Raw genomic sequence first — 144,179 nt, forward strand, 5'->3', positions numbered from 1 at the left:
CCTTTTAAGGCGTAATGTAGGTAATTTTCCTATTTTTTATTTTTTCTGGACTTTTATCAGAAAAAGTTGAAAAGGTCTGTTGTTAATATTTTTCGACAAGTTTAATTGTTTTTTTTATCAAAAATCTTGATAATGACCCAAGATACAAAAAATATAATTAAAGAATTCACTAAAATTATATTTAATACTTTTGTTAAAAAGATAATAATTTATAAGCTTACGCTTACGATAGGAAATAGAGTCGAGAAATTAGGACGAGGTTATAAACATGTATGATATTGTCGTTAGAATATAATAATAAATATATTTTTTGGTCGATATGTTTAATTGCAATAAGTAAAGGGAAAACCACAAAGTAATATCGTTAAATTGCAAGTTACATTTCGTTTTTATTTACAGTTTCATACAATTATGTTAATGCATAATTAACTAAATACATAAGTAATATTTTATAACAGTAAAATTATTGAGATTTACTCTTTCTGGCAATGGTAGCAGGCACAAGTAACAGCCGACTTAAAAATTAAATTTCTTTCTCCATCTAAGCACAATACTTTTACTGGAATCTGAAACATATAAAAAAAAACATTAAGTAATTCATGATACTTGTTAAAAAATACTATAATTAAATTATACCTAGCTATAATATTCTATTAAAGACTTCGTATTCTAGTAAAGGGAAGCATCTACTTTTGGATCCGTTAGATTTACACAATATTCGGTACTTTTAAAGGGTTTGATTTTGAACGTAGGTACATATGATGTATGGTATCGAACTTACGTCCTCAGATTCCATAATGTTACAACATTGCCCTAAAGAAGTAACCGGATGTCGTTTGAAACCAAACATAATACTGGGTAGGGACCATGACTCGCAGTATCCTCGGCAGGCATTTGTCGTTATCTCGAACTTGACACAGTCCGGAATAGTTATATTTTTTTTGTGACCTGTCAATTAATAACAAGTTACTTGTAAGTTGCTCAGTGCACTTATTTTCAATTTTGATTGAATATTTATATATAGATAAATAAACCCAAAGGCTATTTTCACTGAATACGAAATGATGTATAATACGAGTAGGCTTTACAAACCCCTAATATGGCAACCAGGTTTTTTCCATGATTCTGACGCTAATAAATGACTGATAGATAACAGAAATATTAAGCCTCTAAGAAACATATTTTTATTTTTCTTCTATTTCTCTCGAAGGAATGATAGTATTTCAAAATGTTTCCCTTTTTATTCCGTTTTTTGAATGTTATTACAGTGGTTGTTAAACTTTGGTATGTTTAAAGTATGGTAGTCATTTTTATAGTTCTACAACTAACTATAACTAAATAGGCTATGCTTATTAAGTGCTAACTTAAAAAGCATTATAATTAAATATAATGATGTCTTTTTAGTTTTACTGCTCGTTGTTACTTATTTCTAGTTTTTATGTTTTAGTATATGGACAGAGCTTTCACCTTTTTTCGCTTAACGATCATTAAATCGTATCTTAAATCAGAATGATATATTCTGGTTTAAGATAGAGATACATTTAGCTGCGATCAACCCGAGTTGAAAGTTTTTTAACATTCATTTTAATTACAATTTGTGCTGAAGGAAGAGAATGTAAAAATGTTTACAACCGCTGACAGATTTTTGTAACAGAATCTATGTAAATGCATCTAAGAATGGTCCATTAAGAACGATTCATTAAGTTAAATGGTTAAGTTTTATGAGATGGATGTTAATGTGCAACGGTCCGAAATAATTCGACTGAATGAAAACCTTCAACGTAAATAGAAAAAAGGTTAGGTTAATGTTCGTATTTATTGAACATGAAAATATTTTATTTTCATGTTCGAGAAATACTTTTAATATATTTTGCTTATGTGATCAATAGTTTCTTTCTGAAGTTTTACGTCACAGCGGAAACAAAGAAAAAATAGATTTTATTAGGTGAATAAACCAAATTTAGTGATAAAAGTAGCAATTCGTTATGGAATCATCTATATAAGGTACGTATTTTTTTATTCTCTTTTTTAAAGATTCTACCGAGGGCACCTTGTTAATATTACTACTACCCAGAATTAAAATTATAACAGCAATTTGTTTTCATTGATTTTATTACTTCTTTTTTCCATACTTTAATAACAATAATTTTAATTTATAAAATTTTACTAAATAGTATAATATTGTATGTATTTTAAACATGATTCATAAAAAACTATATTTTCATGTGATAGTATTTCGTGCTCGCAAGTCTAAAGCTCGAAGAGCTCGTCGCGCGGGGCCGTGCTCGGAGATCGCGACGCTTGCAAGGAGACAGCGCCGAGCTAGAGTCATATCTCCGGTCGACTGTGGAGCATTCATCAGTCAAAATTAAGTAAATTTATAATTCGTTCATATTAGTAATATTTCGATTTAATAGCGATGTCATAAAAGCATTGTAAAATGTCAAAATTCATTTTGAAAAATGTTTATGCATATAAACAGAATAGTATGGTTCTAAACTTATGTAGGTTTTAAAAAAAATGAAAACAAAAAACATACCAATGCTACGTGTGCTAAATTAAACCAGATATTAGAACATGTTTCTGGATTCGTAGCGAAATAAAGCGCCTGCCTGAAGCAGGGAAGCGTTAGATCCCATTGATTACAGTAGAGACAGCAGAGACCGAGATTATTATAAATCTCAGGGCCTGGAGGATTTGTTGCTAACAATCTCCTGGAAAAAATATTTTAACTTAAATACTCAAAGCTGTTAAACATAATGTTTGCCTATATCCCCGGTATACTTGAAACTTTAAAATGTGTATCCATTTAATGGCACTTGATAGAGATTTGTGCAAGCCCTCTAGGTAGGTACCACCTCATCACATAATCTACCGCCAAACAACAATATGGCACATGGCACATGGTTCTATGTGCCTGTAATCAATATAATAGCTAATATTGGCGACCTAAAGATAGTTGATAATGTAACAGTTAATGCGCCGATGTTTATGGGTAATGGTGACCACTTATCATCAGCTAGTCCATTTAGCTCTACGGGCTCAAATACGTTTATTGTTTGTTGTAATTGTAAATATATTAAAATTAATTTACCTGTAATATCTTAATGCTATTTCTGGTTGATCATTGTAAAAATTATACATAGCAATATTTGCGATCGCTTCGATGTTAGAAGGATCTTCAGTTGCTACAATACGATAATGTTTTACAGCTACAGAAAGGTTGCCCATATGTTCGTGAATACGGGCTTGTTCCAATAATAATGACGTATTCACGTGAAATACTAAGAGACCTTGTTTACAAACTTCCAGGGCTGAAAGAGGCTGATTAAGACTGACATACATTGCCATCAACCGTAAATATATAGTTACATGTTTGTTCTGTTTGAGTGCTTGTCGTAAGCATTCCTCCACATTTCTAAACATTCCGAGGGATTCGTAACATCGAGCAAGAGAAAAGTTCCACCACCAGTCGGTTGTATCATCTACTTTTACTGCTTGAAACGCCACATCCATGGCCTGAAAATAAAAAGTTAGTAATCTTTATTTAACAAGAAATACATTTATTCATAAGAAAAACTGCAATATACCTTGCGAACGTTGCTCTCACAATAATATATGTATTCAAAAAGAGTTTTCGAGGCCGGCATGAATAGTTTGTCATTTCTGTCTAATAACCTTAATGTAACGGGCGCGTCTACATCAAATGAAGTACCACCGGCAAGGGCAGTGGCAGCTCGGGATGCTCGCGATGCAGTTTGGAGTGCGGTGCGAGCGGTGCGATTGCGTGCGGTACCGGCCCGAGGTATCAATGTAGCTGTTGAGGGAGGTCCTTCCTATAACGATTGTCAAACAAATGTCAGCTGTCGAGGGTATGCTAATATTAATATATTTATAGTTACGCAGTACGTTGATACGTTTTACCCGTGTAATACTTCATAATATGGTTTGACTTACTGTATGTATATTCTGTGTTGTTTTGACCACTCTTTGAAATGTTGTTCCAGGTCGTGGTGTTTTTGCCACTGACGTTGTTGCCCAATCATCTAACTGTGGAAAATAGTTAACTTCTTCGTATCCATTACCTGCTATTTTTGCTAGAATAGTCATAGCACGCATCCGGATGAACTCTATCATACGATTACTTTCGTTTTTTAATGCCGTATTGCATAATATGAGGCATTCATTGTACTGTCTTGTTACGTACAAATTCAATATTTTATAATCCACATCTATATCCATTTTTGGAGTTAGAATGAGCTTTTGAGCTTAAAACACTTGCACTTTGCTTGTGATTCTATTGGCTGTTTGCATTCATCGGTTGCTATGCGACATAACGTTATATAGGATTATGCCAATATATCTAAACGAAACTCAAATACATACTTATTTCACATCAGATTCAGGATAATTATGATGCTTAATAAACATCTGGATAATTGAATTAAAACATTGAGTATAACGTCAAACAAAATTTTAGTTTTTATAATTTCAAGTTAATGTTTCTAGATTTGCTAACGAATAAAAGATAAATAATACTATTAAGATGAGTGCAGTTATGAACCATACATAGTTATAACTTATAATATTATTAATTTATAAAAGAAAAGGCAGGACGATAATTTAAATATTAAATAATGTGTTGTCTATTAATACCTATGTATACATTTACATAGTTATGAATAGTAAAGAGTATAAAATTGTGCTCTTAATTTAATGGTACTGTAATTAAATATCGTACAAGAAAAAAAAAATTAAACTTAAAAGTTAATTTAATATTTTATTTAAATATTTTAAAAGTATGTTATCGTAATAAAATTAAGTAATCATCGATGGAAGGGTCATATGATTCCATGTTTCTTAATTCTTCGTATTTAAGGGCTGCTAAGGAGTCCAATATAGGTTCTGGGTGGCTACGTTGAATGGTTTTTACTTCTAGTTTTATTTCTGTTTCTGAACTAATACGAGATAAATGGCGTGCTTTTATCTGAAAGTAAAGTAATGGGATAATTGGATAAATGGAAAAATACGCGCATTTCGTTAAAAAAAATTACACATTATTCCTGTACTGAGCTTAGTTTCTGATTTTATTACAATTCTATAAAATTATTTATTTAATTGTTTTATTAAAATGTAAATATACTTAATAGTAGTTAAAATATAGTGTTACAATTCTTAGCGATCTGAGCTTTCTATAACAAATATATACTGGGAAATAAACAACCAGCAAAAATAACACAAAATGTAAAGAGTCATTAATAAGAAAATTAGTTTTTCATTAGAGGGTTTCATAGAATATGTCAGTTAAAACCATCTGAAGTCATTGTCGAGCCATTTGATTTCTTTGGCTTCCTAATCTGACATGTAAACGTGAAAAATATATATCTACAGGGATTTTGGTTGCATTGCGATGAGTCCAAAAAATAAGGGCGTCGTTTTTTGTTGCTGTACAATAGACAGATACATTAATAGACTGCGTTAAGTTTCTTACATGTTCCAGGGTAGACTCTGAAACACCGATACTCTCCCATGAATCTGACCCCTTAGGTATTACTAAAGGCTTCATATAATTTGTATTCTTATCTTTGAGAGGTACATTATTACCAAATCCAATGGTATACAACATTTCCTTGGCTTTTCTGAGCAAGTTAGATTCTTTTAAAGAATAAAATAATAAGTTAGCATTGTAAACCAAAGAAACACTCCTCATGGTTGTACATATTATTTTTTTGATTTCACTATCTGAAAACGATAAAAATTTGTTGGTATTTATAAAAAAAATGATATTATAATATATATAATAATTTAAAATAATCTGATCACGTAATAAGTGTATAGGTACCATAATTTTTAAAAATGTCGTATTTCCCTCCAATAATTATCAACTCGAGATCATCCGACGGTTCATTATATTTCTCTTTGATGGCTTTAATGCATGTTTCCAACGTATTCCATATTGCTTTAATTTTGCTTAAATCTACCATAACGCAGTAGAATAATTTTCCATCTATTGGGATAGACATTAAAACATCTTTTAACATTTTCAATTTGCCGCCATATTCCCATACGTGGCAAATAATTTTGTCAATACTTTGCTTCTGAGAAGATTTTCTACCAAACGAATACTCTAGTACTAATGTTTCTCTTGTTGTTTCAGTTTTGTCAAGAAAGCTGTGCAACACATTAGATTTTCCCTAAAAATGTTTTAATTTATTTTAGAGATAATAGCATTATTAAGTTACTTTATATAATATGCAAACTATGTAAGTGTCACGTAAAGCGACTTCATTCATAATAATCATAACTGCTAGACTAGAATCTACGAGCCTTTAGAAACTTATCACCGGTGTGTTAATTATGGCAACGATATACATTTTTACTTGTTTTCAGCATTTGTGACAAGGTCTTTACATGTATTATTTACGCCATTTTTCTACTGTTATTGGAGCTATGCTGTTTAGTACTTAACAATTTAATTCAAGCCGAAGTCAGGATCGAATCACTTATAGTTTATGACACACGCACAATAATTTCTAATCGAAATGTGTAACGTTTATTTACCACTGATTTACTCCCGACCAAAATAATAGTACGCGCATTATCTTCACTTGATTTAGAAGAATCATTTTTCACCATTTGTGCGGCTATATTTGGTATTGACATTTTAAAATATGTATAATATCAAACTTATCGAGTAAGGTTTACGGTAACAAGTCGGTTTCAATTGCTTTGTTATTGTTTTGGTAGCTAGGCAACAATGTGGGTATCATTTTAGGAGGTTGACAGTTAAACCTATGCTTTTTTACGGTATTTACTTATAACAGATTCATATAACTGCTAAATAAGTAAACAGTTTATTTTTTTGTTAAACACTACAACTAAGGCGTACGTTAATTAATAGAAGTAGTAATTGCCTTTAGGAATATTGTTATATCTATTATAAGATACGGATGCTCTTATAATGTTAAATACATTGCATAATCTTAGATGTTACGTTCTTTTTTAGTATACAAATAATATTAATATTAGCATATATACAAAATAAAACATCATCACTCATATCATAGAAATAATAATAAAGAGCCCTTCCTCTGTGTCATGTGAATACCACCGTGCGAGATGCTAAATCTGTCACGTATTTTCACTCCCCAAATTTTTGGCTTTTTCCGTCGATATATAAATAACGATGAACGATACGTGGAAAATGCAAACAACCATAATTCTAGATCGTAAAAAAAGCAACAACAAAAGTATTCCACAAAAATTTACGTATCTCAACGGTGAACCGAGTTATTATTAAAAATCTGAATTTAACCCTTTTTCAAGATGGCGGAAAATGCACAAGGCTTTTTTGGTCGACAATTTGAAGTTATGCTTTTCTAGACACCACACAATATCCAAAATTGGGCTTTCTCGGTTCATTAGCATTTCTCATCCGTTTTTCCCGACGTAATGAAGGGACTATAAAACTAAAACGCAGAATAAATGGATATTTTTTTGGACATACTATACTTAAAAAGGATTATTTTGAAGATTACAAGTTCAATATTGTTATCACATTAGTTATAGTATGATATGAAACTTTTAACTAATAATATACGATGGTTATTATGAAATACTGCAGACAAAATAAATACATTATCTCATTACATTGTCTCGTCTCAACAACGCCGCACCAAATGATTTAACAAAAAGAAACAAATATACGTTTGAAGTATGCGAGAAATGCGAGTTATGGTTAGATATGGTTTTTCGCGAAAAGATAATTTTATGTTTTTGACCAAACCTAACGTAGTTGTACAATATTTTATTTTTAACTTTGAATTGGAGTAATCTCTGAAAAATCAGATAAGTAATTTTGCTTTCTACCCCATCTTAATCCTATTTCCAATGTGTTCGAAATACGATTTTCTAAAATGACATATTAAAAATCTTAAGACTTCCCGTTACTCGAGTTATCTTCAATTAAGTATTTTTTTATGATTAGCACAATGAAACATCCACTCGCATCTCTTTCACTCTTATCTCTGGTCAAACGTTGATTAAAGTAAAACAGGGTTGTTATGCTATTCTATTATACAGTGATCGTGCTTGGACTTTGCGATTACGCGTGGTTGTTGTTAGTGCTGGGTCATTCCTGATTTTACGTAAAACGAAACGAACCGGTTTTTTACATTTTCAAAACAGTTCTTTGAAACGGTTATAAAAAAAACCGATTTGTTTTCTTAGGTTCGAGAACTTACTATATTTACGATAAATTACTGAAATAATGTATATTCAACACTGGAGTCATATTATATAATTTTGAAAATAGTCGACCCTATTATTTTTTTTGGATTAATTCTCCGTCACGCTCCGTGCTTATTTGAATGTAAAAAAAAAAGTTAAGAAATATTTTTAAATTATTTGTAATTGCAACTATTACGGCTAAGGATTACCCGATTAATAATATTATTAAACAGTTAATACTAAATCTGTAATAAAAAAAAAATAAGCGTATAAGGAGCTCACGAAAACTTTTTTTTTTGTTTCCTAATTTTTATTGATTCTTCTACAACCAAATTTGTATTGTATTTCTTTAGAAATAAGATTTATTGTAGCATATTCGTTACTTCAAATCCAAAGTAGTTCCTTAGAACTGGTTTAATATTCATACAATAATAGTCCTTACGGCTATCAAAATAAAGTGTTTAGTCAGTTACACGTGATAAGAACCGGTTCGCGCAGCAGTACCAACAAAATGGTTTTTCGATTAAGTTCATTCTTCTACAACCAAATTTGTATTGTATTTCTTTAGAAATAAGATTCATTATAGCATATTCGATACGTCAAATCCAAAGTAGTTCCTTATAACTGGTTTAATATACATACAATAATAGCCCTTACGGCCATCAAAATAAAGTGTTTAGTCAGTTACACGTGATAAGAACCGGTTCGCGCAGCAGTACCAACAAAATGGTTTTTCGATTAAGTTCATTCTTCTACAACCAAATTTGTATTGTATTTCTTTAGAAATAAGATTCATTATAGCATATTCGATACTTCAAATCCAAAGTAGTTCCTTATAACTGGTTTAATATTCATACAATAATAGTCCTTACGGCCATCAAAATAAAGTGTTTAGTCAGTTACACGTGATAAGAACCGGTTCGCGCAGCAGTACCAACAAAATGGTTTTTCGATTAAGTTCATTCTTCTACAGCCAAATTTGTATTGTATTTCTTTAGGAATAAGATTCATTGTAGCATATTCGTTACTTCAAATCCAAAGTAGTTCCTTAGAACTGGTTTAATATTCATACAATAATAGTCCTTACGGCGATTAAAATAGAGTGTTTAGTTAGTTTCACGTGATCGAAAACGTTTTGCGAAGCAGTACCAAAACGACGGCCGGTGCCGAGTGTCGTCTCGTTCGTTTTAAAGCTATATGTTCTGCGATCAAGAAACAGTTCGTTCGTTCTTTATAAAAGAACTAGTTCTTAAAACCGTTTCTGAAAAAAACTCCCAGCACTAGTTGTTGTCATTTCGCAGATACACGCTGCTAGGCGGACGTATATCGCTTTGATCCAGCTAAAAAATAGTTTTATTAGACTAAATTTTGAAATCAAGTTTAGTTTATAACTTTAAAGGTATAGTACTATTTATTGGACAAATAAAAAAAAACGAATGTAGTTAATCTTTTTATTTCTAACTGTATTTTATTTTAGATATTAACATAGTGCGCTAATAAAAAATAGAAGTAGCGTCAACATCCTACTTAAACTTTCAAAGCTTATCATCATTATTCAAAGAGTTTTTATGGGATAAGTTTGTTAAGTATAAGTCTCTTTCTTAGTATGCTACTTGCCTGCTAAGAAAGAGCCGAAACAAACTGTCTCGGTCCCGGTCTGGGTAACTCGACATGCACCTTTAATAATTTTGTCAAACCATCTTTAACGGGGCGCCGATACTCCGGTGCCCCTGGCCAGTAATATTAATGACTGCAAACAAAGTTTTCGGTATGTTGGAAAACTGATTTGTAGTCAGATTTTAGGGTTACGAGCTTGGTTTCTTTCCACCTATCGTCGATTCGTCTATCCACATGTCCTGTAAATTCCTCTTAATATTAATTATTGGAAAATAATGCATCAAAAACAGATTTGTCCTTAAATTACAGGGTAACGAGCATGAAGGTTGTGGTTGATGGATATGTCCATTGCAAATGGAGAATGTATTGTATTAGTTAATCACAATATTATTTATTAATTTATTAACTTTATTTTGAATTACCATATCAGTAACATTATACATAACATTCCATGGAATGGTAATTTATAATTTGGCCATGATTACCAAGGTTTATACAGGTTTAAAAGATGTAAGGTGCAGTTGCTAAAGTTTAAATATGTACATTCTACTTAACATATAGCATAGTAACTTATATTTATAATATAATATAATATAAATATAAGTTACTATAATATTTATAATACACTATATAATTTAATACTGACCTTTAAATAGTATATTTTAAGCAAAGTAACTAATATCAAGATAACTAGGAATAATTGAGATTATATAAATGATATTATTTAACTGGTAATAAGAGTATTGTTTATTTAGAACTAGACTTTAACTTATGATACTCCATCTCTTTCATAACTATTTCCTTATTTAATGTTTTTAATATGTCCTGAAATCTTTGTCTTAATGTCATATTTTCCATCCTCGATATTTCAAGTTGAGTTCTTTGTCTCCTTTGCTTTAATTCTTCTAGTTCTGTTACAAGTTCTTGCAATTGTGTACTTGAGCTGTTGTAACTAGTTGATTGTTGCTGAATATTATCTAGTTCATAACAAACAGTAGATTCATTAATCATAGAAGTACTACTTTTGTGTGGATTGAACTTTTTCTTTTTAGTTTCAATTAAATCTGGCTTGGTCTCTGGAGTTATATGACAATTTCTCATTGCTTGCAATCCAAGGACAGAATTTACATCAGATAATGAGTCATCATATGCAGATGTTCTACTGTCTTCTAAATCAACATTTACATTTTCATCATCTGCATCGCTGTCACTTAAAGCTCCTCCAAATATGTCTTCCACTTTTGAAGGTTGATTTGTAACAACAGTTGCATTTTTATGAGACTCTTTCTTTACTTTTGCTTTCTGAGAATTTGCAGATGATTCTTTTTTAGGAACATGCTCATCTTCCTCCTTAACTACTTCCCATGTAAAACTGACAGCCTCATTGTCTGCTCTTAATAGCCTCTTTACTTCTTTCTCTATTTCAGGTGACTCGGCACACTTTTTTCTTAAAGTTTTTCTGAAACGTCGTCTTCTTACATTCTTGGTAGGTGGAGTGATTCCATGTGGCCACAGATATTTTTTATCAACTTTTAATGGATCCTTTTTTTTATTTTTGGTAGGTGCCTCATCTTCTGTTGTGTCATCTAATTCTTCCTTACATATCATCATCTGACAAATATCAGCTGTTTTATATAGACTTTTTCTGTCTATTGTTTTCCATGACTCTACAATGGTTGGTAAATCTACAATTTTAGTATGTAACAACCAATGATCAACTCTAAGTTCACCGTGTCGCAAATCATCATGTATTTGTATTTTTACTCTATTTTTGAAATTTTCGCCAGACGTTATTAATTCTCTTAACACTTTTGCAGGTTCTTCAGGCAACCTAATTATAAATTGAGTTTCTAATTGTACTGGGTATTCAGTTTCTCGTTTATCCCGACTCATTTTAAGAAAACGAAGTGGAAATCGATAAATTTAAATTCTTCCAGTATATTGAAATTTATAAGTCATAAATAATCGAAAATAAATAAAGTAATTCACATTCACAATCGAATTAAAAAAAGTGTAATTTTCTTTCAGATAAATCATGAAACACAATTCTCTATCCTCGCTATCAATTTAAATTTTTGAAAGAAATTGTCATTTGGCATTTGCAATTCTCATTTGACAATTAACAATAGACACTAGATTATTCTAGAAGAAGACATTGGATATTAATAGAAAATACCTAAGAATAATTATACAGATTTTATGATATTAAATTTCTACAAATATCATAATTAAAGAATGACCAATTATATCAGTCATTATTACGCACAATAGCTAATAAGTATTAAATAAGATTAAAATCATAATTATTAAACAGCAGACAAACAGCCAAATATTTTTGTACAAAAACATCTAATCTAAGAAATATGTAAATTAATTTATTTTATAAATAATTTTTTTATGAGTTATTCCAATTAATTTTACATATAATTTATACCTTCAAAATGTAATTGAAGTCAAGTTAAATGTTTATTTCATGATGTCTCATTATTTTATGTCAGTGTGTCTACGGCGAAATAAGTTCTAGGAGTTGGCAGCCTTGTTACAATTTCTGTTCATTTTCTGTGGATTGGTTTTGTGAAATAAAAATATGTGAAAATTGAAATTAGGCACTACAAGAAGTAAAAATTGATTTACGTGTAAATGAATTGCGTTAAAACAATTATAAAGGAATATTTGAAAGTATTAAAGAAGTGATTAATATATGTTTAATTGAATATAAAAATAACAATTTAGCGTCATGGCTCATTGAGTGTAAGTGGGAGACATTGTTAAGCTCATTAATTTGTTTTAACTATTATTTTGTAGTTATTTTGCAATGGTAGTTAAAATATGTCTCAACTGTGATTTGCATGTGGTATACTATTTTTAAACAAATTAGGTTCGTTTTTTTAAATAGGTACTATAAAAGAGAAAGGCATCATTCTTCATAATATATATGGGAGCAGTAACCTACATAACAGTTGTGATTGTTTTCACTTATATGTATTTTTATCCTTAAATTCTAATATTTTGTTTCTCAAGACGATGTATTTAATTTTTAAAGAGTCTATTATTATTGTAAGATGTCATTAATGATTCATTAATTACTTGATTAAAAGTGAAATATAATAATGCGTAAATATTTTTATAAGGTATTTAGAAATAATGTATGTGACTATTCATTATCATATGTAATTGTTTTCAGATAAAGTAATAATCACTAAGGCCTAAAGGTATCGTAAATATGTCAATTATTATTTTGTTATTATTATATTCCATGAATTGAAACAAATTTTGTAAATTATTTTAGATGGCTGAAGTGGACCCTGAAACACTACTGGAGTGGCTGCTCACTGGGCAAGGAGATGAGCGGGATATGCAGCTTATTGCTCTTGAGCAACTATGTATGCTGTTGCTCATGTCTGATAATGTAGATAGATGCTTTGAAAGGTGAATGTAACCAAAAAAAGTATAAACAGAGAAAAGCATTTAAAAAAAAGAATTAATCATCTATGTTATCTCTCTTGTCTGAAATGTATATTATTTGTTTCAGTTGTCCACCAAGAACATTTTTGCCTGCATTGTGTAAAATATTTCTCGATGAGTGTGCTCCAGATAATGTGTTGGAAGTAACGGCGAGAGCGATTACATACTATCTGGATGTTTCAGGTTACCACTTATATTTAAATTTCTTATGACCTTATGACCTTTATTTTAAGGTAATCTTTTTTTAAAACATTTATGTTGTTTGTTTTCAGCTGAATGTACAAGAAGAATAGTGGCAATTGAGGGTGCAGTTAAAGCTATATGTAGTAGATTACTCACAGTTGACCCAAATAATAGAACTAGCAAAGATTTAGCTGAACAATGTATTAAAGTGAGTGATATTGTATTAACAATTTATTGTATAGTTTGTTATAATTAGTAAATTCATAAATCATTACAACTAGGGTTGCCAGGCGTTTGGACATAATTAGGCTTTTTGATTGTGTGTCCGGCCAAAATAAATGGTGTCTGGCTTGTATTAGGCTTTTTAGACTTTATTTATTTATTTTTCAAATGAGATACATTCAATTTCATTTATATATCATTAGAAATTAACCAGATTCATGGTAATAATCAGAAAAACTTGATTTTACATACCTTTTTTTTTACTGTATCATTTAATACTAGGACACAAAATCTTTAATAATGTACCCTACATTATCCAGCCTTTTTACCCAAACGTCCGGCCAAACTATCCGGCTATTAGGTTTGGCAACCTGGCAACCTTAATTACAACTATATTAGATATTTTTTTTACTTTTTAAGTATATTTTTATATTAAATTTTATTCTTGATAATATTTTTAATCAATTCCTCATAATATCAAAATATATGCAATCATTGGTATCTTGTTATATTATATTTTATATCAAAGTCTCTATCTATCTAGGTCAAAATTAGTTTTTTTTGTATATTAACTATTGACCTACTTTAACAATGCTATGTATGTGTTAGATTTTAATATTTTATATATAAACTAACCTAACAATCGAATATTTATTACCCAAAGATTTTACTGAATGAAGATGGTATAGATTTACTATTGAATGTTATACACAAATTTTTGAAAGAGAAAAATTGACTAGATTTATTAAAATCTAATAATTATTACAATTTTATGTGTGTACATATACATAGTATTTGTTTATTTTTGCTAATATTTGCCATGAAATCATCTACCTTTTTCATGGATCTATAATAAATACCATAGATTGTTCAAGAAGGTGTCCAATGATATAGCTTCAATTCGACATTATATACAACTTCACATAGGCTACAGTATTTATGATAATATTTATAAAATATTATGATGAAGCTTTGAATTTGAATCAATTGTATTATTACTCCTCCAGGTATTAGAGTTAGTATGTACTCGCGAAGCTGGAGCCGTCTGGGAGGGAGGTGGATTGCCATCTGTATTACACTTCATAACACACCATGGAACATCTGTACATAAGGACACTCTTCATTCTGCTATGGCAGTTGTGTCCAGGTAAATTCTTTCTTTTCAAGTCTTTAAATTAAAAAAGTAAAAGTTCAGTAATAGTTGTCAAATCAAGAAAATTATACCTTTCAACCGTGATGGCCCAGTAGTTAGAACGCGTGCATCTTAACTGAAGATTTCGGGTTCAAACCCAGGCAAGCACCACTGAATTTTCATGTGCTTAATTTGTATTTATAATTCATCTGCATGTGTCTAATTTCAACAAAATTCTGCCACATGTGTATTCCACCAAACCGCATTGGAGCAGCATGGTGGAATATGCTCCAAGACCTTCTCCTCAAAGGGAGAGGAGGCCTTAGCCCAGCAGTGGGATATTTACAGGCTGCTAATAATGCCTTTCAATATGTTTGAATAAGTCAAATATGACAAACAACTATTTCAATATTGACTCTTAAACGAAAATAATATTACTGTTATTCAGGTATTTCTGATTAGCCTAAAAGTTGACTGGTAGAGAATGCAATCTGACATTAAGTCTGCCTTTTGTACCAACTACTATAATATAATTTATTCAATAAAGATTTTTTAAATAAATAAAAAAATACCTTGATTTATCTTATACTAAATATTACATCAATAGACACAGTCTTTCACAATTGCATATATTATTGAATAATTTATACAAGTATGAAACATATGAAATCTTCTTTCTTAGTATGTAAATAAACGTTATACATACATTGTTATGTATTTTAATTATATTGAAATTCTAGAGTATGTGGTAAAATGGAGCCAGGCGATGCTCGGGTGGGGGATGCGGTATCGTCACTGTCGACTCTGTTGCGACACAACGACGCGCGTGTAGCAGACGCTGCGCTGCGCTGCTTCGCTTCTCTCGCTGACCGCTTCGCGCGCGCACACGCCGACCCCGCGCCACTAGCTGAACATGGTTTGTATCCTATAAATAGTAGTATTCATGTTTAGCGATTGTTGGATTACACGAATAAATAAATAGTTTTGTTTTATCAAATTTTTAATTTTATTTTATTCGGTAATTCGAATCGATCAGACAGCTTCCTAGTTTACGCCCGCGACTTCACCTCCATGTTAGAGTCGGAGGTTATTGTTCAATCTTGATTCACACCAAATTTCATCAAATTCGGTTCTGTGGTTTAACCATGAAAGCATAACAGGATGAGTTACTTACGCATTTTGCAATATTGTTTCAACATTGATTTATTTAACATAAAATCTAAATCCACAAGAGACAGGCTTGTTTAAAAATTTTTATACATTTTTGTTTTTGGTTTTTAAGAACTCACCTAAGAGTTTTTATTCCAGGACTTATTGAAGAGCTAGTACGTAGATTAGGGTCCACGGAAAGTTCTGATGAGAAGTGCCTAATGCCTTCGGTGTCTACCACCGTCAGCTTATTGTCAACTCTCTGCAGAGGCTCAGCACAGATCACACACGTAAGTTTTCAATATAATTTCGTCTCATTCCAATAGTGAACGAATTGTGTTATATCTTATTTTATTGATATATTTGCTAGTTAATTGATTTATGTGTTATACACATTATATATTAAAAATTTATTATATAATGTAAATTTAATATTATGATCATTCATTTAGGACCTAGTCCGTCTGGACTTATGTTCGGCTATCGAAGCTGCTGTGCAAGCGGATGAACGTTGGTGCCTGGAGTGCATGCGACTTGTAGACTTGCTGCTCGTCCTACTGTGTGAAGGTCGACATGCCATACAGATGTAAGAAAAAAATGTAGTATATACATATATATTGAAAATAAGTTTATTGAGTTGTAACGCTTTTTGAAACTAAATTGGTATTTATTTATAAAAATATAAAATACCGACAAACGTGTTGATATATAAATAGTGTTAAATTTACTATTATTCATAATAATTAGCGCAATAATATACGTTTATTGTTCTGTAGTGGTACGAGTCGTAACGGAGCGGCGTCCAGCTCGAGCGGAGAAGGCTCGAGCGGCTCGTCGTCCACGCCACCGGCGGGCAGTCGGGACAAGTCGCACCGGCAGCTCATCGACTGCATACGGGGCAAGGACACGGACGCGCTCATATCGGCCGTCACCAGCGGCGCCGTGGACGTCAACTTTACCGACGACGTCGGCCAGACGCTCCTCAACTGGGCCGCCGCCTTCGGTACCCGGGAGATGGTCGAGTTCCTATGCGAAAAGGGTAAGGTTGTTATTCTATCATCTATACTCTGTGATGTGTTCCGATTAGAAGGATGACTGAACCAGGCTATTTACGGGCACAAGGGACATAATTTCTGAATTCCCAAAGTTATAGCAGGTGATGCATCGGTGAAAAAAAACATCGTGTTTATGTTGCTTAAAAAACTCAATAAAACATTCCTTAGTTAAAAAAAATTAGCATGCAATTTTTATCAAATATAATACGGACAATAAAATTGTTTACTTAGGCGCCGATGTAAATCGTGGTCAACGCAGTTCGTCACTGCATTATGCAGCTTGTTTTGGGAGACCCGCTATTGCAAAAGTGCTGCTTCGTTACGGAGCCAATGCCGACCTCCGCGATGAGGATGGCAAGACACCATTGGATAAAGCTAGAGAGAGACACGATCAAGGTATAATAGAATGATGCATATTAACCTCGTTTCTTTATTGAAGTTTGTGTTATGATACCGTAAATATTTTGTTCGAATACTAAATTATCGTTCACAGGTCACAGGGAAGTGGCTGCAATATTACAATGTCCAGGCGAGTGGTTAGTCGTCAGCAATCAAGACTCACCAGTATCGAGCAACGACGAAGATTTTCCAGACACCGGCGACAAGGAGATGGCGGCTATCTACTTAGAGTGAGTTCACACTAGATGGCACGGTCGTGCGTTTCCGTGGAGCGGTCGAGTAACGCGTCTTCCCCCGCAGACGTCTGGTGCCGGTGTTCTGCGCGCGATACATCGGCGCGGGCGGCGCGGGCGTGCGGCGCGCGTGCCTGTCGCTGGTGCGCAAGATGGTGCACTACGCGCCCGCCTCGCGCCTGCGCGCGCTGTCCGCGCCGCGCGCCGCCGCGCTGCTCACGCGCCTCGTGGCGCAAGTGCTCGACACGCAGGTGGGCCCTTCTCTCGCTCTATTCTACGACCAGTCCTCCGTACAGCCAAACCGAATATTCGACGACATGTGGAGTACTTTCGTCGTAACGATTTTCTAGTCGCTCGCGCTATGATATCGCTGTATGCGCGTTTTGCGTCGTCGAATCTTCGCTTCGGTTGGACGGTGTCGCTCGTTGCTCACGTTGAAATTGAAGCAGTGGGTGTGCGCTCAGGGCACGGACGAGGGCGCTCCGCGGCGTCCGGCGGCGCGCGTGCTGCGCAGCCGCTATATACGTCCACCCGCGGTAATGTTCCGATGGTGTGATCGTTGATACTTCGTCCCGCATCCCAAGCGACGGCATCTAAATCGCTGGACGCACCTATTTCGATTGTATTCGTTATTCCGGGTGTGGCTCGCCGCATGTTACCGGAATCGGAGCAGTCTAAACGGAAATATGCTGTCCACGCTTTAGAGCCGTTTCATTTTTTAAATAACGAAGTTGTGTACTCGAGTATACTGTGTCTAATCACTGATAGAACTCGCGATTCATCCTACCGTGACATGACGATGCGTACCCAAGAGTTTTGCATTGTTGTAAATAATAATTACAGTATAGTTTGTTCGTGCGAGTTGGTATCTCACGAATACAACAATTTGCGGAGTAATCATGTTAGTTCATAACTTCATAAATAAAGTTTCTAAAATAAATAATCTGGCGCAATTCAAGTTTGTAATATTTTTTTTATTGTACAATACTCTTTCGAACAAACTATTTTCAAAGGTACACTTTTATTACTAATACAAGTGAGTTTGTTGTATTCCCTCTGAGACTACTAATAAACACTAGTAGTTTAGAAATAATTGATATTGATAAAGTAATTTAACTTTTATTTAACATCATATTAAATTGTAAAGCATAAAATTAATCTTGTAAAAAGTCACACCATCGAAATATACCTGCATTAAACTGCCCTGTCCATTGTTCCTTCGTTTTGTTGTGCAGTGCTTATTTTTCAGGAATAAAAATTTTAATAAAAAAGTAAAAAGGATTTTGTGTTCTCTTATAAAAAAATAAAAGGAAGTCAACGTCGTCATGAAATAAATTAACATGGATGTATTTTTATGTATCATAATATTACAGAAAATACCATTCCAGAATGTACTTTATAAATTACAAGTAAAATACATACAAAGTTACCCCATAAAGCTTAAATTTCCAAAAATCGTTTGAAGTTAATCGGACCTATAATTTCTGAGAAGGAGAGTCTGTCGTATTTCGTTACGTACTGTAAATTTTAATATAATTATTTAATGTATATTTTAGTGAATTAACACTAATCACCACTCCAAAGCACCATTGCATTAATTTAATTTCTGTGATTTGGAACACAAAGTTCTTTTACTTAAAATTAACTTTTAATATGGGGTGTTTTAATGATTTTGTTGCCATATATGAAAAAGCATTTGTATCCCTTTTTTAATAAAATTATTTATTGTTTCATGATTATTGAAAAATAAATTAAACATACCAATTTATTTGTAATACGTGAGTATATAAAATTGTGAGATTGATAATTTTTCATTGAAATACCCAATTATTGATATGTGAATAATATTTTGATTGTTGTATAGTAATATTATGTATAATGTTGATAGATAAAATGGCGAGTCGTAATTTTTGTAGATCTCAAAATAAATGATTAACAATTTTAAAATATTTTATGCAATATACAATTTTTGCAATCAATTTCTAACAATGGCTGTTTGTATTGAGATTTATGAAAATAATTCGAAGAATATGAATTTTTAAGTCAGAAGCTAACCATTTATAAATCATGCGACAGGACGATGACGATGGACACTTGACAGTGCTGGGAATCGCAGAGGAGCTGATGGTGAAAGCGGCAGATATTTATTTGGAGCAATTCGCGCGGCTCGGCGTGTTTAGTAAAGTGGAAGCCTTAGCGGTCTCGCCGAACGAGCAACTCTCGGCAGATGGGGAGACTGTCATTACCACAGGTTTTAATTTCTAAGTCAATAACAATCAAGTAACCCATTTCAATTTAATCGATGCAGTCAATTCGCCCCGGAAATTAACAATAAGGAAGATGCGTTAGTATAAGAACCAAACTCTAAGGTCCCGGCGAGGATGCCACGAGCCTGTGCTCCGGCTGCGCGTACTGGTGGGGCGACTGGTCGCTGTGCCGCGGCCGAGACGCGCTCTACGTGTGGAGCGACGCCGCCGCGCTCGAGCTCAGCACCGGCTCCAACGGCTGGTTCCGCTTCCTGCTCGACGGGAAGCTCGCCACCATGTACTCCAGCGGTAGTCCCGAGCACCAGACGGATAACACGGGTACGGTCATTTCGGCGGAAAATATTTTTGTGCACTTGCAATCGATGTAATAATCTTTGTCTTTTAATCTAGGTAAACGTAGTAATTTCGAAATTATTTGCAGAAAATCGTGGCGAATTTATCGATAAACTCCAAAGAGCGAGAGCGTCAGTTAAGAATTGTGTGCCTCAAAGTATTCTTTCAAAACCGGGCCCGCACAAACTGATCCTTGGAAACTGGGTAATCTTGTGTAAAAAGTAAGTATACCGGACGTAAAAGTTGTGTGTTATTTTTTATTTAAATGTGTATTATTCAAAAAATATTCTCTTCTCAGGGAAAAAGAGCTTCACATACACAACACTGATGGACAACAACAGACTACGATATTGCGAGAAGATTTGCCAGGATTCATCTTCGAATCCAACAGAGGCACGAAGCACTCATTCACTGCCGAAACATTTTTAGGTGACAAAAGAAAACAATATGTCATAATTGTAACATACTTCTTCTATCTATCCGGGGATATATTCTAATAAAATCTCGACTCGACACGCAGGACCGGAGCTGGCTAGCGGGTGGGCAGACCGCAGGCAGGCGGCGCCGAGCAACGGCAACGCCACCCAGAGCCGCAGCCGCCTGTCCGCGAAGACCGAGGCGCAGAAGGCGCAGGTGGGCGAGCGCGCGCGGGCGCTGTACTCGCGCCACCTGGCCAGCGCGGCCGGCCGCCAGCCGCGGGCGCCCGTCGCGCGCCTGCGGGCGCTCCTCGCGCGTCTGCAGCGCCTCGCCATACAGCCCGCGGGTAAGTGTGGCCTGTTCTAATATTAGTGCCGTCTCTCCTACACTCGCCGACGATTGACTTGTGCGCTATAATATCCTTTTTTTGTTACTATCTTGTGAAGATTTCATGGTAATCAGATAATAGTATTGTGAACCCCAAACCAATTCTAATCTGTGTAATGTATTAAATATGGTCGAGATTGGATAAGCGTACACAACACCTCTTTTCTTATTTTGTTGGTTTGGAACCTTTTTGTTAATTCATTAGGCGAATGGCACGGAGAGCTCAGAGAATCGCTAGATCAATTGACGGAGTTACTATGCCGCGAAGAATTACTATCAGCTTACGAGCTACAGTCGTCCGGCCTCGCCCCAGCTTTACTTCATGTTTTATCGCCTCAGCCGAACGGTGAGTTCATAATTTAATCTTTTTTACTATGTGCAGAAAGAGTATTATCGTTTTACTTATAAAGAAAATAACTCGGAAAAAAACATCGCTTAAATGTTATAAAATGTCAGTGCTGTAGTCAATCAACTTTCTTAAAATATATCAGACAAACCGGGCCAACTGTCGGAGCGGGAGCGGATCGTGCGGTCGTGGGTGTGGTCGGGCGTGGACGGCGAGGGCGAGGGGGCGGAGGGCGAGGCCGAGGGCGAGGCGGGCGGCGCAGTAGGCGCGGCGCTGGTGGCGCGGCTGGTGTCGGTGCTGGAGAGCGTGGAGCGGCTGCCCGTGCTCACGCCCGCATCCGACGCGCCGCCGCACCAGCCCGCCGCGCTGCACCACCTCACCAAGCGGATTCGGTCAGTTGCAAAAACATTAACCATTACATATGTACTTTCATTGCTAAATCATAAATTAATCGATTGGAGGTATTTGAATAAGCATGGTGTCTCTGTTACTTAGGCTTCGAGTTGAACGCGCCAGCGATGAAACTTCAGAGGAATCCGTGATAAACAATAACGCCGGACGAAATCTGAAGGTTGAGGCTCTAACGACGGTGCGACAACTCGAGAAGTTCCTCGCTAAATCTGTCGCTCGGCAGTGGTACGATATGGAGCGGTCGACGTTTCATTTCGTTCAGAAGATTAAGTCGGAAGCTCCCATTAACTTTACATATGATGTAAGTTATTTGATATAAATTTTAATATATCATATATATATATTGAAATATATGTTCTACTGTGTATAAAAAATCTTAATATGTTTATTTTTTTTAGCATGATTTTGATGAAAATGGCGTCCTATACTTCATCGGTAGTAACGGCGGTACATGCGAATGGGTTAATCCAGGTGCGCATGGGCTTGTAAGTGTGTGGTCATCGGATGGTCGTCAATTACCATACGGCCGCGCTGAAGACGCTCTGTCTCGATCTCCGGAACCTTTAAATGTTCATACTAATGATGATAGACGGGCTTTCATAGCAGTCGATCTTGGACTTCATATTGTTCCATCTGCGTATACGCTTCGACATTCTCGTGGATATGGTCGCTCCGCTCTGAGAAATTGGTTATTTCAAGTGAGTAAAATTGTAATATTTATGCATGTGTATGTATTATGTGATTATTTTTTATTAAATTAAAAAAACATATATATTACAAAATATGTGAGACTTAAACGTCTATATATCTAAAATAACGACTTACCGATGAACTAGATAACATGAAGATAACAATATTCACATTCAATTTATTTCATCATGTAATAGTATCGCTTTTATGGATAAAATTTTCGTAAACTAAATTCTATTTTTAAATTCACTTGCTTTGACACACGTCACATGCTTAGAGTAGGAATATACTACTCGTACCTCAAATACTATCCCAATAATGTACGTTCAATTGGTAGTTTTTCTTTTTGACCTCCCTCTGTTCTAAAGTTACTTTTTTATAAAATTTCCCTGTGTGTATATTATAATTTTTTATTATGACTCGTTTGCAGATGTCGATGGACGGGGTGAGTTGGAGTACGCTGGTGGCGCACAGCGATGAGCAGGCGCTGCAGGAGCCCGGCAGCACTGCCACGTGGCGCGTGCGAGCCGACGCGCCCTATCGCTACCTGCGGGTGCAGCAGAACGGAAAGAACGCTAGCGGGCAGAGCCACTACCTTTCGCTCTCGGGCCTCGAGATATACGGAAAGGTGCGTCCGAGTCCCGATCCCAACGAGTTCTATTATTAGATTAATTAACATTTAAACTAATTATCGAAATTTTATACAGATTTTATAAAATGTTTTAAATCTCATAATGTGCGTATGAGTATTTATTATAATGGATCGACAACAATAGGTGGTGAGCGTGGTGGAATCTTCCCCTCGGCAAATGGGCGGCACGGGCGCCACGGCCAGTGCGGGCTCCGGCTGCGGGGCACGGGCGCGGCGCTGGTCGCGCGGGGCGCGGGGCCTGTGCGCCGGCGCGCGCGTCATGCGCGGGCCCGACTGGAAGTGGCGCGACCAGGACGGCTCGCATCCCGCCATGGGAACTGTCACGTCGGATCTGCACAATGGATGGGTGGATGTGAGGTACGGGGGCTAGATGTAGGACGATTACAGTGATACGCAAAGTAGAATGTTGGGGGTACATACAAGTAGCTCATATTTTAGGTGGGACCATGGCGGGCGAAATTCCTACCGCATGGGTGCCGAGGGCAAGTTCGACTTGAAGGTGGTGAGCGGTGGGTCGAGTGCGGGCGGCGCGGGCGAGGGCGCGCGCAGCTCGCGCAAGAGTCACTCCACGCCGAGTCTGCCCGACGCCACTGCAACGGATCAACAGGTGTTTGCACGTTTGCTTTTGTATCAAGTAAATTGCATGCAAGTCCGACTTTAATTTGGAGATAAATTATTTCATTGGCTAAATAATTTCAGTGCAATATTAAATAAAACTTACTAAACCTATTAAATGAATGTTTGTAATATTCTGTATTCTCGCCGAACAGGTGTCGGTGGCGTCAACTGAGCAGGCATCGTCAGCGGATAACATATCGGAGGAGGTTGGCGGCAACATGGCGCGGCCGCGCACGCACGCCACAGACCTGTCCGCTATCAACACGTCCACGCACCACATTAACACCGGTATTGCTTTGTTCAACTGTACATAATGGATATAATATATATCAATGAATTTAAATATAATATTAAATTTGATAAATAGTAAATAAATTGAAAATATATATAATAATAAGTTGAATGATATAATAAATATTTTGTATTAAATATATGTTTCAGATTTAGCGACGATCGTAGAATCGCTGACATTGGGAGCAGAGGGTAACAACTGCATGGCAGATTTAGGAAATACATCATTTACAAACATGGAAATGGGACCTACGAGTATTACGGACATTACCAAACCTTATCCAGCCAAAGAACCGCTACAAGATTCTGCTCCTCAAGAGGTATATTTAAATATTTCCCTTTTTTTTTGTATTGCATCTCTTTTTAAATGGGTTCTTTCTTAAAAATCGAAAAAACTCAATTTTACTATTTTGTAAAAGTATGTCTTGTAAATAATTTACAATGTAAATAATTTTAGTATTGACACTTAACTAATCTCTCACTCGTTTTTTCTACATTATTTGATGTCCTCTTTCATTTTAACATTTCATCACTGGCTGTTAAAGTTTTCGTTTTAAACCCTTTATCCTTCGAGTACGTCCGATTCAATTCTAAAAGTATTCGGCATCACGGATAACGATGTGCCAAAACAAGTCCGGGTCGCAAAATCGCTCGGACGGGGTCAGTAAAGTGGGACGTGTCGTGTGCAAGGAGAGCGAGGCGCGCTGCTGCGACGGCGACGCGATGCGCAACAGCGCCAACGCGCTACTGTCCAGCGAGCTGCTGGCGCTGCCCGCCCTGCCGCCCGGCCTGCTGCACACGCTGCGCAACAACGCCAACCGGCTGCACATACAGGTAGTACACACACATATCCCCTTCCTCTGTAAATATTCGTCTCGGTCAGGACGCGCATGTGTACTCTCTTCCATTATAACATTTGTAGGGATTAATTGTAGTTCTGGAAAAGACAGGTCTCTTGATGCACTGTCGACCAAATAATTGCACGACAGTAGCATATGCTCCACTCCAATGGCGGGGAGAATAAAGATAACAAAATGTTAGTTAAGATGTTCAACGCAATTTGATATATTATACACTACAAAAATTAGTAGTCAGAAAGCATTTCTACAGGAGATATATTAAATTGATAGTACTAAGTGATTACTGAACCCAGAAAGAGTAAAGTAGCAATATTAATAAACTCGACTATATATTGCATTTAACAAGGTCTGACCTTTATAAAATTATCTGTAGAAATGAAGATGTGTTTTATTTAAGCTATCATTCGTTACTTATCTTTTATTAATCGAACCACTATCGACTTGAAAAATCATGTCAATGTAATGAGTTATTTTTTTTCTCCGCCAATGGAATGGACCATACATGGAATTGTATAAATCTGTATGTGACTCATGAATGAAACGAAAATAAATTTACAAACCCGTAATCTTTTTCATCAGTGTGAAGAGAACGAGAGCAGTGAGGGTCAGTTTGTCGAGCACAAGAAAGACGCCCAGGCTTCCGGCGCCATGAGTGCAAGCGAACCCGATCTAACGCAACAGGTGAGTATCTAATGGTCAGGATAAGCCCTACGTCGTCATTAGTCATTGGCCTGTGCACGTGTGCGCTATGTGCAGGGCGCGGTGCGGCTGCTGGAGTCGCTGGGCGTGGGGCGGGGCGCGGGCGCGGGGCGCGGGGCGGCGCAGCGCGTGGCGCGCTCCAACCACTCCGCCGGACTCTTCCCGAGGTCAGTCCTGGACTCATACGATCGTCGGCTCTTTGCTTTGGCGTAAGTCATCTGATTGATCTATTGTTTTCAGTTTGGTGCGACTCGCGCTATCCAGTAATTTCCCGGGTGGGCTTTTATCGGCGGCGCAGAGCTATCCGTCTTTAGCTCCGAATGCCCAAAACGCATTGACTTTGTCCCTCACTTCTACGTCGAGTGAGAGTGAACAGGTATACAATATATATTATGAGACTAACTGTTCGTTAAAAATTATCTACTATAAAATATTGTTAGAAGGTTAGAATTTCATGAATGGTTAAACTATATTTGGATCTTTATTGATTATTATCTAATAAGATACATTATTAACTTTTAAAAAATTGTATTAAAGTATCGGCCCGAAAGAGACTTTTATGGGCATTGCTGTGCAAAGGGCTCTCGGCAGAAGATTTGCACCTTATTTAATAATATATTTACAGGTTTTATAATGATATTTTTTTCTTTTGACACTCAAATCGTAATCATGATTCAGTCGTGTTATTAACATATATCATTTTAATTCAATTTTTATTTACAAATAAAAAATCAATTATAGGTATCATTAGAAGATTTCTTAGAATCGTGTAGAGCACCCGCATTACTCACGGAGCTAGAGGATGACGACGAGGGTGACGACCCACTCGACAGTGATAAAGAAAACGAGCCAACTTACCAGGAAGTAGTGAGTAGCAGTTAATACAAAATTATTTTTACTCTTGTAATAATATAATAGTACTCTTTGAACTGACCACTCGTCGCTCCCCTCGTCAGGTGTCTCGCAACCTGCTGTCGCTGATGGAGGAGGAGGCGCTGGAGGCGGTGCGGGGCGCGGGCGGCGCGGTGGCGTGCGCGTCGCGCTCGCGCAAGCCCTGGGAGGACGACTTCGTGCTCAAGCGGCAGTTCTCCGCGCTCATCCCCGCCTTTGACCCGCGCCCGGGCCGCGCCAACCTCAACCAGACCGTCGGTGAGGCGTCGTCACCTTTTTTATTTTTCATGCACAAGTAATCAAATCGGGTCTAAAACTCCCGCTATGATCGACGTGAGACTGATCCTGGCACGGTCCTCGTAGGAACTGTCTGTAACACGACGAACAGAAACAATTATTTATACATTTTTTAATTGGTATCAATATATCCTGTTCTGCGTAGCAATGCACTGCCAGTTAGGGAAAAAGATTTAGTATATCGTTACGCCAGTGCTCAAGCCCGCGAAGGACGTGATGATATGGTGTCAGGCTAATTAGAATTGTCAACTGCGTTCATTTGCACTTTATGACGTTTTGTTACTATTAATAAGGGAATAATGATAAAATTGTACTTTTTAGCATACTGATATTATAAATGCGAAAGTTACTCTGTGTGTTACCTCTTCACGGTTAAGCCACTGAACCGATTTAGATGAAATTTCATGAAGAATCAATATTTTTTTAAGTAAGCAATAATGTTTGTACATTTTTTACCAACAGGGTAATGAATAAATAAATAGTATAATTTGGTGCTAGATGATCTAGCGAGTCGAAAAAATTGTACCCAATAACGGCTAAGTACTGAAAAATTGAACGATGTGCTCGCGTCGCAGATCTCAACATATCGCTGACCGACGAGGCCGAGGGCGAGGGCGCGGCGGCCACGACGAGCGGCGCGGCCGAGCGCGGCAGCCTCACGCCGCCGCCCGCCAGCAAGCTGCCCGCGCTGCGCCTCGTGCTGAGCGCGGCCGGCGTGTCGCTCCCTCTCGAGCGCCCGTCCTGGACCGTCTACCGGGCCGTGCTGGCGCTCAACTCCCGACTGCCGCATGATGTCCACAGAGATACCACCTACACGTGAGATGATTCTTGCCTTTCGACTTACATTATGAGATAGTTACAGTAATGTAAGTAATGTCAATTCTTTCGACTTTCAAATTATCTTTCACACAGGCTAATATCCAGATTTTCGTGACAGAAAGTCTTAAAAACTTATTACCGGTCTGACTCGGGGTTAGGATTTCGATGTCTGCAGCTTTATAAGCTAAGCGATATACCAACTAGAGATAGTCTAAAAACTAGTGAAATACAAATAAAAAAAATGTTTCAGGCTGTCATATAAAGAAGTCGACGGTAATGAAACGTTCGCGTGTTCGAGTGATAGTGAAGACGATGAACCAGGGGATCCAGGTATGTGATTATATTTTAAAACTCTAACACAGTGGTTACTTTTTTATTAGCATAATGGTACATTAAATTAAATATATATAACCTCTATGGAAATATTATACTTAGGACCTTTTTATAAAATGCACATTTCTTGGTTTTATCTGGTATTATTACAACATTTTTATCCTCTAAAACTAGTTTGAATTCAGTCTTTAGGTCACAGAACAGAACAGAACTGTTATGAAACTATTTCAGAAATTAGTGATTACATCAACACATCAATACATCAGTGTGTTACATCAACTATTTACAGCAGTATGCGTTGTATGAAGGCTACACTACTAACATTTGTTCCCTCAGAGCGCGGCGTGGCGGGCGCGTCCGGCGCGGAGGGCGCCATGCTGTCATGCTGCGTGCGCACGCTGCGGCGCCTGCGAGCGGCAGCTCCCGGCCTGCCCGCGCACGCCTTCCTGTCCACCAAGCTCACCAATAAGCTGCACCACCAGCTGCAAGACCCGCTCTCGCTGGCAGCCGCCGCTACTCCTCGTTGGTAACGTACCGTTTACGCTTACTCATATGATAATATATTATATGACACATAAGCTGTTACGTCAAAATAAACATTTAATATTTTTTAACATAGGTGCCAGCAGTTGATAGATTGGTGCCCGTTCCTGTTCCCGCTCGAGACGAGGCAAATGTTCTTTGCGTGCACGGCATTCGGCACCTCACGAACTATCGTGTGGTTACAAGCACAGCGGGATCGTGCGTTAGATAGACAGAGGTTATTAAAAATATTTTTAATAATAAAATATTAAAATATAGTGTGCAGTAGATCACTGATATTAATATTATGTCTTTATTACAGAACGGGCAACACAGTGTCACCGAGGCGTGCCGATTTGGAGGCGACCGAATTTCGCATGGGGCGTCTAAGGCACGAGCGCGTGCGAATACCGAGACATCCCAATTTGTTGCGCTCAGCCATGCAGGTCACTACAGATTAAATTCAACTAAACCATGGAACCAGTGCTATAAAACATGTATTTTGTTGTTTGTATATGTATTCATCGTAAGTGAGCTAGTGGTGTTCGCTCGCAGGTGATGCGCGTGCACGCGGGACGCAAGTCCGTGCTGGAGGTAGAGTTCGCGGACGAGGAGGGCACCGGGCTGGGCCCCACGCTGGAGTTCTACGCGCTGGTGGCGGCCGAGCTGCAGCGCGCCGACCTGCACATGTGGCTGTGCGACGCGCCCGCACACCATGACGACTTCAGCCCGCTGCCGCTCACGCTGCCCGACGGTAGCCGTCCCTTCCAAAGGTCCCTTCGTGTGACATCGACGTGTGAACGAGATTATAATATATTATCTGTATGTTTCAGAAAAACCCGCGGGCTACTATGTAATGCGGGCGAGTGGCTTGTTCCCCGCGCCACTCCCGCAAGAGTCTTCTATCTGTGATAAAGTTTGCAAATATTTCTGGTTCCTAGGGGTATTTTTAGCTAAGGTAAATTATACTATAAGATACTAATATTGTAAAATAAGAATAGAGTTCAAACTTATTTTATGTCTTCTCTACAGGTTTTACAAGATGGGCGATTAGTTGATCTTCCTCTATCTGAGCCTTTCCTACGTATAATGTGTGGGGAGGAGTTGACGTATGACGACTTAAAGGAAATCGATCCTATAAGACACAAGTAAGTTGTTATATTTTTAATGTAGATAAAAATTCTCACTGAACGCATTTTTTAGCCAATGAATATATTCCAAATGTTCCCGATTTGATGTTTTAGATTTATCTTAAAAAGTCTACTTCAAATCAAATCAAATCAAAAATCTTTATTCAATATAGAAGTGTTTACACTTGCTTATTGATTGTCAAAAATCTACCACCGGTTCGGAATTTAGCACCTCGGACCTGAGAAGAACCGGCGAAAGAAACTCAGCGGGATATATATATATATATATATTTTTAACCATTATTATTTACAATGATAATTATATTTTAGTTATTTGAAGCAGCCTGGAGTCGATCATTTCATTCCCAAGGTGTGCAGTCAACTAAAAAGTCATTAGTGTTGTAATATCCTTTTCAATGTTCTATAAAGTCACAAATTATTATAATTTGTAAATTATATAGCTTTATATATTTTTTTTATATATAAATTATATATATTTTTTTCTAGCGTAGTCTTAACCAGTGGCAGTGGCAGTGGCATTTAAGCCCCAAAAATATTTTGAAGTCTTACAGTGCTCCCAATGCTTAGGGTCTGCATTTTCAATTAAAACCAATGAGTGATGGGCAATCTTTATGTATACATACATTCGATACCCGACCATTATTTTTATCATAAAAATAAAATGATTATTGGATTTGAGAGTCGAACAACAATGTTTGGGTTTAGTCGAATTAAAACAAGCAGATCTTCGAACAATATAAATTATTCTTTCGTATTCGGTATCGTAAATGCATACAATATCGATGAAAGAAGGCGTTTTTTGTTGTTCATAATTTACTTAAAGGTATCTTACCTTTTTAAGGTTCCTCGAGAGCGTATTGGAGGCGGCAAACCAGTATGACTCAATACTACGCGATACCATGCTTTCGGAGACGGAACGGGAGAGTCGCGTAGCGGCATTGACGGTGGACGGTGCAACATTCGATGAGCTAGCGCTCACTATGACGCACGTCGGCTCTAGTACGGCACCAGAACTCGCCGTGCATCCTTTATGTGATGGCGGGGAGCATATTGAGGTAAGTCAACTAACACATTAAAAACAATAATATAAACTATGAAGCTTCCATTACATGATCTTTCATACAAAAAGAAGATCGTTTGCGCATATAATTCTATGAATAGAGATATTGTATTAATAGGTATGGTTGCGATCCGAGTATAGTTCGTTTCAATCCATTTAGATATTCCTGTTATATTGTTAACTTTCGACCAGCAATATACGCTGGTGCCCTTGCGTGCACCGACTACGTTCCATACTCGCTACACACAAATTGACCGTAGAGTAAAGCACGCGGTGTAGCAATAGTGCGTCATGCGAGTGCCGGCCCCGCAGGTGGGCGCGGCGACGGCGCGCTCGTACGCGGAGGCGAGCGCGCGCTGGATGGTGTCGGCGGGCGTGTCGCGCCAGACGGCCGCGTTCCGGCGCGGCTTCGCGGCCGTGTTCCCGCCGCGCCGCCTGCGCGCCTTCTCGTCCGCCGAGCTGCGCCTGCTGCTGTGCGGCGAGCGCGGGCCCGCCTGGACGCGCGAGCACCTGCTGCAGTACACCGAGCCCAAGCTCGGCTACACGCGCGATAGGTATGTACAGCTGCTGTCTCAGGTGTTGCTCTATATGCGTATTTTTACTACTTTAACTGAATGATTCACTTGATTTTCTTTTGCGAGCAGCCCCGGTTTTCTGAGGCTGGTGGACGTGCTGGTGGAGATGTCGTGGCGCGAGCGCAAGGCGTTCCTGCAGTTCGCGACAGGCTGTAGTAGCCTTCCTCCCGGCGGACTCGCCAATCTACACCCGCGACTCACTGTCGTGAGAAAGGCATGTCTTTTTCGCCATTGTTATTCCTTTCTGTATAATTTAGTGGCTTTGACATTAATGCATAAAATGGTCCTCTCGATTTAAAGTTCAATGAATCAGAATTAATACGATAGTAATAGAAAAATAAACTTTTGTTTGTTGAATCGCACCATTTAATTATTTACCAATTAATTATGAATTCTGTTTTGTAGGTCGATGCCGGTGACGGCTCTTATCCATCAGTGAACACGTGCGTACATTACTTGAAGCTGCCAGAATACTCATGTAAAGAAGTACTACGCGAGAGGCTGCTTGCTGCCACAAATGAGCGAGGTTTTCATCTCAATTAGATCCGGTTACGATTTTACTGTTTTCATAAATTAATAAATATATAACACGATATGCCGCTTTCGTAACTGTAGTTCGGCACTACTTTAATATTAATTGATATTGTGCACGTTGTAATGCTTATTTCATACACAGTAGGTGATTATAACTGTTGAGAATTTGTATATGATTATTGATGATTTGTTGTTTCTGATTATTCATTAAATAATATGTTATATGTAGCTACTATCTCATTTATATATAAGAAGTATACGCAATACTTTCACAGGAATCGGTTTTATTGAACAATATTCAAATGTAAACTTGTAGGAACATGAAAGAGGCTTCCCTATTCAAGCAACTCCGTGTGATCTCGTCATTATTTAAATGAAACAATATACTGACTAAACAAATTTTTTTGAAGGATTTTATACAGAAAAAAAAAATCAAATATAAAAATATCTTTATAGTTTATAAGTTTAAATAATTCTTGATTTCAGCTATTATGAAATTTAACTTTAAATAATAAAGACAGCGAAAAATGTTATCGAGATGTCAAAAAGTTTATTTATATTTTGAATTTTATGAAATAGGTCAGGCGAAGTTCGTATGATTATGTAAATGGTTGGCTTATCGATCAGGAACTAGGCTCCGTTTAGTTATAACAATAACTATTAGTCCATTTTTCTAAACATAGTTTGTTTATTGTACGGTCCTATGTTTTTTTTTCATTTATTTATAGAAAAAAAACTTTCCAATACCAACAAGATTAAATACTAAATATATTATTATTATGCAAAGAGAACTATCTATATTATGTTGCAACTTTTGGACTGAAATATTAATTGGTGAATATTATTTTTATAGTGTGTAACACTTGTTTATTGTGTGAAATGATTAGTTGTATGTGTACCTTTAATTAAACATTTTTTGTCAACTTAAAGTTGGTATTGTGATTTATGAAATAAAATATGTGAATAAAAATATATTTAATTTGAATTTAATAGGGTTTAGAATAATTAACAAATATTGTAATATGTAATCCATTATTTTGTTGAAAATTGATTGAATAAAGTAAGGGAAATATGAAAAGAGTTTTTATTTCCCAATCCACTATTGTTTTGTTTATGTAACTCAATTTTAATTCAAATAAAATTTCAATATTCGTCGGCGCTATTTGAATCTTAGTGCCCGTCAACTTGAGCTTCGTTACAGTATTATGAAGTTATTATAATTTATTCGTAAACGATATATTACATTCTATAAGTTTATTTTATTTAAATGATTACATGTGGTTTTCTTAGACTATTTCATGTTATATAGAAAAAAAAGTTGATTTGTTTTTGATTATAGACACTCAAAAATTTTAAGACGATTTTCTCATTTCGTTCTTTCTATATATGGAGACGATTCAACAGTTGGACGTTATGCTAAGTGTAATTACACTAAATTGCGTTCACGAGCCACAAAATTACCTAAGTTAAAATACAGATAACTGTCTCGTAAGATTTCTAGTATGCAAATACATACAATTTTATTAAAGTTCAAAGAACAGTGAAACAGTGAAGATAAGAAAACAAAAATAAGTTTATTTTTGTTTTGATGACGTCCGTGGTTCAGTAGTGTGTACACCGGTTTTCATGGGTACGCCACTTCGAGGTCCCGGGTTCGATTCCCGGCCGAGTCGTCGTAGAAAAAGTTCATTAGTTTTCTATGTTGGCTTGGGTCGGGGTCTTTGTGGTACCGTTGTTACTTCTGATTTTCCATAACACAAGTGCTTTAGCTACTTACATTGGGATCAGAGTAATGTATGTAATGTCCAATATTTATTTATTATTATTTATTTATTTGTATAACTAAATGAAATCATTCTTGAAATTATACTTCTTGTGGCAGGTTATGACAGAATGATGGCAGAGATTTTTTGTTATACACACGCACACATGAAAACTAAATGATGAAGTTGCTCGTGGAACTTCCAGCTAAGTGTCGAGTCGCCAAAAATAAAGAATTTCATACCTTATCTTAATTTACAATTTTGATTTTATTACAAATCTAAATTGTCAATGTTTAAATTTCTGAGTTAGTCAGAAATAAAATTCGTATTTTTCATTTATAACATAATTCTTCTAATAAATATATAATCGACATAAACTAAATACCAATTTTTTAAGCTACATCAAACTAGAAACTATTGAGCACTAATTTAATATTTTTATAATAATTATTTTCAAAAAACTACGTATAGTATAATAATCGTATAAACATCGTTTGTTTGATTACAAACAAACGATGTTTATACGATTATTATCGGTAGTATGTATTAACATACTACCGACTTTGTGTTAGAGTATTAGGCATTTACAGATAATATTTCTAAAACTATAATAAACGCGAAGAATCATTTCCATCTCTTATATTCATGCCAGGGTTTTTCTAATCTTTAGAAAAAATATGCCACCCGTGAATGTACTATATGCTCGGCAACGCCTCTCAAAGTTTTTTGCAAACAATTATCCGATACGACTCGACCATCGTATCAATTGTAAGTTGATATTGTTGTTAATACTATGCCAGAAATCTTTAGGAAACTAACTGTCAACAACGGTACAAAGTTTCGTTCATCCGCAAACGCATAGAATGCGAATAAAACTAGCATTTTTTTTTACAAAAGATATCAATAATATATTATTATGATAAATGTCCAATAAAAAGTTTAGCGATAGGTATTTAGTGACGTACTTTCAACGACAATACGCCACAAGAGCGCTCGTAACAGCTATTTCTTTTGATTACACTGACGTCTTAATTGGATACGGTCGACGTTTGTATGTACATACGTAGGTATTCAATTAAGAGGGTACACCCAAAGAGTATTCATATATTAACTTACGGAAGGGTAAGCCATTGCTTGTGATGTTTTGAAATGTGCTTTATATGTTCCCTGAAAAAATTGTAATTGAAATTTTGTATTGGCGTTTATTTTATTCTGTATAACGTTAACGGTTAACTAACTTATTTTTTTAATTATTTGATATCGTTATTTATTTCCTCTTTGCATTGATATAGAGGATGTTATCATAGTATAAGTCTCTTACGATAAGTATATTACGAGGCGTTACAGATTAAAGGGCTTTTAATGTAAGTAGTTTAAGTTTTAAAGAGCATTTCAGCCCAAGAAGATGTTTTATATCCTCAAAGCGGGACAAAATCTGAACGTTTGACAAAATTGGAGTTGGTTTGTCTTTACCAACACCGTTCATCACTTCGCGTTGCATATTGGCTGCGATTCGAAATTTCCATATAATCTTTGATTAAATCGTTGCCGTCTAAGATAACCCATAGTTCATGGTTAATCCTGTTGGTGGCAGAATAAGGGAAAACTATAGATATTAAGCTCGAAAAAATGTATTTACGAGAACATCCCTCAAGTCGTAGGCACCGACGTATAAAGATGTATGGTCCTGTTATTCCGGAAATATTTTTAAATGTGAAGCGTGTTTAATACAAAGCGGGATGTTGTTCTAAGGTACACATTATTGTGTAGTAGTCACGACTTATATCGTCGTCTGTTTTTAATATCTTTTATAGATACTTATTAGTTGTGATTTGTGCACTATTAACAATTCTTGATATATCTTTATTTATAATGCAACACTATACCAGTTTAATACTTTAATTTACTACTAAGTTCCGATAATAGTTTCGTCGACGTACAAAACGTCATTTCTTTGCAAAGCCATTAAACTAAGAATTGAATTGAATGAATATCATGGATAATTCAAGCTATCGACTAACGAAATCGCGTCAATTAAATGCCAAATATTGTTTATTTGGCTTTTATCCTCTTGTGGCTGGAATGAACTATTGATCTATTTACTTACAAATGCGCGCCCCTCCACTTTAAATTATCGGCGTGTGAGTGTTGGTTATGCTCGTGTTTACAAAATGTTTTAGTGTGTGTGAGACGACTTGGAGAAAAGCTGCTAAAAATGCAAATTAGTCCAAATTGTTGTCAAATTATTTTATTAAAAAATCCGATATGTCATGTATTTGCTTACGTTCTGTGGGCAGTGGTATTTATACGCTCTTTTTTAAAATTTCATTTAATATTGTTTAATGAGTATTCCATATATTAATTGATTTGATTATAACAATGCGAGGTGTTTGTTTGGATGTTGTAAAGAACTGATCGGCCCCAAATGTTTACAATATAATTTATGATAGCGAAACACAATGTAAAATATTTATTTATTTTAAATAAAATAAATATTATGTTGTTATTTATGGTTAACGACGACATATAACGGGCGGGTACAGCTAGTATTTGAATAAACGCATAAAAAGAGAATTATTGCTTGCGGTACCATGTATGCCCAAGCTATAAGGGTGCGGGCGGATATTGATTGTATAAGGATATATAACATACATATATATATATAGCTATATATTTATACTTATAAAATAACATGTCCGTCAGTCAGACTGATTCCTCATCGCATCGATTTAGCATCATCGAGCGTAAACTATTAAAGCTAGGGCCATGAAATTTAGTGAGTAGGATCGTTTTAGGTTGGTGGCGGTTGGTTGATTAATATTATTAATGCGCCATTGTCTATGGTCGGTGGTGACGACTTACCAATAGATGGCCCATATACTCGTCCGCCAAACTGCCATAAAAAAAACTTTACTAGTATATGTTTATAAATCACATTATTTCATTGAAAGGATATACTTACTATAATGGACATAATAATTGAAATAAGTGTTAGTTTAGTATATGTTAGGTTTAATATGTGTAAACTTAAAACGAAGCCGTGTCTGTTAATGAATTGTCATTATAAAGATAATAATTAAAGTACTAATCATCTGTACACAATATATATCAAAGTCGCTTCTCGCCGTCTGTACGCTTAGATCTTTTAAACTACGCAACAGATTTGCATGCGGTTTTCATCAATAAACAGAGTGATTTAAGATGAATTATTTATGATGATGATGATGATGTAGACATGACATTCGACCGGAAAGATTTCAAGCGCAGGACCAACGATTTTACGTGTTTTCAGTGGCACGGGAATTTACACAATTCCTAATTCCAGACTCCGAGCTGTCACTGAGAAACTTTTGACAGAAAAACCTAACTCAATATCGGCCCGATCTCAGGCTTGAATCCAAAATCTCGGGTTCTGTGGGCTTATATCTAGACACTAAACCAATTAAGCAGTATATTAAAGTTGAGAAAAGCCAAGAATTGCAACTTTACTAACCGGAAAAACAGTATAATTAATTTTTATGTTTGTTCTTCGATCTAAACTTTTATATAGACCTTTATTGTACCTGTGTGGAGCCGGAACTAATGGCTAGTGAGAAGTGGTCAATATCATAAAAATAATATATATGTAGGATCTTTGTCACGCAGTATTTATTTTATCATCAAGTTTTGTATCAATAGTCACATTAAAGTTATAAATACTTTTTTTTTGTTGGAGAAGTAATTTTATATTACTGGGTTCACTGGCAGAGTAGTTGCTAGGAGCAATATCAAACGTAATGTTTGTATGTATATAAGTAAAAAAAAAAAAAACTTTATGCACCTTGTTAAGTTAGATTAAGTAACGATTAAAAAAATTAAGCCATATCATTGCCTGACGTAGTGTATTTAATTTATGCAAATATTTGCATGAGCAATACTGTTGTATTAAAATGTAAACAATATTATAATTAAGATCAGTGTAATGTCCATTCGATTCAGAATAGTAGTTTTTACCAATACTTGGTAATCAGGAGAGAGCGGCACCGGCGACGCAACCACCGGCTCAGTGATAAAGCTGAGGCCTTGGAACTTCTCATTACACAAGTTTAAACTAAAGCAGTTATTTAGTATAAAATGTTAACTGCTATCGGTCAAATTATCAGTCACTTGTTTCCATTCTAGCGATACAGTGGAAACATGAGAAGTTTAATTTTATGTGGTGTCGTATTAGCGGCGCTGACTTATGTCAGCTGCCGTGAAGTGTCACGAGAAAAGCGCGACACTGACTTAGAAGAAGCCGCCAGCCATCATGGTGGAAAATGGGACAAAGGTGGAGGCCATGAGCATCATGAGCATCACCATCATGATCACGGTGATAAGGGGCACAAAGGTTACAAGGGTCATCATCATCATGAACACGGCAAAAAGGGCCATCACCACCACGAAGGACACAAAGGTCATCACGATGAGCACGGTGGACACAAGAAGCACCATCATCATGATGACGGTCATCATCATGAGCACCATCATGGTGAAAAGGGACACAAGGGTCACGGTCACCACGAAGAAGGACATTATCATAAGGGACATTCAACTAAGGGTCATCATGGTGTACACAAGCATGATGAATTCAAAAAGGAAAAACACTTCCACGATCACCATCACGACGGCGGACACCACGAGCACCATGGCGGACATCACGAAGAACATGGACACAAGAAGGGCGGCGGTTTCCACAAAGGACATAAGCACGGTGGACACCATCATCACGAGCACGGCAAGAAAGGTCACCATGAGAAGGGAGGACACCATCACGATCACAAGGGTCATCACGGTGAAGATGGTCATCATGAGCATCATCATCATCATCATGACCATGGAAAGAAGGGCGGTCATGAGGACCACAAGCACTGGGGTTACAAGAAGGGACACAAATAAGAAACTTTACATGCAAATTACTGATTTTTGTAAAAAAAAACCAGTAAAGCCATTAACTAGGTTTGTTTAGTTAAGCTTACCTTTTGTTAAGTTTTATTGCAATTTATTTTGTTGACTGTGATGTTTTGTTGTTAATAAATTTTTATATTATACTTTATATTTCGTTTAAATTAAAACCTCATATTAAATTGGTCTTAACACTGTAAAAGAACTGAATAGTTTTTGCAATACGAAGTGTAAACAAAACAATTTCAATTCTCGTTCCGTTTCAACATAAAGTTACATAAAACTATTGACCGCGGTTCACTTGCAGCATTTTCCGACGGAGATCTGTAAACCAAAATATTGAGAAAGTAGACCAGTGCCCGAGATCGGCCTACTTATCAGCCTTGGCAAGAGTTCGCGATCGACCGTTTCCTATAGAAAACACTTGCATTCAATCTGAAATTAATAACATTTCTCAATAGATCTACGTTCAATAAGCTACTTTCATTGTACTCGAAGTCGGTACAAATAATAATTTCCGATCCTTACTTACGGTTAAGAATATCCAGTTAGTATTGGAATACAATAACGCAATGACAAATGCAATTATTTAAAAAAAAATAGGAATACATTCAGAGACGAATTTAGAGGTCGGAAGCCTCTGGGACAACAAAGGAGTGGAGGCCCATTATTTTTTTTCAAATAATATGCATTTTTCTTTCCGTTGATTTCTTTAGTTAAATATATTAAACGTAGATTAATAATAGTATTTACGATATTTATATACAATTAGATGAAATTCGCTTATTCGTCGAATTAGATTTGTTTTAATATTAATTGTTGTGTCCACTTTAGTTGAGGCTCGGTGGGTGTACCTTTTTCCATTTTTGTTGAGGCATCTCCTAAATCCGCCCCAGAATATACTTGGTAATATGAAGAAAATCTACATCTATAAAACCGACTGCTAATAAAACAGAAAAGAAGCAACAAGTTTCTTGATTGAGAAATGTTAGTAGTAGTCGGAGGCACATACATTTCTTCTTCGTCAGAATTAAGTAGAAACTGAATAGCAAAACTCATACTTCGAACCTCCTTAACGTGATATTTTCTAGTTTTTCAAAATAAAAAACGTAAATTTTAGACTATTCGCAAGCCAAATTTCATATCGTAGTTCGTACATTTACAAGATTGTTAGTCTATAGCTTAAAAACTTTAATACGTACTCTTTTATTATTCCAATTAGAAATGGTGAATTTTGCTACAATAATCCGAATAAAAAGGGACAACTGAGTTTCTCGCCTGTTCTTCTCGGTGAAATTGAAAATTCTGAACCAATGGTAACTTTACAAATTTTCAGCATTAGATTTATTTGATCTTGTAAGTTTACGAGGCAAGATGCACGTTTCAATTTTTATTTCACTAAAAGTGCATACCTAAATTTTCGATCTAATTAAATAAATTTAATTTAATTACGATAAATAATATATTTGGTAGAATTGGTTAGTGATTTAAGTTTTTTTGTTATTTAATTTAAAATTAGTATAACAATGCAAGAATACCCAAGGAACAATTTTTTTTCGCTATATCACTATTGGTATTGCCCAGATGAAAAAATATGAATTATATTATTGACATTACATATTTCAGTAAAATAAAATGTTATAATTATTGTATTATAAAACGAAAACATAATTACTAGCTTACTTTTTATTAAACCGGCTATTGTGTGTCCTGTTGTGTTATGTTAGATTGGTTTTTAATTTTTTTATACATGTAGGTATAAGTTACAAAGGAGTTATATTATGTTACACAGTGCGTTTAAGTCCGTCCCACATATACACTAGCTAAGCTAAGTTAATTTAAGCTAAGTTTAAGCCCGTCTTGGTTGGTACCATTCACTCATCATATATTCTACCATCAAGCTGCAATACTTAATATTGTTGTGTTCCGGTAAGAAGTTTGAGTGAGTCTAACAAAGTCTGAGTGTAACTTCAGGCACAAGGGACATTACATCTTAGTTCCCAAGATTGGTGGTATATTGGCGACATAAGGAATGGCTAAAATCTCTCATGGTGACAATGTATATGCACAGTGGTAACCACTTATCATCAGGTGACCCATTTACTAATTCGTCAATCCATTTTATAAAAAAAATTACAATACTGCAATTAAAAAATAATTGAATATTTTTGACAGACTACGAAACCTCATAAGAGCCGAGATGGCCAAGTGGTTAAAACGCGTGCATCTTAACCGATGAGTTCGGGTTCAAACTAAGGCTGGCATTACTGAATTTTCATGTGCTTAATTTGTGTTTATAATTCATCTCGTGCTCGGCGGTGAAGGAAAACATCGTAAGGAAATCTGCATGTGTCTAATTTTAACGAAATTCTGCCACATGTGTATTTCACTAACTCGCATTGGAGCAGCGTGGTGGAATATGCTCCAAACCTTCTCCTCAAAGGGAGAAGCTGGGCCTTAGCCCAGCAGTGGGAAATTTACAGGATGCTAATGTAATGTAAAAGAAACCTCATAAGCTCAGTTACAGGCCTATAACAATGTAAAAGTCACACGTTCGATCCTGACACAGATACCACTGACAATGAATTAAAAAAAAAAAACTGCAGACTTTCTAAATATTGTGGTATGTATTTACTTTAAAATTATATACTATAACATATTATAAATAATATATTAAGTTACGTTACACTTAATCATTTTTTTAATTTTGTCATATTGGAAACATATATAAAAAAATAGTTTAATATATTCAATAATATATAAATGCAATACAAGCATATTGAAAAACTAAAGCAAAACTTTCTTAAGTAATGAGGAGTTGACAGTCTTTGTAAAATTGTGTATAATGTAACATTCATGTATTTTATAATATTGTCTAACAATAAGTTACAACATTATGTTTTTTTTTTATTTATAAATAACGAAATTTACCTAACTATAAGTTATTTTTTTGTTAAATTTCATGATTTCCTTGTTTTTTAGTATTTAAAAAAAAATATTGGGAATATTGAAAATGTTATCACTTAATAAACTTATAATGATAGCGGTCTCATAAATTAATATTAGTATATTATAAATATATATTTGTCGTATACAAGCTTCTCACAAGGAATCGGTTAGTATTCTTGCAACAAAACCATTGAGATTGTCTCGCGACGCGTCATTTGACAAGGGTTACACAATTCCTTATATAAAACTGCTGCGCTATCAATAATATCGCCAATTTTAAATAATAAGTGAACAGCACGAGGCCCTCTCAATAAAATCTCAGCATGAGGTTAGTATTTTTGTTAGGTTTAATTGTGATAGTTGTCGTGGCAGAAGCGCGTCGAATTCCTTCGAAAAAAAATGAACAACTTCAGGAGAAAGAAGAATTAGCTGATCAAGCAGATGCGGCGACGGAACATAAAAAGGAAGAAAGCAAAAATCATGAATTTAAAAAGGGCGGCGGAAAAAGCCATAATGCACATCACCATGATGAACATGGAGAAAAAGGTCATAAAGGTTATAAAGGTCATCATCATCACGAAGAAGGAAAAAAAGGTCACCATGATAAGGAACACCACAAAGGTGAGTACGATGATCATGGTGCTCATAAAAAAGAACATCATCACGAGGATGGTCATTATGACGAGCATCATAAAGGGGCTAAAGGAGAAAAAGGGCATAAATACGAGGAAAAAGGACATTATAATAAAGGACATTCGACAAAGGGACACCACGAAATACACAAACTTGATGAGTTTAAGAAAGATAAACACTTCTTTGATGAGGACGGTGATTCTGGCCACGAGGAGAAACATGGAGGTTATCACGAAGAACATGGTCATAAAAAAGGCGGGCATTTCAAGAAAGGTCACCATCACGGCGGGCATCATGAACATGAACACGGCGAAAAGGGTCATCATGAGAAGGGTGGACATCATCATGAGCACAAAGGACACAAGACTTCCGATGGTCACGATGAACACCATCATCATCATCACGACCATGCCAAGAAAGGTGGACATGAACATCACAAGAAACATGGTTATAAAAAAGGTCATTAAATATAATGAGGTTTTCAGAAAGTTACACTTAAATCAGCTTCAATTGACTTGGATAATGATCTTACTTGCCCATTGTCTGGCTAGCTATTTATTTATTATTAATAGTAAGTTTATTAAAAAAATGGAATCATATCAAAAGTTCATGTTTTTGTACCTTTGTTAGGAATAAATGTTACATTAATATTAAGTATTTAAAAATAAATATATAAAAATGTATTTAAATAACCACTTGTGATATTATTTTATTGTTATTTTTTATGTATTTAAAATGATAGAAGAGTTCGTTAAACAATAATTTAATAATTCTTTACCTTGCATTGACATAAAAAAAAACATTGCGCAAATCTAATTAAAACTATGAAGAATAATTTAAAATTTACTCCGACCCAAACTAAATTCAATTCAACGGCTAATTGTTTTATTTTCTAGTATAATATCCTAGTTTATTGCAATAAATAAGTTCTTGTATTGTTAAGATAAGGTTGAGCAAAAATTAATTACATCAAGCAATCGCTGAAAGCAGTTGGTATAAAATACTTTTCCTAGTAATTTAAAAATATTTCGATACCAGATAAATAGTTCTCTCGCAGATCATTAATTTAAAATTATGTCACAATAAAATCATTTAAATTAATACAATTATTAATTTATATTGATTGACTCATTGATAATACTGACGACAGAACAAAACTTATTTGTTGTAACACTTCAATAACAATCTGTCATAATAAGTATATAAATGAAATAGTTGTTACCGATATTTAAATAAATTAATCATATATTGTTAGATATGATAGTTAACGTACTTATTATACGTACACCGTATTTCCCGTAGAATGTAATAGAGACTCAACCTGGGTTGTCGAAGAGTCGTATGACTGAAGTTCTTGTCGTAAGCGCATCGGCATCAGAGAAAGGCAACACTTCGCCGATCCCAAATAAATGGGATAACGAACTCATATAATATTACAAATATTAACCTATTATTAACAGAGCTTTTTTGCATTACAAATACTATGTTTGTTTTTTTAAGACACTAGGTCAAGGTCTGTAATTTAATTTGTTCTGAAAGTGGTTAAATTTTGAGTGGGTCGAAAGAGGCCACAAATAAGGGTCAAGAAAACGCAGAAGTTTCTAAATGGGCGTTAAATTAGTGTTAATCGTTAAACATTTGGTTTTATCTTCAATGTACTGGGATCCAAGAAACTTATTCATGGATCTGTAAAGGTAACTAAAACAAACTGTAAAATATTTAAAATACCAAATATGCATAAATGCCAATACTTGAAGGATGACCATTAGAACTATATGAATTTCTTTTTTTTCCTGCTGGTCTAATCTTTTGTTTTTAATTCACTTTTGACCTTTCTTTTACCCCTTCCTTTATCACTTGTCTTAGGAGTGGGGACGACAATAGTCCAAGGGGTCAGTATCGGTCCTGCGACTTTTTACATCGCTAGGCAGCCCATAAACCATTGCATTATTGACGCTTGAATGATTGAACCACAGTCCATTAATATTAAAACTGTAAGAAATATTTACCATCGCTTCCATCGTTAGGCCGCCACCATCACTGGCTTACTGACCTTTCAAACCGGATCAATACTCAGTATCACTATTTGGCGGTGATACGAAGACGACAACGTTTTTACGTTTAGTTCAAAAAAGACGAAAACGAGCAGACGGAGACGAGGTTAATTATTCAAATACATTTTTTTTATGAAAATTGTACTAAATGTGTGATTTACTTTAAAAAACAGTCAATTAATCGTCCTTGGTCGGTGAAAGGTTTTTTATCACGTTCAAATATTGGTAAGATCCGTTCTGTTGATAAAGCTTTGGACTAATTAATGAGCGAGTATGAGGCTTAGCAATGTCACATACCTCGCACTAGATTTATGGCTTCATCTAGTGTCACGTTAAATCCTTCGTCTTTTGAAGCTAATGTGATTTAAAGCCATGGGACATGTATTTGCTAATTGCATAATCGCTTAGTATGTTCCAGTTATGTTTTATTTTGTAAAATAAAATAAAAAAAAACTCTGGACCTTTATTAAATAATTTTATGATAATTGCATGTTTACTGATGCTGAACAATTTTGTTTAACTTATTTATTTGTATTTAAACATTATTTTATTGAAATAAATAAAATATATAAATGCGTTATGGCTCTATACATCATACCCAAGCAACGGGTTCAAATCCGGACTAGAAATACTTTTTTCATGTGCTTGTTTAATCAATCTCAATTTCAGCGAAAGGAAACCAGTATTCGGATGTTATCGTGTATCGCTTTGGAGCAGCGTGAAATATGAAAGAGTTGATACATTCCCATTATATATAGAATGTTACCCGGATGTTATTTTTGGAATATGGTAGCTGCTGGAATTTACCTTTCATCATAATGAGTTTTTTAGTTTGGCGATTTTTCTTATAATTATTTGGATTGTATTTCATTTTAATATTTAATAAATGTAATTTCCTGAATATTCGAGAACAATGTTCATCGTGAAACAGTTATTGCACAATTTTTTACGACACTTGTGAGATACATATTTTGTTATTAGAGTTACAAACAGACATTTTGCGATAGTGAGATTACAATGACTGGTACATTCAGGAATCAATAGACCATTAAGATACCTACATAAGTAAACAAAAATTGAGCCAGAACTCTTAACGACTTCAAAGTTTGTACAAAACTTTTACACAGATTCGATGTTGTGAACGAAAATCTGAAGGAGAGACTGGATTTAAAAACGAAGTGTTAGATGTTATTAGCTTACGAAATTATTTTGGAAAATATTATCGGAAGGTAGTAATTATATTTTGAATGTTGACAGAAATATTTTTACAGAACCGTATTTGTATTTTTGGGTGACATAGCTTTACACCAGCTGGTGATAGGATTCAGCTTTATAAACAGAAATATTTAATGGATACACCATGATGGACTGAAATGGCCCAGTGGTTAGAACGTATGCATCTTAACCGATGATTGTGGTTTAAATTCAGGTTAGCTCCACTGGAATTTTTATGTGCTTGCAAAATTGGAGCAGCGTGGTGTTAAATCTTTTCCCCAAAGGAAGAGGACATTTACAGGATCGACCGACCTCGACAGTAATAAAGTTAATAATTTATTTTTACGATAAACCAAACGCACTTTTAATAAAATTTCCTAATTTATTTTTAACGGTTACCAAAAAAAAGCTTCATTTAGTTATTAGAATCTTAAAAACTTTTGTAAGTAACATTAAATGTAAATTAAATCTTATAAGTAAAGCCTAAGTACTAAATAATACCATGAATATATACGAGTACATTTATATCATGTAAAAAATATCTAGTTGTATTTAATGTACACAAATAAGAACCTTTTTAAAAAAAGAAGAATAATTTATTGTCTTTGCTCCTCATAAGAATTAACATTTAGAATCTGTGGTAACAACGATTAGTAGTTACGCGTAATAGTTTATTTAATTTGACAATGTTACGTTTAAAACAATAGATTAACTTATTGATAGATTACATCGCTGAATATCCCAAAGGCTAACTAACTTTCCGATGTATCTCGTGTAACTAGTCCAATTATCGAAACTTTGTGATGATTTAATTGTTTGGTAATTAGTTATCCACCCGGCATATCTTTACTCGGAATATTACCAATTTGAACCAAATATCATTTAGTCAATGACTCGAATAATAGTTAGCGTAATTATTTAACATATCATATTTTGAACAATTATATTTAAATTAAATTTAACTAACTCCTTGGTGATATTAAATAAATATACGAAAACCAATCATTTAAAAAAAATATGTAAATTCTTGATTCTAACATTCTAGAAGTAATGTGTGTCGAGCTCTATAGTATAGCTTATATCATAAATCATTTGATCCCTTTACTAGCTGCCCGTCCGACTTCGTCCTGGTAAAATAAAGATATTTTATAGTAGATAACAGAGATCAAAATAAATATTTTGGTAGAAACTGTTAACTATTTTAACTCTTTTGAATTTGGTCCCATGTAATATTCTAAATAATTCACAATAATGTTTATAATAAAGAGAAGTCAGGTTAATAAAAGGTATCAGGTAGATAATCGTTTAAGAGCTGCTTAGTTATCTGTTTATATAATTAAGTAGTTAGGCGCTCATTCTATGTTTTTCCTTATTTATTTGTAGATACCAAAAATTACACAGTTGATACTGCGGTTTTCGTGGTCGAATGTTCTAAATGTCAACTCCAACCACAGAGTAGTTGTCATTTTAAATGTGTTATATGTGCTCATTAAAAAAACTTTACTGCAGTATTAAATATTAAGACATAAACTAAACCTTATGAAAAACGTATTGCTAATTATTTAACAAACAACAATATAATACCTCATAAATATTTACTCGAGGAAACAGTATAACTCATCGAAACTTCAAATCAAACATAACATGTTGTAATTGAGGCGGATATGCCAAAGCCATTTGCATTGCCATTCTTAATTTTTGATTAAAATCAATTATTCAACGCTTGGATATTGGATGGTAATATTTGACTATCATGGTCATCTAAAACCAGTGAAATATTGTTGAATTTTTGCGACTCTAAAATACAGAAATAAATACATTTTTAATCTATAAGCACTCCAATGATATGTTCCAATGTTATCTCTCTGACTCCGTTATTAGTACTGCATCATTTTATATTTATTTATTATTAATACCACTTTGGTTGATCAAACAAATAAAGTACTTAATGTATATAAATAACTAATCCAGTTTCTTACATTTTATTCTTATCGTAACTCACATTTGTGATATATTTGAATTTAGTTCAGCATTTTTATTAGATCAATATATAAGTTATTTTTATTTGAGAAGCAATCCCCGGTTCAAAACACATTATCTGATAGCTAAGTTTGAAGAATATTAGAGAAAATAATGATGACATAAAAAAATCTGTACCAAAAATATATAATGACGTCGACACCCTCCGCTCCGTTAACTGAGTCTGCGGCGTTGGCTGGCCCTTACAGCGCATCGCTGACCACCGCGATAATTATTTTTGTCGAGAGTTTTTATTTTACAGCAACTCCTAAGATATTGAGATAAATTATTATTATTATATATTGCGACAAATATGTTCTCTATTAAAGATAATAAACATACATATGGGTATTAAAAACCTTCGCTAATAATTCGTTGTTTTTGAAGATTTAAAAGATAAATATGTGCACTGTGACTTATTCTTAGAAACTTGATATTATATGTTAAAGAGGACTTGAGACGTGAGTTCAGCTATATAATATATTATTTTCGTGTAACTTTTATTATTTCCGCAGCGTACGCGATTGAAGATTTTAAGATATTTTCATTAATATACTTATCAGTACATTTTCCGAAGTCTATGTTTTTATTGTATTATATGTATATTGTAAATGGTCCATTTAAAATAAATAAAGATGCACGAATTAATGGACGAATATCAGCATGGATTTTCTATACGTTGGTATGTTCACAATTTATGCCTATGACCATCTAGAATTATGTACCTTTCAAATATATATATATATATATTATGGCATTGCTTGCCGGACGAGCATATGGGCCACCTGATAGTAAGTGGTCACCACGGCCCATAGACAAAGGCGCTGTAAGAAATATTAACCATTCCTTACATCACCTATGCGCCACCAACCTCGGGAACTAAGATGTTATGTCCCTTGTGCCTGTGATTACACTGGCTCACCCACCCTTCTAACCGGAACACAACAATTCAGAGTACTGTTATTTGGCGTTCGAATATATGATAAGTGGGTGGTACCTACCCAGACGGGCTTGCACAAAGCCCTACCACCAAGTGAAATAGTTTTTCAAATAGGTGCTGTGGAGTTTACTTTCCAGAACGTAAACAACATAAATTTCGCGCTCTCTCTTTATAAAATTGGTATAGATATAGATTTATACGAACTTGTTCCTAGTCCTTAAATTTATAATATCTTTTTTATGGTATAGGTAGGCAGACGAGCAAACGGGCCAATTGATGGTAAGTGGTGACCATAGACAATGGCGTTGTAAGAGATATTAACCTTTCCTTAATTTGCCAATGCGCCACCAACGTTTGGTTCTAAGATGTTATGCCCCTCGTGTCTATAGTTACACTGCTCGCTCCTTTCGTAATTCCTTTCATTCATTTCTACGCAACGGAACGGAACTGCTGTTTGGCGGTAGAAAATCTGATAAGTTGCAATAAAAAGTGTATTCATGTGTTCATAATAAAAAAAAATATTTAGTCAACTTTGGATTTATTTATTTAGTTACTAAAAGTCAATCAAAAACACAATAAAACTAGCTACAACGCTAAAAGCTATTAAACAACAATATACGAGTAATAATTATATGCTTTTTAAACGCTAAACATAAAATATTTAATTATTCTACTTTCATACTATTGTAGGAAGGAAATTTATGTAGATATATTTAAATTACAAATAACCTTAACCTTTATTTTTTGGAACGAAGGTCCTTGTCGCACGAGTCGACGGTACATTCCAGAGACTTGGCCTAATTGAAAGCTACGCTGAAATAGGTATAAGATTTCCACTGTTACCGCACTTTTGCTATAGCGTGCATATTCCACCTTGTTGCTCCAATGCGGGTTGGTGGATACACATGTGGCGGAATTACGTTGAAATTAGACACATGCATGTTTCCTCACGATGTTTTCCTTCACCGCAGAGTACGAGATGAATTATAAACACAAATTGAGCACATGAAAAGTCAGTGGCGCTTGCCTGGGTTTGAACCGGCAATCATCGGTTAAGATGTACGTTTAAACCACTGGGCTATCTCGGCTCTTAAATATAATAATTAATAGTAAAACATAACTTAACTATAACTTAGCTTAAAACATAACTCTTAAAATATGTTTATAATGAATTACAATGTTATTATTATTTCTTAATTATTATTATTATCAATTTATTAAATGAATATATATAGAGGAAGAAACTTCATCCTGACCAGGTATCCGATACCTAATATTTCTATTATTTAGAAATAAATAACAGAAAGGCCCGAGTGGAATGGACGGAGCGATGCGAATAAGTTTTCAAGCTGTGAAATTGGAACTAACAGTTCCTGAAATAACTCACACGGCAAAGCGGATTTAAGAACAAATATTAAACGACTTAGAAGGCGTAAGCTAGAATGTATGATTGTTAATATTTTATAGGAAATTAGCTGGTGGAGTGGAATTAAAACAAATTAAAAATATTAGTTAAACTATCATCTATTTCGTATTACTATATTAACCGTTGAAACGGAAACAAATTATGTTTGTTTTTAAATAAAGTTTTATACATTTTGATTTATATGTGTTAATATTATACTTTATTATTATACGGTGAAATAAATATTTAATAGTGAAGAATCGATAGTACAAAAGATGTTTAAATGGTACTTTTTTAATTGTGCCTCTTTGTCTTTAATACTCAGTTACTTGTATATGTTATATTATGAGTGCTCGATGTTTTGTTGGTATAGCGGCTAGCTTATTACTGCCTAGATTTAGTCCGTCATAATGGCGGAGCGGAAAAGGACCAATTCCGCTCGGTTAAGATGATGAGGCGAGGCCTCTCACAGCCCGAGGCGCGGAGGCATAAAAGGTCCACTTGGTGGTTAAAAAAGTGGAGCTAAACGCATGAGTGATCACTGATTTTAAGTGGTTTACAAATTAAATATCTAAAAATTCATAATATTAAACTAACTATTGCTAAGAATTATATTTACAAAGTAATTATAACAAAAGGCTAATTTCGCACAACTAAATGCGATTAACTGAAGAATAGAATTAAATTTAGATTTAACAATGCTTATTGTGAATTTCAAAATTTAAATATTGGGTGGTGTAAAAGTGAACGTTGTATTTCGTATGATAGACGAAATCATTTAACCATATTGTTACTAACGTAACTAGATTATATTGCTTCCAACACACAATGACGTGGCCTCGTGGTTAAAACACGTAAATCGGGACAGATGATTACAGGTACAAACCCTGGCCTGTTTGTCATTAATTTCGGAAGTGAAATTCAACTACATTGAAGCAGCGAGGTGGAATAAGCTTTTAAACTTCTCAAAAAACGAAACGCTCACATTTGTCGGGCTCGGACTGATTAGATTTTTTGATCGGTCTTTCTCCTTCTTGTTTTTTTTTTTAATTTTCTGTAATGTCTTGACATTACGACCCGAATGAGACTTAATTTACAACATCATATTTTTTTGGGAATTATTAATTTAATATCTGTCTTTGCTTATATTTAGAAATATATTTTTGGATTCTAGTAGCGCTGTTGCAAGCTCTACACAAACTTATATATTAATAGCGTAAGCCGATTTTTGTCCCAGTGATTATAGGACGATAGCTGCACATAAAAAATCGGTTATGGTCTCATCTTGAAAAGCTCCAGCCGTAGATGTGCGGAAAAATAAAGATAATTCTTGATTGCAATTTACTAAACTGTTACAATTTAACAAAGAATAAAGCGGTAAAAAGTTACTGGCCGGTTAGAGAGCGATGCTACAGCTGTATAAGAAAAAAATGAAAAACGTAAACAAAATTAAAGTAAATTGATATCGACAAATTTCAATTCTAACTGAACTAATGTATACAAATTAACATTATAAATTTCATTTAAATATGGTTTCATCATTTTGGCGACAAATGGGGATGAGTGACTTGCAGTTTACAATGAAATAAAAAAATAACTTTCACAGGTTTCGATGTTTCGCGGGTGAATCACTAGAACCAGTATAGGTTATACTAATATATAACTTTTGAAGCAATCGTTCACATCTACTTATAGATCAATTCACTCATGAAGGCATCACGTTCCACGGTAAATTACACTCTACTCTTATTTTAATCATCTCACACACACTAAGATACGTCACTTAATACTAATGAACGCCGATAATTTAAGATGGAAAGGCGCGCCTTCGCCAGTGAACAGAACTATAGCCTTAGGTAGATTTAATCACAGGCAAAACAAACGCTACAGACTGCTCTACCTCTAGTGGATTCAACCTTTGTGAAGGCTTCATTAGACTTGTTATTAGCGATTTAAAACTGACAATATTTTGTTACACAAGAAAGTTCGACCAACTGTCACCGAGCGAAAATATGTTTTCATTTTTAAATACAATAAGTACTATTATTTGAATTAGATATTAAGTTATACAATAAAACTTTAAGTTGCTCTATGAAACATTTACTAAGTAGTATAACTTTGCCTTTAGAATATATTTTTAGTTAAAGTGTAATTGTAACGGTACAATGTACCGACGGTACAATGTACGTTGAACGGTAGTGTAGTTTTTTAATTCTTAGAATTTTCATATTGATAAAAAAACCCACAGAAAAATAGAAGAGGTAAACTAATCCAACCAGTAATTATAAAGTGTGATGAAAAAAACTTATTTTTAAATTTAAATTAATATTAAAAATGGGATAAAAATACGTAATAGTATGATTAAGACCTGAAAATTAAAGTTAAAAATAAACCATTTTAGGAAAAATTGAGTGTTCTATTTACAAGTGCTTTCTTAGAAATGTAGACAATTTTTAACAATGTATAAAAAATATCTTTAACAAATACTGTCACAGCTCAAAGGTCAAGTTTAATGGCCCTTCTTGAAACCCCAGTGCTTATGATCATCGTGACCTTCTTTCTTGCCGAATCCACTGTGGTGGTGGTGGTGTTCGTGGTGGCCACCTTCATCGTGGTGGCCCTTATGGTCGTGATGGTGGCCGCCCTTTTCATGATGTCCCTTTTTGCCATGGTGGTGCTCGTGATGACCATGGTGCTCGTGTCCCTTGTGGAAGTGACCACCTTTCTTGTGACCGTGTTCATGATGGTGGCCACCGTGACCTTCTTCGAAACCTGATTCTCCATGTTTGTGATGGAAGTGCTTATCCTTCTTAAACTCATCTAATTTATGAACACCGTGGTGTCCTTTGGTAGAGTGCCCTTTATGGTAATGTCCCTTTTCTTCAAATCCGTGTCCCTTTTCACCTTTTTCGCCGTGGTGGTGTTTGTGGTGGTGACCGTCCTCGTGGTGATGGTGTTTCTTATGGCCTCCGTGACCTTCATGATGTTCTTTGTGGCCGCCATGGTCATGGTGTCCCTTTTTGCCATGTTCATGATGGTGGTGCCCTTTGTAGCCTTTATGGCCCTTTTCACCATGCTCATGATGATGATGGCCATGATGTTCCTTGCCACCACCTTTTTCGTGATGATGGGTCGCTGCTGATTCAAGATCAGCTTTATCGTTTTCCTCAAGGGTTCGTGCACTTGTAATAAGAACAAGCGCTGCAAAACAGCCCAGTAAGAGAACCCCCTTCATTGTTATTGTTTCCTTTGCTGCCGCCTGTGTGTCTATGGAATATTATCGACAACAACCATTTATAAATGCTGGCAATCAATTTTCTCAGTACCTGCGTTGGGCAATGATTGCAATGGACGGCAAGAGTTTGCATCTATCGTACTGTCAAGGTCAGATATTTAATTGGCATTACTGTTATGTTTAATAAATATATTTTATTATATCTACATTAGTATTTGTTATTTAGAATATTTCGAAACTTCGGCGTTTCGTCGTTCGAAATTTATTTACTTTATTTTTTTCATTTCGAGCTAATAGAAAATAATTCCCAGTCAAAATCTGCCAAATTCTCCTTACATACAGCGCTGACTTCAAATAAATGGAATAACAACAGCAAGCAGTGGCATTAGATAGCAATATATATTGTGTGTATATATTGTAATTCTAATGACAAACGGTTTACTATTTTTGCGTAGGCGTTTTAAATAAAACTCAAAAAATGTATAATTTTAATATCTTAAGAAAATTCGATATTTACAAAGTAGGTATATCGATTGATAGTATTGTCATGATGCGATTTCTATTCTCTAGAATAATAAACTCAACGAGAATATTTACAGATAAAATGTATACAAATTTTAATATAACTGCATTGGATGTAATTAATTCGTAGTAATTATTTTATGTATTGAATTCGATTCTATTGATTAGAAGTACGTGGAAATGTTCAAAAGCGCTCTTATGAAATAGATCTTTGACAAACGTGTAGTTGTTTTGGTATTATCTATGTTTTCCATTGGTCCATTTCTAATTTAAAATTCTTTTAAAGGGTACTGCAACTCACAAATAAATAAATTCTTGTAGTTTATTTTAAACAGTGTAAAAGATTTTAACATATGATAATAACAGCAGAAGCGTGGAGAGATATCTTATGGTTCGTGAAGTTGGTGTATCTCCACAGGCCCTCCAAACCGTTATTCTGTAAAGGTCTTGCTTTCATGAGCCACAAAGAGACGGTGGACTGGGACGAGGAAAGGCCAATCCCGTTTAGCGGAGAATACGTAGGCGTCGTCCTAGCCCTAATAACAGAGAAACAAACTAGGTTATAACAAAATTTTTTACTTAATATTCACATTATTTTTATTTTAATATTGCAATTATTTAATAATGTGTTGAGAGGAGTAAACAGTAAACATATTTAGGTAACCATTACCCATCGCCCATTCAGATGTATGTGATACGGCTTTGGACTTATGCAGTTGCTATTTCGCAGAGGGGGTCCAATCAATGGGTAGTCGGCTCGTCTAATACAAACACTGTTTGCACTTTCGGTAAAACCACAAGTAAAGTAAATAACGTTTATCTGTCAAATTGTATCTTCGTTGACAAAGAAGACATGTTTCAATATGACGTATAATGAAGAAATTAATTGATATTATGAGCTATATAGCTGTTACCTGCCCGCTAGGCATTATATCAATAGGAAAGAATAACGAAAGAATCAATGGAATTAAAAAGAAACAAACTAGCCTTTAACCATCTACGGGCGATTAGCGTCAACGATTCGTATCAATACGTTCAGTAGTTGTTATGTGATTTTTGGAATTTTGAATTTATTTTTTAGTATATATTAGCTTTTTTTTGTTAATAATAGTATTAATTATTATGAATTCTGTAAGGTTTCGGCTCGAGCAGCAACCTAGATACTAATATTTAATTTATTTTCGCTATTTACAATTACATATTATTATTATTTTATATTATTCATTAAGCTGAATATAAATATAATATAATATAATATATTCGCTCACATAATAGTATGTGAATCAGAATTCAAAAATAAAAGTAATCTTTGCAACGGTTCATCAATTTATTTATTAAAGAATTAAATAAATATAAATTATTAATATTATTTTCCATAAAACAGATAGAGAGATCTTATGAAGATTAATATCTTAATTGATGCATGTCCGCAGCGTTTGCTGTTAAAATGTTTGATGGTTGTGTTTGATATAGTACTACGTACTCGTATAACTACGTCAGTTATATTTAGGATCATGCACGTTGTTTGTATGGACTGTGATTACGAACACTACGGTCTACGGCGAATATGATATTTGATACGCCTATGAATATAATAACGTATTGTACTAGTTCGTCCAAGTTCTCTACGAACAACCATATTGAGCAACAAAAACAAACTATACAACACAGCTGGTGACGCGTGTTATTTTTAGTTGGAAAATGTGTTGATTTCGTTGGGCATTTAGATTAAATAAGACATAACATTTGTAAGGCTTAGCGAAATATAGCGAAAGCGATCTCTTATCAATTACGGGACATTTTAAGACATTCCGTGTCTAGGATTATGTGCTCTCAAAATCATTACAACAAAAATACGCTGGCAACCCTTTTTCCGTTTTGTGTGTGTGCAGTCGTAATCAATAAATTCTCCCCGTGCTAAACGAAATATTTATACTGATTTGTCGCACGACTAATCGCACGCCTCATGACTTTTTCATGCTTTCTCGCAAACATATAATAATGCATCAAAGTTTATTAGTTCTAAAATTAAAGAGAAAATCGCCTAATTGACTTGTAATAATTGCAAGTAATCAATATTTATTCAAAATATAAAAAAAATAACTGTTGTAGTTTAGGCGAGCAACAACCAACGTTGTTTAGACAGATTACGCGACTATTATTGATTGATACGCTGCTACAATTATTTTTTTGAAATAAAATAAATATACGGCACATTTTTCCGACCGTATGATCGTGAAAATTACCACATAATGGGAAGTTGTACGATGCCTTCGCTTAAATCTAAATGTTGAAATGGTGTGCCCTTTCTGCCTGTAGTAAGTATATAAATAATAACTATATATATATATATATATAAATAAATAATGGGTGTTACTCTCTCTACGTAAGTATTTCCATTTTTCCAACAAAACTGCTTAAAATTAATAAGAAAACACTCCAAGGTACTTTTAAAAATGATTGATTAATCTCATCTCAATAAAAAAAAAAAATTACTAACTATAGAATATAAAACTGTTTTTTCCTCTAGCTTCGATTTTAGATAGTTAGCCTTAGATAATATTTCCCTGTTTTGCACAAATTCAAAACGCTTCGATGAGAGATGTTATTTTATAAATAAAATTTTATTAATAAAAAAATTCCGTCTTAGCAATTATATGATTGAATTGACGTGAATTTAAACTTGTAGTTATATTTTCTTTTATAAATATATTCTAAACACGAAGCTCTATTGAGCGGTTTCCGATTAGAGGCTTAGAATGTTGAAATACATTTGATTTTCATGAAAATAAAGATTAATTTAAGAATTTAGTAAATAAGTTTATATTAGGTACAAAACAATTTTATTTTACGTAGTAAAAACATAACAAAAAATATATATGTAATAAGTCAACAATTAACAATTTGTTTGGTAATTTGTACATGTCAGTGACCAGACTTGTGTCCCCAGTGCTTATGGTCCTCGTGGCCTCCTTTCTTGCCGTGATCGTGGTGGTGATCCCAGTGCTCATGGTGACCACCTTCGCCGTGGTGTCCCTTATGGTGGTGGTGGTGTCCTCCCTTTTCATGATGACCTTTCTTGCCGTGTTCGTGCTCGTGGTGGCCACCGTGTTTATGTCCTTTGTGGAAATGACCTCCCTTTTTGTATCCTCCCTCATGATGGTGACCACCGTGGTGGGAATGGTGACCCTTTTCCCCGTGATGGTCATGGAAGTGCTTATCCTTTTTGAATTCATCGTGTTTTTCAATACCATGGTGACCCTTAGTGTCGTGGCCTTTGTGGAAGTGACCGTGCTCCTCGTGGCCATGTCCATGTTCTCCTTTTTCTCCATGCCCGTGGTGATGATGGTAGCCTTCATCGTGGTGGTGGTGCTTCTTGTGGCCACCGTGCTCGCCATGGTGTCCCTTATGCCCTTTATGATGATGGTGGCCATGCTTACCGTGGTGGTGTTCATGATGTCCCTTATGTCCTTTGTGGTCGTGATCACCATGTTCATGATGATGATGTCCATGATGTTCATGGCCACCACCCTTGTCCCAGTGATGACCCGAAGCAGCAACTTCGAGATCGGCTTCTCTCTTTTCCCGGATCTCCCGAGCGGAGATCGCGGCTACAAGAGCCACTAGCCCACACAACACCAGAAGGCTTCTCATGGTTGGTTAGACAAATTGCAGTTGTTGAATGATAGCTGCTTCAGTAACACTGATATTTTATACTAGTTAACAAGCACGGTTAAGAAATTTATCGTTTTCTTTAGTGTCAAGGTTGCAAATATAATGAACAGTAACTTAAGATTTCTAGTTCCAGGTTACTCAGCTATTCACTTGTCAATATTGTTATGTTTTTATTCATAAAATCGGTAATCAAGTATCCTATAGTAAATACTGTTAATTGGCATTTGTAACGGGATCATATTTCCACACGTTTTCTTTGTAATTTTGGTGCGAATATGACTTTATATGTATTTTTATGTCAGATATCCATTTCAATATAAAGATAGATTTTATTGTTACTATTTATCTTTTAAGTGTGTAAACCGGTCAGTTTTTTTTGTATTGCTATTGTTGTATTAAACGTGTTTTGAGGCTTCCGGCAGAGTAAAAAAGAGTCACTATATCTGAAAATGTGGTTGTTGTTACCGCCTAATGAACAGAAAAGTCAGTCGTGGCTCACGATTATAAGCGTGTTAACGCTCACGAGAATCGCACGTACGGCAAAAGGCTCGGACCCACATGCGCTTCCAGAAACGATCTCGTACGCGAGCATAAAGCGCTAGTTATAGCACTAGCTGATGATTAGACAACGACGGTAATATACTACGGGAGACAGGGTTAAAAATAGCAAGCCCTCGATTTTCGGCGAACATGAAAAATGATGCCTAGGTACCTCAATTAAATAATTAGTGTTTCTATGATTTATTTATTTTCTTAAATTTATAAAAAGTTGTCAGTAAATTAATAAAGCAATTTTTATTTACCCATTATTTTAACATTACTTGTGTGTAACTAACAAAGTTCTTATGTAAATAAATATAGGAAGTTGCCGACTTCCAATTGCCGCATAAATTAATAATTTTGGCAACTATAATAATTTTAATTCAGATGACTATACAATCGTTTAGGTATATAACTGATCTGACGGTAGCAAAAGCAGCGATGGGTAGACGGGTAGTGGAACTATTTAATGACTATTAGAAATGCCTTCGACTTTGAGCTCATGTAGTTTATCAAACTTCCGTGGTCTGGTTTTAAATTTTATTTAATCTAAAATTTATTGATTACAATATATTTTTCTATGAAATATCAATATACCTCTATCCTATGATTTTAAATGATGACGTAATAGTTGATAGAAAATTACATATAATTAAACAAGTATTATTATACATAAATATTATTATACATATGAACAAAATATTTAATAATATTAACTGTCCCTGCGTAAGTTTCGTTTTATTTAGCTGTTACTAGGCAGAAGGTGAACTTATTCAATAGGCTTATTATTTTTTTTGCTTATTTTTTAGGTCAAATGAAGGATAGAAATAATATTATCAGAATTTAGTAAAACAGCCGCTGAGTGGCTTTTATGAGTATGCCCGAATTTTTTTTGTACTCGTCAAACTAAAACCTGAATATGATATGGTCTTAATCACTTTTATAGTTATTTCTGGTTTACTTACTTTTTTTACTTGTTTTACTTTTACTTACTTAAGTTTACTTGTTTTCTATTATTGTTAATAGTGTATGTATAAATAAAGGCTTATTACGTTAAAATTGTTATTTTGCTCTTCATTGCCTGAACCAAGTACCGTAGCTAGACAAGTTATGTTAATATTTTCTGACTCTTTTGTTAAGTGTGTTGTCGTATTTTAAGATGTTCAGATTTTCTAAACTGAGCTGTGTATCGAGTAAGCGCGATAAGAATTATTATTAAATACTCAACAGTACCTCTACTTTATAGAATTAATAGCAAATAATTCAGTGATATCTTTATAAGTAAACATTTGTTTGTATATATTACATTAAAATACAAATTATGAGGGTGTTTCTGATAGATATCGATCGTAAAAATTAAAAAGTTAGACTCGTTGCCATGGAGCTCGATATTCTTATACAATACTTATTACTTTTTATATCAAATGTCTTAATGTGAGTACCTATTTTAAGGTATCGAAGTCCTCAATAGTAATACTGGTATTTATAACATAAAATTAACGATCTGACATATGGTTATAGTTCTGTATTTTTTTTCATGGTGTTTGTAAATAAATATATTTTTCGCTAATTGGACGATGAGAATATGCAAATTTTAATTTCAATAACTCCTTCCAAGCTCATCCCTTATCACTGGTCCGTTCTATTTCACATATATTGATTTAATTGTATAATTCTAAAATAAATATTGTCAAATTAAAATTTGCATGAATAATTTTTAATTTTTTAATTCTGCAAAATGCTTAAAAAATAGCGTTGATTTTTAGCGTTATTTGCTTATTCTATTTCAGAGTGACATAAATAATCAATTAATTCAACTGAAGGATGAGTACATTAATCAAATTTTAGGCTTTTTTGCATAGTAGTAATGATATTAACAACAGCCTATGAGATAGAAATGTGCAAAGGACATAGTACATTTTCATTTTACGTAGTTTACTGAACAAAATCGAGTTAAATTTCTCTGAATTCTCGCTATTAATAAAACATGTTAATCACACGAGAAGTTATATCATTCTCTACGTTAGATAAACCTATGTATCTTTACAAGCTGTGCCTCCATTAAAGTTATTATTTGAAAATCATATTGTAATGTCTTCCGTTTATTTTCTTCTAATAAAACGGACTTTAATGATAAAAGCATTGCCCTGATATTAGGTGTGAAAAAAAACAATTTTATAATATTAATAAATTAGCAAAATAATTATTTATTTACATATCACAAAATATTCAACAATAACAAAAGCTTTTTTTTATTCGTTTCGTTTCACGTAATGTCTATTAATAAAAAACATTAATGTCCCTTCCAGCCCCAACCTTTGTGGTCCTCATGAGATCCTTTGCTGCCGTGTTCTGCTTGCTGACCCCAGTATTCGTCGTTGCCACCTTCATCTTTAAGACCTTTTTCTTCGTGGTGATGACCTCCTTTTTCGTGATGACCTTTCTCTCCAAATCCTTTTTCATAGAAATCACCTACACTGTGTCCTTTATGGAAATCGCCTCCCTTCTTGTAGCCACCTTCCTCGTCATAGCCACCGTAGCCTTCATCAAAACCTGATTCACCATGTTTATCATGGAAGTGTTTGTCTTTCTTGAACTCGTCTAATTTATGGATTCCATGGTGACCCTTAGTGGAGTGTCCTTTATGAAAATGTCCCTTTTCTTCAAAGCTGTGACCTTTTTCGCCCTTTTCACCACTATGATGTTCATCAAAGTATCCATCGTCGTGGTGGTGGTTTTTTTTATGACCTCCACTTTCTCCGAAATACCCTTTGTTTCCCTTATGAAGGGTGTGTCCTTTTTTACCGGAATCTTGGGCGTGATAGCCCTTATAGCCTTTTTCGTCAGATCCACCTATTTCGGTATGATGATCACCATGGTGCTCACCGCCAGATCCTTTTTCCCAAAGATGTGATGCCGCTTCTTCAAGATCAGCTTCCCGTCTGTGTCGAACATTTTTAGCGTGCACTGTCGCTGCCACCACCAATAAACCAAATAAAGCAATTGCTCTCATGTTCCTGTTCTCCTGGGTGCTGTAGGCTTGTTGCCAAATGATGCGTGTTGCTTATTTCTTGCAGTTTATATAGTATTGCCAATACCACACTGCGTTGTCTTTAATGTCAGGGTAACTTGAAAATGACGGTCACGACGGAGCGAGTGACCCAAATCATTGATAAATCACTCTTTATTATTATGTATTTTAATATCTATCTCATTTCCATTGTTATATACGTTCTTAATTGAAATAGGTATTTCTTTTATAAGAATTAATTAGAAATATAAAGCGAATGCCGGTATAAGTTCAACGTTGCTTAATGTAAACATATTTTATTTGCTTATGTTTAAATGATTGGATATCTCATATCGTAAGGCAGATTTTAATTCTAACATTAATATTTATTTTAATTAACAAGTTGATCTAAATAATTAGAAATTGCAGGTTAACTTACCCCACGGGATATATATTTCATTGTAATAAATTATGTTTAAGCTTAGGCAATGAATTGATATAATATGAAATTAATATAAACATCGTGTTTTCCATGTGACTTAGAGGATATTACATTTTCATATAAAAATATCCCACGTTTGATATAGTTTTTATTAACTTTAATATTTCCTGCAACAACAACAAAAATATCCAATATAAGTCGAGAATTTCAAGTTTTAATTTGATTTACTGAAGGCTTTTTTTTTAAATTTAGTCATCATAATTTCTTGATTGTATTTCATGAAATAATATTCATATTTGCTATTGGTGAACATTGCGACTTAAGGTACAAAGAAAAAAAAGTAAACACAATACCAACGTTTATCGTTAAATGTTAAAAATGTTTAAAAACACTAATTGTGCAATTTAATGTTACCTATGTTAAAAAAAGTAAATTATTTTGGCAATCTGTATCAATGATTCTGTCAGCCAATGCTTTTTGTGTTATCAGTTGAACATTGTCTTCTAATTACCATTGTTTTTTATTATTATTAAATCAGAAGAAGAAAGCTTTATTAAGGAAACTTGCAACTCAATAATCGTTTCAACGACTTTTAATAAGTAATCATTAATTCTCATCGTCTCTTTTTATTATATAGGCCTTGTCGGTTATATCGTATTCACATATACATAGTTCAGTATCCATAAACAAACGGTATTTTTATTTTATCATTTAATTGGCAGAGTAATTCTCAGTACTAACAATAAATATTAATTTACAATACACTGCATTAATTATGAGAAATTTTCCCTTTGACATTATTCGATTTGATTCAAAATCAAAATAAACTTTATTAAGTACCTTTTAATTGAAGAATTGTATTAAACGTAAATCTATTAATATAGCGAAACGAGAAGTTGTTGATAAGGGTTTGCATTGGTTTGTATACTAAAACTAAGTCTTAGGTAATGTCGGCAATTCAATGAATACATATTAATAGTGATATAATATACGCAGCGAAATTATGTCACCTATCTCGTCATCGTCTTCATTAAACTCCGTTCATTTGAAATGTCCTTTTGAAAAATATGTTGTTCGAAGGTATCGTGTTTTTGTTTTTTTTAAGTTGTCTGTTTATTAATAAGGTAATCCATTGGACTATCTAAGAGTTACCTTGAAAGGAATTTTGTTTTTTTTTACGTCAAATTTTGAAAGTCATTTCCTCGCATGGCCTTTATATGGTATCGTTTCTGAATTTTATGTATATTTGATAACTACAAAAAAATATGTATTTTTTACAAAAACTGCGGTGGCTTTAAATTTCAGAATTACTAGATGTTAGATATAGAATTTTCAGCGACAATCGCGATTTAGCGCGCTCCTAAAAATAACGGAGGATGTATTCTAGTAAGTGTTCACAAAAAGCGATAATCATGGAAACATAATCTCTATTATTGGGGATTATTACCATTCCTATGTAGTTTGGAACCCATGTGGTCAATTAAACATCACCAATATATATAATTCTTCTCTTGGAACTAAATAACAGAACACTATTTAAAATTTTAAAATAAAGCGCATTAAGATATAATACTAATAGAATATTGCAGCTAATCTCTTTAAACAACGAATGTTCCACTTGCTTCCGGTCCTTTTACTAAATCAAATTTTCATCATCCTCAGCTAGAAATATTGGTGGCTGTTTGCCTTCAGCAAATCTAGTTAATTATAATAATTATAAAGTCGACTACGATGATATATGTGATATTAAAAAAGGTAACCGAGTTTATGTACTACGTTAAAGCACTAGCTTTAAGTACTATCAGATTGTATTGATATCTGATAGTTCAGAGGTTTAATGATATCACTGAGAGTCATGTTTTCTTCTATTTTCTGAATGCATGAAGCTAATCGTAAAATTCTTTTGTGTCAATCTTCATAACATTGAACATTTAAAAAAAAAAAATTCTAAGTGCTTTTGGCAGTATCTACTTTAAATTCAAAAGCAATGGTTCCGGTTTTCTTAATATTATGAGTTTTGGAGTTATGGTTTAAATAAATAACAAACATAATAATAAAATGCGAAATTTATTTTCGTCTTATTTTGGCTCTGTTTTTAAACCTGCAACAGATTACCCTAAGTGACATGCATAAATTTTACCGTTAGATGATTTTTTGCTTATTAGTATTATTTATACCTTTAAGTGATCGTCCATTACTAAGTGATTTTAAAACATGTCATATTGTACGCAATTATCTAGAGCTCGTTGAACAAATTAAATTAGGAGCTCATTAGCATTTCAGGTCTTCTTTTATTATTCCGTGAGCTGCGGCCGTCGTTCGTTCACGAATGCAAGATCTCGCACTCCTTTACGAAAGACGTATCATTTTCACCACAAAAAAAAGCATCATTCTTTTAGTGTAAATTCTGAAATATCTTGTTCAAAAAAAGTCCATGTAGCAGTTCCCACTAAATACATACTTTTGTATGCTACGTAATAAATCCTTTTGTTTATTTTCTGTACCTCTTGTGTTCTTATATTTTTATTACTTTAATGATACTTTATTAGTGTGAAATGTCTCAGGTTTTACTTACTGTTCAAACAGCTGCATTTTTTAATTATATACTCCGGGTGTCTATTTTTTCTCCAATAAAGTAATCACTATGTTAATATGGGTAACAGATACTATCGTAAATTTTTAAAATAAAAACAAATACCTATAAAAAATTATTACTTCCGATGATGTCCAAAAATAACATAAAATTTATTGAATGATTGATCTTGTTTTTCTTGTTATACGTTTAAAAATAACATACAATAAACTAACAGTGTGAATTTTAAGTAACGTAAACTCGAATATATAAAAAACTAACGTACACAGGAAAGGTTTTTAAAATTCAATAGTTTCAATAGTGTTGGTTTCTGCAGTTGTCTGAATTTGCAAAGGACTACAATAAAGTTTCTAAAATATGAAAGATACTTTTTCGTTTTAATAAAAATAAAATAATTTTCAATTGCGACGGAAATAAAGAACAATGGAAATTAATTTAATAACATTCAAACATATATAAATTTAAAACATAGTAATGTGTTAGTAACAATTAGAGGGATCTCATTATCATTTGTAGTATTCCTTTTTTATATTAATTAATTTAACTTAGCTTATACTTACTGAAATTTGAATGCAAAGTGTTCTTTCCAATATTTGATATATATCATATTCGCAATGTTACAGGAATTAGTAGTATGTAGTGTTAAAGGTCATCGAACTATGTTATTCTAGTGACGTCAATGAGAAGTGGGCAGGGCTCTCTAGGTAAAAAGCATATAAAATTATAAGTATATAAAGCAATTGCACATTTTTCAACATACTTTATAAAAAATCACATTGTTGATTACTTGATTAATTTAAGTTAATAACCCTGTCAATGTGTACTAGTTACATACGGTATGACAAATAACGAATTTCCTCATTAAAACTTTACGCACTATTGTATATGTAGCCATTATCTCATTCTGTATGTTTCTGGATATAAGATCATGTAATTGGAGATATGTTATTAGACATAATTCAAAGATTATATTGTCGTTATCGTGTTCCTTTAGGGAACATAAAATATAATTTGGTAACATTATAATGGGCTAAGATCCGATGTGTATGGATTTTAACAACACAATATTAAATTTTAAGCTTAAAGGGATGAGACTAAGCGTTTTCTCCCAAGTCAAGGCCGTGGCGTGTCAAGGTGAGGTTGTGAAAGTCGTCGCCCTCGTCGTTTTCTATGTTTTATTTAAGTAAAATTCTTTTGATAGATTTCTTGCGCCACTGTTTCCGCTAGAGCGCACACGCTGTCCTAAGTAAGTTGGACACTGAGACACGCTGTTAGCATGGATACAATTGGTTGTTATTTTTTGTTTTTAATTTAATATAATTGACTATTTAGTTTGTAAGATATAATTCGACTTATTTTTATTTTAGCTTGTAACATTAGTAATAATTTAATTTAGATGATGAAATTAATAGGTGCATTGAGGTTTGAGTATTTGCAAGCTTTTCATCCTCAATTACTCCTTTATCTCCTGCATAAGAAGACGTTCCTTGAAACATATCACAATAGGTGACATATTGCGAGTAAAAATGCACACAAATCTTCTATTAGACCTAGGATTTAAAGTATACTTTCTACTATACAGTTGAAACGTACGTTACGTAACGAAATATAATCTATACTAATATTATATTAATGCCAAAGTCACTTTGTCTATCTATATGTTTCTCTTTCTATTACGCTTTCACGGGCAACCATTGAACTGAATTTGATGAAATTTGGCATAAAGTACTCGTATGCTTGAACCTCAAGGAAGGACGGAGTCTTTACTTTTATACCTAACATCTAACGATCAAACTCTAAGCCGCAGGTGTCATGAAGTTATTAATGTATACTTTTTTGAAATAACAAAACATAATAATGAATTAGTTTATTTTGTCATGACGGATAATAAATCAAAGACTGTAATAACAGACTTTTAACAACGATCATGAGATGTTTGAAAGTGGATTATTTTTTTATTAAAAATAGGAAGCTAGCAGATATTCCAAAGGTCTTAACTAAAACTATATATAGTCGTATTTTATTAATTATAATACTAATTACATGAACTATAATACTAATTACACCATTTAAAGAAGACGCGGATGAAAATAGCATACTCGGTTTTTAGCATTTTACGAATAATATAAAATATCAGATATTTATTAAGACGACAATGTTTCTCGCATGGAAAATTTTACGAAGTCTTCTCCAGGGCGAGTTGTCCGACAAATTATGCAATTGCTTTCTACGATGGATTGCCAATATTGTATACAAAAAAGTTTGCACTTAATTGTACTTAAGTCCATTGATTGAGGAAGGAGTATATTGGTTACAAAATAATATGAAATATTATTTAAATTAATTATAATAAAAGCGTGATGGTTAAAAATACAAATAAATATTTAACCAAATTAATGAATAGGTAAAAATGCTAAGGATTCGTAGTGTTATCTACTCGTGGTATTAAAGATTTATGAAATGTTTATAATTTATGACTTATGAAAATTTAATCCATATTAAATTTTCTGTAAACTTATTACGACAACGGTTTTTAAAACTTTATTTAGCGGGTGTTTAGTTGTTTTATCTTTTTTAGTCATAATTGAATTGACATTTGAAAGAAGTAAACAGCCTTGTTTAACTAAACAATATTTATATTGTACTTGATGGTAAGTCTTTGTGCAAGCAGTGTGCCACAGTGAGCCAATGAAGCTAGAACAAGGGACATAACATCTTAGCTCCCAAAGTTGGCGGCACATTGGTAATGTAAGGAATGTTTATTATTTCTTTCAGAGCTACTGTCTCTGGGCGGTGGTGACTAATTACCATCAGATCACCACCATATCATGGACCACTCCATTTGACCGCCCGCCTACATAAAAAACAATTGTAGATAAAGTGATACGTATAGAACTTGACCCGATACTATTAATTGTGTTAAATTACAGATTACCTTGTAAGAAGAACATTTCGACCTCGAGGCAATAATACGAGAGATATACTTGATCGTTTTTTCGGAAGTTGATGTGTTTATTTATTCCTTACTGAGAAAAAAATAATGTAATGGTTTAATGTGGTCAACATTCGTTGTGTCTTAATTCGTGATGATTTTAGATTTACCACATCGTTTTAGTCAACGGTCAACGCTCTTATAAGGTACCAGAACTTGTCAAGGCCTGGGTTCAATTTGAGGGTTGGGTTTGTGAATTCAGTCAAAAAAATTCCGGTAGCAATTCGAAGTAATATACTAATATCTCGTGAACCTCGGAAAACCCTTTGGAAGACGGACACGTTGGAAGTTGTATTAAAATGACGCCCTATTGGATGATCAGTGTGATAGTATGATGGAAACGTGTAAAAATGGCTATTTCAAGTGGATATAACTAGTTTAGTTCTTTCTTACTTAACGGTTCTTAGTACTCACTCTATGCATCACTTAGAATATATAAATCTAAGACTCGTTTATCTCCGAGTTATCGATTGGAATAAGCTATAGGTATATTTATTAAGAGCTTTTGTATTTGTTAGAATTTGAAATATATTATTTCTTTGATTATAATATTATATAAGTACTCTATTTTATTTTTAGAATTAGATGATGTTAAAAGTTTATTAAGCATTTCTTCATTTTAGGTGAACCTTGCGTGGGTAAAGCCTCTCGCAGAATACTTATGTTTATGTAATAAAGAAGAAATTATCATCTAAATTAACACTTTAATAAAGTTAACTTGTGATAATTTTCGTTCAGTTATTTATTCTTTGCTCGAGTGTTTTAAGTGCCCTAGAAGATATCTATGTCGAGGTGAATTAAATTAATTATATTTGCATTGATAAAATAATTAATTAATGAAAATTTTCGTAAATTACTTTTGAAATACAAAATGTATATCCATATGTATCATTAAGGTCATCTAAAAATATTATAAGAAACATAAATAATTTTTGATTTTGACTTAATGTGTCGGTAGAAAATACATAATATGGTACAAAATATGTCCCATTTTAATTATTGTATATTTTTAATTAAATACATATAATAGATTAATAAAAATATGATTATATATAAGGAATTAAAACGAAGAATATCTATAAACATTCTACGGAAGAAGTGAATCGGTGCATATATGTATAATGGAATTAGTTTTCTCCACTAAGAACAGATGGCGCTACTATAAAGGTATAAACGAATAATTTTTTCCTATTATAGAATTATAACTTCTGAGGCATTTTTTCATTTTTATGGAGATTACTGGTGGACTTATATCTAAATTTTCAGTCCATAATAAAAAAAAATTTAAATCAAAACTTTACGAGTAAACATAAAATAACTCAAATCGCGGTCACTATTGAAAATAACTGTAAAATAAACTATCATCTAAAATTTATAGAATATTATTTAATTTTTAAGTCAAATTATTGGAAATAACGACTTTGCTCATCTTTTCAGAAGTTACCGTTAAGATAATTTTGTCTCAATTCCTCTCACGGCGAATTATAAACCGCCTTGAAAATGAAGACCACAAGTTAAATTTACCTATTATAATCTCTCAACTAAATTAAATTGTGGCTTGCTTTGTTTTATCTAGAGAGTATTATCATACTGACATTATAAACGGAGTCTCGCTCATACTTATACAGTAGTTTATATATCTAATTTCAGGACGTATCTGGACTATTTACGCCTTTTTATGATATATGTACGGGCGGACGGGCAAATGGGCTACCTGGATGGTAAGTGGTCACCACCACCTATATACAATGGCGTTGTATGAAATATTAAAAAATCCTTACATCGCCAATGCGCGACCAACCTTTGGAATTAATATGTTATGTTAATTGTGCAACTATTTATATGGGCTCACTCAACCTTCAAACCGGAACACAACAATTCTGAGTACTGCTGTTTGGCGGTAGAAAATCTGATGAGCTACCTACACATACGGGCTTTATTTTAACTTCCTCGTTTTTGTAGTAGATTGCTTATAAGGTTGTATAAACCGATGTCATGGATTCAAAGTCTAATAAAAAGTTTTTGGATTTTTTTGTGTGGAAATGCTCGATAGCAGAACGGAATTTAGAAGTTGACAGTGTCAATTGATACACTGGCGTGCATTGGTAAACTGGCGGTTGCGAGCCCGAACTCCCTTCAGTCGAATCGGATTGCTGTTTCGGGCTTTGAGTACACCTGGTTTTATGTGCAATAATAAATATTAATCTTTGGCTAGTCTCTTGTGATAGTGAACACATTGACCGTTATTAATAAGGAGTACATCAAGACATCATTATTTTTTTTATTTTATATATATCGTTTCACGATATATGTGCTAATAATAAGCCGGAACATATATATTTTATAGATATGTGGCAGAATCACCACTTCTATGATTTAAACAAGAAAAATAAAAGAGTAATTTAAGTACTTCAACTTCGAACTCTCTGTTTTGGACACTATAATATGGAAAATGTTAAGAAAGATAGATGACGCGCGGCCAAGTGAAAATATCAAGGAGAAAAGGTCGTTTGGCAAGATATTATTTGTCTCTATAAGTTTTTTTTTTAAATATAAACTGTATAAAACTAGGGTAGCTAGTATTAATTTTTTTTTTAAATAATGTTATCTTATTCGTATTCTCACTTTTGTGATTTTCATAATCCTCTGTCGTCGAATGTCTTTACTATACAATAAAGACTTTTTTCTACTAAAGATTTTATTTATCGCTCGTGATGGTATCGTTGTGTGTTATTATCTCTGAACTGTGTCTCAAGTCATTGTAGATAAATCAAATTAAGTGCTTTTATAGTATACAAATGTTTCACAGCAATGATTCATTTTAAATTGAAATATCATAACAACTGTTACCGTGATTTTCTACGCGTGTCATTTTGTTTATCTTATTTTTATCAATAGGAAGCGATTTATGGTATGGCTTAATTTTATAAGAAAAACAAGTGACCCGTTGAGCACATTCATAGATTCAATATCGGCATTGGATAGCGAGGAAGTATATTCAGTGTAAGCTAACGAGCAATTCAAGGAACTTCAAAACCGGAGGCAGGCCTTTGCGACGGAAGCGATTAATAAAATTTGAACAGCAATGCAGAGATGCTTTGCTGTCCTCCTCAATTGATTTCCATAGACGGGAATTGTCATTCCGGTTGAGAGGCGCACTCGAATCCTCCGGGTCGACAATAGTCGTGATATGAAAAGCAGGTGGATCGACCGCTCGTGTCTAGAATACTAAATGTCTTGTTATCATCTCATTTTCGACGCCGACTAAGCTCGAAGGTTAAATTATCTCTCCAATTTCCCCATCGGATTTTTAGACGTGCCTTATTTTAAAATTTTTACAGTTTTATTTTTGCATAAGATAGACGTAGATAAATGGCGGAACGGTTTCTGCGCTAAAATTAAAAAGCTCGTTACAAGATAATTAATTATTGCGTGCAATTTTATTAAAAAAATGCAGATATTATTAATTAATTAAAAGACAATAATGTACTATGAAATAAAATAGAATAGGTACCTATATAGCTAGAGGAGATTACCAAAGCCACAAGTTTTTGAAATGATTATTCGATATTTTTATACTTCAATCAAATGTATTTTTATTCTACATAAAGATTTTACTTTATTCAGATCAATTTCAATGACGCTGTATCATTTGTTAGATACTTTGGAGTAGATTCCTGTCAAACAGTATTCGTAAGACCGAACGGATCACAAGCCCTGCATTTCCCAGTTCGCTGACTCGGAAGTTACAATTGATTTGAATGAATTCGAGTAAGGAGAAGTTTGATCTTTCACGTGGAAGTTCTTATGTGGTGTCAGGTGATAAGATCATTTTACGTAATTGTTTAAATTTGTTTTAATTTATTTGTAACGGGTTGTTAAACTTTATATATAAATATTAATGATTGTTTTTGTTCGTATTTTATGTGTTCGAATATCATTCATCCGATTAAGTTGAAACTTTTTCGATACAATCGGTTCATGCATGATGGTTTTCGGCATAATTACATTAAAGTATAATACTGCCTACGTAATTGAAACACACTAACTTAAGTACAGGTGTAACTGAAGTTACTTTGTTTTTAATTACAAGGACCGAGTAGGTGGCTCGAGGGTCGCATCGTACAGTATATGGTTACCAAAATTAAAAAACGGTATAGCAACCCATGCGGGAATTAGCTAGTATAAAATATACAATACCCAGATCAATTATGCTATATTTTTATTTATTATTCACATATAGAATTCATTTCAAATTGATGCAAATCTCGTAACTGATATTTAATAGTTTATTTTTATTCTTTTTACATATTTAAGAATAATTCGAATGTGTTTTCAATTCAATGAGTTTATAATTAAAAATAGAAGTCGTACAAATCAAGAACCCTCGGAACGTTGGCACGAATGTTAGCAGCATTTCCCCGTTCAATCGGAATTCCGAAAACAAACTTAAATAATACGATACGATATAAATACGATTACAATACGATTGGATATTTTACGTTATAATAATTAGTGAACTCTAAGTCGATTTCAGTACATAACATAGAAATACGAGGAAAAACAGAGGAAGAATAATTGGTATGCGTTTATCGATGGGAAGATTAACCTTTTGAAATATCAAAGTTAACTTTAAGCCGTGAATCACCCCGAATTATGGTGCACACAGGAAGTTATGTATTGTTAGCAATTAATCGTTGCTTGTTTAAATATGTAGGTGTGAACAATGAAAGAAAAAATAGCAATAAAATTGAACGAGAGCACGGAAGTTTATAAAAAAAGATAAGATTTCATTTTTGCGTTATTAAAGTTTTCAAATGCATGTCCTCCTCAGGTGTAGTACGTTCTGCAGAGTTGATGCACCAAACCGTTTGACTATTTCATTGAATAGTTTTGCTTGATTCATGCCTGGCTGAACTAGCTTGTTTGTGGACAGTCCTTTTGTTAATTAAAACAAAGCTTGCACAACTAATTATCACAACTAGATCTGCACATTAAGACGTCAGTATGTATTAACACTGATGCAAAATTTTTTTGCTTTAGAATGTATTGTGCTTAAAAAAAAAAATTATAGTACTGTTGTTAAGCTCTTTGTTAAGCCAACTAGTCATTGCGCGTCGGGTGTCAAGTATAAAAAGGTAGACTTACAGTTCAAGTTTGCTTCATATCACATTTTATGTAATTAAACTGAATGCTTTCGGCGTAAAAGTGCAACAGACACACAGATAGACAGACAGAGTTGCTTTCATATTTATAATATTAGTATAGATGTAATGATCAATATCCATATATTGATTTGTCAAACGAAGTTTTACCGGTGTGATCTGTGTAAGCAAGACTGGTTAGATTTTCAAGTAATGAGTTATTCTTCCAAGATATCTCAAGATTGTGTTCCGGTATAATAAAGAAGTAAGTCGTGAACTTTAGTATGTTAAGGTTCGTTATCCAATACCTTTCTGTAGTAGTATTAACACGCCAGATTATCTATATCTGTTCCTTGATAAACCTTCTATTTAAATTAAAAAAAATATTATTTGGTGGAGCGGGATGAAATATTTTATAGTCACTTATAATGTATATTGGCGGGGGTGTCCATTTTTCATCAGATGGCCCATTTGTCCATCCGGATACCCATATTATAAAATATATCTACCTATATATATAAACTAGATGAAAACTCGGCTTCCGTCGGGTGAAATAAATAAAACTAAACAAATACGGTTTACAATTTACTTTTAACGTTGTTTTTTAGTATCTATATTTTCTATTTAGGTTGTGAAAACTATCAATAATCATTATTTACACAGCTTTTTAAACGCACCCGTTTAAAAAAAACTTTCACACAAGGACGTCCGTTGATCTGCCATTGAATTCCATGGATTTTATCTATCTATATATATAAAAGCGAAATACCACTCACCGATTAATCACGAAATCTCAGAAACTATAACACCTATATACTTGAAATTTGGCAGGTAGGTTCCTTATAAGGTGTAGACATCCGCTGAATTTTACGAAACTCTATCCCTAAGTGGGTAAAACGGGGTTTAGAAATTTGTGCTTTATAAATTTCGCACGGGATGTCACCGCAGGTTCAGCTAGTATTGATATATATGTATATCGTTTGTACTAATTTTGCGGATGTTGTTGACTAAAAATAATTATTTTTTAACGATTTATAATTGTGGATAGGTTTCGATCGTGTTTATCGTAGACCTGCACGAAATTTTTAATTTAGAAGATAATGTATGACTCAATGTCTGTATCTGTAATAAAATAAAATTAGTATAAAAACTTGTCACTTGGTCTAATGGGTTACTGTCCTACACAGTCTATGGGCATCGGTAACCTACTTTACAATCGATTGGTATTAATTTTATATAAGCCTTTTATTTTGCTAGATACTAAATCCATGGAATGGTTTTTCCAAATCATGTGTGTTTAATCTTTGAATCAGTGTAAATTATACTAGCCTTACAATAAGGCACTTTTGTGTTCAATAGCATATTATTTCATTGAAATTACTATCTAATAATTGAAAATGGAACTGATTGCAACTAAAAATATTCGAGTGTACATTACATTACACAAATTATTTAATATGAAATAATATCGGAACAAAATGATAAATAACATATTTGATTACATTCCTAGTATGTATTTGTTATTAGCATATTATATTATTTGTGATGTCGACGGCCAAAATTTTCACCTCATAAATGCTAAATGAGAGTTAAAATCCTAATAATAATGAGAACATAAAATGAGTACCCTAGTGACCGGTAATTTCAGAATTTACTTAACTAAAATTAGCATATAAACTGCTTCGATAATAGTACTAGAATGTGCTACACTAAATGAACGGAATTAAAACTGTATAGTTATTAGTATAGACCAGTATTATTAATATTTATTACATAGAATTTCAGATTAAATTAAAATAGGCCCCTATGCTTTTTATTATTTACTTATATTATTGTTTGAACACATTTATACCATTAGTTTATAATAAATTTTCAATTTTGCCTGGAATTTACAATAAAACGCATACATACATTTTAATATAAATATTTATGATTAAGTTTATAATAACTGTTAGAGAAAAGGCTCAAATGCTATGCGACTGGGAGGAAGCGTAGCGGGATCCGAAAATAGTCGATTTTACAAGTTGGACCCCACTACGAAGGCTCCAATGTCTGAGGTTTTAAATATACTGCGTGATCTTGGACGCGTAAGATGAGGGCCTGGCGTATCAATGGGATAATTTTATACTGACGCACGTATAAGCGAGTATAGCAGTAAGTTTTTTCCTCAGTAAGAATCGCACATAAAATCCCCAAGTTATCTTTAAATGAGTAAATTAAAGTTGATGAAAACTGAAGTTGGTCCGTGATATTGCGTAAAGTTTTAAAGTCACGTTATAGTACAGACTATAGCATAGAAATAGTGTTAATTTGTACATACTAGAGGAGTTTATTGGATTAATCCTAGCCGCTGAATTTCACCTTTGGGCACCGAGTCAGAATTCAAAGTTTCATCCGCACCACCTAGTTGTCCAATATCCAAAACAGTGCAATTTTTAAGGCATTATCTGCCTCGCACAACCACTCTGTAGAGTCAGTTTTCGGTGGCGGTTTTTCCATACCGATAAGACTATAAACTTTAAGAAAACAGCCTGCACATTTCTTAAAGGCCAGCAACGCACCTGCAAGCTCCCCGGTGCTACAGATGTCCATGATGGGTGGTCACTTACCATCAGATGAGCTTGATGCAAATTAGCCACCTATTTAAAAAAAAAAACAAAACAAGCAATGTCTTGATGTACCAACAATCAACTTCATATATTATTTATAAGAGACCTGCTTCTTATAATGCAAAAGGCAAGCACGGAAGAATTTTTGTGTCATTTTAATATTGTAATAAGTTGATTGCTCAATTTTCAACATCAACTATTCGACTTATGCAAAGTGTCCTTCTTGTTAGCATAGCCAACCACATTAATCCAATCTCAATCGTTTTCGTTATTATATAAACGCGTCGCTTTGGAAACGCACGAATACATATATTATTTAATATTCCGAGAACGTACTCTTTCCGGGTATTGTTAGTTATTATTTAACTTTTAGAGCCCAGATAGACCAGTAGTTAGAACGCGTGCATCTTAACCGATGATTTCGGGTTCAAACCCAGGCAGGCACCACTGAATTTTCATGTGCTTAATTTGTGTTTATAATTCATCTCGTGCTCGGCGGTGAACGAAAACATCGTCAGGAAACCTGCATGTGTCTAATTTCAACGAAATTCTGCTACATGTGTATTACACCAACGCGCATTGGAGCAGAGTGATGGAATGCTCCAAACCCTTCTCCTCAAAGGGAGAGGAGGCCTCAGCCCAGCGGTGGGAAATTTACAGGCTGTTAATGTAATTTAAGTTTTTATAATCCTCACACCCGTATCTCATTTACGTATAGACGGCACAGTGTGTTTATTTCTCTAGTGATCTAGAGAAGAGAAACTTAATAAATAGACTATCGTGACTATCTAGTCTGACCCACTTGTACTCTTGTGATAATATAGTAATATGACTAGTTAGTCATAGTATAATCCATAGAGTATATACTCTTGTCTTGCACATATTGTCATCGCTGAAGCAGAGGCTGTATACTTCATTAATGTAATTCACTCCTAACTCTATTCTTCTCATATAACATCCCCTTGAATGTCCATACCACGATATCATTTACTTTTAATAACTGCTTTTATAAGTTTTATATTCCATGTCTCAACCGATATGCTTCTCGTCTTTAATTTTCTATTGTCAGATTTAAAATGTAATTACGATTGCTACCTACTTGAGCAACTTTTGTGAATTTATCGTTATAATTTGCATATGGCAATTACGAATTAATATATTCGGGATTGTGGTTTGTTAACATTGTCTAATTCACTCAAACTAAATCAAGACCAGTATTCATTTACGTCCTAAATTTATTAATCAAGCAAACATTTACTATTCAATAATAATTAATATTGAAGCATTATTTATTAAGATAACATAGATAGATAAAGCTGACAATAAATTATCTATCTTTACAAATATCAATAAAGGTGCTAAACTGGAATTCATTTACTTTTATACAAAATTTTTTAAGGAAAAAAAAAAGTTTAATAGATATGTAGTTATATGTATATTAAATGTTACTTTCAAATGCCATTATGATGCTATAGATATGTTTGAATGAGCTAACGTGAATATAGAACAAGATACTTCAATTCATATTTTCATACTAATATTATAAATGCGAAGGTAACTCTATCTGTCTGTCTCGCTTTCACGCCAAAACTACTGGACCGATTTAAATGAAATTTGGTACACAAATAGTCTAGAGCCTGAGAAAGGGAAGTCCGTCATTTTGAAGTTAGAAGATCGAAATTTTATTTTTGGAATACCGATTAAAAATGAGTTGTTTCGCATTAAAGCGTTTCTGGATATTTTACCTTAAGGGCTGAAATACACACCAATGTGGTATAGAAAGAGGTCTTACATTAACGTAATATTTTAAGTTATTTTGTAAATATATTCATATTCAACGCGAGCAAAGCAAAAAAACAGCTAGTTGTATATAGTTACACATTAAAAAATACTGATTATCAAATGAGATATATACATATATAATGGTGACTGGTTATACAGTGGTGTTGTAACCATTCATACCGGAACACAACAATACTAAGAATTGTTGTCCGGCGGAAGATTATAAGATGAGAGGATGGTATTTACCAAGACAAGCTTGAACAAAACCCTTCTACCAAGTAAATTTCTTTCTTTTCGACTGGGCGCGGCTGTGGAATCTATACAGAATACGGCAATTGTGGCCGGTTTTACCAATATAAGTACATTAAACATATAAAATGATTATTATTGAACAAATCGGCATTATTTGTGTTAGGAATACACATATTTATGAGCAAAATTTTTACTCATTAACTATAAATACCTACAAAAACTTAGAAGTAAGCACCATACATTTAAAAATAACCACGATGTTTAACATAGGTTCTGAAAGATTATGAGTTTCTTATTTTAATATTAATATTAATTTAGTGTGTACAAAATGCTTTCATTGTACTTTACGCCGTTGTCAAAGAGGTCTTCAGCTCACTGTATAATAGCAACAGCAGCGCAGTTGGGTTAATTAAAAGAATATTAAATGCACGCGACTCGCACGGTAAAAGTTGAAGAAAAACAAAAAAAAAAACAAATAAGTTTTTACCATTTTTATTGAAAAGTAATGTTATCTGTAAAAGTTGTTAATTAGATTTTAATATCTTGCGTGACTTCGCAAATAGGCAACGGAAAATTTCTTCTTCGTAATGTTTGAAAGGATCTTTAATTTTTCCTTTTCAAAATAAAGAATTTAAGATTTTAAGCGATATGTAAATAAAATAAATGTTATGTGTATATTTATTGACATACAATGTATCTAAGTCAAGAGTATGTTGAAAACTTATTTAAAAAAAACCGCTGAGTTGAAGAGTGGTTCGTCTTAGGTCCGAGATATTTATTTCTGAATGGATGGTAGATTTTTGACTATCATTATATAAAAAAGATTATTGACATAAATAACCAATTCTATTTAACGTTAAAAACTTTATAAATATATAAATGTTACTTGATAAAGTGATATATATTTTTAATATTATGATTTAGTCAATTGAGATGTGAGATATAATGTAGATATATAAGATGTTATTTTTTTACATTAATTTTCATAACGTAGAGTTTAGCGGTAGTCATAAATTATGTTCTAATTGAGCCGCCATATTTGATTTCGGTGAGCACCTTAAAGTGAGCGTGGTAAGAATAATCGAGCAGTACGCGGTGTTAGGTAATGGAGGCTGAACTTTGCAAACTCCCGTTTCCGTAGCCATTTGTCAAACAAAAAATATTGCTCAACTTTCAGGTCAAAAGTGTTGCCAGACACGACGTATATAAATAACTTCCTCGGTATGGTTAGTTTAAAGTCCATTTATATAAGATTTATTCCATACGACGTAAGTTATTCTCAAGATTTTCTTCTTACTTTTTATAAATTCGTTTCAGTGTTATTTGAGAAGTAAGTAAATGTGATGTTATACAAATAATTATAAAAGTAATTGTTTAGAAAAAATACCTTGAAATTTAACGGTGTTATTCAAAAAAGATACGTTTTTTTTTCTATTTTGTTTCTTCATATTAAAACGAGGGCTGTGGATAAAATATATATGCTTATGGTAACATAACGCATAATACTGGTGCTAGGGGACGTATGTGGACCTTACATCGTCAAAGTGCTGCCAACAAGGGACATATCGAGTTATCAGCCATGTTATATATATAATTACAATGGCTGACACCCAACCCAACCCAACAAACCAAAACACAACAACACAATGTTAGAATGAAGTTGAGGCTCTATCAATAGTCGAATTATTATCGAATGTTAATCAATTTACAATAATACTAATAATTCACAAATTATAACCGTGAGAATAACCTTTGGATTATATTTATGATTCCGAATTAAATAATTATTCATTATTTCCTTAAAATTCCATTTCATAATTATAAAATAAAGTAACGTATTGATAAATCTTTGTTATGTATGTTTAATTTGATTCGGATAGAATTCAAGTTACATTTTTAAAAAAAATACAAAACTAGTAATACATACCTATGAATCAGTCATATTTACACGAAACAACTACATTTGTAGTACAGCTTCATCGTTTGGAGATCGTGACTCGGGTTCAAATCCCGGGTCTCGTCCAATATAAGTTTCTGAGTTTTTCTATCGAGATTTTTCACATTCATCGTTCTATGAGAGATAGAGAGGGAATAGTCAGTTTACATATAAAAATAATATAATTTCGGCGCAGATTAATCGTGACCATTTAGTTTGACTGCCATTACATACCGTAATTACTCAAGAATCCGGTGTTAATACCATAAAAACGTACAACGTGTTACATTCTGTTTAATATAATTTTATATTAAAAGGTTCTATAAAGTGTTAAATATAGTAGCAGGCAGTACGCACGTGCGTATTACACAAAAGTTTTTAAAATATAAACACATTTGTATATAAATATACGAATCGAATGAGAGGGCGGAAGATAAATAAATATAAGATGAGACCAAAAATGGCGGTATCGTAAGAAAATATTTTGTGATGTTCTGTGAAAATAAAATATATACAATCTTGTATATGTACATGTATAAAAACAACGTTTTGTATGTTTATCTTTCCCTGGATTCGCTCGAAACTAAAACTAGACTATTATAGAAAATACGAAAATTTTAAGTGTGGTAATTAAAAATTATTCTAGATGGTAGGGTAGATATTCTAGATAGTAGTAATTTATCTTGGTAGTAGGGTTTTGTACAAGCTCCTCCATGTAGGTGCTTAGTATTGTTGTGTTCCGGTTTGAAGTGTGAGTGAACCAGTGTAACTACAGGCACAAGGGACATAACATCTTAGTTCCCAAGTTTGGTGGCGCACTAGCAATGTAAGAAATGGTTGATATTTTGACAGCGCTAATGCCTATGGGTAGTGGTGACTACTTACCATCAGGTGGCCCGTATCCCCATTATCCTACCTATATCATAAAAAAAACAAACAGTTATCCGAAATATCAACAGAAAAGTTACCAGGAATACGTCTATCTATATTCTTTATAATTTATAAGACATAGTGATTATTACGACGTATATAAATTTATTTATATTATGAATTTATATGGTCATAAATATATCTACTAACAATATACCACTGATAACCACCATAATAGACCACTTTAACTTTTATGTCACAAAGTATTAGTCCTTTTTAAAATAAATATTATTTGAGCGTTTATAATTAAAAAAAAAAAACTGTTTCATTTATCTTCCTTGTATATTAACATTTTATGCAATAACTTATTCAAAGGAGCGCCTTATTAAATTAATAAAACGTACCTAGAATCTACATGTTTCTCAAAGAAGTACAACCAACAACGACTAGAGCTAATTATAGGGAATATAGAAGCGAGAAGCTTATTAATAGCACATAGTAAGCAAACCTGTAAGAATCAGGCAAGGATCGCTTCCCTTTAAGGATTATGTTTAAGCTTATTCAGCCACGCTGCATCAGTGTGGGTTGTTGGATAAACATGTATTCAGAATTTCATCTGAAATGTGCATGTCTTAATGTTTTCCTTTAAAGTCAAGATAAATGAATCTCAAACACAAATAGAACAAATGAGAACCCTGTATACCCTGACTAGTGTGTGCTGTATTCTTGTTATAATCTATTTTTCATCACTCAAATGCCTTTATTTGTTTTGAAATTATAAATAAGAATAATTAAATATTTTTTTTCGTCGCCATTATTTTATTTATCTAAGACCGAAGTAAATAAACGTGTTACAGGTACCGATAGCTAGACAAATTGGGGCTGATTTGGGCTAATTAAGTCTCATTATCATAGACTAAGTCGATACAAAAATAAAATTAGCAAAGTTGTCAAGACGCGTCCGTTGTAAAAGATTCTGCAATCACCTTAAGTTATCTACGAAAATTTACACAATATTGTGTAATTGTTGTTGACTTTCTAAAGAATTACAAACAGTTTTAAACAAAGAAATTGCCAATTATGTCAATGAAAAAGTACCTAAAGAACCTCGCATTTGCCGCGCGCCGAAACATTTCCAACATTAAATGACAGTTAAATAACTAAGACAGAGTTCCGGAATACTTTTATTGGATATTTCTTATTTATGAAAAATACTCATATTTTATTATCTATTGAACTTTCTGAAACATTATTAAAACATGAAACGCCTTTTTAAGTGTCTTAGTGTAGCAATAAATTTTCAATTATTTATGCGAATAGAAAACTTTTATACAAGTCATCGAATGAGCCGTTTCTCATATTTTTACGACCTCTAACGTTTTAAGTTAACCTATTACAAAGATGTGAACTAACCTTTAACATTTGATTTGGTGTTTCTAAAATGAAGTTATTCGTCTCTTTTTACGTGCTTTTATTAAATTTTACTTATTGTTGATGTACATAATTGTGTTCTCGAACATTGATACTGAGTTTTGTAACAATAAACAAATGAATACAATAGATTGAGCTGAAATTGATACACACTTGGTGCTCCTATAGTATGCTAAATTTTATCAATTTTAATTTAATACATAAATTAAATAGAGCTTATTTAAAAAAATCTAATTAATGTTTTTTATATACGAGGCTGCGAGAATTCCTAAAGTCTCCTATTGATTATCTATACATATAATAGAATTGGAGTGTCTGTCTATAATATTTAAATAATCGCTTTTTACTAAATGCATGTATGTATGTATACACGGTACGGTAAGTTACTCTTTATTACATCAGCTATCTGCCTGTGAATGTCCCGTCAAAATCATCAAAATCAAAAAAAAGACAGACGACATACATTGTAAAAAATATTATTTTGCTATATGTACCGTGTATACCTACGTGTATACATTTAGTAAAAAGAGGTTATTTTAATATTACAAACAGACACTCCAATTTTATTATATGTATACAAGATATATAGAAGACTAGTAGTATGTATTGAAGATATGCACTCTCCATCTACTAACTCCATTATCAGATTAGCTTGATGAAAATTATTGTATTGTCATTCCAATTAAATTTAGTCGCAAAGTTTTAAGTCGATACGACCACAAGTAAAGCTAATTTAAAGCGAGTTAAATGAGAGACACAAATAGATATATGCGGCATTTTATCCAATTTATTAAATACATTTGTAAGTGGATGAAATGTAATATTTCTTTGTATTCTTATAATTGACATTTTCAGATTTTCACAGCTGATTCTCACAGTTTGTGGAAATCAATATCAACACATAGTTTAACTATCCGTTTGTATAATTACGGGACACCGAAATACATTTTTTTTTCAAAAAGTGGGTTATCGTCGTCGTGTGGCTTTTTGTTGAATCTTAAAATTCAAATCTGAGGATTGTTTAAAAATGCTTAAGTTTGTGTGTGTGTGTATGTCTGTCACTCATCCATCGACTGGAAGATTTTTTATAAAGTAGGAATAAAGTAGGACTAAGGGTACATAGATATTTTTTTGATTATTTGCAATAAAATAATAATATTTATTTACACTGAACAAAGTGCATTGCTAATTGTTACGAATAAATTGTACGTGTTATTACAAATGTTAGAATGAAAATAATAAAACCGAAAAGTAAAAGATGCGAAACCTTATTAAGCAATTTTGGACAGTAATAATGGGCATGAGATGACATCAAAGAACAAAACGAGTGAGCCTTTCAGTAGTCGCATATAATGATCTTAGATCTTACCTTGGCAACACTAACATTATATGCTTTCGAAGAATGGGTTGATACTATCGACCAATTGTAGTACAGCGCGCGCTCATTGGTCAAATTAGCGTTACACATTTCCGTCCCTATTCACGGTATCACTCCGACAGATAACTAATAAACTTAGATAAGAGAAATAGATGTCATTTCAAATGTTTTTTTGTGTTTCAAAATTAGTTATAGAGAAGTGGTGTCAGTGCTTATAAAAACGAAAGTTAATAAACTCAATAATAATAACACATATCGTCATGATAAAATTTATACAATTATGAAACAAAATCTGTTTACTTAATCTATTTTCTGAATCGAACGAACGTTTCGTCTCTTATTCCAATACAAAATATTTTTAATTTTATTTATATATATGCCCTAATGCTAATAATTCTTATGTAAATAAAATTATTTACTTATTTTTATAAAATATGATATGTTTGGCTGAGATGATTTTCAGAAAGCGCTTTATTGTAAAATAATTTAAACCTACGATCAGGATAATATTGACGTATAATTTTATTCTAAAATATTCGGTTACCAAATCACCGATTACCAAGTTTTCTCGCAAAAAGTAATTTTAGATTTTTCTGTTTTGTGTACATAATTTAACATAATAATAAAAATGTTGTTATTGTATGTATTATTGATTCTATTATCTATCTATGCATAACAACCCCTTCATTTTGCACATTTTTATAACAAGACCTTGACAAACTGTAATCATTTTAGACTTTGAGATTTTTTTTAGCATCATCATTATCATTTTCGCGTATAGTCCAGACATTATAGATATTTGGAAAAGCAAAAAAACAGAAGGTTGATTTTTGGATATTTTGAGGATATATATTTATGAAACGTAAATGAAGCAACAAAAAAGTATTTTATTATAATTCTCATATCACGACGCACAGTCGAGTTATCACAAAAAAAACGAAATTCAACCTCTTTTTCAAGATGGCGGCGAACGCATATTGGAAATATCTAGGTCTAGGTCTATTTCAACATATCCAAAAATCAGCCTTCTCGGTTCATTTGCATTTCTCGTCCTGTTTTTTGTATATAATTACTGGACTAGTACACAAAAAGCTGTTGTTTGAAATAAAACGTTAAAGAAAGTGTTACTAAATATTATATATACAAAAAAATAACTTAATTCCATAAGCTGATATATGATAAATTAACAATTTTCATATAGCAGAATGCAAAATATCTGAAAACGCAATTGTTAATAAAATTATAAATAATGTAAGTTTAGATAACAGAGGTTAATATGTATAGAGTCATAATTAAAATTCATATGAGGTCATGTAGACCAATTACGGGGTAAGAGCTTATTGTTTTGAGATAATTAGGGTTCATAAAGTATAGAAGTTGAACATGATATTGCTAGTATCCTAATTTTAAATTAAAATTTAACGAGCTGGCAACATTAGACATTTATAAAAATGATAGTAAAAATCTTTAGAAAAGAATACACACGTATAATAGTGTTAAAATTGTAATCGGCATTAGGAATAAAATATTACGTTCGTATGAGAATATGTGGGATGAATTTAATGTCTTCAGTAACATGGCTGAAAAAAAATCACATTACATTACTGACGGATTCATTACAACAAATCCGAAACTATAGGTCCGATTGACATGAAATTTAGTACAGATACTCGTCTACGTTCCGAGACGCTAACTATAAAAAAGGATTTTTGGAACTTTAAGGGTTGAAAGTGGAAAGTTGGGGCGAACATAATATATAAAAATGTTTATCACACTTTTTTTCGAAGTTACACATTCAAATAATAATAATATGTTCATTGAAACGAGAGTTTTAGTAACATATTTAAAAAACTATATTGATTGATCTTACTAATGATTTTTGTTTTCAGATGTGAAATGAAGTAAGCTGTTGTGTAAATGAAGACCTTTTCAAAATATAAAATAAAAGGGATCCAGGTAATAACCTTAAAAATAAATTTACCACCGTTCGTTACTTTGCCATCGCCTGCAATCAGTGAACCGAGCTAACAGAAGTCAGAGCAGACTGGAGTGGGCCGCGCCATCAAGCTTCAAGGCTTCAGGACCGGAAAGACCGCCGAAACCGCAGAACATGTATTCAGTCCTCGTTCTGTTGATTTTCAAGCCATCATTCTTCATATGTTGCCAATCCTCCAATCTGCTCTGGATCTTATGTTCATCTTCACCAACTAGTACAATGTTGTCGGCAAACAGCATTCACCAGCGTGCCTCTTTCTGTATGTCCGCCGTTAGGGAATCCATACTCACCAGGAAGAGGTAAGGACTTAGAGCCAACCCTTGGTGTAAGTCTACAGCCACACTGAACTGGTTGGTATTGCCGGCAGACGATCGAGTGTAGGTACAGGATCCCCTATACATAACACGGACTAACTCCCACCATAACACTTCACGAGGGACCCTTTCTCGAGATCAATGAACACCATGTGCAGGTTCTTGTGAGCACATATGTACTTTCGCACAATTGGCGGAGTGCAAAGATAGCATCCATTGTCCCTCGACCTGCCATAAACCCAAACTGATCCAGTACATCCCCTTTATTTTTAAAGATTGGCACTAGCAAACTACTGCATTATTCTTGTGGGATGGTTTCTTCATGCAACAACTTATTGAAGAATAAAGTCAACTACATACATCCGTCACTCTTTAACACCTTCCATACTTCAACTAGTATATTATCTGGACCTAAAGCCTTCCCATTTTTCATGTTTTTGACCCTTATTTATTTGTGCCTCTTGGTGAATACCATTCCAGTCATTCTCTTCATTCGTAAGCTTTTCATTATTTTTTATTAATTTTTATTAATTTTCATTAATTATTATTATTACTTATTTCCTCATCTTTGCATAAAACCTTACTAACCTCATATTACTCAATACAAGATTACATTAAAGATAAAAAAGCGTGGACTAAGTATTTATTGATTTGTAGGCAGAATAATTAAATTACTACTTTAGTGACATACTCTGTAATCAAAATGGTGGAAAAGAGTAACTACTGCTGAGGCAATAATGGTTGAGAGTTGATGTGAGAAAATAACGGACAAAGAAGAAAAAATGTAAAAAACAATATAGCATTAACAGTTGCATCGCAATAAATTCAAAGATCTAAATAAATTCGACTAAAAACAAGTAATGGAGAGCGCCTAGCGAAGCTAAATAGCATGTGACATTTATAAAAGAGTACGGAATATGTTTGAAATGCTTCAACGATGATGACCAGAGTTGCGTGGAGGAAGTAAGAAAGATTGTTTTAAGTACGACTTGAGGATTCGTCGGACAAAGAAACTTGATAAGTCGAAGTCACTCATCAGATTGATCTGTTTGTTCAGTCTTTTAATAACTGGGTTCTACTCCCGTCATTGATATTGGTTCACTCACATTGAGAGATGCATAAATTATAGATGAGTTTTGAAAAAAAGACAGTATCTGACAAAAGCCAGACGTCTGATATGAAGCGTGACTGTCATATTCGTATCTGTTGAAAAAGTAATAACTCCTTTTTTCTTGCATTTGTGCCAAAAAAACATAAGACATCATAGATCGTTATGGAAGAGACTTCAAAAACATTAAACGTCATGGTTTTGGAAGTCCGTGGAATTATTAATATTACATATTAGATATATATTAATAATTTATAAAGTATATTAGGAAATTTAAGATTTTTACAAGTTGATAATGTAGACCAAAAGTTTCTAATAAGTAAAAACGAAGTTAGCCTTTAAATGATCTATTTAATACAGAGATAAGTTAACTGTCTTGACGGATATATCTTATACGGTATCGTTATAAGGTTTTTCAAACATATTTCACAATTTTACGTCGGGACGGTTAGCTTGTGCTGATGGTTAGCCGTTCAAGATATAATTGTTTATATGTATTATATTTTAGAAATAAGCTTATAGTCATAAATAAAAAGCCGTTAGCGATTTTTACTAGCAGATAACGTTTTAAATATTTAACTTATTTATTTTTATACATCTGTAGTATCTATGATTCTATCTAAGATAAACAATCTACATTTTAAATATATTTACTACAATATTTTAACTTGGGAATAGTATTAATTGAACGCCACTAAGCTCGCCCCAACCAAAGTCACTTTGATACTCGTATACAGATTGAATCTCATTCAATGTCTACTTTATCCAAAGGCACAGTAAATGAAATCACTCGCTTTTAAATGGAATGAATGTTAAACTTCGTGGGAATGATAATAGTTAAAATATTTAATATAATAAACATAATTATTTCAAACATTTAAAATTTGTTAATATTTTTAAAATAGTGTGTTACGTTCACTGTTAAGTTTGAATTTTTAGGGACAACACAACGAAATAGAATAGAATAGGATTTTTATTTGTAATCACGTCACAAAACAGAGGAGACAAAAACTGAAATATTAAAATAACCGTAAAAAAGCCAGCAACTTTCTCCAGACATACGTTTAAAATTTACTTAATAAAAAAAAATAAAAAACATCGTTTAAAGAAACAGAACATAGTTAACGTATGTGTACTGGTGTATGTAGATACATATGTATGGAGGTGTACCATACAGAAATTTAAGCAACAAATACACGAACGTGCTTTGTTGAATAAAAAAATAGAACAGAAAAAAACTTCTATACTTAAGTACAGAAGAATATTTATTCATCTGTATTATTAGCTACTCTTAGGCATCTCATCTCTAAGATAAATCCAGTTTCGAGTATACAATATGAATCGCTGAAATTACATATACAAGTCGTATAGTTTACGTTTAGTTTCATGTTAATTATTCTTTTCATAGTTAAATATTAATTAGAAATATGTGAAAGATAGAATTGAGAGAATAATTGTCTATTAAAAAGACGTGTTTATTCACAACTGCTTTGTTTGTTTATAGTAAAAAACATTTTCTAATTATAATATATAATATATCTAGTAAAAACGTAATCGTATTCTGATGTCTACTCAATAATAAATTATTCTTAGTAACGTCTTTCTTATCATAGACGTTGAAATACATCTTTCAAATAACTCTAAATCCAGAATGGCCCTTTATCCCTTGTCTTTGATAGAAAGCCTTTTCGATTGATGACTCGTATTTGCACGGAATTCGCGCTTTACAAATGGCATTCAAGTTTGGTATCAATGGTATTCTATATTTGAAAATTACAAGATTAATATTTTATTTAACTTATCGTCTTTCATACTTTTTATCATCATCTATATAATAGCAATGTAAGGGAAAAAGTAACCTCAAGGAAAAAATAATGCATAATTGCGGTCGGGTGCTCTCAGTTGGCAAATCGTCTTTTCTGAAACACGATATTATATTATTTTTAAAAGGTATCAGGTAGTTTTTCGAATTTCCATACTCAACAGCGTAACCTACTTTATTTTTCTAATTAATATATTACTGCAAAGCTTTATATTATAAAATCATATAAGTATGAAGCAAGTGAACCTATCCAATCTTTATTTTAATTATTAGGTACACAATTAAATAATTATTATCTAAGTTTAGACATTACTTAAGAGTACAAAATGCGGATAAAAAATAAAACAGTACAAATATATTTTAAAAATAAGTGATACTCTTAACTATTTATAATTTTAGTTCTTAGTTACCTTCTAAAGTTATTAATTTAGTCAGCGTGAACGTTAAGAAATGAACACACCTCGTTCAGGAGTTCAAGAGTTTACACAGTCTTGAGATCGGGGAATTAACACTTCGAACAGTTCTAGTCAAAGGTGTTATCGAAGATCATGGAAATCTAGCAGGAAATCAAAGTTGGATTTGTAGACAGGCTTTTATGATTTTGATATTATATAAAATAGAACTATATATTATTAAAAAATAGATCTAACAGTTCGCTACATTTGTTCAAACTTTTCATATTGTATCATGTTTTAGGCGGTATGTGTAGGTGTTTTTTTTAAATATTGCCCTTGCGAAAAGTTACTGCTATAAAAATCTTTAGTTCAATTCTTTGACATTTAAGGCATAGTGAGATCATCAGATTGTCGACGGATAATCTAATCATCCAGGACCATACTGTTGTACAGAAGCTGCTTAATTTTAACATTTTTGAACACTTTGCTATTTCTCAACACAAAGCCCAACAATAATCTTGGAATCTTGTGTGCTTCTCTTATCTGTTTGGTATATATAAGTTAGTTTTATATCAGAAGTCACTTCTAATTCCCTATTAACCAATATATTTTCATTATCAGAAATAATCAAACTAGATGTGATGTGATTATTTCTGATAGATTGTACTTTTTGGGCGTATTTTAAATAAGCATTTTTTTTTTTAAATTCAGATACGTTTGAGATCGTTCTGTAAAAGAACACTCAGAGGATGTTTCAATAATTATTTCAAATTTTAAGTAACTAGCATAAATAATAATTAAATGAATAAAATACGAAATATCTTAAATGAAAACATTAAACAACATAGGCTCGAACTGTGATCCCCGAAGCACTCCCTGATCCGACAAGTATATAAAATGGCTAATGAAAAAGTGAGCCAAATATGCAACATATATATTTTGCAACTGCATTGGTGCTGCCTATTGGAAAAAGATCCGTGATCGCTAAATAACAGGATCCTAAGTATATGATTAATAGTAACTGTTCAAATAGAAACTGTAAAATAGCATTTCAATTTAAGTCGCATTAAAAGTTTGCGTGAGCAGAGTTCGTAGTACAATGGCGTCGTTGGAAAAATTCTAATTACTTTAGCGAGTTGGCTTGAAATTTACAAAAGTTACGCTTAGAGCCTTACGGCCTTATAAAAGTCTTTAATTTAAATCTAAAATTTTAATTTATGTGTATAAATTATTAATTTTTTTAAATTATATATTTGCCCGCGCACACTTCTCACAACATTTTCACCTTAGCATACTAAAGTACAAAGTAACTTATTCTTAATTTTCTCTTAAATTGTGCCCTGCTTTTTGAGCTTTAATAATATTATGATTAAGGTCAAGCCTCTACTAAATAAAACACTTTTCATTCAATTAATTTTTTTAAGAATCAAGCATCACCATGAATTAAGCGTTACCACGTAAATTTTTAACTAAGTGTAAGGATTAAATTACAAATTTCTATAAATGAAGTAAGAATGAATTCGGATTATTTTCAGTAATTGCTTATTTATTTTTCCTCCTTCTTACATAGGACATCTTGACCGATTTCGGACATGGCAGACATTTTCAACAAGAATAGATAACTGTGCAGGAGATATTATAGTGCTCAAGTGCATTACTTCTGAGAAGGTACTTGCATAATGTCCGATAGGACACTAATTCTGGCACGACTGGAAAATGTTCAGACTGAGAACCAACGGTTTTACGCGCTTTTCGTGGCACGGTAGTGTATACACTGCAAATTTCCAGACTCAAACTGGGAATTTTTTGACAGCCTTTCCTTTTATTGAACAACCCGAGTTTCGAACCCAATAGTTCAGGGTCGGGTACTTTATGTGATATAATATTAGTGGCAAGTCTAGTGTATGTCGTGGATTTTTTTATTAGTAAGATGTATAACATAAATCAAAATTACTTATACGCACCAATTCAACTTTACGATGACGAAAGCTAGAATTGATTACTTCATTTTTATAATGCCAGGTTATTTTTTTGCGTTTGAAATGTTTCGCAATCCCTACTATCTGGAATAAGTATAGATTTATTCCGATAAATAATGAACTGAAGTTAACTTCAGTAAACGCCTCTGGCTTACGAGGAGTTGGCAATTTGGTACAGCTGCCTCCTCGCTTCGTCCAATAAACGTGCGTATAGATTGCCTCTCTACAATTTCTTATAATGTGTAATCAATTTTTTTTTACAGAAAAATTATTACTTATGACTATTTTCTTTCGAACTATTATTGAATTATTAGTCTCAAGAATATATTTTTTATTTAATGTTACGCATTATTATTTTTTTTAATGTTCATTATTAAGCACATTAACTATAAACACGTTAACATATTTCTATATAATAAAATATGGATAATGCCAATATTGAGCTCTTCTAATCGTATTAAAATACTTAGTATAACTAAGAACATGTGCCAAAAAAATATTATATATATTTTTAAAACAAAGTTGCTAAGAAAGAAAATATTGCATATACATTTTAAATTAAGATTCTGATAATAAGACATTTAAAAATAATATTTATTTTAAAAAGAAACTAATACAAAATAAATAAATATTTTTTTGCAGTCATAAATATTTGAGATTCGAGTTTTATTTTATTAATCGCAACAAAGATACTGTAAAATCATAACAATAACTATGAGACTTATCTTCATTCAGGTAAGCAGTAATAACGGAGGTTTATACAGCAGAATTTTGAGATAGGACATGATGGGCTTAAGTGAGCTGTGGCACTTAAAAATGTTCTCCCTTAAAACCTTTTTAAAGCCAAAAGTATTCATACTTTGAACAATGCCACATTTTATTCATTACCTTATAATAAATAAATAACTAGGCTAACCGGTTATCCTCTCGTCAAGCAGCAATTTCATTTTATTGATGTGTTCCGGTTTAGATGATGAGTAAGACAATGTAATTAGAGTCACAAGGGAGTTACGATCTGACATCACGCGATTTGTGACGCATTGAATATTTATGTGATTTGCATTTCTTACAATGTTAGTCTCTGTGTGCGAGGACAAACACTTGGCTCACTTGACTCGTACTATCGAAAGGAAAATTTGCTCCTTCGCCTTAAACCAAACTTGCTATTTCTTTTAAACAAACAAAACTATATACTTTCGTTATCATTTATCATATTCATACATGTATTTACTATTAGAAGAAGTATCTTATTGATTATGAAAATTAATTTCTAGTAGTCTGGCTCTAAGTGCTTTATGACATTTACTTAAGTCATCATAGTTATATATAAATGTCCAAACGGATACAATTGTGAGCACTTCGACACGAGTTCCACTTCCACTTGTAGTTTCGTAGCGCTCTCAAGACTTGGTCTGCAAAATCATTATTGTGCACACAAAATAGGCCAAATCTTCAAAATTTTAATAGGCGCCAACGAGTTTAAATGCTAATTATTTACGTAATACCTCAAGATATTATAACCCTGAAAAAAATAATTATTAATAATTATATAAAATGTAAGTAAATTCTTATGTAAATTTAAACATAACAGAATCCAATTATTAAGTATTCTTTTTCTTATATAGTAGATACCTGTTTGGTTATTTATGCTAAGATTTTTTGTACCGTTATTCTTTATTCAAAAAAAGGTTTCATGTTTTCGGAAAGCGAACTTTTCCTGTCTGAAGTTTTTGGAAAATAAATTGAAAATTCAATTTGTGTTAAAATAAGTTTAACAATTATATTATTGTATTATCGAAAAATATTATAACCTCAAAATATAGAGCCTTAAGGGCTACTAAAGTAGTGTTGCAGTAAGCGATGTCTCATTAGAAAATAAGTTATAACGGTAGTTGCTGCGTTTTAAATATATTGCTGGACGCCTCATTTTTTCTAGCATCCGTTTTACATTTTCACTCATTAGGATACGTGTATTTTGCTCGTTAAAACAGGTACAGCGTGGTCCTATACGTGTACTACATTCATTATATAACAACTCATTGTATAGTAAATTTAAAAAAAAAATAGCTACACCATTTTTAAAAAAATATTAGCATATTCGAAATGAACTAAAACGAATTTTTATTATGCTTAAGCGAGTTATGTCGCGTATTTTTTCGAGAAGGATTATATTGAAGAATGCACTTTTTGACCAACACTAAAGTAATTTATCATCAATTTGAACTGCGTTTTGCAGTTTTTAAAGAATTGGAAATGATATGTATATACATTTGTAATTTTTTAACAAATATTGTCATACAAATTTAACCCCCTTAATAATAATATATACATATATATTTCAGACACCAAAAGTCCATAAAAAAGATACAACGAAAAAAGCTAAAAAACCTAAGAGCTGATTTTTGATAATGTTTACCTGCGTTCCTTGGAATTGTTTTGTGCAAAATTTCATAATGTACCCTAGCTTTAGGTCTAACATTATGAAGTTTAGGCTGAGCCTTGTGTATCGTTTTAAAATATTATTTAGTAGATCGCTTCTACATCTATTAAGCGCAATAAAGCTTTTGTCCCGTTTTTTTTAATGCAGTATTACGTATTTGGTCATACATTCAGTATCGTGACTGTCTTTGCTATTATATTTACGATAGTGTTAGCAACCGTTACACATCGGTACATGAATTATCATAAATGCATTTTTGATTAATCATTTTCGATAAGCGTTTCAATTACTTTACTTTAGTAAATGCAACACTACGTTGATATTATGTTTTTATTGTACACTAGCTGTCTATCTCCGCTTCGCACGGATAAAATAAGATAGATACATATATAGAATTTTTTAAAAGACAAACATAGATAAAAACTTGCTTTTTCCCTTCTCGGGCGTACACTGAACTCATCAAGGTTTCGCTACAATCGGATGAATGATTTACCGTGGTGGTTGGTGGTTGGACTACAAGTATACAAACGATATTTTTTATTAATTAAGAATTTGTTTCGCCGACGTTTTCAGCCGTGTGTTAAGGTGTTCTTTGGTTTCAGATATAACCTACTTGTTCTTTGGGGTTCAGGCTCGCTTCATACCAAATTGAAACTAATTCGGTTCAATGGTTTAGACAGACAGACAGACAGACAGAGAGACGGACAGACTAAGTTGCTTTAGCATTTATAACACTAGTTAGTATAGATATAAATAAATATCACAATTTTCAGTGCGTTGGTAATGATAAAATCATTTTGATTGAAGTTTGGAATCGGTGTCAATTATTGTTTTGAAAACAATTTTATTTTATGATTTAGCACGATGTAAAGTCGTTTTATTGAAGAAAATATAAATGTACGAGTCAGAACAAGCGTGGGATTTTAATAAATCGGATATCGTATTATATCCAATTACGAAACAGTAATGATTGTCAGTATAATATTGTTTTGTTAAAATACTTCGCTCTCGGAATTATTGAATGAAAAATTGTTTTTTAAACAAATTATAAAATCCGTTTATATAACAGTATTACTAGAATCCACTTACACATCCATTCGCTACAGTTTGTGTTCGTTCTGTTGAATGGAACTAGCTGTCCGTCCCGTCTTTGTACAGGGAAAATTTATACAAAGTTATTCCTCTTGAAGTTTAAATTTAGAAAAAACATAATTTTGTCTGTCATTTAAACCTATATAATTTCGGAGATATCGTGATGGGTCAGTGGTATTTCGCTTATAAATATATAAATAAATAGATGTCGTCCGCGGTTTCTCTCGTGTTTAAAATGCTAGTCGTCAGGTGTTAGGTATAAAATTATAGCCAGCCTTGGGGTTCAAGCTTGCTACATATTAAGTTCTATCAAATTCAGACAGACAGATTTACTTTCGGAATTATAAAATTGGTATACTAAAATACTTATTCTGTATAAAAAAAGATACGTTTAAAATTTTATAGTATAGTTTAGCTGGCTAACACATGTTCAGTGAATAGCAGTTTTTGCGTGAAAATAAAAAATACTTTTAAATATATATGTATGTATTAGTTCTATCCTTTTGTATGGACAGAGAATAAATGCTAATGTGTTTTGTTAATAAACAAATCTAACTAATAGTTACCGTTTGTTTGTTCATTTAACGCTGATTGTTTAAAGAACGAATAGTTTTCCAATTAGTCATGGAAATCCTTATTGCTTATTGCTACACAGATAAACGCTTACCGTAAACATAAAACTTGAAATATATACATTAAAACCGCTACAGTATTCGTTGAGGGCAGGTGTTTACGTGTGCTGTGTTTTATAATCATTATCCGGATATATACGGCTGTAGGTACTTTTAGTCCGTTTCATCTTGCGCCCGAGAGGGTCAGTGTAATTTATTACCTATTGTGCGGATATTTCATTTATCACGGTGAATTCAATTTACAGAACAATTAATCATTCCACAATACCTACTTGTCGACAGCGGGCTGGTGCCGGTACAGGAGATTAGTACCATTAAAAATTTCATCTAGCTGGGAATTTCAAATGATAATACATAAATGTGTCTTCGTGAGTATTGCTATTTATTAAGCTAAATTGACTCATTGTAATAGTAGGGATCCGACACTTTCGATCCTCGGAAATTAATTGACGCTGTGGGCAATAGGCATATCGTACATAACGTCAGTGAAGTATGAGACTGAAAAAAAAAGCGAGCGTTCTGTGATTGCCTACATACTTATGACGTCATTACAATAATATAATACATTATAATGCATATATATTTTGTAAATGTTTATGTGTAACAGACCAAGTTCTAACTTCTATCTATCCCGACCGTCTTCGACCACAGCGACTGGGATCTGACTATCAAGAATTTCTGTTCTGTATTCTCAAGTGACTGACATAGTCAATTTTTGCAGTGCATGTACGACCATATTCGATGCAGCTGCAGCACCCCTCCGACATATTTATAATGAATGACAACAGTTGGTCGGGCCTTGAGCTTGGCATCGAACTTTTCTTTCCGTCTACTCTCAAAAGCAAACACCTTAGTGCTCATGTTATGCCTCCAAAGTTGCCGGTCGGCTGCCAATGACTCCCATTGTGACGATTCCAATTCACAACTCCTCATGTGACGATTTAGCACATCTTTGTACCGTAGAAATTGAACGCCTTTTTTGCGCTTGCCATTCTGCAATACAGATCAAGTACAATCCAATACATAAACGTCATTTTATTTTGTTAATAATTCACATTACAATTGAACTTTTTAAGTAACGATTATCTTGTAAGAAACTGTCCTGTAATGTGTTTTGTAATTATTATTTCATAAGAACACTTCTATATAAGCTTACTGAAAAGAATATATAATTAAATAATACACTTCTTCGAGTATGACGAGCATGTTTCTACGTCCGTCCTTTTATCGAGTATAAATTAAAATAATTTGTGCAAAATATTAATATTTATCTTATATATTATATTTTGTCTAGTTTTATATTCAAAATATATATTACTTAAAAAAGAAAACTCGTTAACATAATATGGAGTGGATGAAAAAGGCGATGTACGTAACATTCAATTTAATTTTACTGGACTTGATTTACATATATATTAATTTGTTTTGTCTTTCAAATATGGTCCGACAAATATTACTTTATATTTTGCTTACCGAGTGTATACCTCAGTACCATCCACATACTTGCTTTGTTGTGTTAGGATTATGTGGTCGAAATCGAGTAAACAGAATTTAACTGTCAAGGGTGTCTCAACGCCGCAATGAAATTTAATAAAGAATAAATTTTTTAAACTGCTCCAATTTTCGATGTGCTACCAACTTTCGGCCTAAGATGCTATATGTCCCTTGTGCATTACACAGGTTTGGTCACCTTTCAAAGAAGAATCTAGAAATTCTGTATTTCTGTAATTTATTTTTTACCAAATAAATTCAGAAATTGATAAAATATGACTAAAAGATATATTTCAAATTTATTTTGATGACATATCATATATATTAACAGAAACATTTTTTTTAGTTTGTAATAAAATCATATTAAAAACTTGTGCACAGAAGTTATATGTAACTACTATATATAACTTCTGTGCACAAGTATGTGTGTAAGTTTTACGTGTTCATATTTAAAACTATAGTGTTAAATATGAACACGTAAAAGCACCGAACGAGAGGGAAAGATTAATGTGATAGACTTGCATAATATTTTTGTTTAACGGTTGGAAATACTTTTTTACGGAATCTCAATCGACTCATTACTTTTTTCAAGGTTTCCTTTCCGGGCGCTATTAAACAAGTTACACGAGGTTTTAAGAAGTTTTCTCCTATGCCAGCTAACGAAGAAAATATTTTTCACGCTATGAAATTTGTTGTTTGTATAAATATACCTCATTATAACTTTTAATAATAAAAAAAACTTGCTTTCTTAGCTCTGTGAACTAAACTTTTTAAGTGTAAAGTTATTTCAGTTTTTCTTTTTACTTATAAATATGAAATATTCATATTAGTTGAAGGAAATAGGATATAAATATGCAGGTAGAAATGTTTTTAATTTATTTTCGTACATATGTGGTATGGATATGAAATTAAGACGTGTTCGTTGCGTCGGTTTGTGGGTTGACTAATTAAGGTATTCAACAAGCCAGCTGAATACTAACGACAAGCTCAAAATATAAACTCACATACCGTAATAGGTTAATACCGAATATGCAACGTAATGAATTCTTGTAGAATATACCAGAATATTTCAAGCGCGACGGCGCTTACGTAAAGTAATACTTATATTATAAATGCAAGAGTTTGGATGAATTAATGTTTATTACTTAGTCACTTCAGAAAAGCTCTGAATGTTGAATCTGAATGAATTGTGAAACAGAGAGAGATTATAGTGTAGAATAGCACATAAGTTACTTTTTTTTAAAGTTCACAAGCTCAAGTCAAAACTGCGGTTGGAAACAATGATAAATATATGATTAAAATGTAAGGAAATGTTATTATAATTAAAATAATATAAAATAATCATAATTATTATTTTAAATAATGGAGACAACAACTGAAATAACACCATCAATTTGGGAATGCGTAGCAGAAACGAAAATAAGCAAGTAAGAATTCAGAAAATGGGACAAGGTCACTTGTAAAATATATAATTCGTTAAAAATATATTTACCTGACACATAATGGGCAGATGCAGTTGAGTTCAAGGGGGAGGCATTAGCAGCCAGTTTGAAGGTCTTAGACCGCGTTTGGCACTAATTCGGCCTAACATGGAGTGCTGCTCTTTGGGCTGGTGCTCCCCATTACCAGTTTCTTCTATTTGACCGTATTCAACGCAGAGCAGCACGAGTTGATGTTGGATCACTCTGCACCTTATACAGCATGTTCCGAAGAATCGTCCAAGCAACGCCTAGCTGTGCTTGGACGGGTCACAGCCTGGGTTTCTTTATTTCAATAACGATTTCTTGTTTGAACTTTTTTTCTTGAAACCTTGTATATAATTATGCTAATTGTTTATTTATAATATAATAGCGAATGTCCGACACGAAAGACAATGACTCTTTTTTGTTTTTTTTTTATCAAATGTTTATCAATTGTTATGGTTATCGGTTTAATGGAATATAAGTTGATCTGCTACTGAGAGTTAAAAAGTGGATTTTATAATAAACGTCCCCTTGAAAAAAAAACATGTGTGGAGATATTTATGGTACAATCAGCCAAACGGCGTTGAGGTCTATTAATCGTAAGCAATCATATCAACATTCAATTTTATAAGATAAAATAAATTGCATACAATTAACGAATGATGCTCATATATATCTTATTAACGAATACGATTATATATTTAGCCGATCAAACAAAAAAGAAAACGAACGTTTTTTAGTTCAAAGGTAAACAGAGTAGCAGTATTAAATAAAATTGACATTTCGATCGAAATAATGTTTTGATTTGTTTGAAGGTTGCAAGATCTGTATTGAATTAATAATGTTCAATAATCGAGCAGTCCTCGCACAAGCGAGATGATTCCAGATATATCTTCGATCTTACGCTATTCGCCTCAGATTATTTCATCGACATTCAATGTTTTATTTCATTTCTTTCAAGAAAATGTCACTAAGAAAAAATGTCTGGCCTAAATTATACTTTTCTCAGTTAATATTTTCTCAATGTAATTATTGTTCGTTTTTATTTGCGAATTATATTTCTTGTATGTACATTTCTGTACTAGTTTAAGTAAGTGAACTATGCATATATTACCTTTTTTCATAAAAAAGGTAATACATTAAGAAAAAAAAAAAAAATTTAAATATTAGTTTCTACAATAAGATTAAAAAGTTATTTTTGACTTGTCTGTTAAAAATATTTCAAGCTCAGGTCAAAAAACATTGATAAATAAGTCATTAAAATTCTAAAGCGCTTTCATCTTTCAAGACTACTTGAATAAAGAATTTTTTTATATTGATTTTATAAAATCTGTCAAGTATATTGAATACAAATAAAACCATTTTTAATATTTTAGGTTTATAACGGACGATTATAAATCTACAACATAAAACAGTGTTTTTTTTTTATTGAATAAGTATGTGGTCAAAAATCTAACATTATTATTATACTGCTATCAGATTAAAATGTTGGAAAAGAGTAACTACTGAGTTTCTTGCCGGTTCTTCTCGTTAGCATCTACATTCCGGACCGGTGGTAGCTTCACTTAATATAGTTTGTAAAATGACGATTCAAAAGTGGTCTTAAAAGCCTCCAAAAATTTTTGATTGATTGACTTAGATTAATAAACTAACTCCTAAAATGAGACGCTGTTTTTCTGTAGTAGTCACACTGTATTCCGTTGTATATACACACGTATATATACAACGGTATATATATATAGTACAGGAGTATGCAGTTTTACATAATGAAGAAAAAAGAAATAATTTCGTAACTTACCGTGAAATGTTGAAAACTGGCTTTAGGTATCGCGCTTTTAATATTTGTCGTTTATTTCTGACAATGTAGCAAAAAAAAAAAATTTAAAAATGTATAAGAAATAATAATTGACAATTTATACCCTATCAACGTTCCCTAGTAACGATAATTGAAAAGCTAAAACATCGGATAAATTACGAATTTTGAATTATTGTATTTTTCCTATTTTGTCTATTAGTCGGTTAAAAATATTTGTATTAATATTCATTACATTTTATATTTACTTACGATTAGTTTAATAAATCAATCCCTTGGTCCAGCGGCAGATGTAAAGTGAATAACATATCTTTAACAAATTAATATCTTCAGATATACACATATGCAGATTTTCTTACGTATATACATAATTATATGCGTTTATATTACTTAATGCCTGTAATTACACAGGTTAACTCGTTATATCCATTGGGACATTATGCTGTTTGGTGGTTAATAGTTTAGGGGTCAGCGTAAAAGAGCCTATACAAAATCGTACTAGCTTCGGTGAAATTGTCCTTTACAATTTAAACTTGCAATTGTGCGCGCTACACGACTTTAATGTCTCGTTTTTTAATTCCTTTCCTTTTTCGACTGTATTTTTTCTTTTGTTTGACTCTACGTGTCTCTGTCTCTTATTTTAAACTTTTTGCCATTGTTAATTCCATCATACTCAAACTCAAACTCCTTTCAATATAGAAGCATTACACTTATGTACTTAAACTTTTGTCAAATTAAACACTACCACCGGTTCGGAAAAGAAAATACTCAACCTGAGAAGAACCGTCGAAAGTAACTCAGCGGGTCTTATTTTTTGTTAATTTTATTATTTACATATATTCAACATGAAAAGAAATAGCACCTCGGGTGATATGGAAGAGATTTCTTATAAGTATGGCTTTAAACTTTGTTTCCGTGTGGCATCATTATTTTTATATATTTAGATTTGTGTATCTAATTGAACTTCTACTAAACGATGGGACTGATTTCGATGCTTAGATTGGGTAGATTATTTAAACTACATACTTATTCGCAAGCTAGATATGTATATAGCGGGATCTGAATACTAATGGGTGAATCGGTGGACAGGTGCCAAGATATTTAAAGGGCGTACGACAGGTGATTTGGTGGAAACAAAGGTTGTACCCACAAATTATATGCATGTGTTTGTTAAAAAACGCTTGGATTGAAGTATGAGTGATTGGTATAGGTATACTGTTTCTGGTGCAAGTTTGGGTGTGGATAATATTTCATGTGGAGTTCAGGAGGAAGCCTTTGCACAGCAATGTCTCGTTATCAGGCTTGTTGTTTATAAATAATTTGTTTATAAATATATTATTACATCGTAAAAAAGGGGAGACGAAATTATACATAAAGCGGGACCAAATTGGATGCAATTTGTAAAGTTGGGAGAGGATTGGCACAATTTGGGGGAGGCCTTTACCTGCAAAAGAGTTCTTGCAGACTAACTTTATTAGAAAAAAAAATGAATTAACAATACTTACATTAAATAGTATAAATATTAATATAAAGGGTTAAGAACTTTAAATAATAACTACTAACTATACTAACTACTAATACTCGAATGTTCTGTGAGAAATACAGCCATTTTTATTTCCTTTATTTATTTATATTATATTATAACGAAGCAAGCAACGGGTAAATGTATGTATATTTTTTTACGTATACTTTTATTAAATAGATAAAACCTTATTTATTATAGTTATGATAACTCACAATAATTATATTTAAAGGAGTGCGTTTATGTATGTCACAAAAATATGTGTTTTTAATACCTTTTAGTAAAACATTGTTATAAGTTTAACAATGGAAAAGTGGAGTCCATCAGTCTCGCACCGGACGCCGGTAGTCTTGATAATTGAGTACTTCCTGTAATATAAGTTATGGAAATTGACTAAAGTGGTAAGAAATTTAAGAAAAAAATATAAAGCAAATTTAAGCTTTTATTACTTCACAGTCGTTTCTTTATATAATTTATTAAAAGATAACATTCAACGTATTCACGACGTTGCTTACGTATATTTATATATAAAACCAAACAAATGACAAATATTCGACTCCAAATACACCTAATCTAATTGCAATTTTTTTAAAATTCTAATTATATAGTATACCTACCGTCTTTTTGCCAAATCAATCAAATACATCGGCTGATCTAGCTCAACATTAGACGTATGAGTAGTGATTATAAACCGCTGCTAAGAGAAATATTATTATAGCGGAGCGTGAGAAGAAAAAAAAAAGTTGGAAAGTGTATCAGGGATTGTAAATGAATCAGCAATCTCTTTTGATCCATCTACGAGCAGGAGAGTTATTCTGTAAGAAGAGAGTTAAAACTCGTCGCAGAATACGAGTATGATACGCGTCATTGAATATAATTATCAAAAATTTATAGGATACACGTATCAAAATGACTTATCATCGCACGTCGGTTAGCATTTCACGGGTGAAATACGAAGTGAATTCTTACAGAATCGCACTATAGGTGACCGAACGTACCCGGACAATGAAACATGGGAATAAATATATCACCTAATATCCACAAATATCCTCTTACTTGGTGGTGGTGGTGACTCATCTAGCACGAGGGCTACCATCACACTCAGATGTTCTACTGCCAAACAGCAGTAACTGGTATTATTTTGTTCCGGTTTGACTACAGGCACTAAAGGTATAACACCTTAACACCCAAGGTCGGTGGAGCGCTGGCTGTGTATGGAATGGAATTCATATTTCTTACTACGTCTATAACTAGTGATGACCACTTATCTCAAGAACCATTTGACCGTCAGCCTATATTATACATTATATTATTTAAAAAAAAAACCTCTGAACACGGTGTATGATCTTCTCTATAAAGCTCATATTTTATTTAAGTTTTCAACAAAGGCAATCAAGGAGGTAATTAGTTCTATTTACTCAGATGAAATCATATAGCTCTGCTAGAATAGGAAGTCGAATACTTATTAAAAATAAAGCGCTACAAAAAATTCTCATTGATTAAGAAAAACCAATCGGGCTAATGGCTTTTATTAACCAAATCCGAGGCTGCAACATAATTTAATGTAATTACATTCTAGCAATTATATGATATGCCTTATGTTAAGATGAATTTTAATATATGCTCGAAGCAAATTATAATAAATGGGAAATATTGAAATGTCTGGACTCTATCAAGATGATTTAGCTACAATAATTGTGCTATGAACAAAGCTCAATACGTACTACCGCTGCGAAACAATTAGTTTATCCTATATTTGATCACCGCTCGTTGTCAAACTCAGGAATCGATTGTAGTTTCGAGTGTTGACTGGTGTGTATTTGTAGTCAGTTGAAGGAGAGAATAAATTTAGCAGACAGACATCAAAATTCTAGTAATCTGTTTTCTCTGTCTATTCTATATTATATTCTATTCCAATCTAGGAGATAATAAAGATAAACAGACCGTACATTTTCATATTTCATGCAATTTGTTTATAGCTTTGTTATTTTATGCACTACAGACAGTTGTTGATTAATACTTATATATCTTTAGATATAATACAACTCTATTCCACTTCGCCACTTGCTACTACTTTATTTTAGTACCCACATTTATTTGCAATATTCCTCCGTTTGGTTAGGTTAGACTATAGGTGCAACTGTGAAGTAAAGTTGTTAAGCGCAATACTTTGTCAAAGTGATCTTATCTCTTGACCAATTTTTTATAGTAACAATGTATCCAGCTAGTTCCCATTAGGTTTTAATATTCCTTTCGTGTTGTTATTATAACTGAATTTTCTTTAAATAAAAATCACATTATTGATATGTTAGAATTGTTTTGTTTTAAATCTTAAAATATATTGGGCTGTAAATAAATGCATTTAATTGATAAAATTCATAGAAATGAATTATAAAATTGGTATTGAAGGTTTTTATGCTCAGTTCAATATTATGAATGAATCGTTTGAACGATTGAAAAAACTGTAATCGTCCTCATGCCTTGACAGAGATGAGAAATATGCTATGTACGGACTTGGCATAGCAAAAGAAAGAATGGTCGATACTTTAGACGGTGTAAAAAGCAAGAAATGATAAATATACAGGCAAAGCTATGAATCTACAGATAATTTAATTATTTTTTCTAAAAAAATCAGAAATACAGATAATTTAGGATGTAAAAATAAAACAAATTAGAATCGGTAAAATTATTTTTATTTATAACTTATAGACATATTATTAGATGAAATTAGGTGGGCAAGTATTCATTGATTGTATTTTTTAGTAATTAATATATACATATATATTAATTATGTATGTAAAACTAGAATATATTTACAGTTCGATGAATTAGCTTGTCCGATTATATCTATGGCAGCCATTATCATGTACGAGGACGATTTAATGTTTCTAAGGTAATTTTTAATCGGCCTGACCTTGGATTCGAACCCAACATAACTTATATATATATATATTGATTACTCAAAGCTAACCATTACACGAACGACCCAGTAAATAAGATATAATAATAGGTTTTTGTACGAACGACGATCGTCACGCAATTTCCTCTGATGTCTTATTACGTAGAACGTCACGTATTAACTAAATTTTCTTAATAACGTGTCGTTCGATTAATATAAAGATATATTTAATTAAGACATAGTATTATATATGATGATGAAATGAATCGTTCCAAAATCAAAGTACTTAATATATTAAGATACCGTAGATTATATACGACTCGTAAGGATAACTCACTGTTAGAATTTATATCATGGTTTTCCGTCATAAAATTCAATATAAAAATAAATAAAGTCAACGTCAATACCCATTCATTGTTAAGCTTCCACTTTGTTCTTCTTCTACGGAACTCATTTTCTCTTTATTTGATAAATGCAGATTCCAGGAAAGCTATAATCTATACTGATGAGACTAAAAATTGCATTATTGCTTACTTTAAGACAATTTTATTTAAAATAACTATTTCTTAATTAAAGCAAGGTTAGCATTACGCTTTTTGTTTATATAGAGATAATATCAGCAACATAAGATCGCAAAGACCCTTGAAATATAAATAAAGGTCATTTATATTTATCAACAATAAAAAATATCCTAAAATGTTTCCAATGGATCACTTATTTTTGGTACAGATCCAGATTATGTAATTCTATTAATATGATCTTGTCGACTTAAGTATACAAAGAAATGAGATCAAAATCATCTTGAAAATACTAATATTATTATAGAATATTGATAAAAGCGTTTCGTGTATACAGCATCAAAAGCTTTAGATATTTATCTAAATACGCAAATACGATATAATACGATATAAAAACGACAAAACTTGTCGTATCTCTCTGATATGTTTTAATAAATTAGGTCGCAGCTACAGATTAAATAACGATTAAAGGAAGATATTGTTTCTGTAGAAGTATTCTGTAAGAAGAAACTCGAAACTAATCGCAGAACGCGAGAAATATCATACTATGATATGTGTATCAAAATTACGTATCACTTTGAGTCGGTTATCAAAATTACACGAGTGAGATACGAAGTGAATTATAACAGAATCGTACTGTTTATGTTGTTTTATGAAATATTATATAAATAGCTGATTTATTAAAAAACATTACAAATACCTTTGTCGTTTTAGTTAACAACATTTATTCAGTCTTCAACAAAGACTATTAATAATATTCCATGTCCTATTTATGTATATCGGATATCGTTTTATAGTATTTTATAAAATTATATCTTCTTTTATATGCCAGCAAGCTCTCGGTCACCTAATTCGATTTAAATTTATTTAAAATAACATTTTTATAAAAAAGACGTTTATATTTTTAATATGTTATTCAATTTATAAAATAATATCTCGATCCCGCGTATCAGCGTATTTTCATAGAAATTTACTTTTAAGCAATTATATAACATGCTGTTTATTTATTTCCAAAAATAGCTTTTTTTTCAATTGAATTCTGTCTTTCCACGGAAATCTTTTAGTTAAAGTTGTCAATAACATTATTTTCCAAATTTATACTTCATATATTTTACAATTACAATACACGTAGAATTGAACTGGTTGAATATTTTGATCGGCTCTTGATATTTGGGTAAATTAAATGAATCTGAATTGAATAAAATAAATCAATTCCTGTTAAAATATCTTCCATTATCCATAATTGAAGTCTTCCCTGCGTGTTCGGAAAGTGGGCAGCACCGCGCTTCGTTTCCGACGGCTCTCTTGATATAACTTAATTGAGTGCTTCCATTAATATAAGAGCCCTCCATTATGACCTAACTACAGGTAATATGAAACAAAATTTGTATATGCCATGCACAATCTCTTCATATTTTAAAAATCAAGACAAATATATAACTCGCTGTATTATTACGTTGTGATTATCTGTGGTCACTTTATTAGTTGTTATTATTATAGTAGTTTTTGTTTATTATTATTATACGATATATTATCTTTGTATATGTTGTACTAATCTTTGTATATAGTTTCTTGGTGGTAGGGCTTTGTGCAAGTCCGTCTGGGTAGGTACCACCCAGTCTTCAGATATTTTACCGCCAAGTAACAGTACTCTGTATTGTTGTGATCCGGTTTGAAGGGTGAGTGAGCCAGTGTAACTACAGGCACAAGGGACATAACATATTAGTTCTTAAGGTTGTTGACACATTGGCGATGAAATGAATGTTTAATATTACTTACAGCGCCATTATTTTATTTTTAATTTAGCTTATTTTATTTTTAATTATTAAGAACCAAATGACGTATAAGATATTCGGTTGTTTTTTTAGTTTAACAAATTATTAGTTATTCACGAATTTTTCACTGACACAATGATTTATGCAAGTATAAATACATAGTTATTACAATATATTTGTTCTCTTATTCTATAAAACGCAAAAAATCAGCGTTATTTCTTCAAACACTTCTTAATCTCTGTACAACTATAGATTCTAATGTAAATTAAGCGGTTATTTTTATTAAAAACGTCTGCCTGCCCCGACTTCTTCTGGGTGAAATAAGAATTTTCTTTACTTCCCGATAGCAGCGCTACCTATCAGACTCAATCTAAGCTACCCAAAAGGACTCAAATACACACAAAAAATGGATATGGGTCCTAGTGTGTAGGAGGAGTTCAGGTACATATACACGTTCATATTTATCAATGCGACAAATATTTAAATTTCATTTATTCAAACAGTGAAAACGATTAAAAAAAATAACTTCAAATTAATTTTAGTTATATATTTACCATTTCCCATTAACAAGCAAGAATATTATCGTTTTCTTCTATTATTGTATCCCTTGTTATGCTGCTACAGAATTTGCTGAAAAATGCCTAACATTCCATTATTTTTGTTAGGGGCCGTCGCATTTGCTGACTCTGTGACGTTGGCTAATCCGGCACTGCACCTTGAGTGTGGTGATAAATACTTTATCTTATAAGCGGAATACACTTTGTAGTCATGTCAAGTTAAAAATCTTATTAGAACCATTAGATCATCGACGTCATATAGAAGAAGGTCATTTAGAAGAAGGCAGGACGGGTCGAACACGATTCGTTATTTTAAAATGATAAAAGGAAATAGCCAAGATGCGATCATACTTCATGACTCGTTTGGAATATGCCAAGAAGTCTTAACTGAATTATTATACATCCGTATTGTATTCACAAAAAACTGAACGTTTGCAAAATAGGACAGTATTTTAACATTAAAGCCGTTGCAGTCGGTACAATGTTCTTAAATCATGTTCTTTAATTAAAACTTTTTGAGCGCAAAATATGTGCTAACTTTTACATGTTTTCGGGCTACTTTTACTGCATTCAATCTTTCGAAGTTTTGACTGTACACATACGTTACTCTTTTCCATCCATCAATGTTAGAGCAAAACATTTTCCGGATATTTTTGGGGAACAATTTTTTTTGAATATGAAAAGTTACATATAAATAATATGTAAATAAATTTTGATTAATACGTATAATACAAAATGTAGAAAAAAATACCGTTGATATTATGTATGTATGTAGAAGCTTATCTATGATTAATGTACTGTTAAACATATTACATGTATAATTCAAGTGTATCAGATATATTATACGACAAAATATAAATATCGTTAAATGAACATGCCAACGGAATATGCGAGAGTACTTTCTTATAAAGTAATTTATTTATCTATTACAGGTTATTAAAAAGCTTTTGGTTATTTGTGAAGCCATTATCTTCAAATCTATATTAATCCTTACTACTTAACTTTTTTTTTAACCGCCAGACAATTTATTTTTGTTAGATATTTACAAAAGAATTATTACATTACATTAAGGGCTCAACTATATACGAATAAAAATTAAAAATAATTTCTACAGCAGCATGTCCCCGTTGTATCGCAATTCCGATTATCTAAGAAGAATATGGACCATTCTTCTTGTCGCTGTTAATTAGGCGAGGTGTTATGCTTTTAATTGAGGTTTTTGCACTTTTACTGTAAGGGCCAAAGGTTCAACTATCAATATACATTCAAATTGTCTTTTACAACGTATAATTCGAATGAATACTTTAGTAGATATTATCGATTTACGTGAAAAATATGGTACAAATTAGGTGGTCGGATAGACTGGCTGTAAAAATTAAATTTTGATCTTTTAATTTGAAGTTATGGAGTGGAAATTTTGATCAATGTGTCATAATAGAATTGCGACTCTTAACGATTTTGATATTTCTGACATTTCTTACGTATAACATAGTTATATAATTATGTTGCTTATAAAAAACCTTATAAAAACACACCAATTCATTTTTTTTTCTTGCTGAGCGTACTTTTTTTTTTCTTTACTAATAAATTTCACCCATACAAAACCGCGGAAAATCGCTTGTATTGAATAGATATTAATTTATTAATTGTAAACAACAATTGTAGAAAAACCCTTTGCGAGTTTCTTCCCCGTTCGCCCGTTTTTTTCAGGTCTAAAGGTAGATTTTTGTTAATCGATTAGCAAACACTCATATAATATTGGATAAAGATTTTGATTTATTAAAGCGGACTTACATATTTGTGTAAATTTTGTGTTAAATAATATGTACTCAAACTCGAGCACCGAACATAATGAACTTTGTACATTATCGGTGTCGAACAAGTTGTTGATGGTTGAGCTTGTTACTCTGTGGGAGTGTGGAGGACGAAGTGTTTGCTGTCATGTTAACATATTGTAACCGCAGTTTCTATTGACGTTTGTTATGAGCAATGAACTTATATTAACACGAATTAATAAATACTTCATAAAGCCTCATGCATAAAATTGTAATAGTAGTTACTTGTTGTTTGTTTATGTAAGGAGTTAAGCCCAATGTTTTAATTTTTAAATAATATTATTTAAGATTTAAATTAAATGAAACGTCTTTAAACGTTTTTATTTACTAGATATATTATAAGACTTCAGATTCTGACATTCTAGGTTCAAACTCTTGCATTGTTCTGTACAAATCAATAGCAGGACAGTTTCTCCAAAAGTACGTAAAACCGTTGGTGTCATGCATCTCATTAATTACTTTTGTAATGTTTTTCGCTCTGTTAACTTTACGAATAGAATATACGATTTTATGGTCATAACTAAATGCCGTTAAAGGTAATTGAATAAAAAACAATCTAGGACCTGTAGTATTTCATATTCAAATATACTCTTTTGTGTTGTGCACAAGTTGTTTGTGCAAACACCGGGGGGTGTTATATGTTTGCACAAACAACTTGTATTTCAATTAATCACATATCACGAGAGTGTGGTATTGCAATCTTGCTGATTCGGAACTGTTACTGATATTTGATAGTCAGATATTTTCAGTCAGACTGAAAATATCTGACTCAAGATATATGAGCTACGGATTTTTAGCTCTGTAAGCTAACAACGAACCAATGATGTTGTCAGATATTCTTTACAGCAATGTAACAATATAATCATGAGTCTGTTCCTTTTATTCAGACAGAATACTAAACTAATTGTACCGAAATATTCCTGAAGTTCCTTCAACTTGGAGTTTTTCATTGTGTTTGTAATTAGTTCTTGAATTTTTGGATTAAAATGACGTAGTAGTAGTACTCCACGTTACACTTTTGATAAACTTTAGTGCTTCCGCACAGAAATGGGTTGATTAAAATTTATTAAAAAAATGTTTTGTACAAACATTTTTTGACCTATATATGCTTTGCGAAAGTGAATCACTGATTAATTTAATCCTTTTTAAATTATATTTTTCGCAAAAGAAACAATTGTTATAACACTTAATTAAATATATATTATACAGAACAAAATAACGAGAGTGGTGGTAAGTGTGCTAGCAGTATTTTCCCGTTAAATTGCAACTCCGATACTTTTGGGTGGAAAAATAAATTATGTAAATTGCAAAATAGCTGTCTACATTAAAGTTATCAGTTTTTTTTATTGCCGTCGCAAGTTCGGAAGTATCGCATATAAAATGTAAAGTTTTTTTTTAATTTGCGTTTAGTTTGTGATTGATGTTACAAACAGTTTATAAACTATTTTAAGAAATATTCAACTTTATTATTTTTTGCGAGGGCACGTTTTAACTCAAAGGCTGAAAAATAATGTCTGGCCAGGGCTTAATTGATAGAAAAAAATGCCTTTAACAACTATCAAGATTCACACAGCCCACGTCTAAGTCAATATTACCTTTCTGGGACAAGTTAATGGATTCTATAATAAAACTCCGCAGATATTTATAACTTGGTCTATTAATACATTTAAATCTTATATTAAGAATTTATCACTTATTACACCATACTAGAGTGAAAAGACAATAAAACGATTGGAGGTAGCAATTGTTAATTTTCATATCATCATCATCAGCAGCCCACACTTGTCCCTTGCTGGACATAGGCCTCTCCAATTGCACGCCACTGTGATCTCTTTTCGGCTACTCGCATCCAGCTCCTGCCAGACGTCTTACACTGTGTTTGCCGAGACGTCTCCACTCTAGAACACGTTTTCCTCAACGGTTACCGGTTCTACGACAAATATGGCCGGCCCACTGCCACTTGAGTTTACTAATCCGGTGGGCTATGTATAGGGTTTTCCATTAAGGGCGCTTGATCTTTGAAATGCAAAAAAAAATACATGTAGGAGAGATATTTGCGAATTTTTTTTTTTATTTGGAAGGTCTATCGACCCCATTATGTATGGAATATGACATCATTCAAATGACCGCCACGGCTTCGGTTGGTGGCGCGAACACGAAAGGTCCAATTTTCGATGACTCTGGCGCACAAATCGGGCTGTATTTGATCGATGGCGTGGCGTATGTTGACTTTGAGGGCATCGGTGGTTTGCGGCTTGTTGGCATAGACCTACGACTTAAGAAAACCCCACAAGAAAAAGTCCAGCGGGGTCAAATCGCACGATCTCGGTGGCCAGTTCACGTCGCCTCCGCGCGAGATGACCATGTCCAGAAATTGCTCGTGCAGAACTTCCATCGTAGCGTGTGCTGTGTGGCACGTAGCGCCGTCCTGTTGAAACCACATGTTGTCCAGATCCATATTCTCGATTTCAGGCCAAAAGAAGTTGGTTATCATCGACCGGTATCGCTCACCATTGACGGTGACGGCCACACCATTATCGTTTTCGAAAAAATACGGACCAATCACGCCTCCGGCCCAAAATCCGCACCAAACAGTCACTTTCTGCGGGTGCATTGCCACTTGGTGAACCTCGTGTGGATTGGTCTCGTCCCAAATACGGCAATTTTGCTTGTTGACATAGCCATTCATCCAAAAATGCGCCTCGTCGCTGAAGATTTTTTTTTTGCCAAAATCGGCGTCAACTTCCAACTGCTCTAATGCCCAGTCAGCGAACACACGGCGCTGTCTATGGTCATTAACCTTGAGCTCTTGGGTCAGCTGGATCTTGTACGGGTGCAGGCTCAAGTCACAACGCAAAATTCGCCAAGTTGTCGTCTGCGAAAGGCCGAGTTCCTGTGCGCGACGCGGAAATGACTGCCGCGGGTTTTCGAGGACACTGTCGCGCACAGCGGCGATATTCTCGGCAGATCTCGCGTTACGTTGACGCACGGGAACCGGCTGATTGTTAACTGACCCGGTTGACTCGAATTTGTCCACCAATCGACGGATAGTCGACTCGGCAGGACGATCATCGCGACCGTAAAACGGGCGAAGTGCGCGGAACGTTGCTCGAACTGAAGACCCATTTTCATAAAACAATTTTATGATTTGCACGTGCTGCTCGACACTGTAACCTGCCATGGTGGTTTGGGAGGACGGAATGAATATAACACACTGCATTTGACAGCTGTCACTCAAACAACATGGCCGCAATCAGCTGTCAAAGTTCAAGCGTCCCTATTGGAAAACCCCTTAGATGACTTTGGTTCTCTGACGGATCACCCCATTTCTGATGCGAATCCTCAGAGAAACGCCGATCATAATCCTTTCCATAGCACGCTGAGCGACTTTAAACTGGTGGACCAGCATAGTCGTGAGTGTGCACGTTTCGGCTCCGTATGTCATGACTGGTAGAACGCACTGGCTGAAGACTTTCGTCTTAAGGCACTGTGGGATCGACGATGTAAAAATTACGTTGCTTCCCAAATGCTGCCCAACCTAGCTGAGTTCTTCTATTCACCTCGTCCTCAAAGTTGTTTCTACCTAATCGCAAGGTTTGCCCGAGGTAGACATATTTTTGAACAACTTCGAGGACAGTACCGTGTATCGCAATCGATTCCGGTAGAATGTTCATTGATCATGACCTTGGTTTTATCCAAGTTCATCCGTAGGCCGATGCGCATAGAAGAATCAGCCAGCTCATTCAGAATTTGTTGTAGGTCCTGTAGCGTTTTTGCCATGATGACGCGTCCTTTCCAGTTCCGCGTCTTGAACATATCCTCCATTGCATTAGTAAAAAATTATCCCCTTGTCTCACTGCTCGATGCAATGGTATGGAATTCGTTTTCTGGTTCTGTAATTGGATGGACATGGTGGCGGCTTCGTAGAGACAATTTTCATATTGAATTTATAAATTAGGAATGTGACGTGTCGTGGTAAATACTAAATAACCGATACAAAAGAATAATTTAACAACTATTATATAAATGTCAAGAAATAAAATTGTTATTAAAAATCCCATGTAAATGAAAACAATAACAAAAACTAATTATAAATGTAGTTATATTAAAGTTAATATAATAGAAAAAGACAGAGAGATACAGAAAGAGAGGATTGCGTGGAGGCATAGTGCTTTTTCTTACGTGACGATTTCTGCAGATCACTCTACTGTAAGACGCGTAAAAGAACTTCGTTCCCATAATAAGGTTGACTATGTAATGTTATTAGTTATTAATACAAAGTACTTCATATGTAATAGCTTATTTCAAAATAATTCTATCGTTTATAATATGTTTCAATATTGGGTAATTACAAGACTACTTGACTAAATTATCTTTTTACATTACATTAGCAGCATGTAAATTTTTCATTGCTGGGCTAAGGCCTCCTCTCCCTTTGAGGAGAAGGCTTGGAGCATATTCCACCACGCTGCTCCAATGCGGACTGGTGGAATACACATGTGGCAGAATTTCGTTGAAATTAGACACATGCAGGTTTCCTCACGATGTTTTTCTTCACCGCCGAGCACGAGATGAATTATAAACACACATTATAAATTAAGCACATGATAATTCAGTGGTGCCTGCCTGGGCTTGAACCCGAAATCATCGGTTAAGATGCACGCGTTCTAACCACTGGGCCATCTCGGCTTCTACAGTATCTATTGATTTGTAATCACTATATATACAACCAATTTTAATCATAGGGGTTCAGATAAACTATTTTGACCTTGAATTGACGTGATATCATTGGTCGAAATCTTGTTGTATTCAAAATATATTCGTTTAAAAAATCAGTTTGAAGTTGTTATTAGCAGTTTGAAATTAATTTAAAGTGGATATAAATAGTCAAGCGTAATATTATGGATATTAATCCATAATAATTGTGAAATATATTATATCCATAAGAACTCATTTAATAATTTATATAGCAGAGCTATTATTAAAATTGAAATGTGTAAATTTAAGAATTGTTTATCTTTACTCTTTCTTCGGTTGGAATACAGAGGTAAGATAAAAGTTATGTTTTTATTTAAACAACTTTTATTTCCATTATTATATTACTTCTTTTTTTTAATATTAATATTAATAGTATAGCAAAAAAATTGACTCGGCTTCCATCTGATTGCCAGTGTCATACTGTTCGTGGATTAGAGGGAGATTGAGAAAATACAATAAGCAGTAAATGTATGGAAACAAATCAATTGCGACAATACAAATAATAATCAACAATCAATTAAATATATTCTGTTATAATTAAAACGATACATAAATATTTTATAGTTAAAATATTTTTCGCACTGAAATTGTTGTGTTAAGTGACGTGAATTGCCACGAATTATATCGTATCATTGTGAAATAAACATTAAATTCTCAAACAAAATCGTATTATATATATATATATATATATATATATATATATATATATATATATATATATATATATATATATAATACGATATATATATATATATATATATATATATATATATAATACGATTATATATTTGTAATAACGAGATGGAACACCATCAGTTCGCAACAAATAATTTTGTTATAATATTGTTGTTTTAATGCATACTTATATAATGAAATTCCCTATAAGTAGTTCAGTATACTAGTCATTAAACCCTATAGTAATTATTAACATCAAGTCCTTAAATTTATACAAATATAAATTAAAAAAGTTACTATACAAATCATGATCGCGTGGAATGGTGGCAAGAATGCTAGCAGCATTTCCCCGTTGAATCGTAATTCCGATCCTCTGGGCAAAAAACGAACCAGCCATCCTATCACCAGTGGAAGCAATAAGGCGAGGTTAACACCTACTATAAAGTATAACTACTTTTAATGAAGCTTTTTACACTACTACTTCAAGGTCAATATGTTTCAACACCAAATAGGACAAAAACATAATTTGGAATTAGACATTTTTATTTGGATCGTTTGTTCGCTTCAGCGTTTGTCCGCTCTAAAGATTGTTTTAATATTTCTCCTATAAGAGACGGGCCCACACTAAGACTCGTCCTCGTTCCTAGGGAACCAATGTCAGTTATAAGGTTAAAAAGGCGCTTTAGACAACAGATTACTGAATACGTTATGGTTATATATGTATATTCAATATATGTATATTCAATATAGCTTAGCCCATCAGTGGGACATTTACAATCTGTTATTTACTTTTACTTTGATTTTAAATAATATAAAATATGAAGAACTTTTAAAAGTAAATATTTAAAAAGGTTTGTTTTGAATAAACTCCCCGAAAAATTACTTTGAGCGCTACGTGACAAACTAATTGCTTTACGAAATATATGATGTATACTTGTAAGTTTTCAATCTTGTACTTATACGAGTACATAATTATATTAACATGTAGTTGTATAAGTGCCTACAAATTACAGTAATATGTGAACTATTTCGTTACGATTCCACGAAATGATAAGAAATAATGAATGTTACCTAAGGAATCATTATTAAATTTACCTTATTACTCCTCATTATTTCCATTGTTATAGAGATAAGGTTATTAATTCGGTTAAATTATCATTGTAGTCATTTAGTATCGTTACCGATAACTGACATTTTTATTTAATTTAAGGATTATCGAAACTAAAATTAAAATGATTTCTAAAGTTAGATATAAAGTTGTGGTTGGAAAATAGAAATCCCGTTACATCTTTTCTTTAACCAGCTGTCTCCTTTAAAATTGGAATTTCATATGTAATATCTAAAATGTAATGAATTATACATATATAACTACTATTACTTATTTCATTTATTTATTTATTCGACTGGTCAAAGCAGGCTACTGATGTCAAATATTATTGAACTGACTCCAGCTATAAAATGTCTATTACAAATTAAGTGGAAGCTAATGAGGTCCGGCTTGATGTCTAAATTATTTGTCCTAATAATCTTATATAACGATCATTTAAAAACGTTTGTAAAAGCCTACTTAATAAAATGTAATTTATTTTATATTTACTTTTCATGGAACATTTTGTATTTAGTTGGTGAAAACCAACAGTAATCATTATTTTATGTCATACACAAAGCTCAGTCAGCAGTTTTAATGTTTCGAATTTAGAACGTTTATTTCACAGTAGTCGTGCAGTAACAATTTTTACAGTCAGACTGTTAAGATACTACAATAATAGTTTTTTTTGCATGATGGTTTTAACATAGCATAGACAGTAAACGAGAAAATCGTTGCCAGGTGACATTTCACATTACGAAATATCAAACAATCCTAGTTTTATTGAATCTGAATTATTATTTTTAACGATCGATAAATTACTGTGGATTAGTTTCCATCGAGTTTACCGTACCCCTGCACTAAATTATTATATTTGGAACACACAATCTGAACGCACCCGTAAACGTCAAACATGGCCGCCCGTTGAGCTTCATGTCATTGATTTTTATGAATTTAATATCGAAATATCTTGATTATAAGAATTTAGTGGATATACTTATATTGTCGATTAAAAAAATATTTTTTAACAATCTATAATTGTGGATAAGATTCGATCGGGTCTACCTTAGACCTGCACAAAATATTAATATAGATTAATATATATTTTAGAACAATAAATGTATTTAAAAAAATATATATTCGTAATCTGTAATCTTTTTGCCTTCCGTCTTTAATTTCTATTGGAAACAGTAATAACAAAACTATTTTATATTCGTTGGATTTAATTAATTTTTAAAGCCAGCTCGGTTTTATGCTTGTTTGAAATTAGTTTGTTGGCTGAACGAGTAAAGCCTTGTTGTAGTATGTGAGGAGTGACCTTTGGATAGTGGCGCTTGGAGACTCATTGGCGATACATTGCAGACTAAATCCAAATTCCACAGTTTGGAACATCAACGTAAAGTAACGTGCCTGTCGGTCGTCTACAGACTATCGCACCATGCTGTGGAATGTCCTTCGCGTCTGTGGTGCAATGTGGGTAGCAAGTCAAGAATGACAAGGCATTTAAGCAAGTTAATTCTATCTTAAACTACATGTTTATTGTGGGAACTTTCGATAGAAATTAAAAAGAAGATAGCCGTTTATGATATACACTCTAAAATTACTGAATAATTAATTGTAAATGCTTTATTAACAACAATTTATCTAAGAACTTATTTCACAATGATATTATTACCTGTATAAATCATGTTATATACAAGCTCGCGTATTATCTGATATATAATATAATGTTTGATATAAAAAATAAAAGGCTATCTGAACTGAAATTTCTTAAATATACCCTACAAACTGTTTTTTTATTAATGTCTTTATTTATAATACAAAACTATTCACTTACTACTTGCAGGAATTTTTATTTTAATTTTTATTAAAATATAAAACAATAGATTTTGTATCATAATATCTCAAACATGTCCTGAAAATTCAAATTCGATATTCTTTATTTTCTTCACTCCTGATGCCATTGGAATACACTATTTAGACTAGAAAGTGAATTTATATAATCAACTTTATCAAAAAATTAATACAGGTATACCAGGAGCCGAGTTGGTCATGTGGTTAGAAACCGTGGCCCTTAACCAATGATTGCGGGTTCAAACCCGGCCAAGCACTTCTGAATTTTCATGAGCTTACTTTCTGTTTATAATTCATTTCGATCTCATCTGTGAAGGAAAACATAGGAAATTTGCCGCATTGGAGCAGCGTGATCTAAAAACTTCAAACCTTCTCGTCAAAGGAAGATAAAGTCATAGGCCAGCATTGGCTGGAGGGCTTAGTGTGACATTTACAGGCTGTAACTATACATAAAACAGAATTATCGTTGGTAGCCTGGTCTTATTACAATTGCTAACAATTACCATTTAAAGTTCTCTAATGACGAGGATCTTTATTAAAACTTGCTGTACCTTCGTTCAAGTAGATTTGTTTAATGAGGCGTAGTTGTAGACGTTTCACTGATTTATATTCTTGGTCATTTAGTTGAGAGATTTGTATGATTAATATTATTAAAGATAGTTTTTTAACGGTTTTTAGTGTTTAAGTGACTAATAATTGGAAAGACACAAAAGTGCTGTTAATGATGTGAAAGTAACGTAAGAATATTGTATGTAGTTAACATAACGACTTCAATGATTCCCTAAAATCATTGAAGTATATGAATAATTATATGTATAGAATTTTTAAATATTAAAAGTACATTTTATATACTTATTAGTTGCCAGCTTAAAAAACTTAATTTAATTTATGTGTTTGTATGAATAAGTTATACACTTATAAGATAAATGGTCTCATTACTCCAAAATTTTCATGTGAGCATAACCTATAGCATGTGGTCTGATAAATTTTACCACAAACAATAAGCTACATGGTTTGGCAATTTTGATAAACTTGGTTAATCTTTTGTCCATACCCTAACTCTCTGAGTTTGTAGACGGTCAATTGTATCTTCGAGCCTTTGTATTCCAAAATTATTACAAGTGGTATGAATTTAATACTTATATGTTAATGGTAGATACATATTTTTTGGACCGTGTAACATTTACGTACGAGTCATAGTATTATATAAAATTGTTGATGTTGTAAAAAATATTTTCAAAATTATCGAAGGTGTAAAAAATATAGAGTGTCTTTTTGTGTTATTGGTTGGTCGTCAGGTGTTAGTCATTAAAAAGTTTGTCCTACCTTGGAGTTCAATTTACAAAAAAAAAAAAAATGTTGATTCTTTACCACAGTATACATCGCATATTTAAGATTGGGTCTCTCTAGTGAGCATAATACATACTCGTGTCAGAGGGACCAGGTCTTCCAAAATATCGTGTGTTATATAAGCAACTAAACAATAAAGAAACTTTTAATTATATAAATAAAAAAAGAAGATAACTGAAATTAATAATTTGGTTAAAATGTTGAATGGTGGTAAAGTTTGGTTCAGTGGTTTGGCTATGAGAGTAACAGACATACAGACCGAGTTACTTTCGCATGTATAATATTAGTGTAGATAATGTTTCAATCAAGGACAGCAGTTGATGTTTTAGTACCCTTAACCATCAATCACCTTCTGAAAATAGATACTTAGTAGGACTCCCGCATCGACAGGAGTACCTCTCCTAATGGTTATTTAATTATCACGTCAAACATACAATAATTAAAGCAATGTAATTTTATGTAAGGTATATTTTATATAAATTTGGTATTTGTTTTGAATACTGTTTTATTTCTTAATGTCTTTTATTTTTTCCAACGGGAAACATTTTATTTCTTAACTACATTTATTTAAAAGTGAGAAAAATTTATAAACAGATAATAAGAACTATTTCTATAATTATAATTTAAGGTTTGATTATTGTATGCAATTGCTTGGAAGATTCGTGTGAATGGTTCACAATGAATGGTGAATGGTGAACAAAGCAGAGGAATGGAATTTCAATAGATTTTAGTAATATTTATTGGTCATACAAGTACAATATACACGGACGTTATACTTTAAATTATTAAAGTGAATAGCCTCCGCTGGGCTAAGGCCAGCTAAGGAGAAGATGGTTTGGTGCTAGTTTCACCCTGCTGTTTAAATGCGGTTGGTTGAATACACATATGGCAGTTTCAACAAATACCTAGAAACTTAAAATTTGCAGAAAAACTTTCATACGTCATTAAACTTTCCGTAATCTAGGATGTAGAGATAAAGAGGCTGTACGCGTCTTCCCATTCTTCAACTTCACTGGACTCGTTCAAGGAGTTATTAATTTAGGTATACCAAGACGAATTATAGTGTTAAAAAAATAAAACATTACAATATTAACAGACTAGGCGACAAATTGGAACAATTAATTTAAACGGTCATTATCTCTCATATTGACTGTCTGGTTGGTCTAGTGGCTAGATAAAAGGGCCGATAAAAAGTTATTTTATCGAATCATATTCAATAACAGCCCGGTCTGGAAGTTGGAAGTGTGTATACTCCTAAGATTCGGAACGCGTGTAAAGTTGTTGGTCCTACGCCTGAACCCTTTCCTGCGCATGATGTATAGTCGCACGGATTATGAGATTGAGGGAATCGAGAGTGCACCTGTGTCTGTGCACATACTTATTGCGCATTTTAATATTATATCTCAAGGAAGACCAGCTTACTATACCCGTATAGTAAGCTGGTCTTCTTTGAGATTAGCCGCTGTGTGTGTGAAAATATTACAATTAAAAGTAAAGTTAACAGTTTGATCTTGAAACCGATGATAGGGAATTATCGGCTTAAAGTATTATAATTTCGTTTAAGCTCTAGCTTTTTACCTTTGTAGGGTGAAAATTGAACTTTAGTAATTAGTAGTGTTTCTTTAGGAACGAACTCGAAACTCACCGCAGAATACCAGCAATATCCAAAAGTTCAAAACAGTATTAAAGTCGATCTCTATTCACGTGTAATACTGAAAGTGAGAATAGAACAGCACCGTGGAAGCAATTATTTTTTATCTATTATAAGAAGATTATTTTATAACTATCGTCTATCTATGAAATAGACGATAATTAAAAAAGAAAAAAATATAAATATAGTTACGATCCCATATAGTTTTATTAAGAGTATGAATTTTCCTAGAATTCATTTTAAAAAATTGCAAGAGCTAAATTAAAGCTCAGCACTAATCACAATGTTAGTAATTATTGAGGTCTCAGAATCACAAAGATTAAAAGCGAAAAACAATTGTATAATTATAAATGTAGTAATATGAAATTAATTTTCATTATTTCTCTGTATGCTTTAAAATGAATATATCGTGGAAGCCCGTCTGGGTAGGTGCCATTCACTCATCATTCATTCGTCATCATTGTGTTTTGGAATGGTGAGTCGGTTTAAAAACAGGCACAAGGAATACAACATCTTAGATGGCGTGATCTCATCTTTGGTGGCGCACTGGTCATACGAGGTTCTTACAGTACTAATATCTATGATCAGTGGTCATGTACCATCCAGTGGACCATTTGCCAGCCCATCTAATATGAGAATAAAAAACATTTGGTCGACTGTAATGTGAAAATACGTTTGAATTGGGCGTGATTATTTATAACGAATTATCTTGTTTTCGTACTTTTTGTTCGAATAAAAACAACCCAAACAACACATACTAAAGAATACAATTTTATTTCTCTTCATTGTTTTCCCTTCGACGTAATCACACTCCCCACACTCCCTAAGCCTCTTCTTTCCTTTATAATTATAATTATCTGAAGGTTAGCCTGTCAGCAGGTTACTCAGGATGCTTCGAGTTCTCGTATGAGGTCAAGTGTTTGTATTGTCATTCAATTTGAATATTTAACAAACGCTTTTATGACCTCTATCTAATTTTCATTATATAGGAAGATAAAAGAAAATTGCTTGCTATTATTTCTGAGAATTGCTTGCTTTCATTTTTTTGGTAAGAGAAGGCTGAGTCATTAGAACACTTAAATCTTAACCGATGATTGCGGGTTCAAGCCCAGACACACTCCTAAATTTTGATGTTATTAATTATTTTTATAATTTATCTTGTACTCAGCACTAAAGAAAAATATCGTTTGGAGACTCGTTCTGTGAATAAGCTCAAAAACTTGTCTTAGAAAACAAAAGAGGCCCTAATTGGGCAAGGATTTAGGACTTTTAGTGTGTGTTCTGGCTGACGGCGCATTGCGCCCGCGAATCCACCAGCGTTATTCGTCTAATCGCGTGCGCGCCTGCTCAATGTCAGGACGTTTAAACATATCGAGTATTCGTTACGTACGCGGCGGATTCCGCTTGCGCGGTATGCCACAGTGTGCAGGACGCAAATTTAGCGAGTAAGTGTAAATCATACAAATATATGTCAAAAATTTTCCATTGCATGTTCCTTACTTTATTTTCCTTCATTACCGAGCATTAAATGGCATACGAAAACGCAATTATGCTGGTTCAGTTTTAAACCTGCAATATTCGGTTTAAGTCCACGTTTTCTATTCACAAGTCTGTTTCGGCTATATTAACTATCAAAGCCAAGTCAGTAAAGTTGAAGAATATAGCAATTTGACGTTTACCTCGGAGCAAATGAATGGCTGCTTGATTAACGAAATTAAGCGTCGTCATTAAATAGACACTCGAGTAGATGATCCTTAATGTTGAACAACTTTGCAAAGTTAAACGGGTTTTACAGCCTTGATTTATATTTCTTTAAAGAGGTACCTATTAAAACTTTTTTCAGATTGCAACTCCTTTAACACTTTCAATTCCAAGTGCAATAAATCAGATCTAACCGCGGCAGCTTTCACGTTATGACTTCCTCGTAAAATTTACATTTAAAAGTTAATTTTCTCGTTCCCGGCTTAGGGCAATTGTTAATCTCGGATTCGCTCACGTAGGAGAGCTAGGCGGAGCTTTCTGGAAAAATTATGAATGTTATTCAAAGTTCCGGAGGCAAGTTGCTTCAGACTTAACTCTTAGCCTACTTACTTCATGATAATGTTATCATTTTATAATAATTAAAACTTTTGAATATTATAATACAAATATATTTAGTTTATGACTAGAAATTTTATTACATTTTAGGTTAATAAATATGAAAATAAATACATTTATCGATTTTGCTCTTTCAAGCGTCATTAATTTCTCATTTGATAAAAGGAGACAGCGAATCATCTCATAAACAACATTTAAAGGTAAGGCTGTTAATCTCTAGCTTGATGATGTGAAAAATTCAGCATACTAACTAGAAGGATTGTATGTGACGAGATTGCTTAAATATGCACTATCTAGGTCTTTAACCGAGAAATCCACGAAAGAGTCGGTACGGTACGAAGTATTTCGTAGTCCGCAAACGAATTGCAAATTCGGCGCGGAGTGAGTATGCTCACTCGGTCGCCAAACAAGACGCGCCTTGCAACGCATTTTGATGATCATTCCAATGGTAGACAGTTTTAAGATAACATTTGCCATTGTTTCTTCTGATGCAGAAGATGTTTTTAATATTCCCTCAAAATATAAAAATGTGAACTATAGTAACTAAGATTTTACTGAAGTATAATCACAGTGAATATTAAGGAAAGAGAAACAACTTTAAAATATACTTTAAATATTCCATATTCGGCTAGAGCCTTACATTAGAAGTTATTATACTTCATGTTATACTAGAAAATAATAAAATATTAGTATAATTTAAAAAAAATTATAATATTGGAATATACATAATATTTTTCTTTTATGATCTTTTTGAAACTTTAATTTGTTACCACTACGTCAGAGCTCTTCGGATAAATTATATTATTTTATTACGATATTTAAAAAATAAATATAAAATAATTTTAATGAATTACTTAATAAGAAAATTACTATTCGTGGCGGCAAGACGGTGGAGGTGCATAATTTGCTATCAAAATGATTAATTGAATTCTGTTTATTTTAAACAGTCGGAATTAGAAATTAAATAACTTATTTTTATCAATAATTTTTCCAGTCAATTTATTTTAAATTTTAACGTTAATCACGCGGGTGGCTTACACTTTTGAATATATTAATTTTTAAAATGAACACTTTCTAAATTAAAGTAACATTGTATACCATTGTACAAAAGCATACATTTTTGTCATATTATGATAATTTGAATAAAAAATAAATTATTGCACAATCATTTTAATATGTGGGTAGTTTTGTTGTATTGGAAGAACATGGCTTTGTAGCGTAGAATAAAATACACCGATGAAGCATAATAGCAGTTAACATGACTTTAATGTATAAATGATTTTAAATATATGTATATTATGTTTAACTATAAAAGAAAAAAATATTTTTCGAGAAAAGTATAAGTTTTTACATTTAAATTATTTAATTTGGCTTTTTGTATCGTTTTTCACTTTTATATCGTCATTTCAAGGAATTATATTAAATATATAACTGTTCGGAATTTAAATTTTCTCGAGGAGTACCTGCAAAAAGCTCTCCTCCAATTATCGAAGTACAAAGTTATGTAACTAAAATACAATTAAATTTATACAATACACATCCTGCCTGAAAGTCAAGAAGTACTCCACTTCTTTTTATTATCTGTATAATATTGTGTTGAGTATTATGCATTATATATGAATTATTACTTAATAAACGATTTGAATTTATGAAAAGTTTAAAAAGAAAAGAATCTTTAAGAACCTAGCCGAATGCGATTTATTTATCTTGAAATATTGTAAATTTTGAATTTCCATAATGTTGCTTGAAATATCACTGTAGGTATATCTATACGCTTTCAAATGTGATTTGTTTATATGCAGATTTTTATTGTCATTGGAAATATTAAAATAACGAAACAAACAAAAACCTGTTCATTAAAAATTTATTTTTTACTGTTTAGTGAAATATCTGATGCATATATTTATTAAATTTTGAATGAATACGAAATGTATATAACATTATTTAATATAACTGACCTCGCTAATATTCAAGATGTATGTACTTGTTTTGTCTTCTAATACGCTGAATATAAACAAATCAATACATTTATTTTTAGTTCAATTAACGCTAACTAATCTGTTAACCTGTATGCTTAGTTGGTTATTAATAACTTGAAAATTACGATGTTTTCAGTTTAGGAAATGGACTATTCATAATTATTAGGATTGCTTATATATATATATAGTTGTTTTTATATCACCACAGAAATGTATCTTATTTCTAGTTGGTATTTTTTAATTTTATATACTTGTAAGTTATTAGGTTTAAAATAAAATTAGAATTAAAAAAGAACTCTATTTTGTTTAATTGATCAAAATTTATGTCATTTCAATTAAAGCCAATGAAACAATTTCTCAAAATAAGATTAATTGGAAAAAAGTAGTTTCGCAAAAATAAAAAGAAATAGGTGTGCTTACTTTGCTGTATTTCGAGGTTGGAAATAAAATAAATGCGTTAAAACGTTTTATAAATACTTAAAACCTTATGACACTTTGATAGTCGGCATTTCAGTAGGAATAAAAATAATTCGACATAAACCAATCCGTTCCTCATATTCAGTTCCTGGTTAGTGAAGTTATACGCGGGATAATGCATTAATCTGCTTGGATTCGTTTAGAGTTGAGACGCATAAAACGGACTAAAGACGTATTTTTATCGTGAATTAAGTTTTTATGGAACGATATAAAAAGGCCTGATTAAAATATGAAGCAGTGTTCTTATTATGATTTTAATATTCCGTTTCATATGTTCATAATTTAAAAATATAAATGTCCATCGTTCATTATTTTTTGTATTGGATAAATAGCATATCCGTAATGTTTTGTTAAATAAACCGGACAAAAATATAGTTTAAATTTTTATTAAAGTGTTTTGTAGGGTTGTTTTATTTTCATCATTATTATATCAATAAATGTAGGCAGTTGTTTTATTTTTCTTTGACCAGGTTTAATATTTTCAATGATATTATTTATTTTAATGAATGATTGAACATTTTAAAGATTTAATTTCGAAGTTATTTTAACTATATACTCTTTGGTGTGTCATATAACACAATATCGCTATGTATGTGAAATTGACTTTTGTTATTGGCAGACTTGGATTGGAGCAGCGTGGTGGAACGAACTCTAAGCTTTCTCTTCAAATAATAGGATACCTTAGTCCACCAGAAGTCTATTTTATAAATTAAGTAGTGATGGTAACTTCTCACGACCGCTAGCTGTAAGATATATTCCATACTCGCCATTCGGCCGTCAGCCTTGGGGACTAAGATGTTATGTCACTTGTGCCTGTAGTAACACTGGCTCACTTTTTAAGCTGCAATAAAACAATAATATGTATTGGTGTTTGGAGGTAGTATATAAACTGGTATAAAGAGCGTACTCTTTCCTGAAAGGCCGGCAACGCACCTGCAAGCCCCCCGGTGTTGCAGATGTCCATGGGCGCTGGTAGTCACTTTCCATCAGATGAGCCTCCTGCTCGTTTGCCACCTATAACATAAAAAAATAATAATAATAATCACTAGGAAAAAATATCAGCTTACGATATTAATAATTAAGATGTAGTTGACTAGCCTAACTTGACAATGGCCGTCATGTCCAAAATATATATAGATACCCTATCTATATACCTTACGTGAAAAATATATACCCACATCATTAATAAGGTAAGTAGTAAATATACGGTAGCGTTTAAATATTGACCATTCAAAACCGCTTCATGGGGAAGTTTACTTGAATAAAATACATTTGATTTGATTTGAATGAACTTTGTTCAAAAAGTTGTACTATGGATTATAAATAAAGGTGTCTTTATTTCCACAACTACCCATCCGGGAGAATTACTTAACTTAATTTTTTTTATCTCACGATATATTATAGAATTAGACGAAATATATAAAATAAAATATGTTTCCGTTTATTAGAAATGCCTTGACTCCGATGAAATATTACCACGAAGCCGCTAGATGTCACTGCAACGCATCGACTGAAATGTCGTTCAAATCGACAATGAGTATGTTCAGACAGACCAGAGGACCACTGTCAGGTTTTACCAGCATATTATGAGCCAATTGATCGATTCACCTTCACTGTTCCAATATAACACGATATAATACGTTTCCCAACGCTACTCATATGCTTAAAATATAATTTTAAAAATAAAATATGTATTTTAAAATAATTTTTCATCACGTAAAGAAAGTAAACAAACGAACAATACAAGAGATAAATTATCTTTAATATCTTAGTTTAATACAATCCAAACATACATTTTCCGAGAACTATTTGTTAGTTGAAAAATGGGACATCTTTAGAGACACTAAAGCATGAACGTCACTTCCTCCTCACAGATGGAGGACCTCGCGTGAGCTGAAATTTATGAGGCAATTCATCAGACCTCTTAAACCTCCTACACCTCTTTTCTATATTTCGCACTCAAGTTACACTTGACATATTGATCATGCTCTGACCGTGATAACATTTCATAATGTCATATTGTGTTTATTTCAGATTCTTAAACATAAAAGACGTGTTTTCGTTGTAAAATATTTATTTAAGTAATCTAATTTATAACCAACTAGCCGTGTACTCGATTGGATATCCCATCGGAAACATTATTACTGCAACAACTGAATTTTCTTCAATATTACAGTTTTTATTTGGCTGCGTTGCCGATAAACCAATTTTTATTTTTGGAATTTCTGAAAATTTCGAACTTTCCTACATTGTACATTGCATTAAAAACTTGTAAATTTCCCACTGCTGGGCTAAGGCCTCCTCTCCCTTTGAGGAGAAGGTTTGGAACATACTCCACTACGCTGCTCCAATGCGGGTGGAATACACATGTGGCAGAATTTCATTGAAATTAGATACATGCAGGTTTCCTCACGATGTTTTCCTTCACCGCCGAGCACGAGATGAATTATAAATACAAATTAAGCACATGAAAATTCAGTGGTGCTTACCTAGGTTTGAACCCAAAATCATCGGTTAAGATGCACGTGTTCTAACCACTGGTTCATCTCGGCTCATTGTAATCTCTTATTTTATTCTTAAACAAAAGCATAAATACCTGAAACTATATTTCTAACAGCAGATACAAACTTAAATCCCCCATTTAACACCCTTAGTGCTCACATCTGTTCCATTAGGAATTCCTGTACGAAATGTCATCATATTAGAATGTAATTTTATATTTTTATTAATTGTTTGTTTAAATTAAACATTTACACAAACTATTTTTTTCATTAAAACCTTGTCATAATATTAACAAATATAACCGCTTTGAATTAATAGTTTTAATATTTTCAATTTTGGCTCACCAATTATTAATATACTTATTAAAGTACTTTCATATAACTATTACAATTAAAAATAGTTTATAAATCATGATACCGTGGACTGGTGGCAAGAAAAAGCAATTCCGATCCTCTGGACAAAAAAATCAATCAGCCCAACTATGAGAAAATAAGGCCAGATGTTTTACTTTCAATTAAGGTTTTGCATATAGTTAATTCAATTTCAATTAAAATCAAATTCAATTCAATCAAGCAAGCACCACGAGATTATCCTGTGCAAAGTTTATGTTTAATAAATAATTATAATTCGTCTTATGATATTAACTGAAGACCCACATTTCTTGGAAGAAATTCTAGAACAAATACTCTAAGCCGCAGTCAGTCGCGGTCAAAGAGGCGACAGCCACTAATAAATAATTATTGCACAACATCACATACATTACTCTGATCCCAATGTAAGTAGCTAAAGCATTTGTGTTATGGAAAATCAGAAGTAACGACGGTACCACAAACACACAGACACATGACAACATAGAAAACTAATGAACTTTTTCTCCATCGACTCGGCCGGGATCGAACCCGAAACCTCGGATTGGCGTACCCATGAAAACCGGTGTACACACTACTCGACCACGGAGGTCGTCAAAGCCACTAACTCTAAAAAAACGTATACGTCAAGAAAAAGCAATTTAGAAAAAAATAATAAATGTCGTCTATTATACCTAGGTTGGAAGAAATAATGTTCCGAGGGTTATCCAGAGGTAGCCTCAGATGTCTCAGATATAATTTGCCAATAATTCATTAATACTATTATACATATTTATTTTTCATATATATGTAAGTATCTTGAGTAAAATACAATGAAAACTTCGTACTCAGTGTGGCTGTGAAGCTGCGTTAAGCTAGTGAGCCGTTTGTTAAAATTGCATCGTTTTGTTACGGATTGAGTGAAGCACGGTGCTTAGCAGTGCTAGTATTTAGATTGAGATGCGGAAGTTAAATGAAGTTCTCTGTAATTACTCTCAGAGAGGCGGTTAACTCGGCACGGTTATAGCATCAGACGTCGCCACATACCCCTCGCGCTTTAATTGGACACAATATTACGAATATAACATTTCGTACAAAATTTCCTTCTAAAAACAAATCCGTAAAAAACAGATCAAAGTAATTTAATTTATTCAAAGAGTAAAAACTTTTTCTTGCGATCAATTCAACTGAAAATCTGCAACTCCTACAAACTTACTCTTTGAACGTGCCCATTGACTGAAGCTAGTTCGACCAAATCGGAATTTTAATCAATTAATACTCCGTGAATTAGTACTTTAATATATCGGGGCGACAACGCTCTCACTAAATAAAATGAGTTACAAACTAATTATTATGAGTTATATTATTATTAATTATTCGTATTTTTACGGGCGCCTGACAGAGCCTGGATCGGTCTCATTCAGTTGACGTTTATTACTACTAATATTTATATTATTATTACAATTGAGTTATTAGTATTATTTGACAACTGATTCATTTTATAGTAATTTTATTATTGTTGTCACCCGGTAGACCTTACTCTTACATAGCCTTCTGACGTACTGTCAATCGATAATAAGACGATCATATTCCTAACAAAATTTTCCCAAAGGTGATTGTGACGTCAAGCTTCTTAAAAATGACCTCGGGATTGGGATTCCTTTGTCTCTAACAATAGATGTTATTAATCAATAAGAACATTTTAATCAATAACGATTTTTTATATTTATTTGTATATAATTAAGGATTTAATGTTAATAATTCTTATGTAAATAAATAACAATTACGATTTAAAACAATAACAACAATAGTAATGAAGTACATTCAGCAAATCAAAATTCGTAATTTTTTTTATTAATGATTTTGGACCAGCACCCACGTCATATAAATATTTACTTATAAATACTATAATAATTTATTTATAATCTGTAAAACAATCTGAGTTAAGAAAGCCGTACGTTTATTTCCAATTCTAAATTAAATTACTCTTGAAAGAAATTTAAGATGATTATATTACTTATTCAGTATCAATTTATTCTACAGAATAAATATCTGACACGTCACTCACATGAATTATATTTTGGCGTCACGGAAACAAAAAAAACTTATAATTCTTCGAAATTTCAACAATTCCAGTTCCTTCTAGAAAGTCTTAAATAGCTTGTAAAGGAAATAAGAAAGATTTCCTACTCTTGACTTTTATTTTTCGATGAAACTTGGGTAACGCACTCTGGGAAACTGAGAAATTGATGGTCGAGCCCGCCTGGGGATTAGTTTGACCAACTTATAACGTTGTTTATTCTTGTTTGATCAGCATTGTTTGAAATTACTACGAGACAAAGATAATACACAATCACTACATATTATAAAACAAAGTCAATGCATCATGTCTGTGTGTCGGGCTGAGTGAGATTAGTACAAAAACTACCGACTGGATTGTTAAACGGTTTTCACCAGTGGACGGAACGATTCTTGAGGAAGACTTTGGTGTATAGTATTCAATAAGGTTTTGTGTAAATTGTCTGAAACATAATGGTGACTGTTGAAGATGTCGGAATAAATCACGCCGACTGAGAGTTTAACTGGCATACGTCTGGTATGCCAATAGAGATGTATGTATTACTATTTAAATGTTATATCTAGACCCTTATTAAAGCCATACATAGTATACTAAAAGTATATAAAGTATTTAAAAGTATTTACGGTCTTTATGAGACTACAGCTCCACACAAAAAAACATTTTTCAAAAAATCATCAGGATATGGTCTCATTTTGACGAACTCCAACCGTAGATGTGCAGAAAATTAAAGAGGATTCTTGATTGCAATTAACTAAATTGTTACGATTTAACAAAGAATTAAATTAGGTAAGAGAGCGGAAAAAAGTTACTGGTCGATTACAGAGCGGTACTACGGCTGTATAAGTAAAAAAATGAAAACGTAAACATTCTAACTGACTAACGTATAATATATGTTATTAAAAATTTCATTTAAATAAAGTTTCATCATTGTGGCGCCAAATGCAGATAATTGACTTGCAGTTTACAATGAAATTCAATCAAAACAAAACCTGTCATAAGTTTAAAACATCTTTTGAATAAACGCGAAGTTTCGCGGGAGACCCACTAGTATATATTATAGAATACACTGTGTGCACAGTTACTTCAAATCCTTTGCAGTCCTTTCAAAGCAAACCTTCATATTGTAGGTGCTAAACCAACGGTTTACCGTGCTATCCAAAGAACGGGAGGGATAACACTCCCAAAAACCAGACTCCGGACTGAGAATTTCTGGACGGAAAAATCATTTACGCTTTTTATTGCCCAACGGGATTTGAAATTATCAACCCATCGAGGTAATGATTTAGCGAGTAAATATAAAAATAGTTTTTTATAACAGTTATTAAAATTAAACTGTCGTTTAAACATTAAATTTCGTTTTATACTACAGGTACTAATATACGAATGTTACGTGTTAAATTTCGATAACGTACCAAGTTGCGTTTTCATTACGTTTCGTAATTTCCAGGTCAGGAAATTAAATGTTCTCTGAAAACCGTCAACAGCATGTTTCGACAAGTCCGACAGGTCCAATCTATACACGAGGCTATATTTAACATTCTCAGCTGACGGTCTTAATGAATAACATATAATCAATAAATAAATCAAAGCATATTTTAATTTTAAACGAGAGCAGTAGCATTGTTAAAGATACTTTTGTTGACTACATTAGTTATAATATTGAAAAAGAAAAATGCCGTCACGAGATGCGTGGCATATGAGAAAAGTCGAAATGCATGATTTTTGAAAAAAAAAAACAGATATCCAATAAATAAATATGGAATTTGAAAATGAAACATAGAGTTACGTTAGTAACATGAACATATTGTTCTACTTATTATTATTAAATATGTATGAACAAACGAAGTATAGGTATAATATACGCGCCAGCACACACCAGGTGGAGAGGGGGTGAAAGACATAAGAGATCGTCATACCCGTTTTCCGTCACCGCAAACGAGTTGAACTATTGTTTTTCGCAATTTTGAGAGCACTGTTTTATTCATAGTCAGGTTTTAGTTTATAAACTATTTTTATAATATTATGTATAGCACCTGATGGTAAGTGGTCACAGCCGTCAATTAGATTTTGGCGTTGTAAGATATGTACATGTTCCTTAAAACGCCAATGCTCCACCAACCTTGGGAGTTGTGGAATTATATATTCCTTGTGCTTGAATTTAGACAGGCTCAGTCACCCTCCTCCTTTATTGAGTAGACACCCACTAAGGAAGAAATTTTGGCAATTCTACCCCTATGGGGGTGAAATAGGGGTTGAAAGTTTGTATGGAAGTCCGGAATTTTTTATATTAGAAACATGAAACATCATTTTTGGTATTTTGATTAAAAATGAGTAGATACGTATTTAAGCGTTTCTGGATATTCTACCCTGAGGGGTGTAATACACACAAATGTGGTATACAAAGAGGTCTTAAATTAACGTAATATTTTAAGTTAATCTGTAAATATATTCAACTTCCACGCGAGCAAAGCCGCGGGCAACAGCAAGTGTAGGATAAAGATCAAAGTAGTGAAAAGTGTACGATTTCCAACGAATATTTCCAAAGCGTGTTATCGAGATGTACTCGTATGTCTATTTGAACAGAATAAAAAGTTGATTTGTTTTTCTTGTATACATTCCGGTTCGAGTTTTATTAAATAATTGATTATGTATGTAATTATGGATGTAAAAGAATATTTTAATGAATTTTATTATTCATGAAAAGTAATTATTAAAATTTATTTTCAGAAGACCAATTTATCGTATTATTGAAAACATTAGCAAGAAGTGTTTTAAATAAATTCAAAATTTAAAATCTTTGCTATCGATTACAATAAACAAATAGAGCTACAAATATTATTATTATTTTTTAAATTAAAGAACATAAATCATTGGACCGTACAGTTGTGTCGTGATATGTCTTATGCCCAACTATTTTAACACGCTTATATTGAACCTTTATCAACTAGTTCTTGCTTCACACAGGTTCCGTGGCGCCCGCCGAAGAGACGGACAGGTTACCACTGGTTTTTTAGTGGGTACTGTGTACCGGGGCGCTTACGGTTTCATAGTATATATTTCATAGGTTTCATTTCATAGTAGTACATTATCATAATCGTTTTTACTACGATTTGATTACAAATTTAAAGTACATAGACTTTTCTAATTCATTAATAAGTTTCAATATACGCTATGACTAACTCAAAAATCCCGGTGCGAAATTTAACTGGACCGTTTTATGTGGGATTCTAACGCACTTATCTTCCGTTCTATCTCGACTCTTACCGTACTGTATATATTTAAGGTGTTCCATTTTTTCATCTGTCAGAAATGACAAAGAAATGGTAAAGTGTACAATATTTCCTACGACATCAAACAGGAAATGATGTTCAATTAATCGCCTCTCACAAGTGCAATATTTGTCATATCGGTTTATTTTTCCAAGTTCCAACCCCAGATGGTTCGTAGATATTTTACGTATGTTATATATTTTTATTTGTGTTTTATGAATTCATGAAATAATATACTATGACCTTGTAGTTTCATGAGGGACTTAGGTTTCATTATATGTACTGTATATGTAATACATTGTTAGGGTTACCTATAAGTCTACGCAATCGAAAGATATGGACGTTTATATAACATTTCATATTTGCAAAGGGAATCAAAACCTTAGGGTACTTCCCGTTGACCTAGATCCATGAAATTTCGCAAGAAGCAATACCTTGTAGCATAAGTATAGGAAAAAATCCGAAAACCGTAAATTTTATTGTCTGTTTTGTCTATCTGTCTGGTGGTACAGAACCCTTAGTGAACGAGTCCGATTCGCCCTTGGCCGGTTTTTTGAAATAGATTTTATGACGTCAACGAGTCGGAAATGAAATGTCGGTTCTGGCGCTTTTGAATGCTGGCGAAAGCTTAACCAACACTATAAATCATGTTACCTACTAACTTCAGAATCTTTAAACTATTTACAACAAATACTTAAGATGAAATTGTCAGTACAAAAATTAAACAAAACGTTTTTTTAAACGCGATGTATCTATATCTTTTTGTCTGACTAATATTCGTTAACAATATTCGAGAAACGATTAATTTTACTTACGGATGGTAGATTTGTGTTTGAGATGTAATTCAAAATCGTAAAAAGTTTCGCAAATTTGGAAAAACACATTTGGTTTTACGTGGTGGTAGGGCTTTGTGAAAACCGATCTGGGTAAGTACCACCCATTCATCAGATATTCTACCGCTAAACAGCAGTACTTAGTATTGTTGTGTTTCGGTTTGAAGGGTGAGTGAGCCAGTGTAACTGCAGGCATAAGGGATGTAACATCTTAGTATTCATGGTTAGTGATGCATTGGCGATGTAAGCAATGGTTAATATTTCTAACAGCACCATTGTGTATGAGTGGTGGTGACCTCTTACCATCAGGTGGACCATGTGCTCGTCCGCCAAACTATGATATAAAAAAAATACATACGAAGTTACATTATATGTGACGTAAAAACTTATAGGAACGATTTTAATTGCTCGTTAATTGTAACTCAAAAACCATCGGTTACTTGCGAATAATAACTATTCGTTAAATATATGACCCGGGGAAAGGCCGTTGAAACGATGATAGTGAAATTTAATATAGAGCTAGGCTTACATACGTATATAAACTAAAGAGTTTAAACTAAAGAGTTTATATACGTATGTGTTTTTTTATATCATAGGTTGGCCGATGAGCACATGATTTTTTGATCAGCTAGTACTTTGTATGTAAAGTGTATGTAGGCTTAATATAAGCGTTGCTCAAATGTGACAGCATTTTAATACGGTGAGTGATAAATTATACTACTGGCCAATGAGATCGAAAAAAATATATATTCGACGTCACGTAATTTAGATATTGACTGATTTTTTTTCAAATAAATATATTATATGTTTATCATTTAGAAATGATAATTATTTAAAGTATCCTTAAATTGATCTTAACAACAATAAAACATTCAATCATACATATTAAAGTAAAGTACTCTCTCAATAATTACTCTTCAAAATCCAAATAACACAAACAATTATTATTGAACATTTTTATCAAATCAAAAGTAGCATCAATGATGACCCTACTTTATTGACCACGAGCCCATCATAAAATGGCGGTTTTAGATTAGTGCGCGCCTTTTTTTTACAACGCTGTTATATGAGTAAGGAAATATCCTACCTATATAACATTTACTACGACATCTAACCACGATGACGTACCATATGTTTTGCGCAATACGAGTCGGTATAATCGTAGTCCAGATATATTCTTCATGCCGAATAATTTAAATAATTATAGTTAGTAAGGGAAACGTATGGACATGTGTAACTTGGGGATACGGCTTTCTGTAAGCCCATCTGAGTAGGTACTAACCACTGATCATATATTCTACTAAACAGTTGTGTTGCAGTTTGAAGAGAAAGCCAGTGTAACTCCAGGCACAAAGGACATAACATCTTAGTTCTCAAGGTAAGTGGCGTATTAATATTTCTAACAGGACTATTATCTACGGGAAGTTGTAAACAAGTTGTAATCACATCAAGTGTCCTACAACAGTCCACCTAACTATATGAACGAATAAAATAATACATAAAAAAAGTTTTTTTTATACCTCCCAAATTTAGATCCAAAATTTTGAGAATTTCTTAGACAAATCCAATAATAGGTATTGTACTCGGAATATCTAGCCTTATAAACTAGCAATATTAACTAAAGATCGTGATTTCTTATCTTGACTACTGAATCTTCATATGTTTACATTGTGAATACCGTTCATCGCGTAGTGGGCCGTGAAGGAAGGTTAACAACCTGAAAATTTTCCACTGCTGGGCTTAGGCCTCCTCTACCTTTGAGGAGAAGGTTTGGAACATATTCCACCACGCTGTTCCAATGCGGGTTGTTGGATACACATGTAGCAGAATTTCGTTGAAATTAGACACATGCAGGTTTCCTCGCGATGTTTACCATAACCACCGAGCATGAGATGAATTATAAACACAAATTAAGCACATCAAAATTCAGTGGTGCTTGCCTGGGTTTGAACCTACAATCATCGGTTAAGATGCCTGCGTCCTAACCACTGGGCTATCTCAGCTCTCAAGGAAGGCATCGGGAGAACATATGTCGGTTCCAAACGTTATCCTAGCACTCTCACCAGAACATTGTGGTGGAATGAGCTCCCAGCCCTTAAGAGGAGGCCTGTGCCCAGCAGCTTAGTAACTGTTACAACATACTCTATCCACAAATTCCTACACAAGTAATATTACATGAAGCCATATCATACGAGTGGATTTATAATTAAATTAATTTCGTGAGCTCATATATTAAAATAATAATAGGACGTTTACAAATAAACTCCGGATAATTCTTCTAAGAAGTGGGTCGTCTACCTGTACTTTCGTGTGTAATTAATATCCGCCCCGACTTAAGAAAGTTATAATTAAATTTTTAAGAGCAAATATATTCTATCCTTAAAAACATAATCAAAATTATTTTACACTGTAGCAAATTTTTTTCTAAGACTAAGATACCAGCGGTTGAGATAAACGATAAGAAACACTGTTCCCCTATATAGAAATTGCAGTCTTGCATAGATATGTCTCTCAATTAAATATTTCAGTTTCTTAATGACAGTCAATAAGCTGGCAGTGCTAAACGTCCGTGTCTGAAATGCATGTTCTTCCGTTTGTCCTACGCTACGCCCAATGTCTCTCGGATCTTGGCGGGTTATCGTGCTATCGGATTATGAGAACGTGGTAAGTGAGAGCGCATATGTGCGCAATAATTCCTGCCCGATTTGATAGTTTTCGAAACTATTCGCCGTTAATAAAATTCGGTTAGATGATTTCATTTGCTATTAAATTTATGTATAGAAAAAGAGATTTTTTTATGACATTGCATTAATTGGTATGCCTTGCCTGGTGTCTATTGTTTTTTTAAGGTTAGCACCATTTGGCTTTTTGTTGCGACTATTTTTTATGACAGATTTGCAATTTTCGAACTTCAAACTTTCATCCTAAATTTCACCCTCTTAAGGCGTGCATATTATGTAGATATAAAGTATTCAAATTGTTTTAAACCACCGATAGACTAGTGAGTAATTTTACGAAATGCACTAATATTCATTGTATGTTACTTATGATAGGCCTAAATATAAGTGTTCACATTTCTTATTTATAGAATATTATTTTCGAAAATCATAATAATATATTTAAAAAGCAATTTCTCGCCTTTTATTGGGGTCCAAGCTTACATCGTACAAAATTAAATCAAATCGAATCAGCCGTGCAAGCGTAAAACAGTATAACATAATAATATGAAGTCTTTTGAATTTATTTTTTAATACATATTAACAAATATCGTAAAATCTTCATTAGTATATTGAAGTGAGAATGCATAAAAAAATGTTTTTCTCATATATATATTTTTTATTTTACGGAATTAAAAAAATAACATTTTAAAAATATATTTTATGTAACTAAAGTTACAATTTATTTAGAATTTTTCAATTAAAATCAGTCCACTATTCAGTATTTTGCTTCCATTTATTTACAATATTATATATTATAATCTATCAATCATCAAATATTGAAAAAAATATACACAAGTAACAATCATATACAGCAAAATAACAAAAACATTAAAGAACTCAAATCATAAGCAACCGACTATTCAATTCTATCTTAAGTCAACTCAATATGGCTGCCTCGCCGCCCGTCTGTCATATCTTTTCTTCTGCCACGTCGTCTGTCCGGTGACGTCACTTCCCCGGCGACGTCACTCAAACTTCGTTCAACAATAATATATATATATATATTATATACATATATTTTATAATATTTTTTTATTTTTTATGAGACTTCAACTGTTATACGAATATTAAATCAATAGCACTAACAGATTTTAATTAAGAAGCTTGAGTTTCAAGTAATACATTTATCGAATAATTGTTATTAAATGTTTGATTTTTAAATCATTCAAACATTTTCTAGAACTTTGCCGAATATTTAGCTTACCTTAATACTTATTTTCATTTATCTCAGTCTATTAGTATTATATATATTTAGGTAAGCTTAATGCGTCGTCACAGAAGCATGTGCCAGGGCTCTGTGACGCCTCCCTAAGAGACGGAGCGGGAACAGCTGTTTCTTTGTGGTTGTTCCGATGTGCTGGGGCGCACCATGTGTTCTAGATACCGGTTCAAGACAAGACAAGTTCTACACGAGGGCGTTTCCAACGAAAAATTGTTTTTTAAATATATACGCTATTTTTTTTAGCAAATTACTAATAAGTAAGTATATTACTAATACTAATTTTATATATATCAACTTGGTGTAGTATCTCCTGTAAGTACTGGGTCATAAATCTCAAAATACTCAAGAAATGCAATAATAAATCCGGAAATACAAAACAGAACTTATAACTTCCTAAGAAAACTATGATATTCTCGTAACGCCCACAGTTATTTTATATCACTGCGAATTTTATAAGATACATTGAACAAGTGGCAGCGCTCTGGGTAACACTTATTATTTTTTAAAGGTATGTAGTAAATATAATATTTATTTATCCACAGACTTTTGCGTCTCTTTGTTTTATACGTATTTTTGATAAGTATGCATTTTTTTAGATTAAATCTTTCTGCAGCTCACAGACAAGCTCGTTTAAGGATTGCGCGTGAACATTTTAATTGGACTGAAGAGCAATGGGCCTCCATATTGTTGTCAAATCTTGCAGACAGTTACAGAAGAGTCTATCGTCAACGTGAGAAGAGATATGCTCAAAGTTGCCCTGAGGAGCGTGTTCCTTTTGAAAGGGGTTAATGTATGCTGTGGGGTGGCATTTGCATGATCGGGTGAACGGAATTTATGTTCATCGACGTGGTTCGCCGAAACGGTACAACGCTATATAATAGAGTTTTTAAAAGCTAATGTGGTATCTTAGATGGGATTTATATGCGAAAATTACGCAATGCAAGATAATGCCCAGAAGACCCCACACCCCTGAACAAGTTCGACAATATTGCAAAGAGGTTGGCATACTTACCATGAATTGACTAGGATCTTAATCGTATTTAACATCTTTGGAACAGTTTAAAAAAAAAAACTGTTTGTGCGAGAAATCCTGTGCCCACAACAGTGGCAGCACTAAGAACAGCGATATTATAAGATTGAAAAAATATTCCGCAAGACCGTTTAATAACCCTAATCCGATTAGAATCTGTAATAAGGCACGTTGAGGCAATACATCTTATTAAAAGAAACAAAAAAGCTGTACTTTTTTTTTGTTTAAACCAATTTTTCGATAAGTTAACCAAAATCAATTTTTGTTACAATAAATTGAAATCCACTTCATCCACAAACATACAATTAAGGATATGATGATATGAAGTTAACGAATCCAACTAAAGGTTTCAATTTAAATTTATATAACAAGTTTGAATACAATTGGTTAAATTTTTATTATTTAAAATTTATTTCAGATCAAGTTTACTTCAAAGGCGTCTTGAATATTGATTCAGTTTATAATATTATGATCAATATATAGGTGAAAGTGACGAAAACGTTTATTTTTTACATTTTATACAATTACTTCAATTATATTTGTATTGTTACGTTTATTATCGTGTTAAATATTATTGATACATTCAAAGTTACTAGTTCAATTTTGCTTTATAAGTCACGACCAATCGGAATCGAGGCGCCATCTTTACGTTTTTGGCGGGAAATACGTAGTGGTTATGTAATCTGTGCCATATTTAAATATTAATATCCAAATAGTAATGGTGTTGAGTGGAGTTAGATCGGTGTTGCGAATCCTCTACTCGATCGTAACTGTTTGATTTATGTGTTATATTAGTTACTTTGAAGTAATAACTGTGAAGTGATTAAAAACTGTGAAACTTTAATTAAATTGTACGAAACAATTTATACATTGTTTTATGCTCGGATTTAATGTCGATAATGCCCACAAGACCAGTACCACTTATATCGAGGATTATATTGGTATTTTATCGGGCGTATATATACCTACATATTTTGTAAGTTGTACTCAACCAAAAAAAAAAAAATAATCGAGAATATATATCTAAAATATTATAATCCAGTCATTAAATACAACAAACAGACCGAAAAATGCAAATTAACCGAGAAGGCTGATTTTGAAAAGCTTAACTTGAAATTATCGACCTCGATTTCTTATGTACGTTCGCCGCCATCTTGAAAAGAGAGTTAAATTTCGTTTTTTGCGATAAATCGGCTATGCTTCGTGATACGAGAGTTATGATAAGATACTTTTGTGTTGCTTCATTTACACCCTACAATTTTGATTATACGCATTTTTAACCTAATATTGGTTGTTGAGATATATAGTTGAAAAAAAAAACACACACACCCCTACGCGCACGCGTAAACTCACGCCCACACACGAACACACATTATGGTTACTATCTATTCTTTACCTCACGTGGTTGGTTAGTCTCCTTTGACATTAACCATCGCGGCTGAAATCATCATTGTCTGATGTCCCTTCTCGATGTCTATATTAGTTTTCTCTTAACGACCTCAGGAATTGACTCTTATATATAACGCTGTCTCCCATAGCTGCTATTAACGGTTCATAAATTATGGAACATTTATCTCATGAAGTTTACATTTCACAGTTCTTTATAGCTCTTGCATTATTGAATGAATTGAAATCTGTTTTATTTAATGCAATATATCAAGATATTAATGTATCCTTTGTAAATAGAATAATGGTTTATTGCTTTTATATTTCTGTTTAATTGTAAAGAAGTATAACAGCATTTAAAGTAAACACTGCTGGATTTGATCATCCCTTTTCAATTTTTAATTTTTAATTATTATTCTTTTTATATTTATTAATTGCAGAAAATGTTTTACTGATTTTCAAAGAGATAATGTTAATTTAATGTAAATTAAATCCTAACATGAGATTAATCAACTTTATTCATAAATTTGTTGGAATAGGTACTTTCTTCTAAATGCAAACTTTTATTAAATATTTTACAAAAATACAACACAACACGAATTGCAAAGATAGTTTAACGAATATATTTTATTAAATGGTTTTTTTTTTTAATTAGAACTGATATAATTAGTAGCTTACAAACTTAATTAGTGTGGTCGGCTAGTGCTGGATTGAACACAGTTTTAGTTTAATAAATGTTGAAACCAACCGCAGTGTGTTTGACGTTTCCAAGTAACATAATAAACTATATTCATTGCTATTATAGTTATCATTTTCTAAATATCACATCAAAATATTATTGGTAGTAGTTTAGGCTTTGATTTCATTAACGAATACGTTAAGGCCAGAAACTTGATCTGTGAGTCCAAAAGAAAGATTTTTAAAAATCCCTGTAAAAATCCTAATTGCGAACCCCTTGCGTTTTATCTCGCAGAGGAAGCACTCAGCAGCAAAAAGAGCCAGAATGAACTCACTTATTTCAAGTGAATGGAATAGACTCATCAGTCATCACGGACTCCGTTTGACTCAACACCCTGTTTAAGTATAACATAGATTATTGGAATTGTCATTTATTTTTGTAGTTCAGTCTATTGAAGTCAATTTCTCGGTAGCCGGCTAATGGCGCGTTCCTCGTTATATGTGAACATGCTCAAACTCTGGGTCATGATGATGTATGCAGCCGGGTTGACCTCGCCTCTGCATCGAAGATCTCTTGTTGGAATATCGAAAGAAATATCACTGTGGGCAGTGACTTCGTTTAATTTTGTAACAATAATTATGAAATCAAGCCAATGTAAGAGGAATGGAAATGTTTTTTCATGTAGCATAATCTCAGTAACGTTTACATAATTCCATTTCACGCATGTTTTATTTTGAAATTAAATATAGGGAATACAGGAAATTATAAGAACGAAAATAAAAACGAAAAAGTTTTTACTCTTTATAAAATGTGACACGGAATGTAATTAATTGCGAAACTGGAAGTGTCTAAGGATACATCGCATAGTTTAATTAAACTATTGAAAAATAGTTAAACCGTTCATCCAGATCAGGATGTAGTAAACGGTTTTTGCACTGCTATATCTCGGTAATCTTGCTTACTAACAATTTCGAGGAATGAAACAGTTGCTTTGTATTTAAAGGTTAAATTATCAAATTTATTGTATGGATTGTAGATTTTTATCCAGCAAAATCACTTAAATTAAAATATAAAAAAAAACTTTACTTGGCGTTGGTTTGATTAATGCTTAATTCAGTAATTGGTGGGCTTTGTGCAAGGCCGCCTGGATAGACACCACCCACTATTTTTGTTATGCGTTTGAGGGCGAGTAAGGTAGTGATAACAAACTACAGGAAAATGTAAGGTATTTTTAATATTTTTTAATGTTCTAAAGTTAAGAGGCGTTAGGAACTACTTACCATCAGGCGGCCCAATCAACCGTCCCGCCTAACTATGTAAAAAAAACCCAAATAGGTTTAAAATAAAAAGGATGTGAACAATACAGCGAGCCGAGATGGCCCAGTGGTTAGAACGTTACGTATATCTTAACCGATAATTGAGTTCAAACCCATGCAAGCATCACTGAATTTTCGTGTGCTTAATTTGTGTTTAAAAATCATCACGTGCTCGGCGGTGAAGGAAAACATCGTGAGGAAAACTGTATGTGTCAAATTTCAAAGAAATTCTGCCACATATGAATCGCGGCTTGGTAACCCTCATTGGAGGAGCGCGGTGGAATATGATCCATACCTTCTCCTCAAAGGGAGATTAGGTCTTAGCCCAGTAGTGGGAAATTTACAGGCTGTACATGTTGTTGAACAATACAAAGATCATTGTACTAAAGAAGTACCTTGATTAAGTGTGAATAGATTTTTATTACACAGAAATACAAATTGTATTTAACTCAATAACGTAACGTATGAACCAGAACGTATTTTTACACGAGAAACTTTACCTTATAGACCTTACTGTGATTCACGATAGATGTTACATTGCGTTGGACTTAGTATTAGATTTGCAAATTCAGTCACTCACACTATTTACCTCAATATGCGGTGTGTACACTTTTTAACTGATGTTGACATAGTTCGTCTAGTATGTTATAGATCCTTTTACAGTACTATTACTTATTTTTATTGCATTCTTATTTGGCGACGGCAAGGCAACCGTTTGCTTAAACTATCATTACTTTTTGCATTACAGAAGAGCGTTATTTGCACATTATATATATATATATGTATATAAAAGCGAAAATGATTTACTGATTGTTATTTCTAAGGAAGTAAAAATATTTATTGTAATTTTCCTGTATTTATTTTCCTGAATGTTCAAACTTTTATTTTAATATTTGTGATAGACATACCGCGAATACAGGGAACAATCACAAACTTGTAACCTCTGTTACCCGATAAAACAAAGTTAGTAAATCTCCGTGGGGATGTTACGACAGTATTCCAGAAAACATTCGTAAATATTCAGTTGTAATATTAAAAACTTTTTTTACGGTTGCGTATTAAAGATTATTACTAACGAATAAATCAAATGTTTATGTTTACTTTGAAAAAAAAACACGAAATTTGCTTTGGGAAACTCGGTTGGAACGAGTAGCTTTCGCTATATATTAAGCATTAAATAAAAGACACGATAAAATAAACTAACAACGTTTGAAAATAATTAAATAACAATGTCAAAATTCATAAACCAAAGTTATTAAATAATTTTATATAAAACCTCCTGCCATTTCACTCCGCCGTAAGCCGCGTAAAGGAACTCCGTTCCAAAAACAATAGATATTTCAAAATAAATATCAATCGAGTTTCCGTCTTCTGTGGATTTAAGATAATAAATAAACATGTGTAAACATTACTTGAATGTTTATATTTTAAACACACAGATAGATACTAAAAAAAAGATTTCGCGACAAATCGATATTCGAGATAAAATGTATCAATGTCATATGTAAAGATACCACCGGTTTGAAAAGTAGACTGAGTCAATCAAGTACAATTAAATGTATATATATACTACCTGGATACGAATCAATAAATACGAAGTCCACGCTTTTTAGTCTAGTAGTAGTAGTGTCATGATTTAAACATAACAGAATATTATTATAAAAACGAATACCATGGCTCGGGAAATGAATACCCAGGAGGACTTTACAAAGTCAGAATTTAGCGGTTATAAGTTTATTTATTCACCGTTCACTTCATTTTCGTTTATTATCTACTGCAAACTGAACGAAAACATTGAGAGAAAATCTACTTGAGTCATCACATCCACCGTCATACGTTCAATCAATGTATTCGAAATAGCTACAAACAATTAGAACTTTGTCCAACATATATTGTTTAATAACATAAGATTGTTTTAAGCAAGGAACATCTCTAGAAAGTTACATAATAAATATAACTACAGCCTATTTCAATCAAAGAAAGAGTATGTACATATATCAACAAAACTTAAATTTACATATTACATCATGTGCTAGCTCAGTAATAATATACATTACAAACAGTTCATGATAAATATTACAACACTCTTCCACTTGACTACTTATTTCCACTTTAATTTTACTACAAAAGTTTCAATAAGAACTTCACCGACATTCAAAACCGCATTTTTTTGCTATTCCATAATGAATGTCATATATTATTATTCTAGATCTTCACCAATGATATCGCGTGAAATCAATGTCGTAGTTATATATTTATATTTAACTCTCTTTTGGTTGGATTAGACTATAATTTACTTGTCGCATTGCATTGCTGGTTTGTTGTTGTTTATCATAAAATAAAGCAAGAATTTTGTTTATAATTTAATCAGTTATCATAACAAGTGAAATGATAAAATGGTATAAGAATTACAATTATTGTAGTATTTTGGTATGCACTTAAATTCATTTAATGAAGTTGTTTTAAACATAGATTTCAAGTTGATAGTTTAGACCAGACCCTCTCTCGCTCTTCAGTCTGATGTTGGCGTAAGACTGACCGACTCCTCCCGATGTGATCGTCGCACTTGCGTCCGTGTGATCCAAATCCCTCGCAATTATTCCCTGAAAAATAAATTACAATTTCTTAAATGTAAGTTTTCGTGACATATTGTTAAGTACAATTCATTTATATTTAAGTCACAGAACAAATATATTGTTATGATGGTATAGGAATCAAGAATAGGAACAGCCTGTAAGAATCTAACTGCTGGGCTAAGAACTCCTTTCTTTTTAAGGGTAAGGTTTAGAGCTTACTCCACCATCTTCAGTGCGGGTGGCTGGATATATATATGGAAAATTTTCAACTAAAACATGCAACCTGCTTATTTCTTCATGATATAATTCACGAGCCTGCTGATATGAATTATATACACAAAAGCACATGAACATTTAGTTTTGCTTGCCTGGGTTTGAACCCACAATACTCAGTCAAGATTTATATCTTCTAACCGCTGGGTCAACTCAGTCATATGAATATAACATAATGCTTAATATGTAACACGTTAAATTGGAATAAATTATAACAT

General features: G+C 32.9%; 10 protein-coding genes and 1 long non-coding RNA gene across 17 annotated transcripts in view; 3 read left to right on the forward strand and 8 right to left on the reverse strand.

Moving 5' to 3' along the window:
* Positions 1-321: 321 nt before the first annotated feature.
* Gpa2 (Glycoprotein hormone alpha 2) lies at positions 322-1,293 on the reverse strand. The gene is made up of 3 exons (XM_026645733.2): positions 1,093-1,293; positions 782-948; positions 322-566 (listed from the first exon to the last, which is right to left on the reverse strand). The coding sequence occupies exons 1-3, from the start codon at positions 1,178-1,180 to the stop codon at positions 474-476; spliced, it is 348 nt and encodes a 115-aa protein (XP_026501518.1). The 5' UTR covers positions 1,181-1,293; the 3' UTR covers positions 322-473.
* Positions 1,294-2,151: 858 nt separating this feature from the next.
* Positions 2,152-4,308, reverse strand: LOC113398421 (tetratricopeptide repeat protein 8). The gene is given in 5 exon segments (XM_064216067.1): positions 2,152-2,344; positions 2,540-2,714; positions 3,095-3,519; positions 3,591-3,817; positions 3,936-4,308. Coding segments are annotated over 5 exon segments (1,257 nt in total). The 5' UTR covers positions 4,243-4,308; the 3' UTR covers positions 2,152-2,221.
* Positions 4,309-4,754: 446 nt separating this feature from the next.
* Positions 4,755-6,679, reverse strand: LOC113404730 (cytoplasmic dynein 2 light intermediate chain 1). The gene is made up of 4 exons (XM_026645722.2): positions 6,562-6,679; positions 5,843-6,194; positions 5,492-5,742; positions 4,755-4,987 (listed from the first exon to the last, which is right to left on the reverse strand). The coding sequence occupies exons 1-4, from the start codon at positions 6,661-6,663 to the stop codon at positions 4,805-4,807; spliced, it is 888 nt and encodes a 295-aa protein (XP_026501507.2). The 5' UTR covers positions 6,664-6,679; the 3' UTR covers positions 4,755-4,804.
* Positions 6,680-10,473: 3,794 nt separating this feature from the next.
* Positions 10,474-11,917, reverse strand: LOC113404725 (transcription initiation factor TFIID subunit 7-like). The gene has a single exon (XM_026645707.2). It carries the CDS (start codon positions 11,737-11,739, stop codon positions 10,594-10,596), a length of 1,146 nt encoding a protein of 381 aa, XP_026501492.2. The 5' UTR covers positions 11,740-11,917; the 3' UTR covers positions 10,474-10,593.
* A 1,218-nt stretch (positions 11,918-13,135) lies between these two features.
* LOC113392910 (E3 ubiquitin-protein ligase Ufd4) lies at positions 13,136-32,915 on the forward strand. 7 transcript variants are annotated; one of them, XM_064216153.1, is made up of 43 exons: positions 13,136-13,275; positions 13,379-13,494; positions 13,584-13,702; positions 14,724-14,863; positions 15,589-15,764; positions 16,157-16,287; positions 16,450-16,583; positions 16,774-17,036; positions 17,284-17,448; positions 17,546-17,681; positions 17,752-17,935; positions 19,761-19,935; positions 20,054-20,269; positions 20,352-20,505; positions 20,583-20,713; positions 20,805-21,047; positions 21,294-21,434; positions 21,580-21,826; positions 21,930-22,146; positions 22,244-22,543; positions 22,966-23,163; positions 23,312-23,544; positions 23,626-23,794; positions 23,958-24,093; positions 24,247-24,416; positions 24,787-24,930; positions 25,536-25,637; positions 25,680-25,822; positions 25,896-26,031; positions 26,397-26,522; positions 26,612-26,804; positions 27,419-27,659; positions 27,913-27,992; positions 28,332-28,521; positions 28,615-28,755; positions 28,840-28,963; positions 29,073-29,271; positions 29,351-29,475; positions 29,550-29,665; positions 30,510-30,723; positions 31,041-31,282; positions 31,373-31,517; positions 31,709-32,915. In XM_064216153.1, exons 1-43 carry the CDS (start codon positions 13,136-13,138, stop codon positions 31,844-31,846), a joined length of 7,233 nt encoding a protein of 2,410 aa, XP_064072223.1. In that variant the 3' UTR covers positions 31,847-32,915. The 7 variants fall into 7 exon arrangements, with proteins under 7 accessions (XP_064072223.1, XP_064072224.1, XP_026485323.2 ...); XM_064216154.1 differs by having other exon boundaries at positions 25,713-25,822; XM_026629538.2 differs by having other exon boundaries at positions 20,373-20,505.
* Positions 32,916-37,626: 4,711 nt separating this feature from the next.
* LOC113404746 (histidine-rich glycoprotein-like) lies at positions 37,627-38,517 on the forward strand. Its single transcript, XM_026645744.2, has one exon. It carries the CDS (start codon positions 37,777-37,779, stop codon positions 38,515-38,517), a length of 741 nt encoding a protein of 246 aa, XP_026501529.1. The 5' UTR covers positions 37,627-37,776.
* Positions 38,518-41,795: 3,278 nt separating this feature from the next.
* Positions 41,796-42,572, forward strand: LOC113398337 (histidine-rich glycoprotein-like). Its single transcript, XM_026637080.2, has one exon. The coding sequence runs from the start codon at positions 41,796-41,798 to the stop codon at positions 42,570-42,572; it is 777 nt and encodes a 258-aa protein (XP_026492865.2).
* A 9,675-nt stretch (positions 42,573-52,247) lies between these two features.
* On the reverse strand, positions 52,248-52,973 carry LOC113404485 (histidine-rich glycoprotein-like). The gene has a single exon (XM_026645396.1). It carries the CDS (start codon positions 52,971-52,973, stop codon positions 52,248-52,250), a length of 726 nt encoding a protein of 241 aa, XP_026501181.1.
* Positions 52,974-56,420: 3,447 nt separating this feature from the next.
* On the reverse strand, positions 56,421-57,149 carry LOC113404476 (histidine-rich glycoprotein-like). The gene has a single exon (XM_026645383.2). It carries the CDS (start codon positions 57,147-57,149, stop codon positions 56,421-56,423), a length of 729 nt encoding a protein of 242 aa, XP_026501168.1.
* Positions 57,150-59,883: 2,734 nt separating this feature from the next.
* LOC113404492 (histidine-rich glycoprotein-like) lies at positions 59,884-60,748 on the reverse strand. The gene has a single exon (XM_026645409.2). The coding sequence runs from the start codon at positions 60,721-60,723 to the stop codon at positions 60,004-60,006; it is 720 nt and encodes a 239-aa protein (XP_026501194.2). The 5' UTR covers positions 60,724-60,748; the 3' UTR covers positions 59,884-60,003.
* Positions 60,749-143,462: 82,714 nt separating this feature from the next.
* The window catches only part of LOC113391453 (uncharacterized), a 1,893-nt gene continuing 1,176 nt past the window's right edge, over positions 143,463-144,179 (reverse strand). Inside the window, exon 2 of the long non-coding RNA XR_010309255.1 lies at positions 143,463-143,715. This is a non-coding gene — a long non-coding RNA (uncharacterized LOC113391453). The remainder of the gene's footprint in view (positions 143,716-144,179) is intronic.

Source organism: Vanessa tameamea, chromosome 10, assembly GCF_037043105.1.
Source record: "Vanessa tameamea isolate UH-Manoa-2023 chromosome 10, ilVanTame1 primary haplotype, whole genome shotgun sequence".
NCBI lineage: Eukaryota > Metazoa > Arthropoda > Insecta > Lepidoptera > Nymphalidae > Vanessa > Vanessa tameamea.

Bases quoted from the DNA above. Each gene is read 5' to 3' on its own strand.
- Gpa2 (XM_026645733.2), bottom strand. From the start codon at position 1,180: ATGTTTCTTAGAGGCTTAATATTTCTGTTATCTATCAGTCATTTATTA. The intron at 949-1,092 runs GTTTGTAAAGCC...ATTAATTGACAG, and splicing joins ACCTGGTTGCCATATTAGGG to GTCACAAAAAAAATATAACT. The intron at 567-781 runs GTAAGTTCGATA...TATATGTTTCAG, and splicing joins ACATTATGGAATCTGAGGAC to ATTCCAGTAAAAGTATTGTG.
- LOC113404730 (XM_026645722.2), bottom strand. From the start codon at position 6,663: ATGTCAATACCAAATATAGCCGCACAAATGGTGAAAAATGATTCTTCT. The intron at 6,195-6,561 runs GTAAATAAACGT...AAACATTTTTAG, and splicing joins TGGTCGGGAGTAAATCAGTG to GGAAAATCTAATGTGTTGCA. The intron at 4,988-5,491 runs GTAAGAAACTTA...CTTTACTTTCAG, and splicing joins CAGAGTCTACCCTGGAACAT to ATAAAAGCACGCCATTTATC.
- LOC113404725 (XM_026645707.2), bottom strand. From the start codon at position 11,739: ATGAGTCGGGATAAACGAGAAACTGAATACCCAGTACAATTAGAAACT.
- LOC113392910 (XM_064216153.1), top strand. From the start codon at position 13,136: ATGGCTGAAGTGGACCCTGAAACACTACTGGAGTGGCTGCTCACTGGG. The intron at 20,270-20,351 runs GTACGGTCATTT...AGGTAAACGTAG, and splicing joins GCACCAGACGGATAACACGG to TAATTTCGAAATTATTTGCA. The intron at 28,756-28,839 runs GTTATTAAAAAT...TCTTTATTACAG, and splicing joins CGTGCGTTAGATAGACAGAG to AACGGGCAACACAGTGTCAC.
- LOC113404746 (XM_026645744.2), top strand. From the start codon at position 37,777: ATGAGAAGTTTAATTTTATGTGGTGTCGTATTAGCGGCGCTGACTTAT.
- LOC113398337 (XM_026637080.2), top strand. From the start codon at position 41,796: ATGAGGTTAGTATTTTTGTTAGGTTTAATTGTGATAGTTGTCGTGGCA.
- LOC113404485 (XM_026645396.1), bottom strand. From the start codon at position 52,973: ATGAAGGGGGTTCTCTTACTGGGCTGTTTTGCAGCGCTTGTTCTTATT.
- LOC113404476 (XM_026645383.2), bottom strand. From the start codon at position 57,149: ATGAGAAGCCTTCTGGTGTTGTGTGGGCTAGTGGCTCTTGTAGCCGCG.
- LOC113404492 (XM_026645409.2), bottom strand. From the start codon at position 60,723: ATGAGAGCAATTGCTTTATTTGGTTTATTGGTGGTGGCAGCGACAGTG.